Here is a 144,179-nt window from a genome sequence, read left to right as displayed (position 1 = left end):
AGTCAATTTGCTGCTGTCAATTTAAGCTGACTTGAGATTTATAGATCATGGGTGCAAATGGGATCTTTAAAACCTGTGAGGTTTTTAATGCTCAGCATCTTTCATGAATCAAATGTAAGAACACAGTTACAAAAGTTCAAGTACAAGAACATTCTAAGAACATTTTTTAAAAGTGAGGTCCCAGGTCTTTGCATTATTCCTGCCTGTTTGTTGTGTTTCATTAGTTAATTAGTCCCTGTGTGTTTCCCTCTTTCAGTCATCTGGTCAGCCATGCCAGTTCCCCTGTCCTGCATTTGCTGCTTGCGTGTCTTCAGTGTTCCAGTTTGTTCAAAATTTTCCCTGATTTTTTTTTTCTGGGATTCTCATCAGGCTGCTTTTGTTGCCTTGTTCCTTGGAATTCAGCTTAATTTTATTAAGGCTCAGTTTTTTTTTTTAACCTGCCTTGGTGTTGTGCATTTGGGTTCTTTTTGCTAAACTCTAACACCTTTACACTTTCTATCAGTAGGCCAAATCAGCAGCACTGACCTCCAGTGATCGAGATGTAAAATGATGTCTTGGTTAAAAAATTTTTTTACTGTAGGAGCATGTGGTTATTTCAGCAATGATCAATCTACCAATCAATCAATAAAATATTCCTGTAAAGTCTGGATGCAGAATGGGCATGCAAGTGTGTACAGAGTCATGTGCCCACTGTTTGGGGCAGTTCCATGCCTTCAGTTTAATTACAGATTGTTTGCTATTTCTTGCTTATTTCGGTGATTTGGGCAGCTTCTAGACGGACATTATCCAAACTGGGTATCTAGTTGTACTCCTAGTGTTACTCATGAGTGTTTGAGTGTATGAGTGCTCCATCACAGGGCAATCGTTTAAAGTGGCCACGCAAGGAGAAGACCTCAAAGCACATTTTCTGTCCACTGGGGCACAGCAAGGATAAGTGCTTGGTCCCTTTTTCTTCTCTATACACAACTCAGTTGGTCCACTCTAATGGTTTCTCTAACCTGAAGAGTTGGTAACAATTCTCTGCAGGGTTTTCACTATGCGTGACCCCTTTCATATTTTTATAATAATTTAAAACATTGCTTACATTATATATGTATATATGTGTATGTATGTATGTATGTATATATGTGTGTGTATGTGAATATATATATACATACATACATATATACATCATAGTAGAACTCACCAAAAAACAATTAGAAAAATTCCAGAACACTGTTGATCCCAAATGTTTGCACTACTGAATATTCTCATTAAAACAATGGAGTCTTTACAGAAATGTTACAATAACCACTTTATTTGGTGTGTGTATTAAACATCATTGAGATAGAGCATCGAGGCAGCAGTGGCAAGCAGGGCGGCAGCAGTAGCCATGGCAACACCTAGACAACACAGAGAGGAATCATGACAATGCTCATACAAGCATGCACACATGCACATCATACCTCTTGGTTGTTATGGCAAGTAGTTAATTGTTAACAAAAGTCAAAAACTAAAGAAAATGACTGACGAACACTCAATTCTGCCACCTTCCATTTCCTATATGAAGAAAGTCTTTCCCTGCACAGTGCATGCTGGGAAAGGGGTGGGCCCAAACAACACACATCAGGCAAATATGTTTACTGTACACTTGTGAAAACCAATTATAATAGCTCTTAAGAGGGCTTTATTAATTTGATCTTCCTAAGACATATTTCTCCAACTCTCGATTTAGATATAGTAGCATATAATTAGTAGTAATGTCAAGTAATGTTAGCTATGTCCTGAAGAGGTGGCAGAAGTTCCCATGTGTATCAAATTTTTGCTTTGCTTGGCTGTACGTGAGATTATGAGAGTCGTTCTAACTGTAGGCGTTATATCGTGATGTATTTTACCAACGTAGTTGTTCCTCTTGGGCTCAGGGGCTTCAACTGTTTCTACAGTGGGCTCTGGAAACACACAACACACAATTTCAGAAACTCATACCTCAGCTACTCAAACCTGGTTACTGGGGAACAAAATCAAGTTAAAATTGGAAGTCAGAGAACTCCTTTCGCCTGTAATGATCTATACAACTTGTACATGCAGATGGTCAGTGATCCCAGCAATTAAAGGTCCTAAGCAGTCTGTTTAGAAGTGCTATGTTGATGAAGAAGAGGGGTTACTGAGTTTTTGTGGTCAAGATATCAGGACCAACTGCATAGAGATGCTAATCAGAGTGCACACTGCCTTTCTTCACTGTCAGCCTGTATTTTATAAATAACATACTCTTCAACTGTGGAAATGGCTTATTTAGATTTTATTTCAGTTTCAGTTAAAGTTACACTTCATGGATACAAGTACACAAAACTAATGTTCTATTTTTTCAATGCCACAGCATTATTATCCCTGTCTGACATCCTGTCATACACATGCACAACAGTAAAAAACCATGTCAGGGACATGTCAAGTGTATACATGACCAGAAACTAAGGTTTCTCTAACAAAACATTTCTGTGCTTTACTGATTTGGGGCTGAAGGAATATGTGGTTGAAGCAGTGTTTCCTCCTCAGCCTGAGAAAATGTAAAGGTGTTTGAGAGTGTGACACTGGAGAGCAGGAAAGTTTACATTTACAAATTTCTGGCAGAGCAAACGTTGAGTCTGCCTCCTCTTAAATATGTTTCTTGTCACTTCAGTTAAATGTTTGACTGTCACTGTGCAAAATGATGTATGTGTATTTTATAAACTAAGACCATGAACAACATGATAGATACAGTGCATACACACACTTCCCTACCTGCTGCGACATCTTTCTTTATGATTTCAGAAGGCGTTTCCTGCCTGGTATCTAGGTCTTTCTCGGCTGCGTCAATGTCCAGCATCTCCTTCAGCCTCTCGGTCACCTCAGACTGGCCCTCGTCACTGAACTGGTAGTCACACACACACACCGGCCCGCTCACTTTTACTGGACAGAAGATACGCCGAGGGAGACAGAATTGCTCTGAAAGACAGACGTAAAGAGTCAGAGTTAGTAAGAAAAGCATCCCCTACAGGGATAGCAGGCTACAGACTTCTCTGTAATGATGACTGTTTTTGCTTTGATATTAATACTACAGATATTCTGATGCATTGCAATATCAACAAAGGAGTGGAAAGTAATATACAGGCAAGCAGCGAAGAGTACGAAACAGTTACACTCCGCGCACTAAGAGCCCACCGTAGAAAGAAAGCTGCAGCATTTTGGATCTCTGTTCAGCAGCAGCGTGACCGGGCCGCATGGAAGCACGAGAGATGAAGCAGGGAAATATTCTGGGCAGATATTTTGCAGAACTTTAACAATGCATTTCACAGTCTACGTTTGAATATGTGTTATGCTGCCTTCAGACCAAACGCAATGATTAGATTACATACAAGCCAGCCAGAGCTGTACAGTAACACATCTACTCGTACCAAGACAGGATGAAAAAGAGCTGCTGTGGAGGGAGGTGAGCGAGAAAGTCAGACTACCTGGCCATTTTGGGAAATACGTCTCAGCACTGTAAAACTCTGTTCGATCCAAACTCCAGTCAGGGAACAGGCATTTTAAAAGTTGTTTGCTTGTCGTCTTGCTGACAGACCTGACGATGCATGAATTCAGGCTTTTTACAAGACAGCATTATGATGTTGTTATTTCAGCGTCCTTCTGATCCATTTGTTGCAGTCAGATCACAGAGAAATCTCTTTGTTTTGGGTTCATGCTGATGTGGTTCGCAGCTATTTTTATTCATGTTACTTGCGGGAGTAATGCTAATATTTTCTTCCTGTTTGGTCTGAACACGGCATTAAAGTTGGTTAAAGCAGCACTTAAGATTACATGTTGTTGACAAACCCTGTACATTCACTCCAGATAATTGTCTATTGATCTATTCACACATGTGGCTCACCCAGATTTAGGATTAGGGAGCTGGCATTTCCAGGGCAATTAATGCAGACATTTGTATTCACACATACAGCCTTGTCATTTGTGAGAAGACGTTATTGACTTAGTTACAGAGCTGCAGTTGGAAGTACATGGATAAACTATTTTCCTTTTTTTTCATGTTCATGCTGGATCCTTTTTGTTGGGAAACAATGCATATCTATCTTTGTGTAATGGTCACCCAGAACTGTAATGCTTGAATTTGAGTCTTGTTAAACTGACTTCTATAAAGTAATCCTTTGCCCAAAGTTGAGCTTCCAATGCAGATCTTTCTATACACTTACAAATCCTACTTTACCTCTTTGCCGGGATTGGTCCACTCCAAACCCACCCACCACCTTGACCGTAAGCCAAAGGCATATGACTGGTGGAGCGACCTCTGGTTAGTTTGTGTGTGTGTGTGTGTCTGTGTGTATGTGTGTGTGTGTGTTTGTGTAGGAGCTAATGTTAGTCAGCTCATGGTTATGTAGCTAATGGTTAGCTAATATTAGCTAACTTAAGATAAACATGTGTTGCTGTTTAACTGAAATTCTGAATGACTTTCTTATTCTTTTTTTTTTACCCATGCCAATACTGTTACGCTACAATTTAGCATGTAACGGGTAACAATTCGAAAGATTTTATCATAAAGATAAAACAATATGTAAACATCCTACCTGACCCAGCACAGTGCTTGCCCACTCAAAAGCCTGTATGTGTGAGTGTGTGTGTGTTGTTGAGTGTGTGTTTGTGTGTGTACCTGTCTGCTGTTTGTCTTTGCTGCTGCCCTTGCTCTCCTCCTCTGATACCTGCAGCTCCTCCAGCACCATCTGAACCCTTGTGGCCACCGTAGAAACCACATCCCTCTTCAGCAGCTGTCCATGGTGAGGATTTCATGATTAAATGATGGACTCTTCAATCTGGTTTCATTTGACATTGTCTGCTAAATTGAAGCATTACCTTTTCGGCAAGTCTGGCCTTTGGTTTATTGCTGTGTAGGTACGCTCTGCTGTGGATTACTCCTCTGACTGACACGCTGCCTCCACACTGCTGGACCACATCTGGTAATCTGTGGTCATCCTAACACACAGGAAATCATGGCTCTCTTTTATGAACAGCATGTAAACAGTCAACATGATTTAGTAGCTTCACTCCAGCCATGATCATTTATTTTACCAAAACCTAAAGCAGCATTCACAATGGAGTGATTGACAATGCAATCAAGTGCTTATACAGTATGGTTGTGTGAAAAATGTAGGTACTTACCACAAATATACATGACATGTTTGCATTTTTATAAACAGCTGTCATAACGACTACATGTTGCGAGCACGTAGTTGTTTGTGAGTGTGTTTATGTCTCACCGGTGTGACGAGCAGCTGAGCTGTGTACGTCTGCCTCACATTCCTCTTCTACAGACAAATATTGGACACAGCGTGTTAACGTTATACTCCTGTCTCACACAATCCAGAGAATCAGTTAGATGCATTATTGTGGTGACTTTTAGGTTTTAGTACATTTACTGGATGTAGTTTTTTAACCTCTATAAGCCCAGGGAGGGTAAGGGCCCGCTTGTAATGCTTCATACCAAGGTCCTTGTAATAAGTGTCAGTTAATAAGTATAAGTCCCTTATGAGTCCTTAGAGGATGTTTATTAACAATAATAAGACAATCTAAGAGTAAATAATAGCAAAATGAAAAAGTTTAATGTGAGATTATTATTATTAATATTAAAATAGTTTATAATACAATAGGATAGCAATGAGAAAGCCCAACTGTCAGTCTGCAAATTACCTAAAAAAGTAAAGAATAAATACAGGTTTTATAGATTTGCTTAATAAACTGCTTTATTTGTTGTATAGATTCATACAACCTGTCCGCCTGTGAGCTCTGTGTCCTCTGGCAGCTTTTTCCCATCGATCAGAAAAGCTCCACTCTGAATGTGGTGTGCCCACACTTTCAGTCCCTCCTGAAACAAAGCATGACTTAAAAACAGTTCCACTGAAATTCCTCAAAATGTTTTTCTGTGTGTCGTGTGAGTGTGTTCACCAACCTTAAGACATGTATCCATGTTCTCTGTACCGGCTCTGGTTGGTAGTGGTACCAACATGTCCACATTTAAACAACATGACACCATGCCCCAGGAGGAACACACACCTGACTGGTACTTCCAGTCTGCAGGTTTGGCCATGCTCTGCAACAGCCAGTGACATTAATATTATTGATAAAAACACAATGCTCCATGTTTAAATCTAAATATTATGTCAAGTGTGAGAGCTCTTCAGTCAGTTAAAACAACTGCTCCTAACCGACCAATAGACCATTGAAATGTTTCTGTACAGGTAACAATAATCAACATTTTGCATTGAGGCTTATACATTATAACATTGAAAAAAATGAAGGGGCTTAAGTACTTTTTAAAGGCAATACATAATGACTTAAGGATAATGACTGCAGATTGAAGCTGACTTGACAGATGTTAACCAACCTTGGGGTCTTTGACGTCAAAGGTTCTGCAGATGGTTCTGATATGTGGGGTTAAAGAATATCCCACACAGTATCTGGTAGCTACCTGATCCAATGAAAAGGCTATGCAAAAGGATACTTTCTGGTTTTGGGGTTGACGTGCAGTGTGACGCAGTCTGTGACGTCGTCATCTGCAGGGATCCATAGATACTCCGATGAGATCAGGTTTTCCACTGCAAAGACCAGCTACTCACAGATGGTACAAACAAAAAAAAAGAATAATTAAACACAGGGACATGCACATAATAAGTTAAATCAGCTAAAAAATATTGCAAAAGTCAGGAGTGGAAATGATTTTGACCAAGTCCTCTAAAAAGTCTCACGTTACACAGATCCTCTCTTCACTGGCTACCCATCAAATTCAGAATCCACTTCTAGGTTCTTACGATCGCTGATAGAGCTCTGCATGGTCAGGCCAGGCTGAATGCTCTGGTTAGTATTTGTTTGTTGTTAATTGCTCCAGGTTTGAAACTACAGAACACGGTGCTTTGGAGGTTATAGCACCATCACTGTGGGACTTTCTTCCTTTGGACTCAAGATCTGTGGACACTGGGAACACCTTAAAAAAGCAGCTCAAGACCCACCTGTTTAGACTGACCTTCATGTCAATTTTGTTACTATTCTAATTTGTTTTGTTCTTAAATCTGTATGTCATGTCTGTTGAAGGAGTGTGAGGAAATTCAAACACTCAAAAACTTATGACAACACCTGTGTTACCGATTACAGCAGACATTTTACAATAAAAGCATTGTGTTAATTTACTGAACTGAGCATTTCCTACTGCTGCTGCTTCACAACGGTGAAACACGGGTTGACTTTTATTATAGAAGAAAAAAATGCAATGTGTTCGACAGTAAGTTCAGCACTTACTGCTATCGTTCATCAAAAATGCATTTTCAGTATTTGATGACAGTGAATCAGCTGACCAGCTACCTACACAACAGTGTTAGAAGTAAATGACATGTAGTCAGGTTATTTTAATAATTTCCAGCCCCCTAGTGGCCAAATGTTGCTTAATGCATCCTAAAGAGAGTGTACATCATGTGCACACACAGTGTGTGTATATGAATCTCACCTGTCGGAGTTGGGTTAGTGTGTCCTTGGCATCAGTATCAGTGATGATGAAGACTCCCAATACAGACAAGCCCCCGGGGAGCATCCTAGACACCTGAAAAAGGATCAAACCAGTAGTAAATGTAAACTGTAACACAGAATTTTAAAAGCCTGCAGACACTGGCAAAACCTTTTATACCTTTTCTGGCAACCAGAGTTGTCTTGTTGCTACTCCACCTTTTCAGCTTTGCCATCTAACACTAATGGACATAACCCATTTGTTGTAAATTACTAAACATATACAGCTCCATGTATTTGATTCTATAATTACATCATTACATGAGACTGTAAATGTATTTGTAATGCAACAATGTCAACCCTGTGGAAGTCTTTTTTATTGTTTTTTGTATTTGTTTACTTATGATCATTAATTGACATTAATTGGCCACTGCATTCTATTAACCCTCCACACACTGGGTTATGATGCAAATAAAACTTTTAGACGCACTTTAATACCGTTGGGTGTGTATTGGGATAGAGCCTCGTCCCTCTTTGCCTACCTGTCGAGCATGCTCTGTCACCCACTCCTTGTCGACAGAGCTCCCAGCTGCTGCAGCAGACTCCTCCCTTTGTGGTGTCCGAGTTGCCATGATGACAAAATCCCTCTGGGATGAACTCTGAAATGTTTAGTCATTAATACCAATCACTGTCTTTTCACTCCACATTAAGTACATACTCTTTTACATCATATCATATTAAGAGATGCAATACTCCAATGCACTGAACAAAAGCAACAGATATATTACATCCTGAAGAAATGTTTCTAAAGCTTGGAAGGTGTTGTCCTTACAGGTAAAGTGGCTATTTCCTCTGTCATTATGAATGAAAAATTGTTATTGCAGTGAGTGATAACTGGCTGTTTTAATGATTACATCTAGTTTGTTGGTATATTCTCAGGCGGAAGGCAACCACAGGACAGGATCACTGGGAAAAAGCTAATCTACAGACAGATGTCAATGATAACTTTACCTGTCCAATCAGCAGGCCTGTGACTGGACCTGGTTGTTGTTCACATAGTTGAGACAGATATCCCTCCACAGCATCTTCTACTATATAGCCACGACCCATGCTGCCTAAGGAGAGTGTGAGAGAGATGAAAAGGTGGTACCACATACAGAGACAACATAGTCACAGGTTCTCTTTATCCCTGTCAGCAATGTGAAAGTTTTAGCAAAGGGGACTGTGGAAAAGGAAAACACAACTAAACAAGTAAAGACTTAACAAAGACTTCACGTTTAGCGTTATCTAGAAAAATGCAGTTGCTGGCTGAATTACAAGCAACAAGTTGCTAGTTAAACCACGTAAACTTAAGCTCAACGTTAAATTGTATGGTTGGGGGCTGTCTGCCACTATAACTTTAGCTAGCTTTAGCTTTGCTTTTCTAATTTAATTGAAAATGGTTCCAACCACTTGAACTTCAAGAACCTAACGACATATCGTAAAGGAAAATACCTGACTGAAGCAAGACAGTGGGTAAAATGTGAAGCAGAAAATTTTGACAGCTGGCAGTGGTTCGTCAGCAGAGCAAAAAACTCATTTTACAGCGACGCTTAGTTCAGTGATGTATTTCCGTCGCACGTCTCTGTCGTAGCGGGGTTACGGAAGGTCTGATGGTCAAGCTTCACAACAAAAGACAAGCAGCGAACGGAACATGGTTAATTTCTCTTCAAGTAAAACTTTCAGTAATCACTAAAACCAGTGGTTTATTTGGGACAAGGGTTTCCAATGACACCGAGTTATGTCTTTATAACAAAAGCAGCAGTTTAGTTTAGTTTAGTCAAAGCAAATCCATCCCACTTGTTTCCACTTTACTGCCTGGTCTAACTAGGTTGTCAAAGGGTGCTTTATTTTGAAAGTTCGGAGTGGATATCCTGCCTTTGTATGAGTGTGGCTTGACAGTGTCTTAACAAGTTATCAGAGGGTCTACGCACGGCATATAGTACAAAACTATTTTGCCAGAGTTTGGGGTCCATTTACTGTTATTTTTCAGGGGGGATCGGCGGAAATGGCGGCCGTCCTGCTGCAGGTCCTGGAGCGGACGGAGCTGAACAAACTCCCGAAAGGCGTCCAGAACAAGCTCGAGAAGTTTGTAACGGAGCTGCAAAATGCTAACGAGGCGCTCAAGACACAGCATGAGCGGTTCAAAGCAGACAGCGGTAAGTAGCTACAGCCATGTAGAAATTAGACGGCAGAGTTTCTTATAAACTATGACAAAAACCTCATATCACACTCCAGCATACAAATAAACTGTCTACTGGGAAATTCGGCCAAACAATCAATGTCGTGTGTGATCCAATAGCCTGCTAACAGGTTAGCTACCCTGTCATGTTAAGGCTAACTTTGGCGGAAGAGAATTAGCAATGCCAACTGTTCTTCAGCTTGATATTTGATTTAATTACTGTATGGGCAATGAATGCCGAATTAAAGAACACGTCCAGAATATCTGTCAAATGTCTGTCGTGTGTATATTTGCTGTTAACTGAGGAAGCCTTACATTACTATACATTATAGTGAAGTTTGACATGGCGTTTTTTCACCATGTTGCTGAGAAGCAGCTCGGCTGAATTCACAATCATGACTTTTGGATCAATTCTGGTTTCCCATGAATTCATTCAGCACTATAGATTGCACCAGTGTTCCACTGAGAATTGTCGATATACAATATGATGATCATTCATGTTTATCTGCAGCTACCTGTGTATGATTAGATTTGGATATGTGGCTTATTAACTAACAATCTGTGGCAAGTGTGCACACCAGTTGCACAAAATAATGACAGTTTACAAAGCTGATCAGCTGCAGGTGATGCTCTTTCCAACTGTCGTCTTGCACCAGACAGCAGTGATACATAGCATAAAACTACATTTGTCTGTGTGTTGTAGTCGTTAAGTTGTATGATGTGTGTTCTCATGTATTTCTGTTGCATGTTTTTCTGCCCCTACAGAACAGCAGTACTTTGACATTGACAAGCGACTGGCAGAGAGTCAGGAACAGATCCTGTCTGCCACCAGAGACCTGCAGACACTCAAGGAGGAGAATAAAAAACTGAGTGAGCTTTCACACACCACTACTACTACAACTACAACACACTTTCTTAGCTTTGGTTATTGGGGAATCAATGCTTACAAATAATCAATCGCCATTTGTTAGACTCAACTCAGATAAACATAATTCTTATTTCTTTTAAACGTCAATTCATACTCTATGCTTTTGGTTTTAGAATGGCCACATGGCACAAATAGGTATGCAGTCTTCTGAAAATGTAAAAGTTTTGTTAATTCTTCGTATGGAAATTCTAATGCAGTCCGTTAGTCTTGGATACAGTCATTCAGGTTATTTACAATCCAGAGACAAGTGCTGCATGTTAGGTTAACATAGAACAAGGCTGGTAGTTCAGTATTTGCTCTATCTGCTTTGTTCTACAGATAAGAGTTACAGCTTCCATGTGTTGACTGATGGTATAGTTATAGTATTGATTTCAAATGTTGAGGCCCATTTGGTTTAAGATATGTACAGTACCCCAGTGTCCTGTTTTCAGGTTTCAGAAAGATCAATGACAAAAACCCTTTATGCAAGAACAGTTTTGTTACAATAGTCAGAGGACATCGTTCCTACAGAGGTCACACAATGATTTGGATGAAAAGAGCATCAGATTAAGGCTGAATGCCAGCTTAAATTTGTAAATGTTATTAGTATGGAACATACAGCATATACAGTCTTGGCCAAAAGTTTACATACCGTAAAGAGCATGTATATCATGGCAGTCTACAGTTCCAATGATTTCTACAACTCATGTTTCTGTGATGGAATGAGTGGAACACAAAGTACTTTGTCACAAAAACATTTCTGAAGTTTGGTCCAATAATGATTTAATTATAGGCCTTCTGCTACGACTGTATTTGCTACTGGCACTCTTATCCCAGTATTTGTATTTGATATGATTTTGAAACTAGTTTATTCTTACAGTACAGTTAAGCCCTAAAATCAAAACAGATAATTAATTTAATCATGTTTAATTATGTGGTACTGTACTGTATTTATATGTAGTTTATTGTCTGCAGTCAATGTTTAACCTCATAATCATTTCATTGTCATTTTATTTTTAATCCAGTGTGCTGTTACCTTTAAACAATGCAGAGATGGCTATGTAAGCTTTGGCTTTGGCGAAACAAGCTTTAGTTTTAAAACTTGAACCAGCGAAGTCTCCCTTCTGGCCCTGAGTGTGAACTGTGTCGAATGCTTCTCTCTGTGCAGATGAAGAGCTGAGCACTCTGAAGGGAATAGAGGGAGAGACCTCTGAAGACAAACCACCACAACAGGTAAACCTATCCAAGCACCTCATGACGGTCTTCTGTCATTTCTTTCTTCTTTTTCAAAGAGTGAATTTCATATAGCCTACACATTTTTTAATAAAATCACCTGTTTAAAGCCTTTCAGCTCAGAAATGTAGAATGTGTGGTGAAGATTTTGTTGACATAGAGGTTTAATTGTCAGTCATATCTGAGCTAATTTGATTTTATTATTCCGTTTGAATAATATGGATGGATAATGGATCTATATATGTAACTCATACAATTGACTTTAGAGGACTGTTACCAATTAGGTCAAACAACCAAACTTGATTTTCTACAAACTCTTGTTCTTGTTCTTCTTTTCCTCTTCCTATTTCTTCTTCTTTCTCTTCTTTCAAATATTATTATCGTTGCTGTTTTTGTTGTTATAAGGTGGGGTTCTATTTCACCCTTTCTCACTGAGTTGCAGGTTGAGTATTTATATCGACAAAGTTATGTGTGACCTCGCATGACCCCCGATCAGGTATATGTGGCCACCCCCACCCCCCCCATCCACTGGGTGTGGTTCTTAAGCCAAGCTCCTCCGCTTCTTCCTTATGAGGTAGACACTCGGGATTCATCGGGACTCTGTTGTCACAAGACATCCAGTCATAAGCAGGAAGGGTGAAGTAGAACAAAAGTTACGGATGTAGTTCTATGAATGACTGCCAGCGTTCTCAGTCATTCTGAATCTTGAGAGCTGTGAAAAGACTGTCGGACTGATCGCGAGGATGATACTGTAAGTTATACCTGGTCGTGGGTTATCAAAGGTCACACGTGACTTGATATAAATACTTGATCTCGTCCGTGAGATGGAAGATATCCAGTGATAAGCTCTGCCTCTGGCAGTGTCGCTGAACCGTGGTTACATCTGTAACCCTCGTTTTTGTGTGTGGGGACAGCAAACCAAGGCCAAGTATGAGATCGAGGCAGAGAAGAGAGAGCTGGCGAGGCTGCTGGAGAAGAGAACGCAGGAAGTGGAAAGCCTTAGTGGTAAGATATCAGGTTCACACACAAGCACAGAAACAGCCCAGAATCTGGTTTCATTGTATGTTGATACTGTGTTATGTTTTCATAAACACACATGTTTATTCTTTTTAGGCATATGGTTACAGTGCTTACAGAGAGTCTTCTGTTTTCATGTCAAGGTCATTTAATTTCTACAGCCCAGTGTAGGACTACAAACAGCATACCACAGTATAAATTTGTCTGGTTTATTTTTGTGAATTTTGTGTGTCCATGTGTTTGCAGAGGATGTGAAGCGTCTGAATGAGAAGCTGACAGAGACCAGCAAAGTCAAGATGGAGCTGCAGTTGAAATTGGATAACGTACAGTCAACTGAAGCTTCTGTACAGGTACACAACAGATTATCATGGGAACCACTGCAGCTCAGTGTTGAGGCTCATGTGGGATTTTATTAGGGCTGCTGTGACGCGTTGACATAATCGATTACGTGAATACATCGCTTTATGTAACGTGTGTCAGTGAGGAGGATGTCAGCAGTACTACTGCCATGCTCGAGCACTTGAAGCGGAAGCATCCGGGGGGGCTGGATTCACATTGGATCCGGCGGTGCGGCAGGTTTGGGAGTGTCAGTCTATGGTCTGTGTGTGTGATGTGTTGGGGACGCCCACTGATCAGTTTGTTGAAAGACAAATTTGCTATGTTGTTCTGCTACTAGCATGCTGGTCCTTCTACTGATGGTTTGTCCTCATCGACAGATTAAAAATAACAGTAAACAACCAGGATGAGGCAGATCATTACTGTGTTTTAAACTGGGGGAAAAGACCAAACTGAAGTGAAAGGGGAAACTTAACACTACACAGAAATTTTGTGGTCCCTCTGTAGTATTTCTCCATGCTAAATAACATGCCCTGCTACTGACCCGTTCTGCTCTGTATATGATCTCCAGTCATGCCTCTGCCACAGTATCTTAAACATTCCGGTCCTACAGTGATTGTCTGCATCCACAGTTTTGTTTTAAACTGGGGCACAATGTCAAACTGAGTGAATACACAGACACAGGATTACACAGATTACCAGTTAAGACTAGGTTATTTTTTGTTGGGGAATAATGCCCTGCAGTGCATACGTTGTCATATTTGTTTGTTGATGATTGAATAAGATATTGAAATATAAATGACAAAATAGAATAATCAATAGATAAATCGATAAAAAAATAATCGTTAGCTGCAGCGCTAGATTTTATTTAGCTGCAATTTGTCCAGCAATCACTGGGGTGCCTCAAAGAAAAGAAAAAGTTAAAAACCTCACAAACTCTCTTGAAACACAAAGTCCGAAGCCGATTTCCGCCAGTCATAACAATCTTTTTGGCTAATATCACTTCCTCCAATATTTTATGGTTAATTCCTTTTGGTGTGCCAGGTACTGTATTTTAAAATTTCCACTTACGTATGGCAAAATTGTATGTTTGTGGTTCCTGACCGCCACCACATCAGTTCCTTTAGTGGTAGCGAGAAAAACCCTCCAAATGTATGTGTTGATTGATCCAGCGGTCACAAATCTAGCACTGAGTGTGATTTTTATTGGAAGCACATAATTACTTTTATTTTAGAAGTGTCAACCACATGTGTCACATTTGTAACATGTCCTCTGTTTGTATGTTGTAGCACCGGGAGAAGCGCATGGAGCAGGAAAAAGAGTTACTGGAGAAGAAAATAGAGTGGGTAACAGCAGAGCTGAAGACCAAAACTGAAGAACTGTTGAAGACCAACAGAGAGAAAGGCAAAGAGATCCTGGAGCTACAGGGCAGTCTGAGGAACAGCAAAGAGCAGGTAACACAGAGACAAAACATACAGAGACTATACGCTGATCTAATTGTGAGATAAATACACAAATCTGCTAATGGTATTTCTGTTGACTGTGTTATAATTATGCTAGTATCTGTGTTGGTCTCCTCCACATAAACAGTCTGTTTGGTCTGTTGAGTCAGTGCAGCTGAAAAAAAACATATTGGGACGTCACAGGACCATGACCCTAAAACTGCCCACTAAAACAGAGAGAACTGTTATTTGTTAGAGTAGATTATGTCGCACACGTCCAGAAATCTAATCTCTTTTCAAATGACTTGTCTCATCAACAGGTGACCAGACTGGAGAATCAGCTCACCTCTCTGAAGGAAACCACTGAAAGTCAGACTAAAAGAGCCGCAGACCTCAACAACAAACTGAAGCAGGTCAGATATATAGATATGTCTAAAACATAAAACTTGTCTGTCCATGAAATTCTAGGCTGATATATATGTATATACAGTACTGTGCAAAAGTTTTAGGCAGGTGTGAAAAAATGCTGTAAACTACGAATGCTTTCAATAATATAAATAATAATTGTTTATTTTTATCAATTTACAAAATGCAAAGTGAGCGAACAAAAGAAAAATCTAAATCAAATCAATATTTGGTGTTACGACCCTTTGCCTTCAAACCAGCATCAATTCCTAGGCACACTTTCACAAAGTCAGGGATTTTGTAGGATTATAGTCAGGTGTATGATCAACCAATTATACCAAACAGGTGCTAATGATCATCAATTTCACATGTAGGTTGAAACACAGTCATTAACTGAAACAGAAACAGATGTGTAGGAGGCTTAAAACTGGGTGAGGAACAGCCAAACTCTTCTACCAAGGTGAGGTTGTGGAAGACAGTTTCATGTCACAGGTCCATACACCATGGCAAGACTGAGCACAGCAACAAGACACAAGGCAGTTATACTGCATCAGCAAGGTCTCTCCCAGACAAAGATTTCAAAGCAGACTGGGTTTCAAGATGTGCTGCTCAAGCTCTTTTGAAGAAGCACAAAGAAACGGGCAACGCTGAAGATCGTAGACGCAGTGGTCGGCCAATGAAACTTAGTGCAGCAGATGAAAACCACATCAAGCTTATTTCCCTTCGAAACCGGAAGATGTCCAGCAGTGCCATCAGCTCAGAACTGGCAGAAACCAGTGGGACCCAGGTACACCTGGGTCCCACTGGTCCCACACACATCTACTGTCCAGAGAAGTCTGGCCAGAAGTGGTCTTCATGGAAGAGTTGCAGCCAAAAAGCCATACCTCCTACATGGAAATAAGTGCAAGCAACTCAACTATGCACGAAAACATAGGAACTGGGGTGCAGAAAAATGGCAGCAGGTGTTCTGGACTGATGAGTCAAAATCTGAAATATTTGGCTGTAGCAGAAGGCAGCTTGTTCACCGAAGTGCTGGAGAGCGGTACAATAATGAGTGTCTGCAGGCAACAGTGAAGCATGGTGGAGGTTCCTTGCAAGTTTGGGGCTGCATTCATGCAAATGGAGTTGGAGATTTGGTGGATTAATGGTCCTCAGTGCTGAGAAATACAGGCAAATACTTATCCATCATGCAATACCATCAAGGAGGCATATGATTGGCCCCAAATGTATTCTGCAGCAGGACAACAGCCCCAAACATACAGTCAACGTCAGTAAGAACTATCTTCAGCGTAAAGAAGAACAAGAAGTCCTGGAAGCGATGGTATGGCCCCCACAGAGCCCTGATCTCAACATCATCGAGTCTGTCTGGGATACATGAAGAGACAGAAGGATTTGAGGAAGCCAACATCCACAGAAGATCTGTGGTTAGTTCTCCAAGATGTTTGGAACAACCTACCAGCTGAGTTCCTTTAAAAACTGTGTGCAAGTGTACCTAGAAGATTTGATGCTGTTTTGAAGGCAAAGGGTGGTCACACCAAATATTGATTTGATTTAGATTTCTCTTCTGTTCATTCACTGCATTTTGTTAATTGATAAAAATAAACACTTCCATTTTTGAAAGCATTCTTAGTTTACAGCATTTTTTCACACCTGCCTAAAACTTTTGCACATTAATATATATATCAACTTTGTGCTTTTAGCTTTCAGTTAATTTTTTTAAATCAAGACTAGCGTATAATTAAGTTCATTGCGATCAGTCAGTCAGGCCATGTAGCCTTAAAAGTCATGCGGGTATAACTACATCTGTAGTGTTATTCATAGTATATATGGTGTGCATGTCTCTCCAGGCTAAAGACGAGCAGAGTGCCATGGAGGAGAAATACCGCAATGAGCTCAACGCTCATGTCAAGCTCTCTTCACTTTACAAGGTGAGAATCACTACATGTAGATACAGAATACTTTCTAAATGTTTAAAAATAAATTATCCTAGGCTTTATCTCCATATTGTAGTCATGTTATTTCCTGTAAGCAGTCAAGAAGTGATCTTTGTTCTCCCTGTAGGGGGCAGCAACAGACATGGAGTCCAAGAACCAAGAACTGAGCAGAGCAGTGGAAGAGCTCAGTAGGCTGGTTAGAGAAACTGGGGAAGGTATAACTACAGTTTTAAAGTTACAGGCATCTAGAAAAGTGTTGCACACATGCAAAATGTAAATCCATGTCATGAAATTGAAGGGGTGACTGCTCATTGTGTCTTTGCAGCCAATAAGGCTCTAGAAAAGAGGGTGTCAGAGGGAGAGGAGCTAAAGACTCAGCTCGAGGCAGAGCTTAGAGAGAAGACCAAGAAAATGGAGAAAGAGCTGGAAAATGCCACGATGAAGGCTGCTGGCAAACACTGCTGTAAGAACACACACACAAGATGTTTTATATCAAACAGTTTTATGTAGTTGTGTGTGTGCAAGTACAAACCTGACCACCTTTATTCCCATGTGTGTGTTCTGCTCCAGGCGCACCCTCTCTGACTGAGGAGCAGTTGGACTCCATGTGTCCATCAGCAGCTGCCATCGCTGCCATCGTCAAGCCTGGCATGAAGTTCTTTGATGTGAGTTTAATGGAACACAAGTGCTGGGTGACATGGTTCAACTCATATCAGCAGGACCGTTGTCTTATTTTATACCACATCTTTGGACAATTTAGTTTTTTGTGTCATATATTATTATAACTATATAATTATAGTTCTTTCATTTAGTAGTCATTTAATTTAACCGATAGTATTAAGTTATGTTTTGTCTTGTGTGTCACTGTTGACCCTGCTCGCCACCATTGGGTTAAATTAAGTTCCGCATAGCAGTGTTTCCCCAAGGATGAAGGAGTAGCAGCGGAGTTGTCACACGCACAATCATTTTTTGTACGTTCACAAAGTGCACCATAAAGTACATGCGAGGTGTGATGATGAGTCAGTCTTTTCAACTCATCGGAAAATTCAAGCCTGCAGGGGTGAAAATCTAATCTCAACTTTGGACAGCACAACTACATGAATTCCTGAGTTGGACACCAAAAGTAATGCCGTAACTCTACCAACGAACCATCCATCACCCTGCCCGCTAAGAAAAACTACATTGCTTCCTTCTTCCTAGGGTCCGTAGGACCAAATGCACGCTGGTGACATAATAAGCGCGTGCACGGAATAACCTTAAAAGGCCAATTTTCTACTTTTGGGGGTAAAACACAGAAAACCACAGTATTTAATGCTGATATGTAGTATTTGGCACTCTGCCCCCTGTGTATGTCTTTTATAACGAAGGCTGAACAACTACTCTCACTGACAAATACTATGATGTTGTGTATTTGTTGTGTATTTGTTGTAGCAAGTATTGATTTTTCCTCCTCTGTCCCTGTGTTTAGCTGTATAATGCGTATGCAGAGTGTCAGACGCATCTTCAGCTGGAGAAGCAGGAGAGCAGGAGGGTGAGCAGAGTGCTGGATGAGATCGTCCAGGAGGTTGAGTCCAAGGCTCCTGTCCTCAAGCGTCAGAGAGAAGAGTATGAGAGCATGCAAAGATCCATGGCCTCCCTGTGCAACAAGCTGGAGCAAGCTCGAACGGTCTGGGATAACTTCATGTTCCTTCTGTGTCTGTGAACATTCTATAGTATTATCATGTAAAGACTCTAGATAACAATGTATTCTGTTTAGCTTAATGTGTATTTTGTTTACTTGTTTTCATTAGGAGATCTACAGTTTGCAGAAAGAGAAAGAAGAGGTCAAGCAGTGCTGTGAAAGCTTGGAGAGAGAGAAACTGAGGGCGGAGAGACAGCTGGAGGATACATCTGCACAGGTACACACACATATACAGACAAAGGGAGCAATACACACTTTCAAATAGTGCAGTTAGATTCATCTGTTTTGATTTTAATTAGAGCAAACGCTACAGTAGAATATGTATTTTTTTTTTTTCAAGCACTGGTCAATTTGAGATTTTTGGGCTATCATGCTTCGATCTGAAAAATACAAAAATAGAATTTGCGCATTTGAGAATACTCCCATGAACACTTATTTACCTCCATGTGAAGTTTCCGGGTGCAAGTCCTTCTTCCAACATGAAATAAGTACAGAGGCAGTAAAGTGTTTTCAGTCTTTTATTTTATAAATACCTGTACAGAGGGATTACCTGACAGGTCATGTGACTACAAAAACAATAGAAAGAAAAAACACATCCAAATTACACATCTAGGTGTTTATTTTAGTTCAGACTTCTGTTCTGGACGTTAATGCTAATAAGTGTATATTTAATTAGGTAAGAATAATTTGGCATATTCAAACATAAAATATCAGGAAACTTGCAATATAAAAATAATAATAGTTGTGTTAATGAAATGTATTAGTTAAATTCATCATTTTTGTTCTAAAAATGTATGGAATTTGACAGTACATATCTAAAAATGTATTTTTTTTTCTCAGACTGAACCAGAAATCTCCATTTCAGTGGCCCTCCATTCACACAATTTTCCAGTTTTAGTTCTGTCTTTATTCTCAGTTCATATATCATTCGTAGCCTGATTTTATAAAACATTTTATTCCTAAAAACATGGAGAAAATGGATTTTAACAAAATAAAACACAAATTTTGAACTCCATTTGAACTCCATCCTTTGAACTCCATCCACTGTTCAGATTTTTGTTATTGAAATGTATGCAAAGTAATGCACTTTAAATGAATCAACTGGGGATGATTAATGGTGATATCTATTCATTTAAAATGGTTACACCATTCACCTGTAGTGTCTCTTCATAATTCTGTCAGTGGGATTATACAAGCATACAAGAGTGCAGCAGATCAATAGGAGAAGAAACTGCAACACAACACAACAGATTTTTGACTTTATTTTGATTGAATTGTTTTGTGCAATTCTTTCACTTTATCTCATACAATTATTTAACAAAGTGTGAACAGTGGATTGATGAAATGATACAACAATATGACAATAATCAAAATACAGAATATCATAAAAAATTCCTTTTGACTGGTCTTGTTCATCCAGGTCTGTACTCTTCTGGTGGAGCTGGAGGAAGCCAGAGGTAATCGGGTCACCAAGGGCGACGGCAGCTCCACCAACATCTCCAGCACCTCTGAGGTCATCGGTTCACGGCAGCTTTCCTTCCGCAGTGTGGAGGAGCTGCAGAGACAGAACCAAAGCCTGATGGGAAGGCTGAAGGAACTGGAGGAGGAGAAGGACAGACAGAAGAGCCAAGTCACATCAGCACGGTAACAAGTGCTTTAACTGTTCACCATTTACAGTACATGCCGATACAGGTTCTGATTCTGCTGGTGACAGACACAGCTCTATTTGACACACATCCAATACAATAAATCTAATTATGAATCTTTTACTGACCCAAACTAATAGAAAGGTTTTCCATAAATGTCAGTAAACTGACATTAGTAGACCTGGGTATCACCACTGGTTTCCTGAATGGATTAAATTTTAATTCACAAGGTCCCGTTTCAACTTGATTCAATTCAGTATCTGTTCAATTTAGCATATTTCAGTTACAATACTAATTGTACTTGGATATTGAATAGGCTCTGAGAGAACTAATGCTGTATATAGTACAACCCTGTAACCTGGTTAATTATATTAAAAACAAGAAAATGTACATTATTAATTTTATTAAATGGTTTCTGAGGTTTGTGCTTAAAATCTAAATGATTCCAAAATGCGATGGAGACTCTGTATAGTTTTTATATTACCTAACTCTGTTGTATAAATATTTACCCATCAGTATGGCAGATAGCCTTCCAAGATTTACCCGTACACTTTCCATTAGTGTCAAAAATATTGAAATATCGATAAATATCAATACTGAATATTTGAAACGGTTTTAATACTCAATTCCCACAGTATTTATGCTGATGTCAACTTTGCTTTGTTGCTGTCTCTTCTCTCAGACAGCAAGTCGACACACAGACGCACACGGCAGCAGTGTCAGATATTCCCATTTAATTTACCTTAAATGCTGTTGTTCTTTCCCTGTGATATCTAACATGGTATCGAATATCTCAATTTTTTAAGGTATTGTATTGAGTTTAGAAATTCCAGTATCATGACGAGGCTATTTATTCGCTTTATTTATTATTTCATGAATTAATATTGAATCATTCAAATATGTATATATATAACATATCTTTTTAAATAAAGATAAATTTGAATTGTAAAATCGATTTCTTTTTTTAAAACCCAGCCCTTGACAGTATCTACAGTAACCACTAACATGTTCAACCAGCCATATTGTGAATAACAAGTAGACCATATTACAAGTGAGCCAACACGAACAAAGGAGGTACATGCACTGACGTTCAAAAAAAGTTATGACATTGGTTTATGATGTAAATCTGATAATTAGTAGTACTTGATATAGATTTAAGTTATCTCCCAGCCCTATTACAAACACATTTCCTTAAATGTTTGTGTCCAGTGCTCAAAAAGAGCATCAGTAAACAGTGAAGATATCTGAAATGTATTGTCAACATTAGCTCCGTCTCTGTTTCCTTCAGTGTGTCGGAGCTGGAGGCCAGTGTGAATAAGCTTCAGAAGGAGGCGGAGCAGCTGAGAGAGCAGAGGAACCAGCAGAAACAGCTGGCTGATTCCAGCGCCAGACAGAGAGACATGTACAAGGCCCTGCTGACGCAGAGTACCGGCTTCAGCCTGCCTCCTCAAGGTGACACCAGAATACTAACAAACTGTGTATAGGCCTTTCTGATGGATTAGATTGGAACAGTGGGTGAAATGCTGTTCACAGAACGAGATGAAAGTTCCATGTGTGTCTGCAGGTCCAGATTCTTCATCCCAGCCCGCACCTGTCAGGCCCTCAGTCCCAGCTACTCGCTCTACTCCTCAAAGAGCTGCTGCTGCTGAGTCAGCACAGACTGCTCAGGCTAAAGCTGCCTTAAAACAGGTACATACAAACATCTGCACACACCTGTACGTAAATCAGCATCTCTCTTCATCTTCATATGAAGTTGGGGGGAATCTTTAATTTTGTGTGTCTGTGTGTCTGTGTGTGTGTGTGTGTGTGTGTGTGTGTGTGTCAAGCTGAATGATGCCTTCACCCTGTATAAGAAGGAGAAAGCAGAGAACGACAGGATGTTGAATGAAACAAACGACAAGCTGCAGAAGCAGCTGACAGAACTCCGCTCCAGCCATGCCAAGGTCACCTCACAACTAGAGTTCAGCAACAAGAGGTTTGTAAGGTCCAGTGTTGCTGCTGCATCTGTTTCAAGGTACAGTTCTTGAACATCATATTTATTGTGTGTGTGCACTGTGTGTGCTGTGTCTCTGTGTATGTCAGGTACGAGATGCTCCAGGAGACTGTATCAGCCTACCGCAGAGAGATCTCTGCCCTACAGGACAGGAGCCAAAAAATGGCTGCAACAGCCCAAAGACACGAGCACATCATCCACACAATGAGCCAGGACCTGCGACAGACTAACGAAAAACTGGCACTGGAAGAGGTGAGGAAGAAAATAAGCTTTTTTTTAACTTATAACTGATGATGATGGTTAGATATCAACTGCACTGTGAGAGTTTCACATTGCTGAAAAGTTGGATAAAACAGAGGTGAAGTCTGAAGAACGGTGCTATTCTTTATCTCCAAATATTGAAACAAAATCAAAACAGATTTTGTAGTTGTACGTCTGAAATTATTAAATGCACTACACTTATTTTGCTTTCTGTGATGTTGTTGAGCAGATGGTCATACATTAAAGCTTTTTCCATATTGAAATGAAGTGTCATTCAAACATTCACTTCACTTGATATCTCACTACGGGGTACGCTCCTATGCATAGTCCACATTGGCTGGCAGTCGTGACGACTGCATCAAGAGGAGGGACATCCTCTCCCTATAAAAGAGGTTGATGCATCGTCATCAACTTATTCAAAAGCCTCTTCTCGCTTCACTGGGGAAGCAAAATCTCCTGTAAAGTCTGTTGATAAAACTTCTTATAGTGAGGACCCAAACATATTAATCTCTCCTGCTCTGTGAAAAACCAGCTTGCAGAGTTCTGTTTTTCTAATTCTTAACTCTGACTGATTGATTGAAATGATTGTCACTATATAAATGTCTGAACTACCAAAAAACAAAATGTTTGACTTCTTATAAATTCTGCCCCACTTTCCTTTCTGTATATTTTTCAATTATTAGCTAATTCCTTAATTTTCCTGTGTGTCTGTAGGTACGTGTAGAGAACTTGACTAAAGAGAGAGACATGGTAAGACAAGCAGAGAGTCGACTCAATCGAGATAAGGAAGCCATGCTGGCTGAGCAACGGAACCAGAACCTGCTGCTCACCAACCTCAAGACTATACAGGTACCATATCATACAACAATGTTTTATTCTATGATGAACAACTGAAACATCTCACCTTGTTTTTTTTACTCGTTTTATAGAATAAGCAAATGTGTTCTGTTATTCAGCATGGTCATCGGGAAGCAAGAGTGCTGCTGTAAGGCAATAACATTCAAGTAAAAGACTGAAATCATGAAGTTTCTATTTTTCATTCACAACGAAACCTACATAAATGATATTGGTCAGTCTTAAAGAAATATGACTTAGATGTACCACTATCAAGTGAAATGGACTTCCTGTGTCATCTTATTGCAGCCGCTGTGATTCAGGATTTGATGATCTATACTGTTAGAAGTTACCGGCAATCAGATAAACCTTCATTTCATTATTTTTTTCTCATGATTTCTCCTACTCTCCTCTCATACTGATGTAGTTGACTATGGAGCGTACAGAGACGGACACTCGCCAGCGACTGAACAACAAGATCGAGCATCTGGAGGCAGAACTGGCTTCAATGAAGACCAGGCTCGACCAGGAAGTAGCACAGAGACACAGTCTCGGCCGCACCATGGATGTATGTACAGTTTAATGCATATTTAAAAACACTCAAAGTAATTGTTGTTGGACACAGCCTGAATATTGTCTTGTCCATCTGTCACTTCTGACTCTTCACCAGGCTCAGTTATTAGAAGCTAAGAAACAGCTGGAGACCCAGAACACCTTGCAGCAGAAGACCAGAGAGTTGTTGCGTAGCTCTGAGCAGCAGGTGGCAGCACTCAGAGCCCAACTGGCTTCTGCTTCATCCTCGGAGGCCGTCAGCACCTCGAGCAACACACCCACCCCAGCTACCAGAACTGCAGGACTGAGAGCACCACTCAGAGGTAAAAAGCAGTACTCAGTAGTGAAGGGCCAAGTCTATATCTGTAGTATGTGGACAACTAATATGAGCTTCTGAATGGTGATGAGCAACAGAAAAAGTTGTGACTGATTCCCTCGTCTCTGTCTAGCATCAGTACGCTCTCCAGTGCCAGCAGCCTCCCCGCAGCCTAACCAATCAGAGCAGGAGCTTATCGAGGTGAAAGGTCATCTGCGTACTGCAGAGGAACAAAAAAGCGAACTAGCAGAGCAGCTAAAGAATGCTAATGCTAGTGTGGAGCAGTACAGGGCTGTGGTACTGACACTGGAAGACAGTCTGAAGAAAGAAAAGGAGGTACTGCATCTTGGGTTATTGTTTTTCATCAGCCTATTTTCTTGTTTTTTTTCATACACACTACTCTCTGTACTTCTCATACACACCTGTCCACACACATGTGACCCTCCTCCTTTCTTTAGTCTCGCTCCCCTCTGGAGATGCGGCTGAAGGAGTCGGAAGAGGTGCAGAAGCAGCTGGAGAAGAGAATTTTGGAGGTGGAGAAAATGAAGCAGCAGGAGCAAGAACAGAAGAGAAAGGCTGTTGATGCAGTGGAAAAACAAGTAAGCCAGTTGCACACTTTTATACAAGCGACCATTAGAGAAAATGTTGTCGTCATGTTCTTTCTTTTATTGGGGTCCATTTGCTTAAATTGTGTCAAATTGTTACATAAATACTGTATTAAATAACTTACTAAATAACCTACTTTTCAAATAAATCACCTAATAAATTAGACATACATTTTATATGACCTCTAATCTCAGACAGCCCTGACTCGCAATATCAGTTATATTAGAACATGGGTGCATTTTCACACTCAGCTAAATAATGTAGACGGATTGTCTAAAGTTCTTTCCCCTGCTGTCTTGTTCAGGTGTTAGAGCTGCAGCGCAATCTGAAGGCCAGCCAGGCAGAGCAGCAGGAAGCGCTGGAGAGAGCTGCTGCTGCTGTTACACTGGAGCAGAAGGCCATACAGGACAGCCTGCTGCAGGTTCATTAACACACTCAGAACATCACACTTGATGAATGTGAAAGCAGTTTAAACTGGTGTGGGCTCAACAACTTGTTGTTGTCATCTTCTCAGACAAAGCTAGCTGGAGAGGCGCAGGCTAAGTATGAGCGCGAGCTAATGCTTCATGCTGCTGATGTGGAGGCCCTTCAGGAGCTGAAGAAAAGATTCCAGATGGAAGCATCAAAGAAGAGGGAGTTTGAGGAGCAACTGAACAAGACCTCCTCCCTCCTGCAGGAGAAGACTGCAGCCTTGAATTCATTTGAGAAACAGCTGAAGGTAGGACCTCTAGCTTGAGAGGGAAGAAACAAGGCAACTGTAGGTCCTTTTAAACGCTTTGTATAGATTTTCATAAATTATCCAGAAAATTACTTCTGCTGAATGAAATTCATGTGAAATGTAACCAATTTGCCTTAAAAAGATTTTAAAGGGTGTTAAAGGGCCCCCGGAGGAAACATTGCTTTAGACGATTGTTGTGTTTCTGATTAGTCGTAACGGTTTGACTCTCCTTCAGGACGATCTGGCCAATAAGAGTCGTCGCTGTGAGGAGCTGGGGAAGCAGAATGCACTTCTGCACCAACAGATGGATGAGATGGCCTCCAAGAGTCGTCAGGTGCAACAGCAGCATCAGCAGCTGCAACTTGACTTGTCATTCAGTGAGGAGGGCAAGACCACTGAACAAATACTAGAAATACTAAGGTAAAGATGGGTCTTCATTGCAGTGGTATTGTGCAATCCCTGTGTAATTGGGACTTCAGAAAACTGTCTTAGTTTGAAGTCGTTAGGATTGAGTTTGAAATGTGTGTGTGTGTGTGTGTGTGTGTTGTAGGTTTGTGCGGCGTGAGAAAGAAATTGCTTTGGCTCGATGTGAGGCGTCTGAGGAAGAAGCTCTTCGCCACAAACAGCGAGTGGAACACCAGGACAGAGAACTGAAGGAGCTCCAGGAAGCTCTGAACACTGAGAGGGAGAGGATGCAGGTATGAAACGAAGTGATGGAAGACTGGAGATAGATAACAAAATACAGGGAATGTAGTGAGCTGTAAATGATGAGAGCAACAACATCAGAAGCATCCCTTGTTTATTTTTGAGGAATGGTAACCACTAGTAATCTCTCAAAGTAAGAACTTGTGGCAACTCCAAATGTAGGCAGTAGATAACTTGTATTGGTAGTGGACCCACTGTTTAAACATGCAACATGCAACATATAAAATATGTAAAACAGGCTTTCAACACGTACTGTCCCTGTTCCATTGCAATTTAAGTTGGTATATGATAGCATATATATAAAAATAACAAAATGACTGAATATCTAATTATTTTAGTTGAATATTTATGATCTCAGTTTTGTGAGTTGACATTTAATGTGTGATTGCTTTGCTGTGGGACTATAGAGAATCTGTATGTGTTTCAGGCTGTGAATGAGGGCGTAGCCCTCAGCAGTGTAGTGAACTACAACAACTTTGTCAAAAAATTTGTAATGTCAACTTGAGGCTAAAAAGAATAAAAGTGGCCAGAGAGACAACTGTTAATTATAACTATCTGTCTGTTTGCCCTCCTCCTGTGGTTCAGGCTACATCGAAGACTCTGGCCCAGCAGGAGGAACAGCTGAAGAAGATTGAGACTATCGGTGCTCTCCAAGAAAGCAACAGGATGATGAAAATGGACCGAGATAAACTGGAACAAGAGCTGCAGCAAGCTCAGGCTAAAGTAAGAGTCAAGTGTTGCATGACATGGTTTGTCCTGTGACTCCCTTTCATTGTTAGCTGTGGTTTTGATTTGACCTTATGTTGTGATCACAGACTCAGTCCATGTTTTTCAGCTTCATTTGGTCCCTAAACCCCTCCGGCTGAAATTTCATTAGGAAACATAAATGTTTCCCAATATCAGTTGCTCTTTTGACAGGTTGTAACTTGAATCGCGAATAACTTGAAAAACACATTAACAAGCAAACCCTTTATCTATATTAAAAGATTGCTTTATGTTTTCAGCACAGCCTTTGAGCGTGTGAGTAACTTGTGCAAAACAAACTTTAATTACATGTAATTTAGGTGAGCCTTTAAAACGTTTGAGGAAGCACCACCATCACTTGGGATCTGGCACTAATAGGAGATTGTGTTGGGGCCTGTTTGAATCTCAAAAAACTGATGTAGACAGACTTGTTTTTACATTAACACTCATCTCTAATGGAACCTTGTATTAACAAGAGGAAGTTCTTCAGTAAACTTTAGTTGTGTCTGAGAGTTATTCTTTTATACCCATGCTTATCTATACTATAAGGGGGGACAAAATGGATAGAGAAACATATTGCAATGTTTCCCCTGTGATCTGTTAATGACACACTGGTGCAAAGTATCAATACAGTTTTGTTTTGGGTTTTTTTAAAACCACTTGGAATAGATTCAGCAACCCCCGCCTCCGTATGAAGACGCTGACCGGACTGGTGACGGTTTAATGGACAGCAATTGTATTTCTTTCAGTTGTTTGTGTTATATCGTGTATCGCAGACCCACCTTGCTCTCATCTAACGTTATAACAGGAAGAATATGATAATAATAACATATTGTGAGTTCATATTTGATTCTCAACCCTAATCTACACAACTTGTGTCTTACTCTGTCTCTGTCAGGTTTCAAAGCTCCAGTCAGACATCAGCCCACTACATCACTCTTTGTCTGTGCTGTCTGAGAAAAATGGCTCCCTGCAGGCTGATAAGAGGATACTGGAAGAAGACCTCAAACGCTTGAAGGCTAAAACACAGGTAACTGCTGTACGTTTGTGTTTTGGAACATGGTCAAGAAGGAGGACAGGAGTGTGTATACCTGCATTTATTATTTTTGTAAATCATTCCTGATCCAGCTACATTATATTGTTTTAAATATTCATTCCTCAGCACCAACAACAGCCGTGGTCATTATATTTTGGGTTTGTCCCATTCTCTTGAACGCGATATCTCTGGAACACCTTGAGGGAATGTCTTAAGGATGAAGGTCAAAGGTCACTGTGACCTAAAAAAACAACAACAAAAAAACAAACATTTTTGTCCAACTCAAGAATTCATACACTAGGTCCTTATTCAACACTGTAACTCAGGAGCAGAAGGGAGATTTTGACCATATTACACATTGGGTCAGATACTGAATTGGTGACACTAATCTTGGTGTCCACCTTGAAACTGTGCTGATTGTAGAGATCTTCTGTGCTGGTTAAAGATGTGTGAAGCATCTACGTTCGCAAAATCAGAATCGGCGTTATCGACCAAACATGAACATTATTTTACCTCATACAGTTTAGTGTTTTGTCCCAGTCTTATGTTTAATACAGCTCATCTTTTTGTTTTTTGTTTTTTTTTTTCAAATTTCTGCAGTTACTGTTAGTTTCACTTATACTTGACTGACTATCTCTCTACAGCAACTGATTAGCCAACAGAAAGACGGCGACGTTGAAGAGAGACAGAAAATCACCAATGAGAGAGAAGCTCAGCAGAGGCGCATTGCACAACTAGCTGAAGAGACGGCCAAGCTGAAGACTGAACTGGCAAGGTAGAACCCCACTGAGAACACACACACAGACAGACAGACAGACAGACAGACAGACAGACAGACAGACAGACAGACAGACAGACAGACACACACACACACACACACACACACACACACACACACACACACACACACACACACACACACACACACACACCTAAACACTGAAGTACCAAAGCACTTATTCAAAATGTAGCATCAGTTCAGAGTAATGAATCCACACACTGACTGTTAATGATGGCTTTATACATATTTTCTCTTTTGTGCCAGACCTTTGTAGTCTGACAATAAAAATGACCAGAGCATTTATCTACACTGTGCAGCAGAGATTATGCTCTGTGGCAGATTGATCATCCCTAAAAATAACCTAACTGAGATTACGGTTATGTGTATTAGGTCCAGTGCCATCAGTAACTCGGCTCAGTCTCAACTGCAAGGCCTCAGAGATTCTGTGGCCCGTCTGACATCGGAGAGGGATTCTCTGAAGAAAGACCTGGAAACCAAAAACAGTGACATTCTGGAGAAGAACAAGACCATCACCCAGGTGAAGAAGATTGGACGACGCTACAAGACCCAGTATGAGGAGCTCAAAGCCCAGCACGACAAGGTGGGACTGGAGTCGGTTCAGATTAAAGTCTGCAGGAGACGGCCACTTTAGTATGACTGAAAATTGAAACACTGAGTTGTGTGTCTGTGTGTCTTAGCTGGTTGAGGAAACGGCTGCTAAAGCAGGAAATGAGGCGGCTCCAAGCCAGGAGGTGCAGCAGGAGCTGACAAAAGCCCAGGAGGAGCTCAACAAGGCCAGAGAAGAGCTGAACACACTGAAGGAGGAGGTGCAGAAAAAGCAGGAGGAGGTGAGCAGGAAGACATTCAAGCTCGTATTAACCCAATATTCTGCTTTACATTCAGTACATGTTATTACACAGGTTCACACTCTGGCTGCCCACTACTAGGAGGAGACACATCAGTAGTCACAGAACAATGGAGGCATTTGTTGCTTTGCCTTGTCAACGTACAGTAAAGGCCTCTTCACATTATGCTGTTTTGGGCTGGGTCGTTTGAGAATCTTTGGTCATCGATCAGAAACAGTGGTCCTTGATTGCGGTGAGAAGCAGCCACCAACAGGCAGTTGGGGCTTTGGCGGATAAAAACAGCCTGCAGCGACATGTCAGAAGTTTAGGACCAAATTATAATATGACTTCTGCTACAACCCACAAAACAGACCAATCAATGTTGAAGGCAAAATGAAAGAGAAGTTGATGAAGCTTGTTTATTGTTTGATGGAGATGGATGAAGTGGGCTGGGGTCATATACTTTACATCATGATACCATTCAACACTCATCGCACAATCTGACATCCTTAAAACTGATAAACACCAAGATTTTAGTAGTCTCTTCTCACACAGTGTAACATGGAATTAACTCACATGATCATAGTTGCACTGTCTAAGGTGTTTTAAGTCAATGGACAAGACCATAGCACAGGATGATACATTAGAACACATAGTTTAAGAACTACAATACATCAATTATACTGTATACGCACATACATGGCTCTGATCTCTTAAAGTTTAAGCCAGACTGTTGGAAAGTGTCAGGAATGTTTTTATTTTCTCCAAACCAGGCCCAGAAGTCTCAGCAGGGGCTGGAGGAGGCCAAGAAGGAAAACCAACAGACCAAGGAAAAGTTTCTGGAGGTCAAAAACCAGCTGACACAGAACCAGAACCAACTGACACAGGTACCGTAGCACATTCAGTACAGATGCAACTGTATGTTGCCTGAGCATTTATTAATTAGTGTTAATACTTTAGAGAGGTTTAGATACCTCCAAAATAGAAGGTTTGTCAAGGTACAGAAGAGATGGAGAAAAGTACATTTGTAGCTCTACATGTTGAATCATTTAGTGAGGAGAATGCATTAGAAAGGCAGTTGTCTCAGTTGTCACCTCTTTGCTTGTATAGGTCCAGTCCCAGTTGTCCCAGGCCCAGACTCAACTCCAGCAGAATCAGAATCAGCTGACCCAGAGTCAGAAAGACCTTCAGCAAGCAAAGACCCACACTCTGCAGGTAAGAACACAGAAACACTGGACAACAATTATCACTACCTCAGTCATTTTGAGATCACATTTAAAATGATACAAATGTATTTGCAGGTTACATGTATATTGTATATTATTATATTTTTATTTTATTTTGTAATATTGATAGTCAGTTTGCATATATGTCAAAATTCATCCAACACCTAACCACCTCCTTTCTTATCTAAAGGCACAGAACCAGTTAAAATCAGTCCAGTCTCAAGCTCAGGCCCGTCAGAACCAGATTCAGCAGATCCAGAGGGAGCTCCAGCAGGCTAAGGAAGCCCTTCAGCAGAACCTCACTAGTCAGAAAGAACTACAGCAGACGCACCAAAGCACTCAGCAAAGCCACAACCAGGAAGTTAGCAATCTCAAGACTGCTCTCAGCCAGGCAGAGAGTAAGGTGAGGGGCCTTCTTTCTCTTTACTGTGATTTTTGTCAGAGTACAGGTTACTTACATGGACTAGTAAATTGCATCTGTGAAGAATGACCCTCTCTAAAAATTGATTGCTGAGCCAGGTGTGCTTGCTATACGTTTTTAAATCAAAGTTAAAAAAATTAAACACATCTAACATTTTCAAATTATGTTTGAGCAAAAATGCGTACTCTTAAAAAAACTGCACACAGACTGTTGACGGTGTGAAAGTGAGCAGTAAGAACTCTGCAAGGAAGCTTTAAGGAAGTCTTATTAAAACTTCTCAAACATACCGCTGAAACTGCACAATGTCTTCAAACACTCTGTGGTTGTAGTTCGATACATAAGCTAAGAAATGCTGTATCTGTGCTTACCTCCAAACAGGTGGCTGAGCTTCAAGGCAACCTGGACGGCACGCAGAAGGTAACAGAGATTTTCTTTAAAACTAGAAACAGTACTGCACAAGTGCTGTGCAGTGATGTATGCTGATATATGTTCACAAAATGAATACCTACATTCATCCATTCAAGTTTTAACATTACATATTTGCATTTAATTCTGTAATAAGATCACATACTTTTTTTTATTGTCATGAATCAGTGATTGAACACAATCCGTAGTGCTTTCTTATTCCTCATTCTCTTCATCCATTTTTCCATCCCTCCTGACTCTATTTTGCCCCAATCTCAAGCCCTTTTATTCTTCATCCTTCCTCTATATTCATATATTCAAAATGTCTCACTTGGACAACATGTCTGCCCTACCTTCTTGATCTTCAGACAATTAGTGAGCGTGAAGCAGACATCAAGCATCTGCAGGAGCAGCTGATTGAAGCTAAACAGGCTAATGAAGCTAATGAAGCTCACGAAGCCACACAGGCCAACCAGAACCAGAATTCTCAGTCCATCCAGGCCAGTGATGCTAACGTTGCTGGTGATGCTAACCAGGTGCTACAAGAAGAGATCGCAAAACTCAGACAAGAGGTACTGTACTTCAAATCCTGCTGTCATGAAATACTTTTAATCCAACTGTTGTATTCATTTGTATCTGTCTATTGACAACCATACATCCATACTTACCTGCACCTTTTAAGATAAACTTGGCTTTTACCCACTCGGATAACCTGTATCTTTAAATGGAAGCAGAGCTTTCTGTGTTTTAGTATGTTAACTTTAGGTTGTGATGCTGTTGCACTGACGTGTCCACAGATGGACAAACAAAACCCAAAAAATAAACAGGCAAAATACTCAATAATGCTTCTGTGTTAGCTCCTGGTAGAGTAGGTGTCTGTAAGACCACATTCTACCATGATGACACATACAGAGACTTGCAACTTGAAAACATTACCAGCGGACACTGTCATGGTTGGTAAACACTTATGAGGTGTTAGTTCATTTCATTTTCCTATATTTAGACAGTCGATCTAAAATCTTTTTCAAGGGAACCCCTGCATTAACAGGGTTACAACAATAAATACAGACCACATAAACAGACTAACACAACTGTCACACACTGAAAAAGATTATACACAAATTCCATTTGAGATGCATAAACAGCTGTGATTTTCTGAGATACAATAGAAATGACGTTTTAAAGCAAACACATTTGCCAAGAGTACAGATCCTTTTGAGCTGACTTAAATTCATCATCAGTAATCAACTCTAGCATATTTTAAGCTTGTTCTCTCTCCCAACTCGGGAAACCAAAATCTGTTGAACAGTGTGAGAACGGAGGCTATATTGGTTTTGATTTCTACACATGCATGTAAAAGGGTAAGGAGGGGCTCAACTGCTCCAGGAGAGATTTATATATAAAAGCCAGCCCATGGGAACGTCTGCACAGACCGGTGACGGCCAATTGATAGTAGCATACAGACTACAGTGTTGTACAAGAAAGCCAAGGCCAGTAATAAAATGTAAAACGTAAATGTAAACAGTGGTGTGCTGGATCTAATACACTTTGTATAGAGAACATCTATGCAATCCAGTAAAGGTTAAAAAAAGTCCTTTCTCAGAAGGTAAAACAGGATTTTTTCCTAAAGAGGAAACTTAATTTCAACTGTACTTTATATACAAGTTGTTCCTGGCCAGCGATACACATACATGTATCTTGACTGTGTTTGAGATGTTGTCACAATTATTTACAGTTATGGAAAAAAGTCTTGGTCCTAGTATAGTACCTTGGGGCACACCTTTTATTACTGGGAGACAGGAAGAGGACCCAACAGTACTCAATGACTTAACAGTGTGCCAATGCTGTGGAGCAAGTCTTAAGCCTTGGAGAAGTCAATACAAAGAACTGTGTGGCATTTTTGTGCAGTTTAATGTCTTCATAAAGTCATTCACCACTGTTAAAGCAGCTTTTATACAGGACCTGTGTTGTTTTTGTACAGCTGTCTGAGGGCAAGAACAGAGAGGAGCAGCTCAGACAGCAGATAGCTGACAAAGAGGAAAAGACTAAGAAAGTCTTCATGGGAGCCAAGACTAAAATCAACCAACTAAACAGTAAGTTCCACAATCACTTAGGCACACAGAACCTAACAAAGTTGACAAAGTACAGCTAAACAAAGAGGCTACTCTATCAGTGTACAAGTAACTGCACCTTCACCTGCAGGTGCCAAGGAGCAGCTCAGTCAGGAGATAGAAGAACTGAAACAGAGTAAGGAGGAAATGGAGGTGAGAATGAACGCCCTCAAGTCTCAGTATGAAGGACGACTTCTTCGGCTGGACAGAGAGCTGAGAGAACTGAGAGAGACACAAGCACAGACTGAAACCAGAGAGGAACCACAAGACCAGAGTGGAGCTAAGGTACATGTGTTATGCTTGCTGTTGACATGGTGGACATGAAGGTCCACACTTTGAGCCCAATGATCATTGACTGTATCTTGGCAAACATTTTTTCATGCTGTAATTTTATGTGTGCCAGAACAATGAGGGAAATTAAGCCATTTTTAATGTTCTCTCAAAATATAATGTGTAAATGTTGTTTGAATTATATGACAAAGAATAAGGGCCATAAATAGGAAGGGGGACAACAAGACTTTGTGGATTGAGTCAAAACATTTCAAAAAGGAACTTGGAAATTTACACAAAGTCATATGTCAAGAAGGAAGTTATCACCTGTCTTATCAGAGAGTGAAAATATGAAAAGATTACACGATGTGTAAGTCAATAACTATATAAGTTTTGAAGCGGCAGAAGCACAGTGCGGACTTGGTTTCCTCCAAGACAGTTGAGAGGAGCACAGTCATACCATTGGGAAGTGATTAAGGCAGTCAGCCAGGCACTCAGCGGGTTTAATGAAAATGACATGAGTGGCAGCCAGAACCTGCCTATCGTTTCAATTGTGTGCATTATGCTTTGTCCTCTTTGCTCTGGAGGTATAGTCATATCTTATTCAGACCAACCCAGTGGAACAACCTGACAGACACTTAATTGAAATGTTGTGACTTTTCTCTCAAATCATTGAAAAACATTTTCATATTTTTTTCTTATTTTATTCCCTAAACATGAAATCTTTTTTCTCTAAATATTAAGACTTTTTTTTTCTTAAGATATTTCTCTTCTTTCTTTTTCTTAAGATATTTCTCCTTTTTTTTTCAAAATATTTGGACTTAATCTCTAAATCTAATATCTGTGTACTAATTGTAATGTCACAAACCTGTGTCTGTACTTAGGTGGGTGATCAGGCCAGATCTGCAGACCAGAGACAGATATCTCTGAAGAGTCCTGGCCAAGACAGAGGAAGGTAACTAATGATTACATGCACACATGCACAAACACCAGAAACTATTATGAATGGTTGTAAATGGCTTTTTTAAAATGTTGTCTTTTCATAGAAATGTCCATTTTCCAGTTAATGACTATAATCAGAGAGCTCAAGCTTTGCAAACATTTTTCAGTATTCAGAGCCAGATCACAGTATACTTCACAGTAGTAGAGAAGAAACAAAAAAACTAGTTGAACATTAGAATATTCTGCAATAAAAAACTGAACTTTTTACCATTTTTCCATCAGCTCCAGCCTGTCTGACCCACCTACGGCCAACATCCGGCCGACCCCAAGTACTCCATCTCCTAGCAACAAGCCAAGCCCATCAACTGGTAGCAAGGCAACACCCCGTGCCAGCATCCGGCCTATGGTTACCCCAGCAACTGTCCCCATCCCGACGCCTACCGCCACTGTCATGCCGACCACCCAGACTGACAGCCAAGAGGGTGAGAGCAAGAGATTATAAAACATTTAAAAAAATCTGAAAATAAAAGCAGTTAAATCCGACATTTGTGTCAGAGTGTAATAGAATGTTTCCATCTTCAGTGCTGATGAGTGCAGGAGCCTCTGTACACTCTACCAGCTCCACTCTGGTGAGCACACCCACATCAATACCTCCAACCAGCAGCCAGGCCACAGCTTTCGTTCAGCCCACCCAGCAGCAGGCAACCAGTCAGGATGCAGGCCCCAGTATGGAGGCAGAGCGTCCATCTACATCCTCGTCTCTGATTGGACCAGGTGAGCAGGATCTTGTCCTAAACCAACACCAACCCTGGAACTTTAAACACATCAACAGGAAGGAAAAATAAATTGGCCTGTGGCTTAGCCTGAAAACACTGACGACCCTGTCTGAGTGAACACTGATGGCTATGATGGCGAAGGTGCACAGCCCAGACAAGTGCAGTCTTTTTTTACTTCCCTATAACTCCAACCAGATGTTGATGCCTGACAGATACTAGCTCGAGACACATGAAACAAATGTGTTGATGGAAACCCTGGTGTTATTCTGTGTCTTTGTGTTTCTGTGCATGTGATAAAAGCAGGCTCAAAGCGAATCAGAGAGGAGGAAGAGGAGGAAGAAAACAGACCAGAGAGTTCACACACACCTCCGACCAATAAAAAGCTACGACTCAAACCAACAATAGCACTGGAGGTAAACTCAAACACACAAAACCCCGAGACAAGACTCAAATGAATGCACCAGGACAATGTTCTTCAGAAAAGCTTGGCACAGAAAAAGCTTCTGAACCAAGTTTGCTTTTTGTTTTTTCCAACTTCTGTTTGTTTATTCACAGTTTTTGTATTTTTTGTAGTGTGTGTGTGTGTGTGTGTGTGCGTGTTTCTTTATTGTTGACTTGTTACAGCTGTGTAACTTGGCGTGTTTCAGATGGAAGGTGATGAAGAGATTGAAGGAGAGCTGAGGGATGAGGGAGAACAACAGGATTCACCAGATGACAGTCAGGTCAGTTACCAGTGATGGAAACTTTAAAGAGGATCGAGAAAATAATTGTTTATGAATTTTGGGTTTGACCAGTGTGTAGCCTTTCAGGTCATTCGGTCTTTCATCAGATTTTGAAAAGACAAGTTACATTTTAGTTCAAATAAATTATTATTACGTTGCATGCTATCAAACATGTCACTTTATATAAGTTAATGCAATCTGTGTCCTCACATAAACTCACATATTGTCTTGGAGGTCTAAATACAAACTAATACACAAAATATCAAATTAAATCCAGACAGAGTAGATTGTAGTCCAGTGTAGCTCGTAGATGATAGCTGTTAATCTTCTCCAATGTATTTGTTTGATTTTGAGCATTAATAATGGATTTTAAACCACCTGCAGTGGTTTACAGTCCTCAGTGATGGGTCCATGTTTGTGGCGCAGGAGCTTCCAGAGGAGAGTTTTCCCGTCTTAGCTGAAGATGACGAGGACATCGAGGAGGAAAGTGTGTCCCAGTCTGTCCCCTCTGATCAGATATCCTCTCAGAGCTGCACTATCGTTCGGGACGTCATCGTGATCGAGACAGACAGCGACAGCCGTGAGAGCAAAGATGGGGAGGAGAAGCAAGAGGACGAAGGTGAAGAGGAAGAAGAGGAGGAAGAGGAGGAAGATGATGAGGTGCTGTTCTGTTTTATAAACATGTCAAAATGATCTCAGCTTTCGTCTACTGTCTGGATTAAATGACTCAGTTTTCGTCTACTGTCTGGATTAAATGACTCAGTTTTCTCTGTGCCTCAGTATAAGGAGGAAGAGGAGGATGATGAAGATGAGGACGATGCTGGTGACTGTAGGATGAGGGGAGGGGAGGAGAGCAATGAGGACAGCAGGGAGGCAGAAGAGGAGGGAGGGGAGGAGGAGCCATCAGAAGCCTCCAACACTGAGGAGAATATGGGTGAAGCCTCATCAGACTCTCAGCGTCCTTCTGAGCCATCACACAGCAGTGAGCACCCATCCACTGTCTTCTCTGATTGGTCGATTGGTCCTCATCTTAAAATCACCTAATGTGACTCACTCGTCTCTTTCAGGTGAAGGCAGCAGCAGCGCCACATCAGAGTCAGACCACCCCAGAGACCCTGTACACCTCGCCCCAACCCCCTCCTCCACTGCACCCTCCCCCTCCTCCCTCTCCTCCCTCACACCCCGCCTGCCTCACCCACGCAGGCCCCCACACCCGCTCCCACCACGGCTCTACATCCAACCTCCAGCTCCGGAGCTGGGACCCCCACACTCACAGGTACACATATATACACTCAGACATCACTTAGCTTGATCAGATGGAATAAAAAGATGACATTGCTTTGTGCTACAGTTGGCTTCAGCTCTCAGACATGATAGAAGCAGGATTCTTTCTACACATTTGAACCCAGTTATCAGGAACACTGGCCAAGCTGTTTGAAAGACAGTTCCTTTGATGTTTAGGGCAGTGTATTGATGTCCTGGAAAATGATTTCTTGGATAAATTGTGACAGTGATGACTGATGTGTGTGTGTGTTAATCAGAGACAGCCCTCTCAGCTGCGCAGACCATCAGTAGGACGTGGACCTCAACTAACTCCTGGAATCGGCAGTATGGTAAGAGATGGAGTGTGTAAGAGTTTGTTGAGCAAATGGATTACATTCACTGTACATGTTAAACATATCCTATGTATATATACTGTACTTGTATATTATTGTTCTAAAAAGGGTCGTACTGTGTAGAAGAAGTAGACCTGCGTCTGTAGTGAGATAGACTGTTTGTGTGTTGCAGCAACATTTCTTTGATGATGATGACAGAATGGTTCCCAGCACTCCCACTCTGGTAGTCCCACACCGCAATGATGGCTTTGCTGAGGCTATACAGTAAGATCTACACACACACACACACACACACACACACACACACACACACACACACACACACACACACACATAGACTCTAGTGTAAAGTAAACACACCTGGTGATAGTGATTGGATTTATTGAATTCTTAGAATACACCATTCAGCCAAACCATTTAAACCAATCATTGACCGTCTTTGAAATGTAATGTTCTGCTGGAGAACTTTGGGTCCTGGCATTCAGGTGGATGTTCTTCGACACCCACCAACCATCTTGGCTGATTAGAGTCCTGTGGGTTGCAAGGGATACACCATGGAGGGGACTTGGTCAGTCACGTCCCAACGCCTTGAGCTCTTTTCCAAGTTGCTCAAGCCATTTCTGAATAGTTTCTTTGGTGTGTGCATTATCCTGCTACTAGGGCCACTGCCATCAGGTAGTGCTGTAGCCATGGGGGGGTGCACTTGTTCTGCAGCAGTGTCTAGATGGGTGTTATGTGTCAAAGAACATCCACCTGAATACCAAGACCCAAGGTTTCCCGGCAGAACATTACATTGTAAAGTGTGCTTGATTCTATGTGAAAGTTGGGGAACATCAGATGATTGTTCTAGTGGCTTACTTCACAAATATCTTTTTTTACACACACTTTATTAGCTATTCTCAAGGCTCCTCTATTTTTTAACTGATGTTGAGCCACATATACATGGATTTTTAAAAGTAGCAATAGAAGAGCGCCTTGGTAGCTGTGCATGCCACATAACCACAACGTCGTGGAATGGACCACGAACCTTTGTTGCCTCTTAGCAATCCAACTGTCAGATGAAGGGGGGCAAAGTGTTTTCATGCAAGGTTTCCCATAAGTTACTCTCCTGGAGGCTCGCAGCTTCACCTCAAATAAACAGCACCTCTGCTAATGTCAGAAGAAATTATGTACATTTTTACAAAAACATTATCAGGCTTACTAAGCTTCAGTGAAAACAAGCTACATCACACAGCAAAAGCCATGTACTTGATATGTAAGGACTGAAAACATGGTGACGATTTATGGCTGCATGTCACAATACAGGACAGTTAAACATAGACAGTGATGAAACAAGTATTCAGAACCTTTACTTAAGTAAAAGTACTAAATCCACACTGAAAATACTCCACAGGTAAAAGTAAAAGTATGTTAGTATTATCAGCAGAATGTATATAAATTATAAAAAGTAAAAGTACTTGTGCTGTAAAATGTTCCCTGTCAGTGTTTTTTCTATCTGATGTTTCTGGAGTAATATTATTGCTGCATTAATGTGTATGTTGTGTTTTACTGCTGCTTCATATACTGTTGGCTGGTTTCATCTGCAGCAACTCAACACGGCTATTCTATAAGATCGTGGCATGTTTGTAGCATCACTGTCTTTAAGAGACATGTATCTCTAAAAAGTTAACTTTTCATGAGCCTACAACCTGTGACATTTTCCAGCTAATCTGGGAGCATTTTATATATATATATATATATATATTTTTATTATTTTGTTAATTTATCTTAAGAAGTAGAAGAATTTCCTCAGTCCATAAAGGAACATTTTACCCCTCAGTTTATCACAAATATTTAAAAAGGAAATATTATAATTTCAAAACTATTAACGAAAGCTGTCAGACAAGTGTGAGAGTAAAAAGTACAGTAAAATGGAAAAACCAGAGTAAATTACTTTGAATTTGTACCCAAGTACAGTACTTGGGAAAATGTACTTAGTTACATTCCACCGGTGGACATGGATGGATGTATGTATGTAAGTTGTGTTCCATACTGCGAGGAAACACTGTTGACCATATTTTACAATAAAAAGTCCTCATCGTCCAAGTTCCCCAGTTGATAAAAAGTAAAAACAAATATTGGGAGAAAACAAAAATGGATAAATAATGAGCCCCAGATCTTCATCAGGCTAATACGGATGGAATGCAGACGTTTAATCTTCTTTTTAAAAGTAACTTGAAAATTAAAAACAACTCCAAACAAAAAATGAGTGTTGGGATAGTCTTGAAAAAAGCAGAACCTCAGAAGAAACGTTTGTAAACTCACGTGACCTCCCGTCTCTGTCCGTCTGTTTCCTCAGCTCTCCTCAGGTAGCAGGTCTGTCCACCAGGTTCAGGTTTGGACCTCCGGAGGACCTGCTGCCTCAGACATCAGCCTCACACTCTGACCTGGGACAGCTGGCCTCTCAAGGAGGTACTGCGCACACACAGACACAGACACAGACACACACACACGCTCCTGAACTCAGCTCAAACATTAACATGCTCATTCATTTTTAACATCTAACTGCGGTTGTGTGTAGGTCTGGGGATGTATGAGTCTCCTCTGTTTCTGGCTGCTCATGATGAAGACGGAGGAGGGAGGAGTGTCCCCACTACACCTTTACAAGTGGCTGCACCAGGTAAGACACACACTCAGACACACTTCAGCATGCATCAGTGTTAACTATGATTGCTTCATCATGTTCCCTTTGTCTCGGTCAGTGACGGTCTTCACAGAGTCCCTGCCCTCAGACAGTGGCGACAACTTGTCATCCCAGTCAGTTCCTATGGTAACCGCCTCCACAGGGATGGCTTCGGCTGCAGATGATGGAGATGAAGTCTTCATGGAGCAGGAGGGAGAGGGGTGAGAAACTTATGAACAGTCAGGACTGAGGTGTCTTAAATTACAGACGGCTGAAGCTGCAGAGGGGAAATAGATGGGTGGTTTTCATATTGGATGTGACGAGGAGGTTTGAGAAAAGGAAAGTAAATGACTAACACATCTGTTTTCCTCATGCTCAGGTGTGTTTGTGGTAAAAAGATTGTAGACCATTTGACCATAATCAGATTGTGAGTTTCCAATCACTTATGGCTGCAGCTTTATATTGATGGAGCTTCATCTAACTGCGTTTGTGTTTTCCAGCCCTGGTATTGAATCCTCTTTGGAGAGCCAAGCAGACATGGAGTCATCAGGACAGCAGAGTGATGATGCATCACTGCCATCTACCAGCCAAGACCCTGGTAAGTTATTCTGTTGACTGCATTTTTTTTCATTTTGAATCCCAACCAATGTTTGCTTGCATGTAATCAGACCTTCAGTGACTGTAGTCAGGGGGCTGTTAACATGGTAGCTTTCATGTCAAAACAAACTTGCAGTCCTTTTACTTTTCATCAACTTAGGGCTACAACTAATCATTATTTTTATATTGATTAAGCTTCAGATTTTCTTAATAAAGATGCTACAAAGCCCAAAAGTGAAATATTGTAATTGTTTTATTGTTGTATATCTGTCAACACTTTGTCATCACATATCACAGGAAAAGCAGCCGATTGTTGCATTAAAATAGCTGAAGCCAGCAAATGTTATTACTTTAGTTATCAAAATGGTTGCTGATTATTTTTCTGCGATCAACTAATCAGTTGATTGCACTAACTAATAACAATATTGGTGAGCTTGTGTTCTGACACTGAAGTTCTAATATCCCTGCTCATCTCTGACTTCTTTCATAGACACCAGCAGTGTTCCTCAGCGGCGCACAGTGAGCAGTCAGCCTCTGATCAGCAGCCTGTCAGGCAGAGGGACCAGAGGAGGGAGGGGGGAGGCCAGGACACTGCTCAGCCGCAGAGGTGAGTCCTGGAGGACTGGGCTGTCGGTGCCTCAGTCAGGATTATGAAGCACAGTGCAGGGCTCTGATGTCGTGCACACACAGAATAAAGTCCAGTCAGTAATAGGATAATGATAAAGCTGTTTATTGAAGTAGTTAGCAGAGAGCAGCATACACATGGGCACAGAAATAATGGTGATGACATCATGAACAGGTGATCAAAATGAACTGCTCATCTGTTTTCAGGAACCTTCTCTCGAGGAGGAAGGGGAGGAGCCATGGGCAGAGGGGGCATCGCCTGATGATGTCACCAGCAGCAACTCATAGACATTTCACCCAACAAGAAAAATTTGAATAGTTTCTGGATTTTTTTTTGTTGTTGGTTACATTTTAAGACTTTCAGTTTATCAAAAAATATTCTGTTTGGTCCGAATCAATAATCACACTATTACAGTAGAGATGTGACTGCTGTGTCTGTGCGTGATCCTTTTTCTGAGATATGTGAGCTCACATTCTTTGTGAAATCCAACTTGTTTTTAGTTGTTTTGTAATTGTTGTCTCATGTGTGTTCATGAGAGCAGTACCGGGCTTGTCATTTTGTTAGTATCATAATTTTTGCCCTGTCTTTTGGCTGTTATAACACATGTTTTAATAATAAAGTCAAATGATAATTACAGTGATGTAGCATTTTCTTTGTATCTTGCTTCCATATTTAATTTAATGAAAAGGGAAACAGGATGTAGGAGTGGGACACAATCACTGTAGTGCTGAAACAACCAGTGAACAATAAATCAATTAGTTGATAGAAGATTATTAAAATATTAATTGAATTAAGTCAATCAAGAAACAATACATTTTCTCTAGGATGTTTTTTCTGTGCTGGCATTTAGATGATATTTCAAGAAGAATTATGATATTAATGTATTAGAATAAACAGTAAATTGCCACTCTTTGTTCAGTAGGCATATTTACTGACTAGAAATGCAGAAAATACCAGAACAGAGCCTCTTTCTGTTCTTTCTTCAGGATGTTCCTATGGACAGCGCAGCCACACCGTGATGGAGTTGGCTGGGGCAGGCTGTGGGGGGTTGGCATTCTGAGCCGCCATGTTGGCAGCACTAGCTTCCACGGCAGCAGGGCTGATGATGGGTTGGGGTGCGAAGGCTGCAGACGTGCCAGGCTTGGCCAGCATTGGTAGGTTACCTGAAATCCGGATTCTGAAGAAGAGAGCTGCAGAGAAGACAAAATATTATTTCAGCTCAGACACACTTAACAAACAAATCAGCATCAGAAACATCATGGGACACTACACTAAAGACAAATACAGTGTATATTTGGTTCAGAGGCAACATGGTGTTGATGCACTGGTGGCTCTTACGTCCAGAGAAGAGGTAGTGCTCGTATCGGTCGCTCCTCTGAGGGCTGGGCATGGACAGAGCAGAGGTGACCGGGGTGGGGAATCCCTTCAGAGACACTTTGACGTTGATCTCTCCACTGAGAAGAACTTCTGGATATGAAAAATAAAAACAACAGCATGTGAACGCACAGTGTAATTTCTGCCTCTCATTCAAAACAAAACAAAAGTCATAAGTAGTAGACGAGTTAATGTATTAACATTTCATGTTTCAAGTTATGTTTAGTTACATTTGCTTATGGAATTGTTTTTACTTTCACTATTAAACACAGCCGTGAGTTCTACTGTTGATTTTTTACCATTTAATTTCACCAAACGTTTAAGTGATCCCCAACCACAATCATTCAACATTTTTTCCGACCATATTTCTTCCTGGAAGATGATGGTTCATCACTATCCTTCCAGGTTTTAATAATGCGTTGGACAGTTCTGAACCCAATTTTAGTAGTTGCAGTAATCTCCTTAGTTGTTTTCTTTACTTGATGTAGGCTCCTTTGAACCAGAGTGACATATTTTCCACGACCACAGGCTGTCTTCAGACATGGTTATTTAAACAATGAGAAGCTCCTCACTGCATCAGTTAGGGTTAAATAACTTGTTGTCGACTGAAACATATTAATCACTGCAGTAATATCCAATGGAAGGCTCTTACCTATTTGCTTGGTTAAATCCAGTTGGTGACTCACAAGGGTTTTGAGATTTCTAGACATTTTAAAGGAGCACTTTGTAGTTTTGGAGAAGAAATTCAAACTCTGAATTTTTACATTTTACAACATTAATGAGTTATTAATACAAACTCATTCATGTTTTCCATAAGTGGGTAAACCAGCTGTTCTCAGAGGAAAATAAGGTCCCAGAACACTGTTTGAAGCTAGAAAGGTGGCAGGGTCCGCCACATATAAACAAAGTAAAACAGTATAAACTGTGTTGTCCTTTAAGGTCAATTTGTTTATTCAGTTTATTCAGTCATGAAAACAAAGAGAGTTTGATTATTTAGTTTGAAAAAATCAGCCTTTCTCTTCTCATTAACATTTCTTCAACAAAACTACAGAGTGCTCCTTTAATGCAGAAATGTTACGTATTATATCTTTAAAATACATTAAGAAGTGATGAAAGGAAGAATTTAATACCGTAGGTATTTAATTAATGTAATAAAGGTTTTAACCTCCCAAAAATAAAAATAAAATGAGTTGATTATAATAACACTCAGAAGTGGTTGGTTCATGGTGAGGACCAGGCTGTTATGGTGGGTTTGTGCCTCTTTGTAGCTGATGTTCTCGGCTTATTGATGAAACCATGCCCACATGCTGTAACTTTGGCTGATTTTTTTTTTTTTGTCTTAACCAATATCCTGCTTTTAAAGGAACAGTCCAACTTTTGGAGGGAAACGCTTTGTTAGGATACTCACCAGCCTGGCGAGCAAAACGCCTCTGAGGGGAACGTGTTGGTGTCTCGCTGCAGGATGGAGTTCTGTCTGATGGGAAGGTGAACCTCTGCATGATGTCTCCTAGAGGACAAAGAGAGAGAGCAAGGTCATGTCCATAGACTCAAAACACCACAAGCTGAGTGGCATCTAGTTTGATTATATAGGAAAGAAGGAGACATCTCTATGGCCGATATCTCCAAAACTCGACAACTCACAGGTAAAAGGAAAAATATGTATTTTTGATTTTGAGGTGAACTGTCCCTTTAATGTGAGGGACTATTACTTTTTTATGTATCCCACCAATGCCACCCCAGCTGTTGTTGAGATTCAGCAGCTCATTGTGAGTCCCTCCCACCTCTACATCGTGCCTCTCTGTCTCTGTTGATCAGTTTCTTTGTGTCTTCCTGTGTTTCTCACCGCTTTTAAAGAAGTGGACAGTCTCTGGGCTGGTCCTGGTGGCTGGTACTGGCAGTGCAGCATTGATGCTTCCTGTCAGACCTGGGAACTCAGAGGCCAGAGGTTTGGGGTAGCCCGGCTCCATCATCATGTTGCTATCAAAACGCCAGTACTGGTCTCCCTGGAGCGAGGACAAACAGGACGAATGATCACTGCACTGATCTTCTATGTGAAAGTGATTTTCCTTTGCTGTGTTCATATTGCCACTGTCACTGTAACAGACCTTGGCATAAACAAACTGTATTCAGATACATCTAACAAATATAGATGTTTTATTCTGATGGAAGCCTTACAGCAACCAGAGTTCAAAACTTTGAAAATGAATTTGAAGTCAATCATCATCTCAATTCTCAGAATTGAGTGCAAATTGGATTTTTTTCCCCTAAAACAGTTCTGTAATCTGTCCAAATTTTCAAAACAAAAACTGTGCCATAACACATGAATTAAAACATTTCCCTCAATATGTCAGGCAGCACTTATCCAATTTTTGAGTGGATCTGTGGGACAGAAGAGAGATGTGTGTGCAAAAGTTTGTTTTAAGGCCTAAACAACACACATTCTTACAAAACTCTGACAAATCTTTAGAAAAGAATCTGTCCATGCAGCTACTTTTCAATTTTTCTGAAGATTATTTCAGATTTGAACTCTCCAGCACCTCACTGTTCTGGACCGGAGCCTGGAGCTGAACCTGGACTGTTTGTTGTTTTTATGGAGTAAAAGCAGTAGTACTTATAATCTAGTAGCAGTACAATACAGCAGCTGTAGTAGTGTCAGTAGTTATAGAAATACCAGCAGTACCAGTTGTAGGATTCAACTCACAGTGCAAGATCCACTTAAGACATTTAGCAGGCATATAAAGGAATACAGTGACACATGTTTGCAGTGGACAGCCGGTGACAGCAGCTGTAAAGACAGGCTATAGTAACTGTTGTACCTTGATGATGTAGGTGTCTCCAAGACAGTTGCAGCGTGTGAAGACTGTATCGATGGGAGAGGGCACACCCAGAACGTCTGTGATACTCTGTGGAAGGCCAACTGAGCGACTGACCGGGTCCACTGACCAGAACAGCTCCCCTGAAACACACAGGACACACAGCGACCTCATAGAATCACACTACATTGCTATAAATACGGGTGATCACACAAAGATCACACACATACAGATTAGATCAACACAATACTTTTTATCCCTGAGTCATTACACACACTAATACAAGTACAAACAATACAAGATTTATTCATAAGGCAACTGGACATGACTGTTGAAAACCACACACACTGATACTGACCTTTGAATATCAGCATGGTCCCATTGATGAGAGCTGTCAGTCCATTGATGGGAGACTCACTGCAAAGGTCGACATCAGCTAAGAATCCTGCACGGACACACACACAGTTGTGTTTCCATCACTTTTGGGGAAGTTGCCTCGACTTACATTTATTTCCTGGATAGTTACCTTAACCACAACCATAACCATAATCATAAGCACTACTGCCAACATCTAAACATAACCTTACCCTAACCTTAAGCCAAGTCATTTAATGATTTACGTCATGGGGACTTGCATTGTGTCCGTAAGGAACTGGAGTTCCCACAATGTGTCCCTTTGTGTTACATCACAAACACACATCCACAGGAACACTTGTCCTACCTGTCCCTGGTCCCTCAGGACCTGATTCCGCCACAGAGAGACCCAGTCCCTGAGCTACGTCCTGCAGAGTACTTGGCCTGGAGCCTGCAGGCACGGGACCTGGGAACAAGAACATATTTTTAACCTGTGATGGAAAATAATTCAAATGATACTTTTGTTTTTACTGATCTAGGACACGATATGTTCTATTGAAAAAAAAAAATGTTCACAAAAATCTCATTTTCAAAACAAATTGTGAGGGTTAGGGCTAAACTTTGCCCAATCGAATTCAAGAAATTCAAAATGAATTTGAAATAATCTATGTTTAATTAACCTTGACCTGGTCCAGATGGAGCCATCCCCGCAGGTGACAGCACCAGGTGGATATTAAGATTTCCACCAGCACCTCCAGGACCAGAGTGAGGGACAGAAGCACTGCTGCCCTGAGACGGAGCACTGTTGCTGGGCAGAGAGTAACCAGGTGCCGGTGCTTCTGGAGCTCCACTATGAGAGGCAGCGCTGGACACTGGCAGCAGACCGGCAGGGATGTTACTCGCACCTAAAGGGAGGAAGACGGTTTCAAGCTGAAATGTTGTTTCAGTCAAAATTAAATTTAAAATTAAGGAATAAAGTTATATTCCAAACCATGTTGTCGGGGAGTGATTGGTACAGCTGGAGCAATGGGGCCGGAGGAGCTGCTATACAGTGGGTGGAGGGGGCGTGATGCACCTGCACAAGACGTGAATTCAAGTTAACAAAATAAAACAGCATCATAACTTCAAACGTATGATAATTATTATGATATTGTGGGGCCCCTATATCAAACAGGGCCACATATTGGGTAATGCAGCACCCCCCTTATGTGACAATGGAATTTCTTCAACAAACTTGGCAATGATTCAACAATCTAAAAAAAAAACAACCCCCCCAACCCAAAAAAAACAAAAAACCAAAAAAAAAAACCAAAAAAAAAAAAAGCCCAATATTAATACGTAGTGAGTCTGTGGATCTGGGGTCTCGGAGCAAACTGCTGTGCCCATCAGTAATCCAGTCTTTTTCATTAGTGTGTTAAAAAATACATTTGCATGCAGGGGTAGTAGTAAAAGCCTTGGCTGTGTATTTAATGAACGCTGGATATAGTTGGATACAGTGAAAGTTTTTTGTGTCATGAATTTATAAGAAAATCAGAATGAGAACATCTACCTGTGTACCGCTCCTCGCTCTCACTGTTGGACTTCTTGTTCTTTTTTGATTTACGATTTCCTGAGGAGAAAATAATGAAAAAAAGAGAAAGATATGAGGTTTATGAAGACTTTGAAACACACCTCTTATCGTTAAGTTATAGTTAATTGTTATCAATGGCTGCTAACCTGAAGCTGCAGCCCTCAGAGGATGGAGAGTCCTGGGCTGTGAAACTGACACACTGGCATCTGTGGACCGAGAGAAAGGTGGAAAAAAACACTGGTTTAAAACTGTCACATATTCAGATCAGGATATTTTGTGCATACTCAAGCTTTGTTAGATGTTTTCAAACTCCACTTTGTGTATGTGTTGCTATGTATAGTTGTGTTGTAATAGTTATGGTTGTGGCCCTTACCGCAGTGTTGCTGGTAGTCATGACAACAGGTGTTGTAGTTGATGCACTGTGGATCACACTCACAAAGCTGACCACGCCTGAATGTCTCACCGCAGCGACCCTGGCAGGACGGAGCTGAGAACAAGAGCCGGACAAACAGAACAGAGAACATGATGCTTTTAACTGGTCCAAACATTCTGATGTTTAAAACTGCTTTAGTCCATTTGGGCCAGAAGGGGGCAGAATAACAGCCCTGACATTGCTTTATAAAATACAATGACTAATGTGTTAGCAAATAATTCAAAATTCTTTCAAAATCCAGCAGACATAAAGCAACATTTGCATTCATCTGGAGTCATTAGCTAACAGCTAACTTTGTCTTGTCTACTTTTTAAAGCAGGGGGCAGTTGTGTGGAGCAGGATTATCAGAGATGTTTCACTAATAGCAGCTGATTCTGGAAACCCGGTTGATGAAAGGAATGAGACTGAACCGAACCAAAATCTGACATTAAACCGGCAATCTAAAAATGTCTGTAAAAAGTGAAACCGCAAGTTAAAACAATAGTAAAGAGTTTCATTTAAAACAAAAAAGAGGCTAAAAAATTGCATATAGGCGATGCTAAAACAAGCCCATTAAAAGGCTAAAATGCTTTGAAAAAACAAAACAATTAGCTAAAAGAGGCTAAAAAGTCACTCAGGCTAAAAGATGCTGACTAAAAGGCTGAAATGCTCAAAAAAAACAACAATGAGTTAAATGAGGCTGAAAAGTTACATATAATCTAAAACAACAGGCTAATGAAAAGGCTAAAACCATTTGAAAATATGAAACAATAAGCTAAAAGAGGCTAGAAAGTTACACTCAGGCTAAAACAAGCTGATTTAAAGGCTAAAATTCTTTAAATGTCAAATGTGGCCTAATATTCTCTGTCTGTTTGTATGTGTCTTATCATGAGAGTCTAACCGTTGGTGCAAACAGCCTGAAAGTCTTGGCAGCACTCATCATGGTGCAGGCAGCTGAAGTCACAGGTACACTGCTGGCCTCTGGTGAAAACCTCACCACAACGACCCACACAGCTGCCTGAAGAGAGACAGCACATATCACCAGTCTTTTCATTTTAATTCATGAGACATAATTGTATTATATACAGTCATAATAACATTATTGTAAGATGTTATCAAGACCTCCCAAGCTATTGTGGGTGCTGTATTTAACATTAGATGTAACCATAGTTCCTGTTTGACATTCTAAGGTGTGTTCAGTGTGTATGTGTGTTTCCAGATAACAAGGCATACTAGGGATGTTGTTTGGCATTATAAGGTATTATATCTGCATTATGATTTTTGATTGCAAGGTTTTATTAGTGTGACACATGACAAGATATCGTGGGTCAATTTTTAGACATTAGATGATACCACAGCTATGCTGGTAGACATTTTATATATCATAAGAGGTGATTAACCAAATTGGTTATGTTTGATATCAAGGTGTTTTATTTAGTTAGTTATTAGGTGATTAAGCCCCTATAAGTCCTTATTAGATGCTTATTAAAATTATTTTATCTTAATAACACTTCCTCATAAGTGCTTATCAAAGTCTTACAATCTAACAATAAATGTTTTTATGATGCTATTAACACTTTTGTCGTATTAACACAAAAACATGTTAATAAGCATCTTATAAGACTGAGGACATATAAAAACTTCATTATCTATTAACTAACACACATTACAATGACCTGACTATAAAACATTACCAGATCATCTAACATATCTGAGGAAAACTGTTTGACATTATTACACATGCATTGTTAAACATTCTAAGGTATATGTGCATTCTAAGACATTATAACATCTAACACTACATGTGTATAACTTAGACACCACAGAAAGCAATACTATAGATTTTAAAGGTTAAATACATGTCAGTGTGTACAGTACCTGGTTTAGCAGCAGCGGTGTAGCTCACAGCAAGGCCAAGAAACAGAAACCACGGTGACATTTTCATCATCATCCTCATCATCATCTTCATCACACACTCTGGCTGAATGGAATTTGTGCTGAACGACGAGTGACAGACAAAGAGAGCGTGAGACAGAGAGAGAGAGAGAGACACTGCTTCAGTGATGGAAGGAGAGTGAGAGAGTCAGGAGTTACCTTCTCAATTTGTCACCTCTCCTTGTCTTCGTTCAGTCTGTCGGTCTGTTGGTCTTATATATGACACAGGACACTTTTAATTAGCATCTCTCTCTCACACACACACACACACACACACACACACACACACACACACACACACACACACACACACACACACACACACACACACACACACTACACCCACAGACTAATTAAAAACCACCAAGACGTAGGCCTATTTAAACTTCCTACACTGACGGTAAATGAACTCCTACACAGTCAGAACCAGCCATAGAACGTAGCTAATTACAAATTTCTCCAGTTACTTTAATAGCATTTTTATATTAGTGCAACGTGGTCTGGTCTCCTCTTCTTTTAAGAATGTTATAATAATAATAAAATTATAACAATAATATTTTACATTTTATTTGTTAAGTGCAAATCAACAAAACTCCCCCAACATCTGGGAACAACCTTCATGAAACAGACATATATTTCCTATATATTTAAATCTAATATATCAACATTCTGTTTTTTCCATTATTTGTGTCAATTGGTTAATTTTACACTGATATGCAGTTGTCACAGAATTCTGTTTAAAATCAGTGTCATCTTCATTTCTATTGAAAAATATATTTAACAGTGTGCTTGCAATAGACCTATAATTGCTGTTTCTCGTATATTGTTAAAAAATATTACCATGTGTTTTCAAAATGTATTATTAGCTAATATTATTCAAAATGAATGTCCATTTTAATAATACATTCGTAATATATACAGATGTATTTATAGATATATTACTTATAATATATGACCAATGTATTATCAGAATGGACATTAATTATAATTTTGTAATATAATCTTGAGGCAAAATGAAAATATTGTGTCATTATGTCTTGTCAAAATTTAATGGACTCCATCAGTGTTTTTAAATATATTTTTTAAATAATATTTTTCAATATATGTTTGTTACGTTAGGGAAATGGGACTAGTGTCTTATTTTACTGTAAAAGCAACATTATGAACCTTGAACTTAGGTAAGTCACCTAAAGAAAATACAGAGAGCCAGCTGAGCTGATGTCATGTGGTTTTGGCCATTTTGCGGTGGTTCAGCTCGGTCCACGGGTCATAAAAAGTGTCTACATGTTGGAATGAGCCAAACAGCCAAAGATAGAAAATGAATGAGAGGGGTCAATCTGGTGAGGCTTTACCTGATGTGGTGATGTGGATAGGCTGCATTCATTTCATTGTGAATGTATGTATCTCTTACTATAGCAAGACTAGCAAAGATCAGGACAGACATCTGAGAAGAAGAAGAAGCTGGATAATGAAGAGAGATATTTTACTTCCAAATATTGTAAAATGCAGAAACATTATTCAAAGAGCATCTTTTATTTGTGAACACAGGAGCGACATCAGGCAATGACCATACAGAGTCAAACAACAAAACACTGGCAACATAAAATAAGCTCTAGCAATGCTTACTGGATATACTCTGGGCTATTAAAGAAACAGAACATTGATGGAGTTCAATATGTATGAGTATGTATCCATAAAAATCACATTAATTTTAAAAAAAGTCTTACTACCTTTTCCCAGAGCTCTAAACAACATCTTCCAGTTTTCATCAGATGGTAGAGTTTGCTGAGCTGTCGTTGAGATGAGTCAGTTGCTCAAAATCATCTGTTTGGAACGTTCCACAGGTAAACAGGTTACTGGCAACAGGTGATAGTAACATGATTGGGTAGGGCATCTTCCAAAGGCTCAGCTGGCCTCAAACAAGGATGGGAAGAGCGTCACCACTTTGTGAAACACATGACTGTAAAAGGGATATTACTACCTGGGCCCAGGAGCACTGGAAAAAAAAAAGTTTTTTAAACAGTAAACACTGATTCTCTTCTGGGTAATGATATAAGGGTTAATAAAAGCATTATTAACACATCTATTATTGCTTTATTAAAGACTTATAAACTTGTTAACAGTTTACAGACTGGTTAACAATGTTATTTAAATCCTCACTGTTTATAATTATATTATGTTCATTATAAATACATTTATTGACCTACCTTTTATGTCATTTCTAAGCCTTCACTAAGCTCTTTTAGTGCCTCATTAATCTCAAAATTGTGCATTAATTATCAGTTAACTATGCACTTATTAACAGTTTATGCTTTTTTGCAGGTACCAGATCTAAAGTGGGAACAGTGCCTTACTAAAGTTAATAATCCTGTAGTTAACTATAGGCACCACATAATGATGGCAAAATGTGAATGAGTGGATGAACAATATACACAGTTTACCAACACCATGTTAACACATTTTAGTAAGTAGTTATAGGTGTATTATAAAGCAGTAATAAATGTAACTCTTAAGATCTTATAAGGTCTAATAAGTGGCTTATTGCCTATTAACACTTATTACAAGGACCTTAAAAGAAGGCATTACCATTTTTTCTTTACCATATCAGGCACCTCTTATAAACACTAACTCAAACTTCTACCACCATAAAGTGAAAGATGCTATAATCACGTTAAAATTCTGACTTTCATAAAGTCAGTAATTTGATGGAAGCATTTGGGAAAAGTCAGTTTGATGTCTGTTATACACGAGTTTGTTGGCGCTCTTACAGGCCATCTGCAGGAGAGATAATACAATGTGAATGAGTCAGTGCAGCAGGCACAAACACATCAACACACCCACTCTGTTCCCATTCACCTGCCACGCTCACTGACTGTATGTAAGAGTGCTCTGCTATTTTAACAGGCAGCCCTCTAATGAGCCCTCAGGGAGGGGTGTGGTCACTGTGAGGTATTGTGATTGGTCAGATGGTCAGATTAAAGCGGCTAATAAAACTTTATTAGTGTACAGACTGTGGGATGCACACTGGCACACACATTTCTCACACATAGTAGGTGTTGAGAAACAGGAGGCCAGACAGACATTATGAAACATGTATTTAAAGTGTCTGGCAACAAAACATCACTGACAGAAGAATAGAGAGTCATTTGACCGGACTATATGATTATATATATAGTTTTTCTGCTCCAACTGTCTTCATATGACAGTGGTAATGAGTCTGATTAGACTGTGGGCTGCTGACCGGTGTCTGTCTACATTACCTCATCCTCCCGGTATCTTTCACTCATTGTTCTAACTTGTTCCCACTCTTTATTTCAGCTTCATAGCTGAAGCCAATTTCATGGTGGAGTTTATTTTTCCTGGTGGATAAAGACTGTTCTCTTTTTGTTTACCCAGAGTTTGTGGTCACATGGACTGAATTCAAATTATAGGAAAATGTGAGATCATTGTTTGATATGGGTTTTATAACGTATCTGATCTACGTAGTTCTATAATTTCAGTCAGGAATCATACCTGGGGCAGAGGATTTTCACTCGGAGTTGTTTGTGAAGTAAAGTGAAATTCTGGATTTTTGTGGATTGAGATGCAGCTACGAGTAAGCCCTGCTTGTTTGTTTCTAGCTAAATCTTGCACTATTTTTTCTGTTTCAAAACTATGTCTATTAGTTTTTGTTTATTTTGAATAAACAAAACACTTCTAAACATCCCATCCTTTCTGAACATTTGGAGTTCAGTTCATAAATCTCTCCAGACCATCTGGAGCGCCTGACATGCCCACATACAATGAAACATACAAGCATTACATTTAATACAATGGTAAAATATTGGGATGAAAATGGTGTGATGGTCTACTATGTTCGAATATAGTTAACAAATGTCACAAAAGTAACTGTTAACACAAAGAGGTGGTAAATGTTAATGAGCTTAAAGTCTTGTCTTGTCTAATTGGTTTATTGTTATTATTATTTTTGCTCTTATTATTTGTTTTTATGATAGATAGATTCAAATCTGCACCTTGCTTTTTAGATTCCATGCTCACATCCCTTTTAAAACAGTTTATAGCATTTTGAATGAAGTTTTAATCAATATTGAACACTAATAACTTCAGATAGGTGTTTTTCCTACGGCTCTGAAAACTGCCATAGTTTAACCTCTTCTGAAGTGAAACAATTTAGACGCCTCACTTCTACATAACAACAGACCAGTATCCAATTTGTCGTTTTCAAGTAAAATTTTAGAGAAGGCTGTTTTTAATCAGTTAAATGATTTTATGAAGACCCAATCCAGTTTTCAGACTAATCATACCATACACGTCAAGGTGATAAATGACCTAAGGTCCAACATGGATCTGAGGAAACCTTCAATATTAGTGAATAAACTGCAGCCTTTGTCACAGTAGATCACTCCATTCTTTAAGGCAGACTTCACAGTCTGATAGGTCTCTCTGGCACTGTTTTGGGCTGTTTCAAATTCTATCTTACTGATAGAGGGTTTGTTGTGAGTATAAATGAATGTTCATCTTAGAGCTGTAAAATGTATTGTGGTGTTCCTCAGGGTTCAATTTTAGGTCCTACATATTAATCTTTACATGCTTGGAAACCTCATCAGCTTAAATTCTCATGGCGAGCTGCACATTGCTGTGTCTCCCAATGACTCAGGACCAATAGATTCCCTTTTTTAACCGTAATTTATAGAATTTTATACAGTTCATTCAGAAACTGAAGTCTTGGTCATTGGTACTGAAGCCCGGAGAGCCAAACTCAATGTGAAACTTCAAGCACAGGCATTAAATCCCTCTCAACAAGTTAAAAACCTAGGAGTTATCTTTGATTCTGATTTTTTGATTAATGCATGCTTTCATTACATGCAGAATTGACTATTGTAAAGCTCTACTTTCTGGTCTCCCTTAAAAGAATATTACTCATCTTCAATTACTTCAAAACTCAGCTGCACATGTGTTGACAAGGACTAGAAAAGAGAGCCACAGTACACCAATTTTAAAATCTCTGCACTGGCTCCCTATGAGCTTCAGAATCGATTTTAAGATCCTTTTAGTGGATGATAGTGGCCTTTTAATCAAGTTAGAACAAAATGCAATGGTGAGGGATCCTTTTATTGCTATGGCCCACATCTCTGAAACAGCCTGCCTGAAGACCTGAGGGCAGCAGAGAATGTTGATAAGTTTAAAAGCAAACTCATGGCCTCCCTCTTTAAACTGGCTTTTAATACTTTTTTCAACTAGGTAACTTTGACGAGACCTGTCCCGTCATCTGTGGTGGAGAGGGTGGTTCTGCGCTCGGTCCGTGCTGGGTTGGGGTATTCTGGTTGGTGGTCTCAGACCTTTTGACCCCACTGTACTGTACTGTAATTTTTTTTATTATGAGTGTGAGTGAGTGTGTTGTCCCTGTATTCTAAGGGGCAATATGAAGTAATTTTAGTTTAAAATGTTTATGTATTGTGTTGCAGAGATATCTACTGGTCCCTGTGTTCCCAGACTGAACCACTAGCTGCACAGCTAACTGAGCTAGCTAGCTAAGGGCAGCTACAGTTAGCAGCAGTTTGTGATTATTCTGGTGAAATGCTGCCCTTTATTTGTTTTAAGTATGAATTTAACACATGGTCAATTCTTAAATATTGCACATTTAATGACTGTGTGTTATTTATGTGTTTTACTCATTTCCAAAGTTCCTGTTTTGTATTGATTGACATCTGTGTGTGTGTGTGTGTGTGTGTGTGTGTGTGTGTGTGTTTGTGTGTGTGTGTGTTTGGTGCTAGGTATTGTTTTATTGTGCTCATTGTGTGAAGCACTTTGATATATGAAAAGTGCTATACAAATAAAGTTTGATGGACTGATTGATAAACTTGGACACAGTTCAGTACATTAATATCACAGTTGTTAACATGTGTGACTCTATCTAAATGCTATTTAGGCGCCATGTTTGGTAAAATATGTCCATAGAAAAAATCCTAACAGAACAGAATTTGCTGTAAGACCGGAACTAAAGAGTTCTCCTGTATGTTTCTGGTCGGACCGTATGAAAGACGAACCAAACATCTCAGATAGCAGCAAACGATGTGTTTTTAACTCAACACCTTACTCCGTGTGGGTTTGGTCATTCGTTCTTTACTCAGTTCATTACATGTCATAAGCGGTTAGCACCGCACAGCAGAGATAAAGACGAAGAGCTGAGCTCAGCTAGCAGGTGAGTCAACCACGCGTCAGCTCACAAGTCACGTTTGAGGAGGAAGTCATGGCAGACCAGCTCACAGAGGAGTTCTGACCTGGCAGGCTCTCTTTTCATCAGTGCTTTGGGCTCTACGGAGAACCAGTCTGTAGGTTTCATATAGCAGTATATGTACAGTAAGATTAATACGGTTTTTTTTTAAAAAAGACAGTGACACGTCATATAAACATGCTGAGATTTGTTTTTCAGTTAAACAGTGTTATGACGATATGTCCACCTTGTAATTACATATTACACTGATGAGAAGCGTTGACACTGCACAGGCTTATTTATTAAATTAGCCTCATCTTCATATGTATTGATATACAGATTCAATACTGTACTTGCAATGTTGCCCTGAATAGTATTGCCATTTTTAAATGCAAAATGTATTTTAAAGGTGCAATATATAGTGAGAATATGTAATATGCATAATATGTAAGACTTGACCAGCTGTCTAATTCATATTTCAAACAAATAGGGGCAGCATATCACTAGCTGCTGTTAGCTAGTTAGCTTGATTAGCTGTGCATTTAGTGGTCCAGACTCAGAGCTCAGAGCTGTTGGTGTTTACACTGATAGCACAGGATATTTGGAATGGAGGGGCTGGGGCTAGCTGGTTTGTTCATTTGTTCATTTATTTGGATCTCCATTAGCTTTGGCAAAGCCATTGCTATTCTTCCTGGAGTCCATACCCAACACAATAATCTTTTCACTGCAGTACACAAACACAGAAAACACATCACACAGCACAAACACACACAAAAACAAAACAGAAAACAAAAAAAAACAGAAAACAAAACAAACAACGATCTACAAAACAAAAATAACATTCACATATTACAGGACCTAATTGAAATTAACAGTACCTCCTCAATGTAGCTTTTAACATAATTCTTAAATAGTCCGATGGTCAGGTATATATCAACATACGTTCGACATAATTCCATTATATTACGTTTGCAAAAACAGATTTTAAATCATACTAAGTGATTGTACCAAGTAGCCTCTGCTAAACATCGACAGTCACCGAGAGCTGTTTGGCTAACAAATGCTCCTTCAGTAGTTCTTTAAATCTGTATTTGTTGTTCTCTTGAATAATATGTCCTGGCAGAACATTCCATAAAACCATGGCTCTGTACATTACCATACTTTTCATCTTGTTTGTTTTCATTAGCATGCTAACCTCAGTAGATATCTCTGCATCACAATACATAGATGTCATGACATCAGAATTGCTATTTTTTCATGTTCTGTTGAGAATGTTAGTGGATTTTTAAATGTTTTCAACTTAAAATCTCACATATGGCACCTTCAAGTGATAGGAGTAATAATAAGCCATGAATTTTAAAATACATCATTATATAATAGAAATGTATTATCAAAATGGACGTTATATTTTGTAATACATTGAAGCAAAATTACATTATATTGACATGTATTGTCAAATACGTGGACTCCTCTGATATATTAAAATGTATTTTTAAAACGTCACATTATATTTTCCAGTTTATGTCAATACACGCTTATTCCATAAAGGTTGATAATTCCTAATTTGTTCATTTTCAATTTGCATTTATGAAAGCATGAAAAGATCAGAAGTGAATCTGATGTGACAGGAGAGGACAGGAAGCTGTCAACCTGCCTTATTATGAATAAAAGATTAATGTACAGTATAAAAACATGAATTTGTAAAAAAAAAAAAAAAAAAACTTAAATTCCCCAATAGAAGCTACATACATTGCATAAACTTTTGTCATCAGCAAAACAAAGACTCACAATCCTAACGACCGAGCAAAATAATATGGAGGACACACATTTACCCCACATATAAAATAAACATTCTCAACCTCAGTATCTTCACATCTTGTCAACTTAAATGTTCATCACGGTTCATCTCTATTGAATGAATAAAATCTTTTTTTTAATTAGAAATAAAACAGGCGTACAGTATATGATGCATCAAGAATATTTGAAGCTCAACTATCTTCTCTATGTGTAGGAGGTTTAAGGTTCCTGATATCCGGCCTTTTTAATTAAGTATAGCAATTAACAGTCATACTGCATGTGTAAAAACATGATCACATGAGATGTTTAAAAACTTTCTTCAGATTTGAATTTTGGTATGTACCAGGACATTAAGTTCAGCTCTGTGTCCTCTCAGCGGTCATGCTCCTGGTGGACCCTGGTCTGTACATCGGCACTGCAGCTGACCTCAATGACAGCCAGGCATTGGCTGATGCAGCTGTCACTCACATCCTGTCTGTGGACTCTGTGGACCCCACCCCTTTGCTTGCTGCTAATGGGGACCTCCGCAGGAAGTGGATCAACGTTCTGGACGAGGTGACCTCTGACCTCCTGAGTCACATGGACGACTGCTTCCTGTTCATTCAGGAGGCTGTGGATGGAGGCGGGGCTGCACTTGTTCACTGGTAAGAGTCAGAAGTCAGTGAGATGCCTCAGCTGTCCTCGGCTACCACTCTTTGTTTTGTCTTTCGCATGTTTCCATTCAGAGTTTCACTTAAAGGTCCATTGTGTAGGATTTAGTGGTAGCTAGTGCTGATCTTGCATATTACCACCAACTTCACACCCCTGTCTCCCCCTCTTCTACAGAAGCCTCTAGAAACATCAAGTGATTATGCAATTATGGAAACATAATTAAGAATATTGTTTTCCATTTCTGCCCCTAAATTCTACTGGGCCTTTAACTGATGTGATGATCAGTCGATTATTAAAGAAAAGTGACAAAGACTTGTTTTTTGTATTATTACCTCATTCATTTTGAAAAAATGTAAATTCTAAGTTTGAAATTCTTCTCCAAAACTACAAAGTGCCCATTTAAGTTATGAACAGATAAATATATTTTTGAGTTAATTTATAAAAAGACACTTAAATGTTTCATTCATTTGTGTGTGTGTGTGTGTCTGTCTGTCTGTCTCAGCCAGGCCGGTCGGAGTCGCAGTGCCACCATTGTTACTGCTTATCTAATGAAAAAATACCAGCTGGGCTTCACTGAGGCTTACAACAGACTGAAGAGTGTCAAACAGGATGTACAGTAAGTGCCTGTGCCTAATCACTGATGGTGAGTGAGGATGTAGCATTTTTAGTTTTTAGTAATTTGGGTGAACTGACCCTTTAATGATACATTGTCAGAATGGATGTTATCAATAGGAGGCACAGGACAGATAATTGATAGCTGCTGGATGTGTTTCAGGGTCAACAGTGGTTTTGAGGAGCAGTTGTGTCTGTATGAGGCCATGAAGTGTGAAGTGGACACCTCCAGTCCTCTGTACAAACAGTACAGACTGACCAAGATCACTGAGAAGTACCCTGGTAATAACACACACACACACACACACACACACACACACACACACACACACACACACACGCACACAATTGTGTTTGATTAAAAACATGGTAGATCTATGTTATTCACATTTTTGTGTGTGTGTGTGTGTGAACAGAGTTGCAGCATGTACCCAGGGAGCTGTTTGCCATCGACCCTGCCCACTCCAGCTCCTCTGAAGTGTCGTATCGCTGCAGGAAGTGCAGGTGAAAAGTGGAAAAGTTCAGACAGTAGCTGAATGGAGGAAAGTTTGAGAATGCTTAATTTATGCCACACTGGAAGAGTCAAGTGTGACAAGACCTTCAAGTTGGAATATTTTACTGCCATTGCCATCTTACTCCTGAATGTTGACGTCAAGAACAAGAAAACACCTGTTGCACTGATTTCAAACTAAGCCACATCATAAATCCTCTTGTTATCACTTATGATTAAAGGAATAATTCAGCACACATCCTGACTCCAGCCCCACCTTCTCCTCCACAGACGAACTCTGTTCCGTGGCTCCAGTATTCTCAGTCACCCAGTTGGAGAAGGAGCACCAGCCTTTGGTCACAAGAAGTCCAGTAACCTTACTGGTAAGAACACAACCATACTGTTGGTCAGTTCATCTAGCCTGGATGATTTTTAAACTGAGTGGCACCTCCCCAGGTGGTTAGGGGTGAGTTGAACAAGGGACAAGGCGAGGCAGAGATACTGCATGAAGTGAAAGGGATAGGTGCTAATGTTCTGAAAACAACAGGAAGATAGTAATTGTGGTTTGACGCGCTGACACACTGACACCAGAGCAAACTCCAACCACTGACGAACACAATAAGGCGTGGATGAGTTCCAGTTTGCATGTATTAACAAAGTAGTTGTTGACAACAGTTGCACAGGAACAAAATGCTTAGACAAAAATGGGTGTTCAATAATAGCTGCATTTTATTTTGGTGTGCCAGTTCCAGAATCCTGATATTGTGAAAACTGGCTGGCCTTTGCTTGTTATACTTTCCATGTTTTTCATTCCAATGATGTAATGCCCTTGAAATTTGCACTACATCAATCACATACTTTTAGCAGGGTATATGGAAACATCCATATGCACATGTAAATATTGTGGGGGGGCTGCCAGGGGCGTCAAAATCACCAAGCATCTGAGACAGGAAAAATTGTGGCAAAGTCTTCTGCAGCAGCCCTCTGCTCTTTCAGTTTTCTGGGTCCTGGTAGGACTCATGCTGGTTCACTGTGCCGCTGTCATGGCTCACTGGAGCCTTAAATAGAACAGAGCCATTGTTGATGTTTTTAGTAACTGTGTGCTTTTCTTTCTGTGACCTGTCAAAAAGTCTGCATGTCTGAAAATATCCTATCATAATAATCATATACTGAACGTGTGGTTTAACATCAAGTAATGTGTGTTTTTGTCTAGGAGACATCCAGTGTACGTCTTACTTCATTGAACCAGTGCAGTGGATGGAACAAGCTTTACTTGGAGTGATGGATGGACAGGTAAGGCATGTGTGCACACACACAGGTCAGGAAATTCATTGTCATTAATTGACATGAAATACAGTGTTGGCTGTCCCAAAGTCACATGAACTGCTTTTAATCACGTGTGTGTGTGTGTGTGTGTGTGTGTGTGTGTGTGTGTGTGTGTGTGTGTGTGTAGCTGCTTTGTCCTAAATGTAGCTCTAAGCTGGGCTCCTTTAGCTGGTGTGGTGATCAGTGTTCGTGTGGTCGCTGGGTCAATCCCGCCTTCCAGCTGCACCACAACAGAGTGGATGAGATCCGACAACTAAACATACAGAAATAACACACATATATACACACACACACACACACTCAAGCAAGATAAAGAATTTCCCTCCTCGTCAGGTTATAAAGACTAACGTAGTGAAGGACAGAACAGAAGACAGTGAATGTGTTTTTTTATCACTGCAGGATTTTATCATTTTACAGAAATCGTTGCTAGAACAATAATGTATTATTTGATTAATCTTGAAAATGTTATATTTTCATAATACAAGTCCATACAGCAGTGATGATGGACATTTTTGTAATAATGATGTATCAAATGACAATGTGTAAAAAATATTGACAGAGCTTCATAGTGAGTTTCAATTCATTGTTTAGCGTCCGACTGCAACTTTACTGTCCTGTTTCATTCTCATAGCATCTTATTTGCAGCAGGCAGCTGTTTTCACAGATAAACGCTCTAAAACTCATCTGTCTGGATCTGTAAATAGGCAACAAATTCACTACAAGCTCTTCATATAAACTTAAAAGGGGATGATATGTCAAATTTGTGTCCACTGCCCCCAAGTGGCCAAAATGGTTATCAGGTCATTGCAGGGTGAAAGCAGCATCGATTGTTTTTTGTTGTGGTTGCTTTTGGCCACATGAGGGAAGCAGAACAAACTGTGAGCACAACACTGTCATATTACCACCCTACTTACACATCCAGCAGTTATAGAGCAACATTATCATTCATTTGGAGTCATGCTAAAGTCACCTGATTAATTTAAGTACAATATTCACCGTCCTTGAGCTCTGTTTTGAGCTAAAAGAAGTGAAAAAGCTCCATAAAGTTGTCAACGCTTATATGACAAACATTTGTTTAACCATTGTTAATACAGGTAATTATTAAATATAAGTATAAATAAAAACTATTCAGCTTCTTGAATTAGAAAATGCTTTTGTCTGTTTCATATCACTCTACATTAAGTAATCTTTAAGTTTTGGACTGTTGGTCAGACAATGAGGCAGTCTGAAGACATTTCTGGATGGATGCTAATATATTACAGCTCTAACAGCATTGGAGAAACTTCCACCAGCCCCACAACAGCTCACTAAAGCTTAGATAACAATTTTGGTGTGATGCAACCATTGAGAATGAATGAGTTAACCATAAAACAATCAGAAAAAGTTAATTTTATACCACAGCTAATATTACAGGACGAGGAGGATCCACTTGACAAAACTGGTTATTTAAATCTGAATGACTGTTCTGTAGTACACACAAATTATGTAAATAAATGAAAAATTAAAACATTTATATACAAAAGTGTCTGATGCAGTTTGTTCATGGCATTCTCTTGTTCCTCCCTTGTTTCCATGTTTTTCTTCACAGGGACTGGTGGTTTTTTCCACCTGATAGTGTACCTTGGTTCAGATTCAGACAGACAGACTGTGCAGATGGACTTTGTATCCAACACAAAGATCCCACGGGATGAATTTCAACAAACTGTTTGTTCTGGACTCTAGTTTTGACAAGCAGATGTTAAAACAGACCACATTCCTCACTTGCAATTCAGATGACATAATATTTTCTACAACTAGAGCCCAGATAAACTCAGTAGAACCTGTCGATCACAATGATTAATAAATACTAAAACACGATTCCACAGAAATGTTATGAATGCCTAATCCATCACGTCCCCTACGGTTCACTGTGATTTATTGTGTTGCTTTGGTAGAAAACCATAATTACTACAGCTGCAGATTCTCCCATGATCTGAGTCTCTTGATGTCAGGTGCCTTTTACTGATAATGTTAGAGGGATTGAAGGTTCTCATTAAAAGTAAAATACTGTTTAAGGCTTTCATCTACTTTTTCAAAAATCTAGAATCGGAGGAGTACGAGTACCTCCATCAGCTTAAAACAGGAAAATGTCAAACTTTACGGAGAGGGACAGAGCAATAAAAACAAAGCAGAAAACGATGGTTCACTACATATTATGTAAGATTTTCATCACCATGGACATGATGGCAGAACATGCTCAATACACAATTGCAATAACCAGTGGTGGAAAGTCAGTAAGAACAGTTACTCAAGTACTTGAGTATGATTTCAGGTACTTTTACTTAACTATTTTCATTGTATGCTACTTTATACTTCTAAATAATATACAGTACTTTTTACTCAACTGTATTTATCTGACACCTGCAGTTAATGTTACTTTTCAAAATAAGATTTTGTATAATAAACACATGGCTGACCTTATAAAACACATTGTTCAAGATTAAATCAGTGGTTACCACCCTTTTTAGCTTGTGTCCCCTTACCAAAACAGAAAGCACGCTTGAACATCTGGTTTGAGTTCTTGTCATGTTGTATGAGTTGTCAGCACTTCCGCCAAAGTGTGATCTCCCCTCTAAACTTCCAACTCCTGTCCTATTAATCATCTCACAACTCCTCCAGCTGTATCTCGTTACCTTTCAAAATGGGGCTGGTAGAGGGTTAGCCAGTCAGCTACAACAGTCCAATGCAGCTTACACATTGGTGCTTCAGTATGTCACAAGATATAATAATATATCCAGTCACAGGGGACATTATTCTGAATATTGAGTTCTAATGAGTACTATTACTTTGACACTTGATAATATTGCTGTAATTTCACATACAAGGATTTTAAATACAGAAGCTTTAGTTGTAATGGAGTATTTTTACTGAGGTATAGATTCTGCGTACTTCCACTACTGGTAATGACTTTTTGACACTCATGTTTCAAGTTCAGCTTTGGATTGCTTAAATTTAAAATTTTAAAAAATGTCACCATCATCCTAAACCAGATGAGACAAAATGTTGAGTTTGCTAATTTAGTATTTTTATACGCAGTACGTTGTTGTTATGATGTTATCCAAACAGCACATCTATCATTTAGAAAAAGTCATGGGGGAAAAAATCCTATTTATCAATTGGTATTTTCAAATGAAGTCTTTCTCCTGCTTTGAGGAGGCCCTGCCTACCATTATTTGGAGGAATATATGGCCACCACAAGGTGGCAGATCAGCTCCAGTGTAGGCAGTGGCTGCTGGAGAAAAGCTTTTTAACAGAGAGTTGAAGCAGTAAGTGTTGAGCTCATAACAGCAAACAGCAGCAACATCATCAGATAAAGATGGGGCAGATGAGAACACACAGAGGCTTCATTGTAAAGTATGATAGAAATAATATGAAAAGAAAGAATTAGAAATTACGTTCTGTTTCAGCCTGATGTTAGTTACTATTGTATTATCAACAACTGTAGGTATTACCATTGTTATATAAATACATCAGGTTCATTTCTGTCAGTTCATCTAGCTGTGGATACTGTACAGTATGAACTTTATCCTGTCCTCCAACGCACAGATCTTGAGGAAAGTTTTTGACAATATTTAATGCACAGAATCTCTTCTATCTCAAGATCTGTGAGATCTTAACATGGTCTCAGCATTTCATTATTGCAGTTGGTGTGCAGGGTCTTATTTCAGTGTGCAAATGTCAGCAAGGTCATATCTCAGTGCCAACAAATCTGTAGAAGCATTAAAGTACAGTATGTGGACTGTTAGCGTGAGTGGGATTAAGTGAGGTTGTTCCACCAGCGCTGGACTGTAACTCAGTGGTCCTGGCCAACACACGCCTGGAAAACTGGAGCACACACACTGGAAAAGTGGTGCAGAGAGGAGGAGGAGTGCAAACAGTGAGCACCAACGAAAAGAGAGGGTTATGTAATAGATGTGGAAAAGGGTTTACATAAGGTAAAGTGAAAATGTGTGAAAAAGTCAAGAAAAGAAAGGAAAGCAAGACTGGGGATGTGGTTCCAGTTTTCCATGCTCTCATAAGCACTGGAATTAGAAATCAATCAAAGGGGACTTCCCACACTACTGTGGGTCTGTGTGTGTGTGTGTGTGCGTGTGTGTGTGTGTGTGTGTGTGTGTGTGTGTGTGTGTGTGTGCGTGCGTGCGTGCGTGCGTGCGTGCGTGTGTGAGTGAGAGAGAGAGAGTGAGACACGAGACCATAGCTAGGATAAATGCAGTTATCCAGGATACTGTAATACTGCTGTTGCAGACAAAAATAGTGTGAACAATATTAAGAATGATCTCCCTCTGGGAAGACGAGGAAAAGACATGTTCTGGACAGAAACACGTTTTTGGAAGTCCACAGTGCTGAGATGTCACATGTTGATCTCTGACCTGCTCACAGGAGGCTACGGTGTTTAAAAGTCAACTTCTGATGATTAACAAAGTATTTTCAAAATATAGCATGTTACATACTGTATTTGTATCTGCTCAATGTTTTGATGCATTAGCATAATTCTGCTTTAAGCAGAACGGTAACAACCTTTATCTGCTAACTGGAATGAGCAGTGACTGTTGTTAATTGCTGTATCTCTACAATGAAGTTAAAGATATAATATGTAAGAATTCTGTATTCAAATGTCTAAAAACAACTGTTGTTATATAATTTGTTGAGTTGTGTACTTACATTATCCCAAATGTTTCCAACAATGTTCAAACCAGAAAGAAATCTACAGGTTTACTCAAGGTAACGGTGCACTACGACTTTGTGAGGGTCAGAGAGTCTTCAAATGTTTCTGAACAGAACATGAATAAAACGTATGAACTGCCTCATCTGGGAACATTTGTACCTGAGTCACATCAGAGAGATCATCACAAATGGTGGTTGTTTAATTTGACCATGGAATCATTTGTGCTTATTTGTGTTACTTGTGTGAGTGTTTATTCGTCCTAAACAGCCAGATTACTTTACTGTACATTAGCCATAAGCTAGCAAGCACACATCAAATGTGTGTGTGTGTCTGTGTGTTTGAATTCAGTGGAGCCTTTCACTGAACTCAGCACTCAGCAGAGACTCTGGTTCTCTCTCTCCTCTCTGTAATGTTACGTTCATGAAGTAAAGTACATTTCCCCTCCAGCTCCAGTCAGCAGTCAACATTACAGAACAGAAACACCTGAAAACAGTTCAGCTGCTGGAGTTGGGTTAATAAACAGAAGTGAAGATAAATCTACTTTAATCCCAAAATTCAAAAAGTAATCTCTGAGCTCTCCTCCCGTCCTCCCAGTACATGGCTCTGGATCAGAGCAGAATCTGATGTGACTCCAGGTGTTTATTCCTCCAGGACGTCTGGCTCTGCCCCAACTCTCTCCTTCAGAGCTTGCCAGTTTTGAGCAGCTGAGAAGAGGCTAAACCCCGTCCTCTACTTTGACTTCACGACACAACACTCACACAATGTCTTTTGTTTTGTTTTGATAGGGAGAAATTAAATATTGTGCATTTAATCAAGGACCCAAGGCTGGCAGCCCAGACATAGAAATACAAAATGCTAAGCTATGCTAAGATCAAAATATTCACAAGATCAAAATAATTAGAAAAGTTCTTCTCAAACCCACTTGAGCTTTTGTGTTAGCCTGATTCCAGATCTTTCAAATGGTGCCCACATCTCCTGTTAATATAGCTTACTTATTTCTTCTTCTCCAGTGAGTATTTCTGTCAGCAGGACAGTGTATGGGGGATTGGGTTAAAATAAACTACAGTATGTTTTAATGAGGGAACATGTCACCCAGTGCAACAGTGTGGCTCGTGAATGTCGTTTTAAAGGCTTTATATGAGGCTCTGATACACACACGATCACAAATATATTTTTCAAGCACAAAAATATAGGTATTTTTGCCACCAAAAAGAGGTTTTGCACTAATTAAATGAAAATACACATTTGTGGCTTTGTTATGCAAAAAAGCATGGTGTTGCATTTTCCAGGATGTGATGTGACAGTTCATTGTTGTGGCTATAGAGAAACTGGAGTTAACAGCTGTCAGACAGGGTTGATACTTTTTGTCTGTCCAAAGCATACACTTGCCTGGCTAACACTGGTATATTCTCTGAAAATTTGATACTTATAGTGCCCTTTTATGACACATTATAAAATGACTAGCCATTTTTATAGGCTTAAATGAAAACAATTTGCTGATTTTATACAGGTCTTTTGGAGGGCATTGGACTCCTCCTGGCAGACACTGCTGCTGGTTGAGAAGCTCCAAGTTGGTTCTTTCTGCACTTCAACTGGTTCAACTGTCCATAAAACTATCATCCTCCTTTGTCTTAACGTGGTGTTGTTTGACTTTATGGCCTATAAGAGCAGGACAAGAAATCCTTGTCTAAGTGCTTTAAATAAGACACATACATGGCATGTTTTTTATGGATTGGAGTGGATGGTTTTGTTTGCAGTTACTGATCTTGTTGGTGGAGTCCAAGGACAGCCAGTGCTCTCACTTTAATGCTCCTGACTGTCTGTAACATGTGTCTGCTAATAAAGTGGACACTGAATGATTGCACTAATATAAGTGAGTGCAGCGATTCAGATGCCAGATGTTGCTGGAAACAGAAAATGTCCAGTGATATCTGTTTTGTTGCCACAAGTGTTGTCACAATGCCTGGATTCTTCCTTTAATAACCATGCTGGGTATTCTTCTGATGCAGTAAATGTGATGACAAGGTGACAAGTTGGTAACAGTGATCGAATCCGTCACTTCTATGAAATCTTTAAATCTCTGTGTCCTAGTGTTTCCTCCTCTCTCTGACAAAATACATCACATACAGTGTATTAACATCCTCCATTCTGTACGCCTGTTGTCCCTCTCTGATGTCTGCCTGCTCCAGTAACTATTGTACCCACAAAACAATTAGTTCTGCCCTCTGTGGTGTAAATGTGTATGAACTACATTGGACAACATTTGATAAATTGCACTAAGCTGAGGATGTTATGAATTACTGTAAGGAAAATAATCACTGATCACTGGCATACATGTATAAATATCGCCTGTTCTCAGTTTTTGTGACCTCATGACGATGCCAGATTAAACTTTTATCTTTCAAAGGTTTGTTTCAGTATTTTTTTACACTATGAGCATTTTGATGAATGCACTTGGGAGTAAAACAAACCACTAGAGAAGCAGTTTAGTCCACTTTGGTGTGTGTTAGTGGGTCAAGAAACAAGAAATACATTAAAATGAATACAGAAAATTAATTATAGATTTGAGAAATGCACAAAGTGTTTACAGAATAATGATTTCATTCAAAAATAATCAATTAAAGTGACATTATGTAACTTCTTTTACCTTAACACAGCTTCAGGATCATTTTGATGGTACAGCGTCTTGTAATTGGGTGAATGGTGTCTCTGTCTCAGCCACTCTGCTGTTGTTGTTGTTGTTGTTGTTGTTGTCTTTCCTTTAATTTGATTTCCGATCTGATTGTTGTGTTTTCCTGTTCACCTTACTGTTGTGTTTTGTGAGTTGTCGTGTTTTGCCCTGTTGCCATTGTGTTTTTTGAGTTGTTGTTGTGTTACGCACTTCAGGGCCAACATATTTACCACTTTAAAGCACATTATCAGGTAATAAACATCTGCAGACTGTTTTGAGACTGTTGCATTGAGTTTGGGATGGAGATGAACTGACTGTTTTTGTAGAAATGAGATCAGATTAAAACAGCAGATGTGTCCTGCTGGAGTCTGGACTAGTTAGTAGCATCATAAATAAGCAGAGATTCCATGTGTATGTCTGACACTTTAGCTTGGCTTATAGCCTGCTTTAAACTAAAAGAGGACTTTGATTAACCTGCTTCCTGTAAGACGATCCAATAAAGAGTTACAGGAACGACTGCAGGAGAGTGAAGGAGTGACACAATGGAGGATGTGAGTCACATCCAAACCCTCGACCCTGTGACTCTGCGGTTTCTGTGTCTGGGCACATGGGAGAACTAGACAGGATTTCTATTGTAAAAGCACTCTGGAGAGATCTGCTGCTCTGATTGGACTTACAGGAAAGGTGATTTTCAGCCATTATTCAAAAGAATGTAAAAGGTTTTTGGCAGTAAACTGTGGGAGTCTGACAAAAGTGCAATATTTGCAGATTCATGCAAGAACCCAACTTTCCAGAAAAGCTATTTCTGTCTTTCTGTTCCTAAATGATTTCCCCTTTGTGTGTGATTGAAGAGTGATTTAACATCTTTAGTCTGGTTTCATATCTCTACACACACGTGAGCTGGTTGTAATTTTTGTGTTACTTCCATCATTTTGCATTGACCTCAACCACATTTTTTCTCTTATAGTTCAGTCATGTTTTTTTCTCCGTCTGTCTGAGAGGCTCAGAGTTACAAACCAGATGTTGAGATCTAATGTCTGGGGGACACATTAGCTCTCCCCCCTGTCTCCCTCTCCGCCTCCTCTCATCTCCACTTCTCTATTTCCTTCCTCCAGCATTATTTTCCACCACCTTTCACCTCTCTTCACCTCTGCTTGCTCTTTTCATCATTCACTTCTCCTCTGCTTTCTAGTATTTCCTCTCTACCAACACTGAAGGTCTGGCTGGAAACTAACATAAAATGTCTGTATTTTATATCATATTATGCAACCAAATGATTTAAACCTCCATAAACTCTTAGATTCTTGATTTTCTCAATAGGATTCTTTAAATGTATAAAAAACCTCAACCACATGAAAAATAATCAAAATAAGTATCACAGTGTACCTGTATATTCTACCGTGGAAAGATGGTAACAAACAGAGGAAAATTTGCATCAAAGAGACTGTAACTTTGGAAGATACCAGCTCTATTTGTCTGAGTGCTGATGATTCAGACAAACTTTGCAACTTCGGACTCTAGATTTTGTCCTGCAGCATTTAAACTACATGTGCAATAGGAAAGGATCTCTTAATGTCCAGTATGAACAGGATGAAGATTGCAGCAAATAAACTTGTTTTTAAAATATTCAAACATGAATGAACATTATCAACATTTTGTGAAGACACAACAGTGTTGATGTTGGGTCAAAGAGGTCTATGTGCTGTGTTGGAGAGATATCTATTGAAGTTAGTAGGCTTATCAACTAGCCCCAGTCTGTCCTGTCATCCTAATACTACTTTATAGGCCTACCTCAGGGGAGATGGTCTGTTAGTATGCCCACTCGAGCACCACTCCCTGCTAGCATTCCCCATTAGGTTCCCTCAATTCCATGCCTGAAAACCTATTCCAATGGACGGTCCAGAGCTCCTAGCATTACCTAGCTAACTAGGTAATGGCAGCTACAGTTAGCAGATAGGTAAGATGATAGATAAGATGATATGTATATATATACATATATACACACACACATACACACATATATATATATACACACATATATATACATATGTATATATATATATATATATATTATATTTCAAAGCTACCAAAGTGAGGCAGCAGGGTATGGAGCCACCTAAGGGTCATGGTGAGATTTTCTTTTAGAAATACTTTTGTGTTACCTTGCAGCTGCAGAGAGAGCCATGGCAGATTGAGAGCCGTTGCCAAGCCGGTGAAAACACTGGCACTTTGGCTGTCCTCCCGCGGGTCCACCACCCAACCTGTTTGCTCTACCTTACTTGCTTCACCTTAGATATAGCAGATATGTTGAGTGAAGAGCAGCTCCAGAGGATTAGTGACCCCAACAGGAGCAGCAGAAGACCGGGGGAGAGGCTGAATAGGTCGGTGTGTCTTATCCATAATAACAAGGCTCAGAAGGAGTGGAAGGAAAAAAGTATTGCAAGGGAACGCAAAAGTATTTCTAAAAAAAATTCACGCTGTTTAATAAATGTATTGATCACCTTACATATAACTTGACTTAATATCCTACTTTTACAATCATTTAAAATACTGTAAAATAGTCAACAATAATTTACTTATTAGTTAAATGATAACATTCAATAGTAAACCTCTAATTGGATCTGTGATGGTTTCTGCTCCCTCCTCTTCCATCCTTTCCCTGTCTTGTTAAGAACCATACTCACCTAGAGTATGTTTTAACAAGTTATCTTTATTGCTATGTTGACTATCAAATATTATATTTCTTATACTGTATGTTGTAATGTGAAAAAGAATTGATGAGTAGTCCAGAATATTACTACATTTAATTGACCTTTTTTTATTTTACCGTCAAAGTGGATGGGCATTCTTTAAAACACTTTGTAGAAAGTTAACTGAAACCTCTCAAAATGTTTGTGCACACCAGGAAAATTCCCAAACTTCCTGATTGCCAGTCAGCGCCTGGATAAAGGATGCAAAAAAAAAATCAGAGAAACCTGTCCAACATCCAGTGTGCAGCTCTCTGGGCAGCAATGACGAACAGTCCCTGCTCACAGACACCATGCATAATGTCGGAAAAGTTGATCACAGCCTGCTTAAAGCCTCTGGCAAGGACCTACAGCACAGTCTGGCACTGCTTTGCTGCATCTGTGTTGTTTAAAAACAGGCAAATAGATATATTCCAGAACTGAGAATCTTTAGAAGCTGCTAAGCTGCCATGTTTTCGTACGACTTTGTAGTTATTCTGTATTTTCTTGTCATCAGCAAATCCTATGAGAAGATAAAAGCCAATGATGAATGTAGGTAAGTATGTAGGTAAGTATAGTGTGTGTTGATATATATGTGATACATCTGTAATATATCTCTGTGCCACAGAGCTCCATTGTTATCCAAACACTCCAAACACAAAAACACATCAATGAGACACTGTGTGTTAGAATAGCTAATGTGGATTAATCAGCCTCTGAAAATAGACCCAAAGAGAATAATTGAGTAATTTGAATAATTTTATGCTAAAAACTAGTGACAAGCTATTTCAGGACATTACTGAGTCTTTCAAACCACTTCTCAGTTTACTTTCCTCTCACCTTTCCATCTACGCATCTTTCATGTTTCTTCTTTGCTCACCTCCTCCTTCCGTCTATCAATCTGATGTGGTAAAAAATCGAATTATACAGTATAATTTTAAAGTTGTACATCTTCAAAACGGTGTGGCATGTTACAAGGGGTGAAAGGGGAAACATTTAAAGGAAAAACATAGAGGTGATCAGAATGCATGTCAGTGAAAAATGGATTGATCGAGTCATTTGATTAATTCAAAGCTGATTTGATTTACAGTCATGCTATGATGAAAGCAGAGTCACATCTTATCATTATTTTCCCTGTCTTACCTTCATCATTAATCATCCAAAACACCAAAAACACCATTATCATTTCAGGAAAGTGGCCTCAAGGGTGGAAGTAACAAAAACTAATTGACATCAGTTCAGTTCAGTTCAGTTCATTATCTACCGCTTTTCCGTGAGGGTCGCGGAGATGTTGCCGCTTTATCCCCCCTTTCAGGGGATTGCGGGTTGCGGGTTACTGGGGCCAAATCCAGTTCACATAGGGCGGAGGCCAGGGTATATCCCTGGACGAGTCGCCAGCTCATCGCAGGGCCCTCTGACGGCAGAGGCTGCCACACAAGGTGCCAACTGCGCGCCAGGAGCAGTTTTGGGGTTCAGTATCTTGCTCAAGGATGCTTCGGCATGTAGCTCAGTTCCGCCCAGGGGAGCCGGGTTTGAACCAGCGACCTTCTGGTCACTGGTCACCTGCTCTACCCACTGAGCTACAGCCGCCCCAACTAATTGACATAATTGATGAAAATGTTTACAAGTTAATAATAACTGATAAAATGAATTTGAGTGATAAACTGTCAATTAATTTGATAAACTTGACTGACATTTTATTTCAAACAGTATTGCTCTCTGACTTGGCTACCATTCATTATTCAACACCCAATTGACATTTATTGTTTACAGCAAGCAATTTATGTTACCTTGACAAACTATTCTTGTTAGATCATGCCCGATCAGTGAACCACTGGAAACAATAGATTTTAAAGAAAACGTTAAAGCTTGATGCTCGTTATTATGGATCCCACTGCTTTTCTTGCAAGACTCGCCATACTCTACCTCTGACTGGTTGCCTTCATTGGTCACTTTTATGTATGAGTATGACTATGAGTTCAGAGTGTGAGTGAAGCACAGGCTTTATTATGTGGAGCTCTGGAAAGTCTTGAAAGCCAGATTGGCCAAAAAAAATTTGTTTTCATGTTAAGTTGAGCATTTTGATGTCCCACAAGCTCTCTGTGGTTCTGTTCTGAGTTTATTCTATTCTATTTTATTGTTTGTTCCTCATTCCTCCACAATTCCTGTAACCTCTGACATTCAACCTCTACATGCGTTCCTCCAGTATTCTCCCTTTTTTCTGTCTCTACTTTGCTATCTCTTCCTTTGACCTATTTCTTTTCTCTTTTAACCGAGCCCTGTTTTCACCCACCATTTCACTTTTTCTTTTCTTTCCTCTCTTGCCACAGACTGCTTTAGTCACATTTCTGTCTCCTTCTCCCATTCCCTCCACATCTCCCACTATAACTATACACAAATTACCTCTAAGTGAGTGTATTTATACAAACCAAAGGTCTTAATCTCTATGATAATCTCTCCTTTCTTCTCTCTCTCTCTCTTTCCCTTTCTTTTGTTTCTTTTGTACAGAGTTTTTAGTTAGTGGCAGTCAGGAATGTGTATGCAGATACTGCTGCTATCTTTAAACCAGACATTATGCAATACAGCATCTGTGTGTGTGTGTTAGAGAGAGAGAGAGAGAGCGAGAGAGCGAGAGAGAGAGAGAAAGTGCATGTATTACTCACGCTGTGGGGACATGAATCTGTTTACACAGTCACATTGTGGGGACCCGCCTTCCTTATGGGGACAAAACGCCCCAAGTCCCCATAACATTCATCATTAAATTGTAGGGTCCTCGGTTGAAAACAGCTGATTTAGGGTAATTCTGCGAGTTAGGGTTACTCTCCAACTAATGTAATATCCCCCAAAATAACCTTAATCTGTTGTGTGATCTTGTTTTTTTTTGTTTTTTTACTTATGCGGTACCAAAACTGAGAGCCCACACATGGTGTGGGGTCCGACAGCTTTGTGCGGACCAAATTGCTGGACCCCATGACGTACATCACTGAATTTTAGGGTAAATTCTTGAGTTAAACTTTAGCGTAAGAGTATGCATGCAATCGTCATAGTGCCCCCACAAGTAATGAAAAAAGGATGTCTGTGTCTGCGTGTGTATGTGTGTGCATGTGTGTGTGTGTGTGGTCCCCATACTCTCAAACATTTAGATCAAGTGGTTTAATGACAGACAGTTGCAGAGAACACACACATACATTCATAGAGCTTGGTGAGGCTTTTTGAATATGCAGTTGACGTGAATGGGCACCTTTCTTCTGTATCCTGCTAGGTGGTCGCTTACCACACACACACACACACACACACCACATTAACATGAAGGTTATATAACTTTTGATCTGATCTCCAGAGGATGGAATCAGCTTTATTTTTACATTTAACATTCCTGCTGAAATTCATGCATTCTAGTCATCGTGTTGTTTCTTTTGTAATTGTTTAGTTTGAAACCTTCTTTTTTCTATAGTCTAATTTTTTGTCCTAATGTATTCCATTATTTGCAGTTTTGTAAAAAAACTCAGTTCAGGTAAGATTGCACTATTAAGATTAGGAGCCTGTAGTCATTTAGCTATTCATATTTCTCTGAAAGTTTCTGTTTCAGGTTGAGTTCTTTGGAGAGTCCATTGGCAACCTTGCATCAGAAACTGCAAGACTGGAGCAAAAGACCCATAACATAGTCCATGAAGCAGAGCTAATAACTCCCTATGTGGCTGCCTGCCTTGAAAATGTGTAATTGGTATAAATGTGTAATTTGAGTGCATTTACTTTCTGTTTTGAGTTGATATGGACTGGTCTGATCTGTCGAGGACTGGGCTGTGCTGAACCAAACCAGACTGGGATGCAAGCAAAGACTCACTGTGATGAAGTCTTATCAAGCACCAGTCCATAATCTTATATGAATCTATGTGAGACTCACTAATATGTAGAGGGTCTGGTCTATGTCTTGAGTATTCTCAGTAAGAGGTTCACCAGCGTTTGGCTGCGGCTTTTTTTCCAACCCTGGGATCCTTCCAGTGGCTCTGCTGCTTCCAGGAAAACTAAATCAACCTCAGGGATAATATCCACAGCAGGCTGGACATACACAGGACAGACTGAGGAGGGAGAGAGAGATAGAAAAAAAAAGAGAAGAAAGAAAAACAGAAAGAAAAGAGGGAAAAAAACTAAAAAATAAGAAAGAAAATAAGAGAAAAAATAAAAAAAAACAAGAAAGAAAGAAAGAAAGAAAGAAAGAAAATTTCTTTTTGAAATATTTTATTATAAATTAACAAAACAAAATGGCAAACTGGTAGTAAAGCAGTTGAAATCAACCTTGTCTTGGGAGGTTTTTTCAACGAGTGAAGCAGTGTGAGGCATGTGCAAGTTTGAAAGTGGTTTTAAATGAATAAACTTCAATAGTAGATGAAGCACCTGTACTAAAAGCTTATGGAGGAAACATTAATGGACAAGAGTGAAGATAAATATGAAACACGCTACGCTGACATACAGAAAAAAAAAATACAGTAAAGACTTTGACCATACATGACAACAGGCTACTGCTTTGTTACATACTGAAAATAAAGCCATTATACTATCGTTAGATGCAACACGTACAGTATACAGTGTCTTGAGTCATTATCGGAATCCGTTTTTAATGTGCTATTGAGTGTTACAGGCCGGTTTAACCTGACATTATATTTCTGACTGCACCATGACAGTAGCTTAACAACCAGAGGTGATGAAAAAATACACATTTTTAGAGGTATAGGTACATGTGATTTGATGTTACGAATGCTGCTGATTAATGAATTAACACAACAAAAGCAAAGTTGTGTAAGGTTCTTAAAGGAGGAAAAATGTCCATCATCCAACCCTGCATGCCTGGTCCATACCCAAGCACCCTTTGAGCTAGTAAGCTGAGTGGAACTTTAAATTTAGATTAGTTTTTATTTCAGATAAACAACAACATAGGCTCTTAAATGTGTAGCCTTTAAGCCGAAGCGGAGTCAATAACCCCAATGACATCATGAACGTCATTGTCTCAGTTTTTGCAAAACTCCTCCAGGGCAGAACACTTTATACAACTGTCGTCCCAAGGTTAAAGCTGGGGTTGGTAAGATTGTAGAAACCAGGAGGAGCAGGCAAAATTTTACCAGTATTCAGCTGAAAAATCCCCCCCCTCCCTTCAGGCCTTCCTCCAGCCACATGAATGCACACTGTCTGACTACACTGACGCAGACTGCCCTGCAGCTCTCACTGGCCAGCTGGGAGACGTGTTTTAGTGGTGAATTTACTACGTTCAACAAGCTCTCTTAGCTTTTTTTATTCTAATAAATACATAAATAAACAACTCTGTTAAATGCCACAATCATATAAACACAAGCAACATAGCCGTCACAAACATACCTCAGTTCAAGGCTACCTGGCACAACAGTTACTGCTCGGTGCTGTAGATGTGTGCTTTATGCTAATGTTAGCCGCTGAATGAGTCCTGTTGCTGTATGGAGCATGTGTATGCGTGTGAGCATGTGCGCGTACAGCAAGGGGTGGGGGGGTTACTGGGAATGAAAAAAAAAAAGAAACACTGCTGATTCATCTGCAACGTCACTTCAGAGAATATTTTACGTGAGATATCAACTGTTTACATTTCAAATTCGGGCAGTTTCATGAAAACTGATGGCGAACCGAAAAAATGCTTGGAGTTTGAAATCGAGTACCTCCACAGGTGCTGGTCAGCCTGCTCCTCTGCTTATTGTTAAAGTATAGCGAGATTAGCTGCTGACATTGCTCTGTCCATCTTTAATCTTCACAGTTATTTTACCTTGGTTCTTAATAGTTCATCATACGTGAACTACAAACAATATCCTTTACTGGGTCCCCCCTTTTCTCTAGTTTGGCTTTAAATTTTAGTAGGTGATTTCAAGCAGCTGCGGTGAAAAGTGAGTTAGCAGTTACCCAGTGGGCAGAAGTGCTTGCACAAAAAAACGTAAACTGACTGCACTCGTCTCTATTTCTGTTGAAAATAAGGTGAATTAGAGGCCTGTGACAGCCACAGACACAGGATTTTTTTATTTTATTGTCAGAGCATTTGATTTATTGACTGCTGTCATGAAGTTAAAGGAATAGTTCCCTCTAGATTGAAATTCAGTCATTATCGACTCACCCTCATGCTGATGAGAAGTCCGGTGTAGTTTCTTATTCCTCAAAGTGCAGCTGGAGACCCGCGGGGGTACCCTCCTGCAGCAAAAATCCATATAACGGGCGTAAGTGGCACCCGAGACAAAAAGGTCCATAAAACTACACAAAAACTTTGTAATATTCCTCCATACTGCTCGTCCGCTGCAATCCAAGTGTCCTGAAGTGGCGACATCCAGAGTTTACTCAAACAACGTCATTTAGTACATTTTTCTAGCCTAAACAGTCACTATACTATATCTGCCTGGAGGCACGCGAGAGCATGCCTCCAGATAGTGGACGAGCAGTATGGAGGAATATTACAAAGTTTTTGTGTAGTTTTATGGACCTTTTCGTCTCGGACACCATTGACGCTCATTATATGGATTTTTGCAGCAGGAGGGTACCCCCGCGGGTCTCCAGCTGCACTTTGAGGAATAAGAAACTACACCGGACTTCTCATCAGCATGAGGGTGAGTCGATAATGACTGAATTTCGTTCTAGAGTGAACTATTCCTTTAAGAGATTTTCTCCGAATCAAACAGAAATTCCTTAGCAAAAAACCAACCCTAGCTTTAATAAGATAATAAGGGGTCTCACAACAATATCCAAGAGTTAGAAATTAAATGTTTTTTAACAAACTAGATCATTCCCACTTGGAATGATACTAATACCTTCCATTGGCAGGCACTGAACTCATGGAAGGTCAGAACAGAAACCAAAGCCTTATCTGTCGAACACAGTGTTTTTCGATGTGAAATTGAAGCAAATACATGGAGAACCAGTTTGTGAAGAATAAACTTGATGTGGGAAAAAGCATATTTTTCCAAAACCTCAAAGTCTGGAAGCAGTTCTTCCTGGAGAATGGGATTAGCAAGGTAATTAATGGTACTTTTAGTCCTATTTATGTAGATGGGTCTGGACAGTTGTGCACTCATGCATGCTCAATTTCACTGTGACTTCTCCACCACAGCCTGAACATGCAGAGAAACATCATTTTTCATAAATCAGAAGGAAATTTCCATTTTGGATAAATAAACAGACTAAGTTGCATATACATGTATTTACATTAATTCATATGACCCCTGGGAGTTTGTCCTTTTCCAGATGTGAATATATTTGAGTTAACTGCTGCTCTTGCTGGTTAAGACTTGGTGTCACAGGCAAAGCAGCAGCTGGGGTCAACATAAAAACACATTCATTTAGACTGATTCACAGACATTTAGAAACAAAACATTTATAAAATATTATCTTGTTTCTTCTGTCCTCAGCTTTGATTTGACCTCTGGAAAGATATGCTAAATTGCTGACCGTCAGTCTAACCTTCATTTCTTCTTCTTCTTCTTCTTCTTCTTCTGTGTCCATTCATTGTGCTAATAAGCAAAAACAACATCATACGTCATCTGATGTCCATCGTCCCATGCATACAGTTTCTTGTCCATTGGGCTGTAAGCCAGCTGGGAGGTGTGTGCATGCACATTTGTGATCGCTAGGCTCGGCACAGTGTGTGTGAGTGTGTGTGTGTCAAAGGCGTATGTCACATTAGCATAGTGACGCTCCATACTATCTACTCCATATAACACACCACAAACCAGGAAGCTGTTTCCGTAGCGACCACGTCTAAGACCTGTGCGGAAGGTCCGTATTGGCTGCAGGTCTCGGTGGTGGAGGTGAATGAGCAGGATTACTTCCTGGTGGAAGCCCTCTGTGTCCAGAGCGGGATAGAGCAGCCACAGGCCGGACTCATCAACAGCAAACTCCACCTGGCAAATACAGTATATAACATGGTTACAGAGGACCAAATGTCTAAAACTCTGAAAGACATCCTTATTTAAAATTTTAAAAAAACCTTTGTGCCCCTAAAGTGGCTTATGTCAGTATTTTTAGGTTAACAATGGCTCACATGACTACTTGAATGTGAAAGGCTTGTGGTGATGACCCGACAAATAATCATCACTCCTCTCTGTAGTTCCCCTCAGCTCTACAGAACATTTCATCTTCTTTCAGCTCATTGTTTTGGTTTTATGGATCACAACTTTGCACTTTTGGTTTACTTTCAGTGCTCTCCTTCAGCGGCAGCAGGCAGCCGTGTTCAGACAAAACGCTCTGAAAGCCCACTGACCACTACCTGCTCAGCACCAAATGGCAAAGAGGCAAAGTTAGCAACTTGCTGGTGAACAAAGTGAAACATTTAGCAGCAAGAGAGACACATTTTATTTTCCAGAGTTGGTAGAGACCAAAACAGAGGTAAAAGGAGAATGAATATTTGACTTCACTACAAATGAATGATAATTTTGCCCCGTGTCTGTTGGATGTGTACGTAAAACTGTTTGCTAACAAGATCCCATATCAACTTAAAAGCTGATATATATTAGTTAGTAGTATTTGATCAATAGTCTTGTCATTACAGTGACATTGTCAGGTACCATTGTAGCAGTCCTGAGACCTATACTAAAACCTATGCTTACCAGCCAACAACAGACCATATTCTCCTCTGCTTCACGCTCAGGGTGGGAAGCTCAACTGTTATATTGCTGAGTTCCAGGCTGCAAGTTGTATAAACATAGGGTATCAAATTGTTATCGTTGCCGATAAATCAGCAACTGAAAATCCAGAGGAATATCAGATCCTATTTCAAGGTAAAACAACATATTTGATAACCCATTAGCTTCCGTTAGACAACAGCTAATGTTAGCATTCGACCACTTCCTAGCTAACATTACTGTTTGATAGTGATGCAAGATACAATAGGTAAATTAGTTTTTAAGTATCATCACATCTTGGACACGTAGAAGAGTCTCGAAGTGAAACTACTGGATGTAATCAAATGGTTGTAAGCTAGGAAGTGCTTGAATGCTAATGTTAGCTAATGGTTAATCAAATGTGTTCACCCAGATTTTCACTATCAATTATCTTCTTAGTTGCTGATCAATCAGGAAGTGGTTGAATAATAACAATTTGTCAGATTCCCTAAATTCTTATTACGTGCAACCTGGACCACAGCAGCTCAACAATATACAGCATCCGAGCTTCTCACCCTGACCCTGACATATGAGAAAAATGGCCGCCTTGTGAATATGGCCTATACAAAACATTGCAACAGAAGCTGCTGGGGCCAATATTTGTCAATAAATTGTTACATCAAGTAAAATCACCACAAATTGAGATTTTTACATTTATGGAAATGTTTTAATGAAACACACAATTCTAATTAAGTTTCATTTTGTTAAGAGCCAGGCAAGCTGATATCCCCTGCTCCAAGTCCAAATCTGTACTTAACACATACACATGAGAAAGGAGTTGATCCACTCTTGGAAACTAAGTGAATAAAAGAATTTCTAAGAATGCTAAACTATTCTATAAGATATTTTTCACTTAAAGAAACAAGTAAAACCCAGGTATTTCAGTTACAAATGTGAACTGAACTGAAGAATTAAAAAAAAAACTACAAAAACAGCTCCAGCAGCTCATTCTTCTCCTCACTCTTTGCCCTTTTGAACTCTTAAGTGATTTGTAGTGTTTTTGTTCCCTTCACTGACCTTCTACGACCCTTTGAGGTGTCCCAAGTGTCGATAGTAAATCATCATAGTCTTAAATCACAGTTACCATGCGTACATAAAGTTCACCACGGGTCTTACTTCAGTTTGCGTCCTGTGAGCTTGCTCCTCCAGTATAGCATCGTGTAGTGTGGTCCAGGCGGCTACATATCTGTGTCTCAGGTCATATCTGATGATGTCCCTGCTGAAGGCACGGTTGTAGTAGAATGCGCCGTTAAACACGACGTGGCCTGTTCCAGTGAAACTGTAGGGCAGCTTGTATGAATTACTTGCCTGACCTAAGCAGGAAGAACACATGGAAAACACACATGCAGCGGGTTAGGTTAAGTGTAACCATGACTGTGTAACAAGGTGTGATCCACAGATCCATTTTCTGTGGAAAATATTTTTCTAGCAATATTTTACTGGCCTTTTATATTAAATAAACAGTACAATAACTTTTACCTGTAACTGCAACATCCTGGCACCCTTAACTACCCCATATGTGTTTTGTACACGGCTATTTATTGTGAACATTAATGCTCGCCCAGGGCAAGTGTTCAGTCCAGTGAAATGCCTCATGCAGTTGTCAAATCCGGTAATAATCGTAATGTCTAATTAAATGTTCTGTCAAACTAAACTGTGTACTGTATCACTGAAGCTGAAGTTTTTCCAGCTGAGGTGTGTGCTGGATACTGTCTCATCACCACGTAGGGGTGTGCGATATGACGATATTAGATCGTGAAGGATTAGAACGTGTAGACGATCTGCCAAAGTGCAGAGATCGTAGGGATCGTCTAGGGCACATTCTATAAATTGCAGTTCTATGCTGATGCACCGACGCACCAAACGTGTTACGTCGTCAACCTGACCGACCAATTATAGCGAATTACGGGCAGTGACGCGCTTTCTTACCCTCCTCCTTGTTTATGTGTGTAGCGGTAGCCGCATGGAGAGCGATGGCTGAAAGCCAAACGGAGGAGTTGGTCGCTTTTAAAAGAAAACAAAAAAAAAAACAGCGTTTCACCATCTCTCATCTCTGCCAGTTAGCCCCTCCACCTGCCGCCTCTCTCGGGTGCGCACGCACGCACGCACGCACGCACGCACGCACACACACACACACACACACACACGGGAGCATGGATAGGTCACGCTTGGCCGCTAATAAACGGTAAATGCGTTAATTGTACAGTGTTCAAATTCCCACAACCCCCCCACCCCCCCGTCGGATAGTCCGACCACTGACGGACTTATTTGACCCTTTTCAATAAGCTATTTAGGGTTTTGATATACTTAAATCCTGTTAAAATGACTGTGTTGAATAAAACAAACAGTTATGTCTTCATTGATATTTTACTTTCATGTTTATTGAAAGCTACCTTTTATGTTGCAAGAGTGCACTTTATCAGAGTGTTGTTTACCTTTTAGTATGTTTACGTTGTTTGCACATGTTGGCAAAACTGCAACTATTTAAATTAAATCTGTTCAGAAAGGTTCTTTGGCCTAAATTGTCTGTTTTTCTTTTTTTGATTTAAGATTGTGATAAAATCGAAATCGTGATTTTATTTTTTAAAAATCGTAATATGATATTTTTGCCATATCGCCCACCCCTATCACCACGCATTAAACAGGACTGATGAGAATTTTGGGAACTATAGAAGTTAACTCTGGGATTGACAAAGTTGCATACCACATATTACTAACATTAAATATCTCTGGAATGCTGCATGGGATAGACTTAGGCTAGGCTAGACTAGGCTAACCACTGTGCAAATGAGGACTCTGGTGCGATTGTATCCCTTCCAGAAGCTTTGTGATCCAGTCTTGAACTGCAGTGTTTTCAGAGACTAACATAAATCCAGAAGGATACATCTGACAGTGGATGTCTTCTCTGATTATTTCGCCATTTTTGCATGTTGAAAACAGTTATTGCTGTTGTGGGCCAGGCACTAGTCCATGATGCAGACAAAACAGAGACTGTGTTTCTGACTGAGTGGCAGCTCTGAGCTCAAACGCACTTGTGTTTGAGCAGGGGTTGGTAGCATTTAGGTAGGCAAATTCCTATTGTAAATGCATTGGACAATCGTTCTCCCAACACTGACTTTAGCTTTAGTATATACAAGAGCAAAATGCATGTTCATTTTCCGCACAAAGATTTGATAGACACATTCGCCAAGGTTGGACTCCCCCACCATTTTAAAAAACTCTCCAAATCTACACATGAATGACATGGTTGACCCAAAAAAATTGCAATTGACGCCGAAAGGCAACGAGTCTGCAGGAATGCATGATCTGGGTTGAGAAGATTCATCAGGTTTGGAGGTTGGGTTTGACCTCTAGTGGGAGTGACTGAGTGATCAATGTCCAGTCCTTTTGTAAACTGTTTAGTCATGTAGAGATAGTTGGGAAAAAAATAGGGTTTATTCCCTCCACACACACACACACACACATGCACGCGCGCACACACACACGCGCACACATACACACACACGCACACACACACACGCACACACTCCTCTACCTGATTTGAAGGTGTCCATGTCTCGGAACTCTAGGAGGTTGTTGCCATAGTGTCCATTGGTGAGGTAGATGACGTTACCATGGCCACGAGCATCTCTCATCCAGGCTCCGTCACTCAGGCCGTAAGAGTTCTGCTGGACTGGTTCGGAGATGCTGGCTACTGTGTCCTTACACACTCCTTCAAAAATACACACCAAAAGTGATACTGTGAATCAAGACTTTATGGGCTCTATCATTACACCTGCTGTCAGTGTCATTGCTAGTTTCAGAGTGACGCAGTTGTCATTTTCACGCCCAGCGCCCACGTTGTGTAAATAGCAAATGTTCTTGCGCCCGTCTGTGCGCCCCTGGGCGTGTTGCTCTTAAAATGAGGTTTGGTCAGGCGCACTGACGACACACTGCTATCTCTAGGCAGTGGAAAGCAACTGCATAGCGTTTTCCTGTGCCTACACGGGCAGGATCACAATGTTTCCATGCATGACAATGATGACACTGCAACAAATATTGTGGCGCATTTAGCACACTACAAAACAACAAAACTAAAAGCTGTAGTTATAAACTTGACAAGAAACAAAATTGAACTTTATGTTCTGAAATGAATATTTTTAGACCAGATCTCAGGTTTATCAGGACAGCTGCTTCACTCTAAACTATTTTACCGTATGAATCTGGACTGTGTGTGACCTTCTGATGTGTAGAAGAACAGAGAGTATTAATTAACATGAAATACTAACCGATCCTGTTGGCGAGTCAGGAGTTTTAAGCAATCAAAGAAGTTTATCAGCTGTTCCTCGTGCACAAATAGGCATTTTAATGTGCACCTTACTCTGATTGGTTTAATTTATGTCACGCCCAAAACACATCTATGACTAATTATGAGTCTAAATACAACCCCTTTGCGCAGTGAGCTTTACTTTCCCCCCGGACATGCCCTGAACACACTTGTGCCATGCGCTTTAGACCATGCGCCACAGATCATTTAAATAGGGCCCTATAACTTGATTAGCATCTTGACTTATTTCAGTGATTATATGTACACTCTCGACCAGATAAATAGTATTATATGTGTCTCTACCAGGCTTTTTTGTGGTCTTTGGTTGGTCAGCAGGGCTCTCCGTCCAGCTGAGCCGACTTCTGGGTCTTGGCTGGGACTCTGCTGTGGGAGATGCATCAATGGGTGGACCTTTATTGGTATCTGAAATTGAGGTGGTATGCTGACTGACACGCACAGGAGGCTGAGTAGTAGTTGTAGTTTGTTGTGTGGTAGTTGTCAGTTTGATTGTTGGTGGATTTGCAGTTGTTGGTGGTGTTGCAGTTGTTGGTTTGATAGGAGCTGGTTTGGTTGTAGTTTTTTTGGTGGCAGTTGGGGAAGCTGTTGGTGGCTGGGTGGGTGCAGGCCTGTTCAGTGTCCCTGACAGGTCCTCAGAGTTCAGTTCTGTGCTTATAGTGCTTGAAGGTCCTGCACTCTTGATGGGGAAAGTCCTGGTAGGTGGGAGCTGGTCAGAGTCAACTGAAGCTTTTGAGGTTAGAGTAGCTGTAAAAGAAGGAACATTAGGGTTAGAATGAGAGAGTTATTATTGGACAGTTCTGTCTGCCTGCCAGAGCTGTCAGTTTACATTAAACACTATTCAAGCTTCTCTCTTTTAACTCATGAGGCAGATACATCCTTTTTCAGCTACAAACATTGCTTTAGTAATAATTGCGTTGCTGTGAAATGGTTAGTAAATAATCTTTATTTTTCAGTAGATCCTGTCTTTGAATGGGATTACCAAAACCTGATATGACTGTCAGGAGGCTATGGATATATTCAGAATTGGAACAAGGTTGCCGTAATCAATAGAGAATAATTACTACTATGACTATACAATTGATCACAACTTTAAAAAGCATGTCAGTGTATTCCAGCTCACTGCTGTGGTTTCTCAACTTGAAACTTCACTATTTCCACGCTCTCACACTGACATTTCTAACAGGAGCGTAGGTAGGTAGTACTGTAATATTGTGTTCACTGCTTTTTCCCACTGCCCCTAAGTGGGACAGAAAAAATCAGTTAAGGTCACAACAGAGAGAGGCAAAGTCCCTCCCCTACCAGTGGACCACCACCATGGGACCTTATTTCAGTAATCATTTTCCCAGCCTGTTTGAATTGTGCAGTGAATTAATTACACAAATGATGTTTGTCAATTTAAAAGTTAATTTATTAACTCAAGAAAGTCAAAGTTTATCATCAACTTCACGCTCTTGTTGTGAGTAATGCCCCTTTTTATTCTTTTTCTATTTCTCATTGAAATAAAACCTTGTTGAATCTTTCTTGCATATCAGCCAACTCATCAAACTGACTAACTCTCCCCTTGCCCCCACAGAAAAAAAGCCTTAAATCATCAATCGTCTTGATAGTCAGTATGGTTAACAATTGCCCCAACTCCACACATCTTGCCAGGTTAGGAGGGGGATTCTTCAGGTTGTTGCCATCGTTACAGTTTTTCAACATGAATGTAAAATTAAAGCAGCATTATTAGTCATAGGGATATATTAGACTTACTACTCTTTCCTTTCCCTTTCTCCTCCTCCTCCTCCTCTTTGTAGCTCTCGTCCTCTGCCTTGTAAAAGGTCACGCCCCTGATGACCACGCTGTTCTTGTCTTTGATTGGCTTTTGAGTTCCGGTCTTGTTCCTGGGTGGCTGCTGTTGTTCCAAACCATCTTGCTGTTGGTTCTTCTTCAGCTGACCGTCATAATTCTTCTGCAACACGACAAAAGGTTTCTGTCTTATCCTTAAAGAATTTGGGATCTTCAGTTATTTTATAGAAAACAGATAAGATTCTGGTTTTGGTCCTGCTTATCATACGCAAGATGAACATAGTCAGACAGTACCTGCTTGTTGGCGTAGGCAGCAGCTCCACTTTTCTGTCCTGCACGCTCCAAATCATTGACTTTCTTCTTTTTCTGCTGGGCCTTCTTCTCTTTCTCCTTTTCTTTTGCTCTTTCCCTTGCACGTTCTTTCTCTCTTGCTATCTCAGTAAAATTACGAGCAAAAGCCTGGAGTGCACAGACAGGATGACAGTAAGTACGTGAACAGTCAGTCCTAAGCAGGATTCACAGTTGCATACTCAGAAACTACTTACAGAATGTACAGACTGGTGACGAACATTAAAAATCTCAATAAATGAGTAGCGAAAAATAAGGAATGCAGATCTTCCATGCAGGCGGTTATAGACAGATAGTTCATCGAATCACCTGCCAAGTATATCTGAAAGTGTTCTTGGTGCCTAAACCTAACCAAGTGTTTTTGTTGCCTACATCTAGCCAAGTGTTTTTGTTGCCTACATCTAGCCAAGTGTTTTTGGCTTTTGGCTTTAGCTAAAGGAAAGGCTGAAATCTTCCATTTGCTATATACCACTCTGTGGCATTCTTCCTTATGGAAAGCAGATTTTGGCGAGTTTGGAGTTACATTCCCTCTGTGCAAAACTAGGATCTGTATGTCTCCAGGACTCCGAGGCGAGCAGGAAAAACTGTGGCAGTTCATCAAGACTGAGACCTCATGCCACAACAACAGCCTCTTCCTGACCTGAACCACTGACAATGACAACGTCCTGTAGACAATCTATCTATCATCAGTCTATCTCACTTGATGCATTGTATTAACACTAGTCAGACACATATTCTTTATCGTGGAGCACTTACACATTCCAATTATTAGCAATCAAGGCGACCGATAACTGATATATGGAACCGATATTTGCAGTAAAAATGAAAATCTTGGTGTCAAAGTTTAGAACAACTAGTGAGTGAATGAACCTAAGTACAATTTACATAAGTACTCTTCTTAAGCACTATTTTGAGGTAATTTACTTGACTATTTCCATTTTCTGCGACTTTATACTTCCACTCCACTATTTATTTTATTGGCAATCTGACTGAAAAATCACAAATATCCATAATGCTGAATAATGGCCCTGATAATTAGCCAGGCCGATAATCACTATGTGTATGTTAAACCTACATGTGATGAAAACCTACAGCTGTACTAAAATGTATGTTAATGTCCTGTATGTGTGTGTGTGTGTGTGTGTGTGTGTGTGTGTGTGTGTGTGTCCACATCTGTGTGTGTGCTCACTCTCTCCATGTTGTCCACCCTGGTCAGCAGCTTGGTGGTGACAGAGTGGAGCTTTAACAAGTCCAGTCCATACAGAGAGCCCTCCAGCAAGTCAATGATGGTCGCCAGCTAATTAGGAAACAAATCAGAGATAAATGACACAGATAGATTTGTCCTCAGCACCAACAGAAAAACAGTGGTAGTGTCTGAGTTTACACATTGTTTGTGTGTTTCTACCTTGATGTCATCTTTGCTGGCCTCCTGTAGTTTTTTAAACCTGTACTCTCCCTCACAGGGGTTGACAGCTGAAGGTGGAGCCATGCACACACACTTTTTGCAGTCCGTTCCTTTGGTGATCGTCTCCACAGTGTAAAAATGCTCAGATGCTGAGGCCAGGTCGCTCTCGTGGATACGGCTGCAGTCAGAGCGTTTGATTGGTCGAACAACACAGCGACACACACAGTCGGACCCAGATGACACAGTCTTTACTTTGTCATAGTCCCCCAGCAACTGAAAGAGAGGGACACAGTTTGTTTTTTCTTTCTTTCAACTTAAGCCCCTTTCACACATGCACTGTAACTCTGGATTTATTCAGAGTTTACCCATTGGAGCTGTATTTGTGAACACAAATGTCTGCATTATTTGCCACAGACTTTACCCCTCCAGCTCCCTAGTCCTAAGTCTGGGTCAGCCACATGTGTGAATAAAGCAGACAATTGTCAGGAGTGAATTCACAGGGAACGAGTGGGTGTGTCGATGACATGTAATCATTTGAAAATGGTGTTTAAACTGCTCATCGTCAAAGTTCTGCAAAACATCTGTCCAGAATATTTCCCCACTTCATCTCTCTACGGCTCGGACACGCTGCTGCTGGACAGAGATCCAAAATGCTGCAGCTTTCTTTCTATGGTGGGATCTTCGTGCACGGAGTGTAGCTGCTTCATACTCTTGCTGCTTGCCTGTATATTACTTTCCACTCCTTTGTAACTATTGTGAATATACGCCCAATTAGATGTAGTATTGATATTAACACAAAAACAGTCATCATCAATGAGAAGTCTGTAGCATCTATTCATGCATCACCACTCAGCCGAAGCATATTTTTCAAAATATGTGAACCAGATGACATGGACAGTCTCCTGTTGTTTGCTGCATGTGTGGACAAACAAATGTGGACAATATCCTGATCTGATTCTCTGGATACTGCCCAGAGTTCATATGTGAAAGGGGTTATAGTAAGGCTGCTCATATGAAAGGAAAAATGAAATAAGTAATACGATTAAAAGAAAAGTTCACCAAAAATGAAAATTAAATCATTATCTTTTTTTTTTTTTTTTTTTGACATTTTAAAGTCAGTCTCCATCTACTTCAGTTGTTTGTAAGAATGCTCTAACACTGTTGTTAGAAACGCCAGAACTGTTTTGTGGACAATAAAACGTCACCTGACTTTCCATCAGCATGGAGGGAGGAGATAATGACTGGATTTCCATTTTTGGGTGAACTGTTCCTTTAACGTGAAATGTACATTTGCTACTCTCTATTGGTCTGTATTAAGCAGAAATACTTGAATGAAAAGTAAAAAAAGGGTGGCAGCATGTGTGATGACTTGCAGCTGCAGCAGTGGTGAGCTGCTGGGAGGAAGATGGCTGCAGGCGTTTACAAACAGCCACTTTTTGGCTTGGACCACTGAAGGATGTTATATAACCAACCACCAGAGGGATGCAAACCTTGTCCTGGTGCACACACACACACACACACACACACACACACACACACACACACAGAGACATACCCACACACGCACGCACGCACGCACACGCACACACACACACACACACACACACACACACACACACACACACACACAGCACTGGGTCTGATTCACCACGTCATTTAAGCTGGACTCATACTGTGGGGTTTGGATTGTGTCTAAAGGAAAAATGGACCTAGTTTTACAAGTAAAAACTGATGTGTCCAATGCATTTACTTCATCTCATTTTCATTTAGGAAATAATACACTGAACATTTACAGTTAAGAGAAAAATCACAAGTGCTCTGACTCCTAGTGTTGCTCACGTGATGAAGTGTGTGGAGTAACCTCTGACCTGACACAGCATCAGGTCACACTGGGCTCAGCTTTATGTTCTGGCAGTGTAATACTTCCCATCACTATCAGAACCATTGGGTTTTGGAGCCTGCACGGTCCATACAGAACTTCACTTCAACTCAGACAACTTCTACTACAGATTCAATACAGGCTGCACATAGTAACACATTATTAAAACTACTTTTCACTATGAGGAGTGCTGCTTTAGTGTGTTGGATAGGGCCGAATTGAAGAGTACCTCCATGAAATGTACAAACATAACTGTGTTAATTTTTTGCGTTTGTGTCGTTTGATCACCAATCTGTGTATGCAATATATGCAAGAGGGAGATAACATCTCACTGACCTGGCTGATGACATTCTCCTGGTTGTCCACTTCATCCTCCAGAGGCTCGGCGGTGGGCTGCTGGACTCTCCCCTCCGCACCCGCAGCAGGAGCGCCTGCTTCCGGGGACTGCTGCTGCCCTCCCCGCTGACCGTCCTCCGCTCTGGCCGCGGAGGGAGCATCCTTGTCCAGTTGACCCAGGTCTGCTGCTTCGGTCACGGCGGTCGTTTCCCGCGAAGGGTCGGCGCTTCTGTCCGCCTCCAGAGCATCCAGTCCCCCCACAGCACAGCATAGAAACAGCAGTGGAAGTCTGCGCCACATCTCTCCGCAGAAGAAGCGAACAATGGACAGACAGCACACTGTGGCTAAATAACCCAGCCTCAGGTAATGAGCAGGTAGGAGCAGCCAAGCCTGAGGGAAGAGTCGCCCACGTCCAACAGTCCTCCGGTTCTCACTGGAAATACACTGAAAACGACCGTCTTCAGAAATGTCCCAACATCTCTGACACACTGAAGTATTAAGTTTAGCCGGAGACAAAGAAACCTGACAGACCCGCGCACCTCTGCACAGTCCAGTCACTGGCGATGAAATGGACCAGAACGAAGAAGAATGAATGACACGTGAAGAAGTGACTGAGAGAGGGAAAAGAGCTCGGTTCTGTTCAGTTCTGTTCTGTTCTTTTCGGTTCTGTTCTGTTCTGTTCAGTTCTGTTCAGTTCTGTTCTGTTCCGTGCGGCGTGTCGCCGGTGAGCTGAGTGCACCGACACAGGACACAGACCTCCACACCGGCACCGGACCGGACCAGGAGCGACTGAGCCGTGGGAGGGAGTTGGGAGAGAGGAGAGAGAGATAGAGGGAGGGAGAGGGAGAGTGGGAGGGGGGAGAGAGGGAGGGGGAGAGAGAGAGAGAACGGGGGTCAACGTCGCTCTCCCACTGTGAGACCCAGGTTCGATTCAAATCAGAAGTGCTAAAATTGTTAATACTGCCCTGTCGGCTGAAAGTGAACATCATCTTCAACAGTTTGAACATGAGGCCTTTGTAACATCTCAACTCTCAGCAGTCAGAGAGGAGACAGAACCCTGAGACTCACTGTGCACATTGTCAGTGATGATCCCTCTCGGCCTGATGTCTCATGCTGGTCAAAGTTGTTCTGCTAAGACTTTAGACTTAGACTGCAATGAATCGTTCAATGGATATTACATAGTTTTAACTGTGTCTGTATTCTGGGGCAGATGTTACATTTGACTTCTCCTGTTTCAATAAATAATGTTGCTTGAAAAAACATTTGATGACTCCAGACAAATACAACACAGGTATTACCTGCAGAAAAAAATGTATCCAGACAGTCCAAGAGGTTTCTGAGTAGTGACGTAAAACACAAAACTTCTTACAATTGACACAGACCTCCCTTACCCAGCAACTCTTCATTTAATGCTGAAAACACATGAGATAACCTATAATACAAATCAAGGTGTTTGGTATTGGTATCTATTTTTTTGATTCAGTGAAAAATGTTACTTTGTTGCTCAAGTCTGAAAAAAAAATAGATACATATATATAAATATATATATATAAAGAGAGAGAGAGAGAGATTTGTGTTGTAAGAATGATGTATGAAGCAGACAACGGCTAACTGTTGCTTTGCCTCATTTCTCCTTATCTCAGCCTAAAAAGCTGCACTTGAACACACCACAAAGATCACATCTGGCAACCACCATCTTGTACGTTCTGTGCCTGCATGAAAGGAAGTAGCTCTATATCGCTGATATACAACTTGATGTTGTGATTAAACAGCAGTTTTTGACACCACCCTCGCTTATATAGCCGCTCCAAATGGAGAATGATAAAAAGCTGTAGCCCTGAATGTCACTGGTGAGGAGGCAGAGGAGGAAAGTAAGGAGAAACTGCACTAAGTGGGTGAAGTAATGGATTCTACAGTGACAGGCTCAAGGGGCTTTCCCTACTTTTCCGTTTCACTTTTCTGCACTGATCTGTCTACCTGAACAGCCAATCAGAGCGATTTCTCTCACTGACGAGCCACCGCCAATGCTTCATACTGAATTGGCCAAAAAGCCTTTGACAAGAGCTGTCCAGTGAGAACGGTGCGGGACACACCGCACTGACCAGAGACCTGGGCACACTCAAATTTCCCTTGATGGGAATTCAAATGAGAAATCATTACGGTCAAGTTCAAACCTTAATTTGAGAGAAAGGAACTGATTTCATCACTATCATCACAATCCATATGTCACAAGTGATAATGCATGTATCATTCAATTACAAACAGCTGGAGCTGAATGACAGATGTTCTTTGAGATACACCAAGAGGCTTTTATGTAGATCTTGGTGTGACACACATGCAGACTGGATTTCATACATCTAGGTAAAATTTACCACAGGGACTGCTCTTTAGGAGGCGCTAGCAAGCTATTTGGCCCCGCCCATTGCCAAAAACGGTTAACATTTTTGTGAGCAAAAGCACCACTAGCCTGTCAAAAACGTGATAGATTATCCAGAACAACTGCACTGCTAAAAAAGTACAATGTCATTTACGAGTTCCTGTGATCTCACCATGGATGTAAAAATCATTTTTAAGCTAATTATAACAGTAAAAATGTCCAACAGTTTCAGTGAAATACGAATAAATATTATTATGGGGTGTGAATATAATGATGAACATATTTTGTGAGAATCCTGCTCTCTCTGGTTTGGTATCAAGAAACAAATTGTGAACTCCCAGTGAGAACAGGGACAACTTGTGGGTGCACAAAAATAAAAAAGGATTGATTAAGTGAATAGTAACTAATAAGTCCTCACTAGTTTGTGCCACACAGCAGCTGGTTCACAGTTAACCAGGAAGTGTGTCAATTCATAGTATTAATCATTCGTCTATATAAGGACTCATTATTAACTCTGTCTGTTCTCAGTTAGTAACTAATCAGTATCTACTATACAGTCCTCCAATAACAGTTATTCAGGAATTATGGATTAATGATTAGTTAAGTATCAGGTCAGTCATAATTAAGTCTATATGTTGATGCCAGTCTGCTGCCAGTCTGATCATTTATATCATTTCTTGGGCTACTTATTATAATCTCTTCTGTGTCCTCTGTCTCACGCGCACATGTATGCATAATGTAATGAATGACTTAGGACCGGGATAGGCTTATATAAGAGCTGCCAATCATTCCAATCCCCTTTTGCACATGAGTTTGACACAAGTGATCCAAAATGGTGGAGCAGGGATGCTGATCACGGCCGGGGTCCTCTTTCTCCTGTGTTGACTGCTGACCAGTTGTTGCCTCCACAGACTGCTTTTTGACTTTTTGTAGTCCTCACCATCAGACGTTACAGCCTCGTTCCTCCTGCAGAGGACAGTAACCCTCTCGCTGCAGAGCCACCTCTGTGTGGCTGCGTGTCCTGAGTGAGTGTGAATAAACAGAGAGAGAGAGTTCAGTAGTCATTTAAGACCCTTAGGAACAGGAGTTATCCAGCTGTTGCTGAGCATGAAACCACTTCTGGTCGTCAAAGAAAAAAAAGAAATTAAAGAAGATGTTTATTATTGTTAAATATAATATAAATATAAATATATATGAATATAAATAAAAACATTTTATGGGATGCAATAGGATAGGATTTATTATTATTAAATATAATACAGATATAAATACATTTTTTGTGGGATGCAGTAGGATAGGATTTATTATTATTAAATATAAAGATAAATATAAATACATGTTAAAATATATTACTATAATATAAATATATATTAAAATATAATAATATAATATATAATATATTAAATATATAATTTTTTATGGGATGGGATGGGTGATTGGTCGAGGGTAGGAGGGCCCTTCCCCTGCTTCTCAATCTTGCTGAGCTGGATTTCTTTCACAGACAGCTGGTACAGAGTCTGCATGTGGTCTGCCTTTTTTTAATTTCCATTTGCAGGAGTCCATTTTTAGCTTGAAGCTCCTCTTGGAGGTGGCTCACCTCCACCTGCCAGCTAGTCACCACCTGCTCCTGCTGGACATAGGCGGCAGTTTTGGCCCTTTCTAGAGCTTTATCCTTGTCGTTCAGCTCTTTCTGGAGTTGGCTGACGTTGACCTGGCTGTTTTTCAGGTGACTATTCTCAATCATCAAAGATTTGTTCTGATCTTTGAGAGACTTAATCTCGTTGGTGGCTGAGTACAGGGCGTCTCTGAGTTCCTTCACTACTGGGTGAAGGAGCTGCTCATAGGTCTGCAGCTGTACTGCAGCCAGCATGTTCGGGCTGTAAGCGGCAGCAACGAACTGCATCGGCAATGGCAACAGCGGCTGAAAAACAGAAACACACGTTGGTCATACAGTCTTGTGTTGACAGTGGATACACAGAAAAGAAAACCTGTGCACTTATTCACACAATACAATCTATGTAGTCTACGGGCAGCAGCTCACACACAGAGCAACATGTTGGCACTGCCAACTAATTCAAATCAAACATATTCTCTGAAAACATTTTGAGGCCATAGAGGATTAAAAGTTTTGGGCCTATAATCTTAAAAAATATCATATTTCCTGACTACCACAGACCTGCAGCAATATCTGTTTTCATTGTAGCTGTTTTTCTCTGGGTTTAAGTTTTGATCATGTTATTTTGTTGGTGCTTGGTGAGGTTTGGGTCATTACATTAAATCAGGCCTTACACAGGCTGGGTTAGTTATGTTACAATGCAGATTTGACTCATTTCCATTTTTAAACCAATGATTAGCACCCTGTTACAATCGTAAAATTATCTCTAACTATTACTCTATATTATTACTCTACTACTGCTTTTTTCAAAACATGTCAGAGGTACTATATTTCCAAATGTGGCTCATACAAGAAATAATTAATGACGCATTAAATTATTCCTGTATGAAAATGAATCTGCTTTCTAATGATTTTCTAGTTTTTTTGAAGCTTTAGACAAAATATGAAGAAATAAGAGCAAATATTAGGCTGGACTAGAGAGGCACAAAAAGTCTGTTCAAGTCAAATAAGGAAATCTTACCTGGTTCATTTCACTGGGACATCTGTCCATGGCAGCACAGTGATGATATCACAGTGGCAGTGAAACAAGTTGTCGAAAATCGAAACTTGAAACTGGAACAGAGTTTCGGCATTGAGCAGAGAGACTTACCTAGATAAATGGAGAAATACAGATGTTAACTGTTGATTATACAATAATCAAAGGCTTCTTCTCAGGATGACAAAAAGAGGTCAAGAGAAATCCTAAACATTTCAAAATAAAATCAAGTCATTTTTAACGTCTGTGTTTTATTTTTCAATGTATTTTTTTCCAGTTCTAAATATCTGTTTCAGTGCCAATACAACTTTTTCAGATACAAATGTTTCAATGCCAATGTTTTTTTTCATGACTGAATAAACTGAATAAACAAACTGACCTTAAAGGACAACACAATTTATACTGTTTTACTTTGTTTATATGTGGCGGACCCTGCCACCTTGCTAGCTTCAAACAGTGTTCTGGGACCTTATTTTCCTCTGAGAACAGCTGGTTTACTTACTTATGGAAAAAGAATAAAGTAAAGTATTATTACCTTATTAATATTGTAAATAGTAAAATTCTGAGTTTGAATTTCTTCTCTAAAACTACATAGTGCACCTTTAAGTATGAACTTTGGGTACTTTATACAACTCTGCCTCTTTCAGTGTTTACCAGCAGATGGCCTTACCAGGAAGGTTATGACACTTGTGTGTGATGTTGCAGTTGTAGAGATAACTTCTGTGACAGATTTCACTTCATGTCACAGTCCCGCCCAGCTCACCACACACTGACTCACAGAAAACAGAGGAAATGAGCTGAGCGAAAACCTTAACGCATCAGAGCAGCTCATTTAGTTGACTTGTGTTACGTATAGGTTTTGTGTGTGTTGGCCTACTGCGTGAACACATTGAAATAACTGAACTGAGTTTTTCTGACGACATTTGAGAAGAAGGGAAACACAGACATTATGGGAGCATCTTCCTCTGGCTTGTTGGATGAGGCCAAAATCACCAACATCAAAGGTAAAACAAAGAATTGACCTCATTTTCTTTTTTCTTTTCCAGCACTCTTTAGTGTAGTATGCAGCTTTGGACGCTCCTCGTTTAGAATTGTTTATTGGGACATTAATGTTCAAGATATCTTATAAGTAGGCCCTATTTTCCATAGAAAGTAAAGTGAATAGAGAGGCAGACAGAGAGAGACAGTGAAATGTACAGTAAAAGATCATTCACAGAATCTGTAGAGGTATCAGTGATAGTCATAGCAGTAGTAGCAGATAGAGATGGAAGGAGTAATTTCAGTGGTTACTGGTGCAGTTTAGTTTTGTGAACTGAGTGACGAGTTACAACCACACGCTTTCTGTCCTCAAATCCCCATATTCTTTAAATTACCCTAACATGTACATAATAAATTGCTCATTTATGAATGATTTGCCGTGCTGACTTAAGGGTATTTTAAAGAGTGACTGAAAAGAAATATATAATCTAACGTTATCGAACACAGCAGCGTTGGCACCATCAGAGAGGAATTGTCGTTTTGGAGTGCACTGTTCTGGAAGGTGTTTCTACATGAGTGAGGGGGACATGACATGTTTATTTCCACCTTTATTTGGCAGCTTTGGGCTAAGAGGTAGACAGGAAACATGAGGGGGGGTATGATTTGCAACAAACGTCCCCGGAATCAGTGGGGACATTGTGGTTACATGCTACTAGCCTTAACCACCAGCCCACTAGGACAGTTCAGTTGATTTTTTGATTGAAATTGTAATTACAAATGTATTGATTTATCTTTTTTTTCACCAATTCACTTTGACAAAAATAGCAAATGAAATAAAAATGATGTGCTGATTGAGTCGCTTTGCTAAGTTTATGTGTACATTCCTATACATGTTATCAGCACAGTCACATCCTGCCGCTAATCTCCACAGCAAAGTGCAATCTAATTACAGCCATTTCCAACTATTACCTTATTATGGGTTGTTTGATCTGTGTGTATGTGTGTAAGATGAAAGTCAGGCTACAGAGTGGCCTAAACCATGTGTGATAATGGCCATACTATAAACAAATGTAAACAACATATCATGACTCATTCACCATCTCCTCTTACACATCGACAGACATTGGATATTAAAAACACGTATGCAGCACACATTAAAGGGCATCACACCCACTGTGTGTGTTATGAACAGTATTTTTATCTCGCTTGTCATGACATCATTAATTCTCGAACATTTTGTTTTGTGGAGTTCAGAGAGTTTATTCTGTGTGTGTGTGTTTTAGGTAATTGCTATCTTCCTCTCATCCTCTCTTCCCACACTCATGGACTCAGAGCAGAGCAGCAGCAGCAGGAGGGTCACACGTTTCAATCTCTCGTGCAGTGTCTATTCAAATCCTGTGTTTGTGGAATGGTCAGATTGCTTGGCCTCTGGTATTGCTGCTTGCTGCTTTCCAAATATCATTGACCTACAGGGCCAGGAAGCCCAGTTTCAGAAATACAGGCAAAACCCAGAATTCAGAATGTCATGAATTTTCTCAAAAAAAAAGCACATAAAACATCACCAGTTTTGGGTAGTTTATTGAGGGGCTCCCCAAATATGTTGCCTTACATCTAATTTATTCATAATAATAATTATTATTGTTATACTTGTTTCTTTGTTACGTTAAATTTAATTGTGTGAATGAAGGCCAAAGACTCACAGCACACATGAAAACCAAATGTAAAATCATTTCATGTTATATTATTAAATATTGATATTGTAAATATCAAAATACACTGACCACTACATATCAAAACATTAACATTGAAACTCAAATTAGCTGACGCCTTGTTAGGTACAGTAGAGAGACAGGGACCCTCTCTCTACTCGGCTCTGCGTATAACCAACTGTGGTTTCAGCACATACATGTGTATGTCTGGGTCTGAGTTTCTAGACCTGTCGGGGCGCCTCACCTCTGCACGTGATGCTTGCAGCTTTCTCAAAAACTGTTCATCCAAACTACTTGACACTCAACGGTGCTGAAAGTAGCTCAAATGCTCTTTGGAGTCTGAGAGGAATCCCCTTGTGGTGATTATTCTATGTGTTCATCAGTCCAGCTTCAGTCACACATAGTTAGTAAACCTATTGTTAATATAAAAATATTCAATTTGTGCAGCACATGTTCTCTATTAAAACTGAATCTACCACCTACAGTTATTATGTTACCAATGGCTTTGTGCAATAAATAAATAAGCTAATTATTATTCATGATTTTTTAAAGAGCCAGACAAATAGAGACAAATACAATATGACATTTTTTTTTAATGTGTGTGTGTGTGTGTGTGTGTGTGTGTGTGTGTGTGTGTCCAGGACTTGTGGACAGTACATACCAGAGCTTCAGTGTGTTTTACCGTCAGCAGTATTCTGCCGCCTACTTCAGACACTTACACCAGGAGGTGGAGCCTAAGAAAGAGGGGAGGGGCCTCTTGCTCTCCCATGGGGTACGAGCTGCACCTGTCAATCTGTCCATCAGTCTAAACTTGGAACTTGGAAAATCTGTTATAATTTTTTTTAAAACATTGCAAAACACATAAAAGTTAAATCAGTGTGTGTGTGTGTGTGTGTGTGTGTGTGTGTGTAGCCGCAGTACGCTCCAGAGGATGTGCTGTACCAAGGCTGTGTAAAGTTGTCTTGCTGGGATGAGCAGGGAAAGAAATGCAGAGAGAGATACACCGTCCTGAGAAGAGACTACAAAGTGGAGATACATGAAAACATGGAGGTAACACTTGCACATACACTCTCTCACAAACAAAACAAGACGTTCACAATCTAAATGACATGTACGCCAGTGCTGGACATTGTTGTCTGTGTTTCCACCTGTAGACTTTCAGTCGTGGATGTGCAGCTAAGCTGGTCCTCCAGACAGCAGGGGGCACTGTGTTCACCACTGAGGAGGAGTCCAGAGCTCTGCTTGCGCAAACCTGTGCTGGAGTACTCAATGGTAGTATTTATTTATACCTACAGGATATAACAACATACCTAAAGGTGCAGTATGAAGGTTTTTGGGGCATCTAGTGGCGAGGTTGCAGATCACAACCAACTGAATACTCCTCCCCTCACCTGGGACAGGACAAGTTTTACTTTGTCTTTGTATTTTTCTTTTATCATAACAAGAGGCTCTGACAAATGAGTTATTTTGAGGATATGTTGGGAAATTATTAGATTATTAAAAACATGTTTAAGAGTCAAGAGCTGCTGCCAATGGTTGTTATGAACCTCAGTTGCTTTTCATTTTTGAACATAAACTCATGGTTGACGGTTCACAGAAAATTAATTCCAGTCCACATCTGTAACACTGTTATCTCCGTGTGTTTAGAGGTGAAGGACGATTCTTCATCGGTGGTGTCGTCTCCAGATGTGTTTGCTGTGTATCTGCACCTGCCTTACACAGGCCACACCTGCTTCCTTTTCCAACAAAAAGAGGAACGCGATCACTTCCTGTCTGCCCTCAAGACCTGCATTAGACACTGCAACCTTGGTAAAACACAAACACTGGCATGCAGTTTCTCTGTGGCTCTCTGTTGCACTTTGTATCTATGTTTGAAACATGCAGCATTTTAACACAAGAAAAAAGACAAAAGGATGTGTTTTGTCTTTTAAAGTCGAACAAGTCAACTTGTTTGACACAAAAAACACAGAATCTCTGCTGCCCTAAATGAAAAGTTTCAGTGAGATGAAAAGACTGACACTGAAACAACTTCTTCTTAGAAATGAAAAGTTGTATTCATAAGCAATCAAATGTACCCTTGCTAGATTAAATAGAAACAGTTTTGCTGGTACAGTTACAGAACTTACCATTCAGTCTGGCATGATCATGTTTTTAAGTAAACAGCCAGAGTCAGAATGTTTTTGCATAGCTCAGCATAAAGACTGGAAGCAGAGTAAACAGTTAGCTAGATTCTGTCCAAAGTGTAACTAATACCTGCAACACATCTGAGCCTAGTTGCTACTTAACTAGCTTGTTTAATCAGCATACACAGTGATGTATAAAAAACATCAATGTATGGTTTTCGAGGGAGTTAAGTGCTTGAATTATTTCTTGACATGGAGTGATCAAACATTCCATTCAACATATTTTTATGCTAAGCACAACATGTCCCTGCTCCTGTTTAATACATTAAGAAAAGAAGAAAATAAGCCGATTATCAAGTGATATATCTATACAGTCATGGGCTTGTCGAGGATGCCTCTTTCATACCCAATCATGATACTATCACCTGTTACCAATTAACCTGTTTACCTGTGGAACATTCCAAAAAGCTTGTTTTTTTGGAGAATTCCACAACTCTCTCAGTTTCTTGTTGCCTCCGTCCCAACTTGTTTGAAACGTGGAGCTGGTATCAAATTAAGAATAAGTATATATTTACAAAATAAATTCAGTTGATGAGGTAAAACTTTACATACACATTTACATAAACTTTACATTTATTGTATTTGTGCTGTTTTAAATTGAGTACACACACATATATGTGTACTCAATTAAAAACAGCACACACACACACACACGCACACACACACACACACACACACACACACACACACACACACACACACACACACACACGTGTGTACTCAATTGAAACCAGCACAAAGACAATACATTAAATGTTTTACCTCATCAAGTGTCCCAACGTTTTTTGTAATAACTGTCTAGACTTTGGAAGATCTGTTCACTGAATTACTACTGAGGAAGTTGTTTTAAAACTTTTAAATCTGAAAATGACTGATGGTGTATGCCTAAAATTATATGCAGTTAAAAAGTACACAGGATTTGTAACTGCAAAAATGGCATTTGAGTTATAATTATCCTCTCACTACTAGGTGGTGTGTGGCTTTTAATGAGTCAAATAGGCCTCCACACTTTGACATTTCTGTAATATGAGATGGGTGTAAAACACATAAAGCTGCTGTGCCACAGTGCTCTCGCTGGTTGGCTCTTTTTCAAGTTGACGCTGATGTCATGGCAATTGCCCTAGTGACAGATACAAATATTAATGCTCTTGACTTCCTGTGTGGTTAGCTAGGATACAAACAAAAACCACCACCCCCCTTTACTTTAACTCATATAGTTGCGAAAACACAGCAACATATCTGCACAGACACCAAGATAGCCTCAGCAGTAACAGGAAGCAGCACGCAGCTGGCCAGCAGTGTTTTACTTCATACTCTGAAAGCAGTGCTTATTAAAATTATTAATGCAGTTTTAATAAAACTAGTTTGTTGTAGGTACAGTTGTTTGAGGTGATAAATACATTTTACCATTTAATCATGGAATACTGTGTTTGGGACTAAATATGTAACTGAAATGGACAGTTTACTGGTACATGCTGGTTTGCATTAATAGAATCACAATAATCTAAGCTTTCTAACAATGTATGGCATGACTGCACACATAAATTAAGGCATGCCTATTTGCTTGGCTGTGTTTGTAAAGTTTGGTAATCTAGACCTGACTTTCTAAACCTAAATTTATTTATATTTTATATTTTTTTGTTTTTCACCACATTGGCTGAATTTGTGTATATGAATTAACCTCCACTGTCAGATGAAGGTGAGCATTACAATCAGAAATGGGTAGTGATGAGATCTTTGTCATCTACATTACATTTTTTTTTTTACCTTAAACAGTGTTCCTTGTGTTCTAACTAGGGCTTTCAATATAATGTGTTACAGTAACTTTTATTAATTAATTACAGAAAAAATAATGTGTTTTAAAAAAATTACGCAGATTAATCTCTATGACGCCCCTTGACCTTATGTTGCTGAACACGTTACCGCCACATTCTACAGCAGATTTGTAAACATGATGGAGGCGACGACTAAACGCTGCTGAGCTGACTGAATGGAAAAGTCCAGCCAGTGTTTCTAACTGTCTAACGCTTAGTCTTTCTCAAACTGAGAATGGGCTGTGTTTCATAGCTGGATGTTATACCATCACTACCAGACTGCCACTTCAACAGGATTAACATCATTAGCACGGATTCAAATAGCATGGATATTAGCAGGGATAGCGATAACTGTCATTCAAATGCAAGGTCCTCTTGTGTATAAAGTAGCTGCAGAGTTTATTCACGGGCAAACTGTGACCCGGGCTGTACATTTACTGCCACTAGACAACTTCACTGCTAAACTTTTCCGTCTGTGTTGGCTCAGCTGCCACTCTTGGATTACTTCAGGTTGGAAATGTTCCCTCCTTTTAAAGTTTATCACAAAGCTTGTGATTAATTAGATCATTTTTTAAATCGCTTGACAGGCCTAGTTCTAACACTTTAACCACGGGAGCATATCACATCACATCAGTAACATCAGGGAGGAAATGATTTCATGCTGCTGGTTCATTTTTAGCTACACTAATATGATTCATACTCATGGTGTTGGTGAGAAACAGAAGTATATTTTGCATCATTGGAGCTTTCTGTTCCTCAAGTGTCATCTATCCATGAAGTAAGAAAAGGATACCCAAAAGTCTCCTGGGGAACTGGATCAACAAAGAAATAATAACATAAGAATGTTGAAAATAAAGAGGTGAAGCTTAACACAACAAAACAGTGTAACACCAAAAGTGTAACTGTAAATAGTGAAGAGAAGAAATCAGTGGCTCCAGCTAACAGATGTATGAGTGCACTCACCTATCATATAAGCGCATCATTTCATCATCATCAGAGACGTCCAAGACCGATGTGTTAGTCCATCTCTCAATATTTCCCTTCCCTGTCAAAGACGTAACTCTTCAAAACATAAAAACACATCATGAATATATAGTTTCTTTTTTACAGAATTATTTTTAGGGTTTTTTATGCTTTTATTAGCTACACAACACAGCATTCAACCCTTCTTCCCTACCCTCCCGATCTTCCCAGAAGACTTCCCATTTTCATTGCCCTCCCCCGGTTTCCTTCCCGGGTCTCCTGTATTTCTCCCGACTAATGACACATTTTTTTTGTCAAACACGGGATCGCACCAACTGACAAACAAAGGGCAGTGGGATGCACAGACTCTCTGAGGGGCAGGGGCCAAACATGATTAAATGAAAATTATTAAATATTAGTTCATGCCAGAGGGGCGATTTATTCTGCATTATTTCCTGAGAATCAAATCAAATCAAATCAGTTTTATTTATATAGCCCAAACTGACAACCACATAAAAGTGTTGCTGCAGTGTCCTTTTTTAATTTTTAAAAGTCATCAGAATACAGGAAACAAAGTCTCTGAAACTCATTTTTTCTTGTCGAGGACCTGGAGACCTCTGGAAGCAGGGACACTGCAGTGCATGGTCAATGCTGGGTGGGAGAAAGACTCCCACCCTATGCAGGACACTCTGAGAGCACTGGAGAGCTCCTTCAGCGACAGGCTGCTTCACCCTAAGTGTGTGAAGGGGCGATAACGCAGGTCCTTCCTTCCTGTTGCTGTTAGACTGTACAACCAGCACTGCTCCCAGTAGATCACACACGCACACGCACGCACACACACACACACACACACACACACACCAAACTAAATGTTGCTATCCCCTTTGCTGCTGTAATATTGCAAGTTTTTGGAGCTCTATGGCACAGAAGAAGAAGATACGAGGCTTTGATACACATACAGTACCTGTTGGCAGGATACTTTCATTGTTGGTTTGGGGCATTTCATGAGATTTCCTGACAGTTATGCAATGAACACTGAAAATGATTATCTCCAGAAATATAAATAAGTCCACACTTCCTGCAGATCCCTGGTGTGATCCATCCTTTGAGACTCAGGCATATGTTCGAGCCCTCCAACTCTACCGACAGGACAAAGAATGCTATGAATCCTGGGAAATGCTGCTTGGAACTAAAGAAAAAGTCAGCAAACACACACACACACACACACACACACACACACTTCAGCTTTCAGTCCATGGTTCCTCGTCCACTTGCTGATGACACTGTGTTTGTGCGTGTAGGTGCTGGCCTCCCAGGTGATGGAGGAAGTGTTTCCATGGTTACAAAGTCAGCTTCAATCAAGAGTAAAGGGCAAGAAGACTGAAAGGATACGGCAGTGGTTGGCAGTGAGTTACACTAATACATCAACACAACACAACATGAGAGGGATGTTGTCCAACGTAGCTGGTGTGACAAGAACACAACGCTGAAGTTCTCCACCATCAGCTCTGGTTCTCAGATGTTAGTGTGCTGAGTGACAGCTGGTCTCAGTCTACATGGTCTTATCAGTCATAGTTACACATGTATCCTGTCTTTCCTGTTGTTGAAAATATGTGTCCAAAATCAGGAAAAGAAAATGTGAATTATTGTGTTTCCACCCATTACTGGATGCATTCACAATTTTTTTTTAATTTTTCCCAAATTTCTGGTATTTCCATGAATTGTAAATGTGCATTCACACAGGACATTGGAATATCCAGAGACATTCTGGATGAAAAGCTTCTGCTTAAAATCAACTCTATAATAAAGTAAACCCAAATCGTTTAAGTTGGCAAATGATCTACAGAATGACAGGTGGCCCATACCCGAAATTCTTGTCCCTGAATCAATCTCAGAATAGTTGGGACAAAGAAACAAATCAAAACCATTTTTTATCTAATTGTAAAGCAAGGAATGTCTGTCTGTCTGTCTGTCTTTCTGTCTGTCTGTCTGTCTGTATTTCTGTCTGTCTGTCTGTCTGTCTGCCTGTCTGTTATTCAAATATCTCTGTTTGTTGGTGGAATTTAGAGATGCGACATGTTCGATATCAAACATTTCTTTGAATAACCAGTGAACACGGCTCTGTGCAGCAGCAGGGCCGTGACTTTAGCACTCTGCCTTCATGGCTCTGCAGACTGAAGCTCACACTAAGGGAGTTTTGTGTCGCACACATAAAAAGGAGGGAGTCAATATTAATCAGGTCAACACAAGCTGTTTGCTCACGCACTGCTGAAAATATGCTGTGTTATACCGCCCCAAGTTGCCAAAAGAATCAGTTAATATTTTGTATTGAAATACATATAGTTTAAGTATTTCGACTTTTTTCTTCTCCAAGTTCTGATTATAATGTTGTAATTCTGACTTCTGTGAATTCTGCATCACTTGTGAGAACTTAGATGTTCATCTCAGAACATCATTTCTCTCTCTGCTGCTGCTTTAAAATACTTTTCACCTTGTGTTGAATTCAGTGAAACTCAGTGTTTAATGGTGCATTACTGTAACGTGTTTATGAATGTACAGACCACGCAGGCTACATACACCTTGGTGCTGGAACAACTCACTGCAAGTCTGGAGGCTCTGCAGGAGGAGTGTCGTCAGACAGCATCCGCCAATCAAGCACTGATCAGATCCAACCTGGACCAGATAATGTCCTCTCACTGCTTCCTGGAGGAGAAAGTCCGAGGTACGGCATGTTGATCGTTCACCCCTAAAGTCTGAACATATCTGGAAAAAATGTTCATGTAAATGTCTGTTTCTAAAGGGTACACATAGTACTGATAACTCAGTATCTGAGGCTATAATCTGAGTTTCCTGTCTGATACATACGAGTCCATCAGTCACTTTAAAACAAGTTACTGATAAGCATTTTGTGTGAATATGTGTGTCTTCCAGAGTGTATATGTGAAGAAGCAGAGAAAGTGTGCAGTGAGTGTGTAGCACCCTACATGTCCTCCATCCTTGAAGTGCTCACAGAAAACATCAGTGCTGGGATTCAGGGCATGCAACACACACTGCACACACAGATGGACTCAGCCTTCACACACACCAATGGAGGAACACCAGAGACAAAGAAGGTGAGAGAGACATTTGTGTCGTCTGTGTGTGTGCAAGTGTGTCTTTTATGTGTCTATTCTCAAGAAACTTTAGCTCACGATACACTATGTGCCAACTTATATTAGTCATTATTATGGATGTAAATACACAGAATTTAGTGATATCAGAACAGGGACGATATCTACCAACATATCACATTTTTATTTTGATCATAAAGCTCATGGTTCTAACAAGGCAAATCAGTATAAATGCATTCCAAGATCTCTTCTTGTCATTGTATTGCTGTGTGAACAGCAGAGGGCGCTATCATGTGTCAGACTCTTAACTTGCTCTGATAAAGTCTCTCCCGGTCTTCTGCTGCTCCCGCTGGGGTCACTCATCCTCCGGAGCAGCTCTTTGCTGCAAGACTGTCTCTAGGCTCGATAAGTGGCCAGCTGTCTGAAGGGCGGGTTGCCCTGCCACTGCTTCCATACAAATAATATCTGTGTACACATAAGATTTATTATTGAAGGACATTGTTCAAGTCATCTTTTTTTAAAATATCGTGATAAATATATCGTGGACCATTTATCATGATGATATCGCACCCTGAGGTTTTGGTATTGTTAAATCCCTAGTCATCACATTAAGCAATTCAATGTAATAGTTTGGTTTAAGCTTCTGATTGTGTTTTTTTGTGTGTGTTCTCCAGGCATTGTCGACGCTGCGCTCCATCAGTCTGGATCAGAGCTACAGGCAGGTGGAGAACCTGACAGAGAAACTTGAAGGCTTAAAACAGCGGTTTGGATTGAGCAGCACTCAGAAGCTGGTCCACTCTGCACATCTGGAGATGGAGAAGGTAAGAAGCAGTGTTGAAGGTTCAGTCGTGGCTTTCAGCTGGATTTGGCACAGTGCATCTTATACAGCCAAGGCCTCCCGAGGACCCAAAGTAAATTAGAATAAGGTCAAACAATCCCACAGTTTTTGTCACAGACAAACAGTGTTTGTCTTTTGCATCTTCCAGCTGTTGGACAGTGCTGTGTACACCTTAGAGCTCTTCCTCCAATCATCAACCAGACTACAACCGTCTCAGATACCTGTCAAGATGGAAAGAGCTAAAGAAAGAGTCCTGAAGGTAAAAACATGACAAAATGGAATAGAAATGCATGTGGGATTACATGACATTCATACTGCATATAGATAACTCTTTAGAAATGTGTTGTTCTATACATTTTCCTTAAAAATGTTTCAAAGTGAAGATGACATTGGGACTCTGTAAGTGAAAAGTGTGTGTGTGTGTGTGTGTGTGTGTGTGTGTGAGTAGCAGCTGGACTATGACAGCAGAGTTGTCCAGAGGAGGCTCTATCAGGAAGCTTTACTGGAGATCACTTTTCCTACACTGACCAGGAGGATGGACAGCAAGTGGAAAACTGTAGGTCAAATACACTGCTGCAGTCTGTCCCACCATGTACACATGTTTATACTCCGTCATTGCAGTACGAAGTATTTAACAAAGTATTCCATGTGTTTTCTGTCCAGGAGCTGCAGCAGTTTGAACAGTACATCTTCTCAGACTACAGCAGTTTTATCCTGGTTCATAACATCTATGAAGATGTACTGAGAAACCTCCTCAGTAAGGAGATACACACAGGTAAACAACAACACACACAAACACACACACAAACAATCGTGTTGTCATTACTTGTAGGGACTTGACTTAGACTTATCTAACCATTATCACTATTTCACTAACCCTAAACTTTAACCTCACCTTTAATCAAGTCTTCATCCTTAAACTTAATGATGTATTAAATGGGGTCTACCATTTCGGTCCCCACCGAGCTGTCCAACTCCACACATATGTTTTTATATTTACTTTTTATATTTATGAAAATTCCAACAATGATCAACGATGCTGTTTTAATGCCTCCCATAAATTCCAGGAATATAATTCTAGCAGAAAAATGTAAATCTCTTTATTTTAATTTATACTTCTTTGCCTACACTCACATTTACGGGCTGTGACACAGTCATGCTTAAAAATATCACCAAGCATAATTTATGTGAAAGTGTAGAATGTAAAGTCGTCATTAAAAACCACAAATTCCCTGAGAGTGATCTTTGTACTGGAGCTGTAGCTACTGCAAGCTACCTGAATACTGTCCTAAGCAAAAAACAACTGCAAGAACCTCAATTCCACGTAGATAGCCCAATCTCAGTGCTATGAGAAGACAGAGTAAAACACCTGGTTGTATTAATAAGTAGACAGGTTTTGTTTCCTAATGATCTAGTAGAAAGAATGCTGGTTTTGAACCGTCTCAAGTCCCAGTTGTAAGGGGACACACATATCAACAAGACATGAGTGCGATCCATCAAGTGAATGACCATCCGTTCACTCGTTTTACCTCAGTTTCTATCACGCTCACTCTTCACCTTCTTTGCTTCCTTCATTTTCTTTGACAGCGTAGAGTTTCCAGTTATTCCAGTTGTTCCACCGTTACCTGTGGCAATGGTGATGGCACACAAGCTTCCTTTATATGCTATAAATCAACCTTCTTTTTTCTGGGATACATAGAGCCCGTTGGCAGACAGATAGCATAGTGAGAGCGAGACTTACAGGGAACCTATCTATACTCAGACGGTGTCAAATTTCTACAGCCATCATGTGCAATCACTTGATTTACTGTAGTTCTTGAAATCTTAATAAGTTCAAACAAAAAAGTTGTATATTGCCCGTTTAAGTTACTTAGAAGTTTGGATCAGACAGGTACCTTCCATTTTACATTATTATTTATCAGATGTTATTTTTCTAACTGTGGCTTTTCCCTCTCCTCAGCGCTTCACGATGCTGCAAGTAAGAAGAGCAACAATCTCATATTTGACACCTCTGATCTGGCCATCAGTCAGTACAGTCTGCTGGGGCAGACACCTCCTCGCTCTTCACCAGGAAGTCCAGCCATTCACACTCGAGACTCCATCTCAGCAGCACCCAGTGAAGAGCCTGCTCCTGTGGTGGAGGACGGAGGTCAGACAGTCACAACTGACGTCTGCCTTCAGAGTGACCCAGAAGTTAGTGCAGATGCCAAATCTGACATCAGTACCACTCAAAACTCTGACCAGAGCACAGTGTTTCCTTCTCCTGTGATCGTCGTTACACAACAGGCTGATGAACCATCGACCGAGGAGGCGTCTTGCTTCGAGGAAACACGAGAAGAAGTCCAGCTTGAAACTGACGAACCATCAACTATAGCTGACTCTATCGACTCTGATGCAGGACAGGAGGTTGGTACACCTGATGCATCTGCAGACCCAGAATCCTCTACTCCCATCCCAGACTCTCCCACTCTGTCCCCGCCACAGTCCACAGATGTTCCAGATGAATGTGCTCAAAATGACAAATCCACAGCGCCTGAAAATTGTGCTACACCTGACCTCTCAACCTCAGATCAAGAAACAGAAGGCGTAGCTGATCAGCACTCCCGCGCTTCATCGCAACCCCCGCCTTGTACAGACGGTCCAATGAAAATGAGCCTCGGGTCACTCAGTGAGGCCATTGGTTGTAACTCCTCGACACCTTCTGTAATGCACACAATGCAGACCACTGACAGAGCTGTGTATTTGACAGGAGAAATGAAGGACAACTGGGAGGTGGAGAGGGTAAAAGAGGAGAAACAAAGAGAGGCAGTAGAGGAGGAAGAGGTGGACAAGACAATCAAAGAAGGGAAAGAAGAGACAGAGACAGGAGAAGGGAAAGAAGAAGAGATAGAGGGGGAGACAGTTGAAGGGCAAATGGGAAGTAAAGCCCATACAGGAGGTGAACCTGATGATGAAGGCTGCCCATCCCCTCAATCTCCAGCAGAGAGCGCCACCAGCTTAACCACCGAGCAGAGAGAGAGTGAAGAGAAGGTAGATGATGAAGGGAAAGGTGGTGAGCTTGAGACTGAGGAAAGAAAAGAAGATGAGGAGAAAGCAGAGGAGAGAGATCATACAGAACAAGAAGAGAAAACAGAGAAAGAGGAGGAGGAGGAAGCAGAGGAGAGAGATCATACAGAACAAGAAGAGAAAACAGAGAAAGAGGAGGAGGAGGAAGCAGAGGAGAGAGATCATACAGAACAAGAAGAGAAAACAGAGAAAGAGGAGGAGGAGGAAGCAGAGGAGAGAGATCATACAGAACAAGAAGAGAAAACAGAGAAAGAGGAGGAGGAGGAAGCAGAGGAGAGAGATCATACAGAACAAGAAGAGAAAACAGAGAAAGAGGAGGAGGAGGAAGCAGAGGCGAGAGATCATACGGAACAAGAGGAGAAAACAGAGAAAGAGGAGGAGGAGGTTCTTCAGAGCCCTCAGACAATGGTACTGCAGCCAGAGAGTGCTGTGGAGCTACCGTTGGACAGTGTGGCTCTCATCAGAGAACTTGTGACTGAGACCACTGAGGTGGAGACAGTAATCTGCCCCTGTCCCAACCAAAGCCATACACCCTGACAGACACGTTGCCAGATCTACAACCAAAGGGCAGAGGTGAACAAAAGAAGGGTAACCTATGATCATAATTATGTACTACTTTGAAGAAGGAACGTTTAGTTTATACATTATAAATTTAACATTTTAAAAGCTACAACTTCTGTTTACTTCTGCTGTTAACATTTGCTGTTTTTCTGCTGACACTGAAATGGATAACATGACCCAATAAAGCTGCATTTATTCAATTTTTGCCATTTGTCCAACACCAACCTATTATCACAGTTATGGTATATTGATTTAGCTAATGTGCTACCAAACAGTCTATTTACACATACAGCAGACTAGGACCGCAGATAACATTTATTTTATTGCTGATTAATCTGCTGATTAATTGGTCTCTAAAATGCCAGAAAATAGTGAAAAATGTCGATCAGGGTCTCTCAAAACCACAGATGACGTCCTCAAATGTCTTGTTTTGTCCACAACCCAAAGATATTCAGTTTAGTGTCATACAGGAGGAAAGAAACCTGGAAATATAGAATTTTGACTGTTTTTTCTTTAGAAAAAAACAAAAAAACCTACTCAAACCAATTGATTGATTATATAAATAGTTGCAGCTCTAGCTCTGTTAGCTCTATTGGCTCTTGGACTCTGTTGCCCATCAGCAGCTAACAGCTAACTACCTCTTCTCCAGCTGATTTCAACACATTTATTGGTCCAAGTGTTTTTTTCTTTTTGTGGGCTTTTAGCCATTATTTTGACAGGGCAGCTAGGAATGTCAGACATGAAAGAGGTAGAGAGAGGGAGAAGACTTCCAGTAAAGAGCCACAGGTTGGGATCGAAGCTGGGCCACTGCAGAGGACTCAGCCTACGTCATGGGGCACATGCAGTACCAAGTAAACTATCAGGGTGTCCCAGAATTAGAGAATTTTCTCTTGGAAACATAAAAAAAAAGACTAAAACTGATTAATCAACTATCAAAACAGTTGCTGATAAATGTCTAGTTGACAACTAATTGATTAATCAATAAATAGTTGCAGCTCTACAGTAAATCTAAGTGAACATCCACTCTTCTTTTAGCTCTAGTTTGATCTCCACCAAATGTTGTGAAATATCTGGCTCTTTAGCTGCTAAATGCTTCCAATGTTCACCAGTTTTCTCTATCTGCTGGCTACTGTCACTGGCTATCCTGGTGACTGATATAATGCTGATGAGCGCACTGACAGTGAACCAAAACAGTGAAGCTGTAGGCTGTGAAACCAAAACAAGGAGCTCAAAGAGGCTATAAAGCTCCGTAGAGCTGATTTCAGCAGGATTTCACTCTATTCCACCAAACAACAGTGAGTAGAAGAGCACTGATATAGTGATGTGCTGGGAGAGACTGTAAGCTGGTGAACATTGATGTAAACATCACAGGTTTCAATATATTTAGAAGAAATCACAAATGTTTTTTGTGGGCAATATTGATAATCTGATGTTTTTGTATGCAGACTTTGTAAATTGCTGAAATGTGCATGTTGATAAATTGTCACATAATCACAGCCTTTAATGACGGAATTTTGGGGAGGATATGGGAGATGTTGTACCTTTTCTGCTGCCTTTAATGAGACATTCATGTCTGTGTCCAGATTGATTCAAGTATTTGACAGCCTGAAAATATGTTTTGAGTAAAAAACTGAATGTAAACAAAACTTGTATTTGTACAAGAAACCTCCACAGGATGTCCACAACATCAAGGGTGTAATTGTGAACACAGTATGAAATTAAAAACAGACATATGTTGTATGAAATGTGGGATTTTTATTTTGTTTTTGTTGAAGAACCTGAGGATGAGCAACGAGAGATGGAGCATATCTACAGTCCAGTACTTGCTTCTGTTTACAGTGTCTTATTAGGTAGCAATAAAATAAGCTATAAAAACAGAATAATATACAGAGTAACAATAACTTACAATAAAAAAACATAACCATGCATCAAAATTGAACTAAATGTGCAAATATGCCTAAAAGTAATACAGTATGTAGTTAATTGTCAGTGTCCAGCATACAGTATGTGAGCCTCCTTTTCATATGTAGTCTAGTCAATGGCACAGAACATTATTGTTTTGAGAAGATTAATTATACTGCTCTGATTCACACTGAAACATGCAGACATGGAGCTCCTCTGCTGTGTAGCAGTAAGTGCCATGCTCAACGAAACATCATGAGTTCCATTAAACAAGCTAGCCCTGGTATGTTAATGGATGGGAATCTAGTCACAGCCCGTGGTGCCTTTTTAAACCCTAGTAGTTGTCAGTTAGTGCACTAATGTTCTTGCATTAACCCTCCACAGCTCGAAGAATAAACAGTAAACAATGATACATTGAAAACAGTGGCTACTGCAGGAAAACATTGACCCCTCATGGCGCAGGTCTCCTGATCTCATTGGTGTTGTACCAGGGAGAAGCCAGAAGCATTTTAAGCTATGATGTAGTGCCATTCACAGTTAAGCTTCTGCAGAATAATGTCACTGCCCTCTCTCTATTCTGCAGAAGCTTAATTGGTTAGCTGTCCAAATATGGACAGAATATCAAACAGTGTTAAGCCATGTGCACACCAAGCAGTCCAGATCAGCTCGTCACACATAAAAAAGGGCATTGTTGCGTTTTCAGGGGTCAAAGTTGTGGATCCACCAACAGAACTTTCCTTGCAAGTCTGCCGGATTTGCAAGATCATGCAAATCCAATCAGGCCAGGCTTCAAGTAATGCGCATGTGGCTGAACACACAGTAGTTAAATCAATCAGCATACTGAGGCATACAGGTATAGGTGTGACGACCAGTGAGAGAAGAGCTGATAATGTATCTGTTAAGAAAGAGGCAAAAGCATAGGCAGCATTGTAGATGGTAGCAGTCTGTGAAGTCTTACAATGTCCTCTATTTATTGTGTCCTATACTTGTCTTGCGTGAACTACTGGCTACACTGCCTGCAACAATTTCTGGTGGTAGTGCTCTGTTTTGTGCATCCGTGAGCTTTCAGACAACACGCACCAATAGGGACAAAATGAAGGTAGAGTACGGACAGAGGGCTCCGCCCTATCTGTTTAGGTTACTGATGCTGAGCATAAATGAGCTTTAAGTGGATACACAGACAGATATACTTAGACTGCCATGTGGGAGCTAGACCTGGGCCACCGAGGATTACGGATTTTTTTTTTTGTCCCGCAAGAATGGATTAACAGAGGTTCCTGACTTAAAGGCAGTTAATCAAAGAAAGATAGTTTTCCTCCTCCCGTCCTTTACAAACGAAGAATAATACAAAGTAGATGTACACCCAGTGGCCAGAATGGTCAGACCATTTCTGGCACTGCTGCTAGCTGCTACATGGGCCGGCAGTGACTTACTGCAGGTAGAGCTGACATGGTTAGTGGATGCCCCATTTTAAAGGATGCTGCATTCAGGTCATCCCAGTGTTGTTTAAGGAGACAGAAAGAGTATCAGGGGTGTTTGGTGGCAGGTCAGTAACAGTCCTTTTATTATGTTGTGAAATGCTGTATATCCAGTTGGAGAGAGAGGGCCAACCTGTCCTGCAGTGACAGAGTTCCTACTTTTCTTGTCACCGAATTAATATAATACTGGAATGGTTCAACATCAGAAAAACATTTGCAGTGGTGGCCACACAGGATGACCAGAGCCATTCGCTACACAAGACTGCAGCATTTTATACCTCAACTTAGAGCCAACATTTCTTCCGCCACTTTCACACTGGATTTGGATTTCGAGGACTGCAAAGAAAGTGAAAAATAAGCAGCAGTTTTCCGGCACCCTCCATCATTGGTCTTGAATTTTACTTTTTGCCCATACATCAATGGGGGTTAGGCATTTCAACTAACCAGTGTGAAAGTACCCTAAGTTATGAGCCACGCCACCAACAATGTTCCTATTTATAGTGATATAATCAAAAGAAAACTATGTACATTAAAGTAGTGCACGCTAATAAACTGACTGTGTGTAGCTGTTACTCGTAGGTTAGCATCTTGACATAAAGTCAGATGAGTCAAACTGGTGGATCTCAAACCATTCAACAACGGGATGTAAGGACACATTTGACTAATATGAAGAGATGAATTTGAAGAGGCAACAAATATTCATTATTACATTGGAAAAACATGCAAAAACTTATTAACATAAGTCTGCTCACATTCTTTAAATTACTTGCTGACCCACTGGGAACTCATCATTAAGAAGACTGTAACCAGCAGGTGAGGAAGACTTAACTACTCATCTATTTATCATGACGGTGAGTGAATGGAACTGCAGTTTGTTTAATGACTAGTTAAAAGTCTGCAGTGGTAGTGTTTCAATCATTATCAGTATTTTGTATTCCAGCCTTAGTGATATTATTTTACTAACAATATCAATGTGATGCCTTTAATCATGAAGGATTCCAGCAGTGAAGATTAATCTAAAGATGTAAAAGTGAACATGCATGATGGAGATGGGGAATGGATCGAAGATGACACTTTATAAACGATGTGTGTGTGTCTATGAGTACTGATAGAAGGGTTGTTCATCAGGTCTGAAGCCATAGGCAGTAGCCGGTCGTCCAGGTGATGAGCTGGTCTGGTCGAAGACATCGTTGACATCTCTGGAAAACAGAATCAGGCGAGTTAACAGACTTTTATCATGTGGGAACCCAAACTGAGACTGATCAGACAGGAGGAGTAGTGGTTTGTTGTGGTGAAACAGCTGGAGGCCTCAAAGCCCTGATGAGTCTGCTAGAGGGAGAGGAAGGATATAATATAGAAGCCTCTGAGACAGTGGTTCTGAACTGTGGTTCTGAACTGTGGTGTTAATGCCACCACCACCACCACCAAAATAACCAAAGACGTATGACAAAGTGCTATAAAATGAATCTGGGTTGTTTTACTACTATAACTATATCCTAACCTGGTCTCTATTGACTATAAAACCTTTTACTATAGTTCAAAAGTTACACTGATCACAACATTAAAAATCTCGGTAAAATGTAATGTTCTGCTAGGAAACCTTGGGTCCTGGCATTCATTTGGACACCACATGACACACACCACCCATCCAAACACTGTTGTGGACCAAGAACACCCCCTCAAGGCAACAGCGCTCAGCAGTGGCCCCTCAGCAGGACAATGCGCCCTGACACACAATGAAAACTGCTCAGGAACCGGACCGATATTCATTTGCAGTAAAAATTAAGCTTGTTGTGTCGAGTCAAGTAAAATTTACTCAAGTACTGTTCTTAAGTGCAATTTTCAGGTATTTCCATTTTTATAATTCCTCTCCACTATATTCATTTGACAAATTTACATTGTGTAAGGTTACTGTCCAAAGTAGCACATTTTTAGTAAGATTACTTAGAATGTGAATACTTTTGACTAACAACTATATATGAAACTAACAACAGTAATGAAACAACATTTTGACTTTGGGACAGTTTACATTCATTCTGCAATGGTTAAAATAGTTTTCAGGATTGTTCAGGGATGGTGGTGATAAAAGTTAGTCTGCAGTCCTGTCTGCAATGTCTGTTGTTCAAAAATGCTAAAATGACCAGATAACTGATACCTGTTAGTCTGAGCTTTACAATTTACAGACAATCTTTGCCAACAAGATCAATGACATGATTTTTTCCTGATTGTTTGGTGTTTGGCAATGTCAAAACACCTATTGGACAAAATTAAATGTTGCTTCTAAGCTTTTCTCCTATCATCCGACCCAGTTTATACCCGCCGTGAGGCAGCTCATGATTCTGCAGCATGTTAACTCACCCTGTGTGGTGCAAGTCTCCATTTTGAGGCTGTAGGTCACTGAAGAAATCTGGGCTGACTGAGCCGTCTGCTGGGGTTATTCCATCTGAAGACACATACACATGAGGATATAATACAAACACAAGTGTTTGCACTTCCTGTTAAGCCAAAACCATCATTATCAGTCCTTCCTAAATGTTACTACAATGGCTTAAAATGAAAGTAATTAAGAAGTTTTCCTCCTCACTCAATAGGTGCTGCATTAAACTACATCACATTGAGACTGCAGCTTCAATTCAGAGGTCTCATAAGAAAAAGGTAAATCCATACGACACAAAAAGTGTCGAATACAGATGATCAATAAATGAAAAACACAGATTCCCTCCTATACATTTCTCATGTGAGCTAGTTTAAAAATATAATTTCCACTAAATAAATGTAATTTTGTGGTATTCAGTCAGCATGGTGAGGACCACTCAGTCAAGAGACAGCTGGTTCTGAGGACCTTGACAACAATGGTGGGGTCATTGTGGAAGAGACACACACACACCTGCTGCTGACATGTCACTTCTGTCCTTACTTGTCAAATTATGCTGAAAAACAAATGTGTTGAAACAAGCACTATAATTTGTTCAGCTTTTTGTGTGTGTGTGTGTGTGTGTGTGTGTATACCTGCACTATAGAATAAATCAGTCCTGTCATTGTCATTATCATAGAGATATGGTTCAGCCTCATCAGCTTGGCGACTCTCGACCATCTCCAACCACTGGTTGTTATGGAAACGGAACTTCTCTGACTGAATCTTCCTCCCCCACTCCTCATCGTACTCCTGGACGATGAAGAAAATGGTAAAGAAATTAGAGAACAACCTAGAGACAATTAAATCGCTATTAAATAAAAGACTCCTGATGTGTTACTTTTGTTACTTAAAGATGCTGCCCTGTGTGCATCAGCAATGTGTGTGTTTCACTTACGGCAATAATATCGAGGGTGTTGTCACACACTTTTCTGATCTCAGCATTCTTGTCATGCATCAGATCTATCAGGTAGGCTGGAGCCTCTACAGAGAAGGTTAAAGAAACACATTTTTCCAGCGTCGGTGTAGAGTACCTTCTTTACTCCCCCCCCCCCAAAGATTCTCATTCATCTTTAAATTTAGGGTGGACAGAGAAGGATACGGGTGTCTTTGATGATGACATCTCGTGTAGCTTGGTGAAACACCATCTGATAGAAGACGTAGACAATCTGACACACAAACTCATCATCTTCCTGTTGGGCTACAAACAGAAGAACATATGGAAGGCAGGTTAACATACTGGTCATTACATGTGGTATATTTAGGTTTGCATTTCAATCGAGCACTATTTGCTTTATTTGTTTTTTAAATGTAGTAACAAATGAGCACCTTTTTGTTCAAGTTTCGAGTCTCAGTCAAACAGATATAAGTTTGGAGTAAATCTATATCTCACAACTGTAATACAAGAGAGCATTCTGACATGTAACTAAATGCAAAATCTCAAAGGGTGTGTGAACACTTAGTCTAAAACACAACAGCTTGAACCAAACCACATGTGTGTTACCGTTCAGTAGCTCGATAAGGGCAGGAATAATGCCAGATTTGGCCAACATGGCAGCACAGGCGTCATCCATGGAAACTGTTCCGATCATTATCACCACCTCCAGGATGAGGTCATCCTCTGCTGAGCCTGAAACACACACAAACGATTCAAGAGATGAACTTCATTAAGTGTTAGTGATCCAGACAAAAAAAGCATTGCAAGTTATGAATGGAGGCTGTTAAACAACACAAGTGCTCAAAGGATGTTGAGGTTTTGAGGTTGAGACAGATATTTACAAAAATAAAATGCAATGACATGTCCGATCTGATTTTCACACACAAACCACATCTTTGGCTAGGGTCCCAAAAAATGTGGTTGTTTGTGAAAAACATATGCCTGAGTAGGATATTTTATGTATGTCCTGTGGTGTCTGGCACCAGGGCGTTTTATAGTGGATCCTCTGGGTCCTGTATGTTGGGGGGTGGGGCCTCCATGGATCAGACCTGCTCCAGCACGTCTTACAGATGCTCGATCAGATTGGGATCTGGGGAATTTGGAGGCCCGGTCAACACCTTGGGCCCTTTATTGTGTTCCTCGAGCTGTTTCTGAGCAGTGTTTGCGGTGTGTCAGGGCACATTGTCCTGCTGGGGGGCCACTGCCATCGGGTAGTGTTGTTGTGATGAGAGGGTGTACTTGGTCCACAACAGTGTTTGGATGGGTGGTGTGTGTCAAGTGGCATTCACATGAATGCCAGCACCCAAGGTTTCCCAGCAGAACATCGCATTGTGATGAGATGATCAATGTTATTCACGTCACCTGTCAGTGGTGTTAATGTTGTGGCTGATCGGTGTATATGCCAATGCAAACATATCTTTTGTAAATATGTGGCTACATCAGTTGGCCCTTAATACACATTAACATTAAGGGATATTTCTTGATTGCGGTCTAGGTGTATTCTCTAAATGTAATCAGTACCTGGTTTCAGTCTGTCTTTGAGGTAGGGTACCAGGTTGTACTCCTTCAGCACCAACTCCCAGTCCAAGTCAGGGATGGTAAGGTTGGCCAGTGTCCCCAGACACTCCAGAACCCACACCTCTTCTTCCTCTGCACGGATCTCTGCTGCCAGGTCGCCAACATAGTCCTGACAGAGACAGACAGGACAGAAGAGATCATTCACATCATAAGCCATTAAAAGCCTGTTTCTACTGCTAGCAACACTACCACTCTCAGTAACACTGATACCAACAACAACAATACTTGCACAAAACCTAACCATAGAATTAGTTTGCTCAATAGTGTTTTGTGATTTTGGTGAGCAGAATTGCTTTTTGTTGGGTATTAGTAACTCACTATGAACAGTGGTTTGGTTGGTCCATCATGCTGTGAGATGTTCCTGATCATCTTCATCAGAAGGCAGTCTTTCATCTTCAGAGCTCTCTTCATAAGCATCTTCAACCCATTTCCTTAGACAGACACAAACAAACAGATTTCTCAAACAGAAGTCTGGTTTTTCCACAAATCCAAGATCAGTCAAACAGGGTTGGTACACAGAGAGCGAGTCAAGACTCAACTCAATATAACACCACAACTGAGAGTGGATGGAAGGATCTACTCATGGAAACATCTAAGCAGTCTGGGGGATTTTACAGAGACAGCAAGACTTCTGGTCATAAAATGTAGCTCAGTGCACCTTCACACATGAGTTGTGCGTTCCTCTTGTTTGCAGCCAGGTTGATACAGATGGAGATGATCTCAGCTTCGACCTCCTCGTCACTGTGCTCGTACAGCATTTGCATTAGCTGGACACAGACACAAACACAATTTTACTTGTGACTTCAGAACTACCAAGACTGTATAAATGTTAAATTCAACAATTCATATTCCTTTAGTTTGTTTAAAGTGACTTTTAGTGGATCTCGTTGTACCTGAGGTATGCAGTCAGTGTACACAAACATGCCCTTGAAACGGTCGTCGATGCTGATGTGATACAGGATCCGCATGGCTACCTGACGGTTGTTCTCATCGCCTGCATCACAACAAAGACAAAAAAATACCAGTCAAAACATTCTTATACAAGTCCAACTGGCACAACTGGAGTTGGAGAAAAAAAACACTAGTATCTGGGGGATCTGGAAACTTGGATTACGTAAGACGAGCTGTATGGAGCCATTTCATGGTTTTTTGTTTCATTTGTTTTTTTATGTTTTATTAAAGGTCCCCAGCTGCTTCAGTCGTTTAGGAGAATGCTTCAACTCTGTTTTGCAGTGAAGCTCCAGAAATATTTTGTGGACTATGAAACTTGACCTGACTTTCCATCAACATGGGGGGAACTGAACAGTGGGGAGGCAGTGACTGAGAAGAGGATGAGAGGAAAGCTGAAAGCTATCATGGACAATCCCTCTCATCTTCTCTATGCCGAACTCAGGAGCACGTTCAACCACAGACATATCCAGCCATGTCCCTCAAAGCACTTGGGGGGCTTCTTCATACCAAATTTCTCCTGCAGGGGATGAATTAAGGTACATCTCATCTTATACTTCCAAGCTCCATAGAGGTTGTTATTCATCACATAGCTTCTGTACTGTAAATAAAACATAATACACAGGGTACATTGTAAATTGTGTGCTACAATGTTAGTGTGTGCTGTTACCCAGCAGAGCAGTCAGTTTAGGCAACAGTCCAACTTCCACCATCTTGGCTCTGAGTCCAGAGTCAAAGGAGAGATTGAGCAGCAGACGTAGTGTCAGATTTAACAGGTCTTCATGGTCACAGGGAACCAGACGAGCCAATTGTTCAACAGTATCCACCTCAGCCTGCCAGTCACAAACACAGACACAGATAAGATCAAACTAATGATGCTGAAACTCAGTCATTACAGCAGAAAGGAACACAACAGAACCAAGAGACATCAGACAAGACATATTTTCAATCAAAGTATACATACAGTACATTACTAGGACTAAAATTACAACTCCTTTTCCACTCTGAAACTCATGTATTACATTTGCCCGGAGATGAAGTGTTTATCGTGTTGGTGGTTAAAGGAAATTATCAAACATTGTTATGACACAAAAAATGCATCTAATTCACAAACTGGAAAAGCCAGAATAAGCAAATGTTTGGTATTCTGATTTGACTCATTGATTAATTGCTTGGTAAATTATCATAATTGATTTTAAAAACTGATTCATTTACTGTCAAAGCATTAGTGATTCTCTCTTTTTTGTTTTATTGAATCTGTCATTTAAGCTTTATATTATGAGAAAATGCTCTCCGTTACGTGGATTATGGTTTGATAAGTCAATCATTATTTGTTGACTCATGACTTGTAGTGACATAAAAAGTACATAAAAAGATATTTTAGGTTCTTCGGTCTCTCCTTGCACCATTACTTTAGTCTAACAGGATGAATTCTTAAGTACATCTCTTCCCCTCACCATGTCATTCTTGTTCTCCAGGAAGATGGAAAGTTTTTTGAGGAATGAAACCACCAGGACCAGCAGCTCCTCATCATCCCGTTCAAGAACTTTGACCAGCAGACCAACAATGTTTTTATTCCTCATCTTCAGCTCTGTTCTTGTGTCCTCAGCAAGGTTCAACAGGAGGTATAGAGACACTGGGAGACATTGAAAGAGAAAATAACAAATGAGAAAGTTGAGTAGAAGACATTTAAAAACAACTGGTTGGTCCATGGCTGTGACTAGCGGTCAGAGGAGCGGCTGCAAACACTCTTCCTCACTGCTGTATTATCAAAATTCCTTGAAATTCTTCACAATAAAAGTCCTTTGTCATTTTGTCATTTATATTTTTTTATTATAAAGCAGCAAAATAAGGACATGTTGGGTTTTCACCGTCAGTAACTCAACTTGACTCCAGTCTAAACAACATGACATTTTACTATCAATACAGAACAGCTGCACGTTAACTGTTTTCCCTCCTTATACAGTGATGTTGATAGCTTTGATATAGTTTGACTTATGTGGGTCCCAGGGAAATTTAGTGGGTCCCCAATAAAATGTTCTGATTTCTGACAGTGTAGTGTTAAACTTGTTTGATGTTATATGGTTATAATCAAGGTTATATTCGTTTACAATGTATCTGACATTAGTACATTAGAAAAACATGATAAAACAAAGAAACTTATAAAAATACACAGGGAAAACATCTCAATGAGGAATTATATATAAAGGGAACCATAAATGTACTTTTATATTAAAAGATTCCAACTGACAACATGTGATGGCGGCTAGCTGATGAGAGAAACTGCAATTTAGTGGCACCAAATTCTACCCTTTCAGGAGCGACAGGAGAGACGCTCTGTGTCGTGCTGGGATTTTACAACTGAACTATGAGCAGTTTGACTTTCCCTGACTGTGTGGAAATCTGATGTTTTCACATCACAGATGACAAAGAAAGGCGCTAAAACGCAGGTCTGAGGCTACAGGTATAACATACTCATGTCGGCTGATAAAGAAATGTAGTGTGGCGCTGAACTGAAAAAAGACAAATGGTGAGTCGAGTACAGCCCATCACATCATCCAATTCAAATTAAATAAATAGCCTAGTGGTTTATTTTTATGGTTACATCAGGCCGCGTTACCTGAACGAAAAAGCATCATCCATCACCATCGTCACAAGAGAATACAGAATCGATCAGAGCTGATCATTCTTGAGAGGGGCCCAGTTAGTTTATTCACCAATACCAATAATAATGATCTGTGTGGATTGGTCTTTGTGCAACCAAAAGTATCGTGTCACGGTGATTGAGATATGCACACAGTGCGCAGATGGTCAGAAATGGTGACCAGTGGATTTTTTTCCTTTTATAATTATTTCAATATGGATTTGTTGTTCACAGTGTAGCATTATCAGGGATAAAATATGGTGCATCCCCTTGATGCATGGATAGTGAGTTCACAGTGTCCTTTAGCATTTTAATGCCTCAGAGACGGAGGATGCGTACCTTTCATGAATAGAATTTACAAATGAAATATTAATACATCAACAAATAGTTCAAAAAAAGGGATTTACAAAAACAGCATAAAACAGTCAATAAGTAAATCAGATTTTAATCAGGCATCTATCTGCATTTCCATTTACCCACTGCTTTTCCTTTTCCTATTAGCTATTCCATTTGATCAGTCATTTAGCTTCTCCTTTTAGCTTCTCCATGACACTTGTTGTCCTTGAGCTGGTAAAACGAGGTAAAACAATGCAAATTAGCTGATGTAACAAGCTCTCTGATTGGTTAGAGAGCGGTGTGGTTTCTAGTCCGCCGGTAAACCAGCGATGAAGAGGAGGAGGCGTATTTAACTAGTTGGCTTGACCGAAACTTCATTTGCAAAGAAGGACGGCTGGCTCAGCCCCCAGGAGGAGCGCCAGGCTTTGAAGCCAGTTTTCGTAGTGGCCAAACCGTGTAATTACAACATCACGTGATGCACTGTAGCCCAAAAGACTTCTTCCTATAGGCTAACATTGTGAAAGAAGTGTCTGTAAAAAGGTCGATAAAACCTCTGCTTTTTCAGCACTTCGTTTCACTGTCATAATTGGAGCCATTCGGTCCAATAACATTTGGAAAGTCTACAAGAGCCGCATAACTAAAATTTTTAATCCCTGTTCAAGTTAGCTGGGCGCTAAACCAGAAGTTAGCCATAATAAGTGATAATTCCTCTTTTTATTGCCCATTAAAACATCAAATAATGAATTACTTTGTAATTTAGTCTATTTATTAATAGATTGATACATTTATTTGGAAAACTAATTTATTAATGCCTATTTTGTATTGTACGAGAGGTTAAGTGCTTTATTACTATTTCCGTGACACTTGTGGTCCTCTATAACCAGGTCCCAACAGCACACACATTCATTTCTTGCATATATTCATTTTAATTGGGGAGGATCTCCACATTGATTCAACTTTGGTTTACATAAATAAACTGCGCTTTAGTAAGCAGGCATTAGTTTTTAATGGTACATCAGAGCTCTGCTTAATTTTAAACCTGGATTTACTCATTTTAAACCTAGTTTTACTAAACTCTGATTTGAGCTAGTCTTAGATTAACTTAATCATTGTTGGTGCAACCCAGCCTAAATTCATGACAGAAGTTCTTGGATTAGTAGGCCAGCCTACCTCTGAGCAGCTGTTCCTGTTTAGCCAACAGGCCTTGGTATTTTCTCAAAGCTTTATCCTGGTCTCTTCTGAGTGAGCCATTCTCTGGTGCAGAGTCACGTACACAGCAGAGTGTTAAGGAACACATTTGTACACACACACACACACACACACACACACATACACAATATAAATCAGGTAAACTATAAACGAGTGGAGCAGAAAAACAACTGACAGCTCAAACGAAAGGAGCAAATGAGATAAAAGGATATAAGCCTTGGTTTTCTTGCGTAGCTCCTCACGCCACACATCATGTCTCTTCAGTTCATGTTCCACCACGCTCATACACAACGCACCTATTTTATAATGACTCACCACTCCGTGAAACTGGGAGAAACTGGAGGACAGGAGAAGAGACACATCTCATAAAAGGATGAAGTATAACAGAATACATACTAAAGGAGTATGTGTGTGTGGGGTGTGTGTGTTACCTAGAGAAGCAGAAGAAGATGTAAATGATGATGGTAGCCAGCTCTACACTCTGTTTCCAGTCCTCCCTCAATACTCTGGCAAGAGCACCTAGAGCTGCCTCTACACACAGACACACACCATTTTCATGACTCCTACAGGTTCCAGTACAGCTGATTGTGTTCCTAGCCATGAGTTAAAACAAGCATATCTAAATTTGAATGTAGTAGAAGAGTTAGTTGAGAACTTGAATACTTGGATTTTTCTCAGGGGTCTCTATCAAAACAAAAAAGTGCTGTGTGGGGAGGACCGGCTGCTGCTCAGCTGTTCTGAGCCAGCCAGCTTCTTATTTTTTAACTTCTGGGGTTAGAAAGGGGATGTATCTTCACTCCCATTTATCAACCTGACTGCAGCAGTGATCCACAGAGGTGACCTCCATTGTCGGTTGTTTAAGTTCTGAAACGATGATTGCAACTGGAGGGGAAATGTACTGTCCTACACAAACACAATCATTATTGATTCATTCATGATGTAACATTTACTGGAAAATATGTGTTGCATTATTACTTTCTGTTTTTTAATGTTACTGTAGTACACCTCTATATTCCCATCACTATATAGCATTCACTCCCATTTACTCTGAATACTCCAATTGATGAAAGGTCAGTCTCTCAAAAAATTGAGCTTCATGTGAAGAAGCATTTAATCCATGATTTAGTAATATGCAAATATCAGAATACTTCAAGAACCTTGCAACGTTATAATAAACTGGAATAAATGTGTGAAATAAGCGAACTACAATACAAAATAAAGACAGTGGAGTAAGAACTTCAAAGACAGGAAGAGAATCTGGTGCTTACTATTTCATCTTTGAAATGAATGATAGTCTCTTATATTGTACAATAAGTAAATGTCATTTTTATTGATATGAAAAAGATGATGATGATCGAGATGAAAAAAAAAGGAGAGTGAAACTATACCGTTGTGTAGCAGCTCCTCCAGGTTATCAGGGTTGCGTGCGAGCTGCAGAATGAGAGCAGAGCCTCTGATCTTCTCTGGGATACCTTCATACAGCAGCTCAACATACTCATCCACTTTGGTTATACTGGCTTCCTCATTTAACTGCAGAGACAGAAATGAACACAGACACTTTGCAAACTGTTACTGACTAATGACAAGGTGGGACACAAAGTAAATGTGAGATTTGAAGCTTTTGGGTGTTAGTCCTTCAGCAGCCATATGGTTGGCTGATTAAGTTAAATAAATAAATGAATGAGAAATAGTAGATTATTGCATTATTGTTACCTCCATTCCATCAAACGGAGTCAGCTCTCTGGGTTTCACTGTTCTTTTCTCTTTCTTCTCCACTAGTGACACAAAAACACAAACAGCTCAGCATAAAAACACTACAGTCACTGTACTTCCTTCAAAACATGAAGAGGATCTCTTGATGTTTTATGATTTTAATAGATGCAGCACATCTATGCATTCATTTTCTCATAGTGTAACTAATAATGTACAGTCAATGAAACAGGACCTACGTAACTAATTAATGTACTGGTTACACTGATGTAACACTCCCAAAATTAGAGCTACAATGAATCGACAGATCGATTAGTGGATCAAAAGGAAATTGTTGCCAACTATTTTAATAACCCATTAATCATTAAAGTCATTTTTAAAGAAAAAAAAATCAAACATTTGCTGGTTCCAGCTCCCCCTGCTTTTCTAAACTTCTTTTTTTAACAAAAGAAGCAATCTAAAGACATCACTGCAAAATTGGGATCAGCATTTTCCAGACATTTTTGACATTTTATGGATTAAACAAATAAAGCTTCATGTGTACAAGGTTGAGGATTTAGTCTAGGCATGGTACCACACACATACACTACATGAGGTTCGATTTATGATGAAAAAATCTAAATCGACAGCAAGGGTATATTAATGATGACGTGACTGACTTTTGCCCTCCACTGGTGATGATTTCCTGTTCTGCAGGTAGTAAAGGAGCTGCTCCACCTGAGGTAAACGGGAAGAAGGGATGAGCTTACACTCCTCCACCACTTTCTTGGCCAAAGCCCCCACATCTGTACTGGGAGAGAGACTTTTCACACGGATACTGGAGGGAGAACGAGAGGACAAAGAGAAGGGTGAGGTGGATAACAGCTACACGGTGGTGATTTCAAGGACCAATCTGATTAAATGAATCCAATTCAAATGAGAATACAAAAGAAATAAAAAGACATAGAGTACAGCAATGCAAATCTGGGGTGGGTGGCAAGAGAGCAGGTAAAGCAAAGAGAAAATCAAACGTAACCATGAAAAAAAAGTTCAACGATCTCTTTTATTATTCCATTTCATTAAAAAAATGAAGAGCGCACTCACATCTTTTGTCCCTCCTTGCGTTCTCCCAGCATATGACCTCCGCCCTCTCCCAGTATGGACGCTTCCACCTCATAGTGGACCACCAGGGCCTTCTCTGTGGGATGGACATCTAAACTGCCCGCAGTCACTTTCCTTTGGGTGTGGATGAACAAATAGTTAAGTAATCAATAACTAAAATATTTCATCTTTCTTCAACAACTTAGTAAAACTCCTCTAAATTAGTAGGGTGATTAAACGAACATGACTTTAGCCATTACCTTGGTCTTCATTTGCACATTTCAAACATACAGTATGTTTATATCATGTTTCTGTCACAGCATAGTGACAACAATTCACTCATACTGAGTGATGCACAGGGGGATGCAGAAATATAACGTTTGGTTGTTAATTATCATGAGAACAGCAGAAAGTGTCCGGAGTGCAGCTAATATTCATCCATCCGCCAAAACAATGATGCCACACACATGCAGGAGGACACGCCCAGGCGGCGGCATGGAGGGGGCTGGAGTGCTAGCTAACCGGCTAATGTTTCCATAAAGGGTCGGATAAGACAGATTAGCTCAACTCACAGAGCAGACTGCCAGAGAGTGGACACATTCAACACAAGACAGCTAATAAGACAGCGGGACAGTTTATCGGTCACCGCTTCAATGAACTGTGGCTTCCTAGCTAGCTGTAACCCAGATCTCCATCTCCCTTCACCGAGAGACTGTGATGCCAAATCCTGTTTATCATTGTGTCGGTTAATTGGCGTTGTGTTAACCGACGAGATGATGGACAATACAAAAAAATTAAAAAGTTGATAATGATGTTCAAAGTCTTGTGGTGGATTCGGCACTGTGGACACACCCGGGTTGCTGACTGATTCACATGGATAAGCTCCCGACTTTATGTTAGTTAGCGCTGTCTTCCATGAAGGGGCGGTTTTAAAGACCTGGAAGCAACGCACTACTCATCAAATGTGACAGTTTTTAAGTATCCGTGTCATGAATGTTATATGCTGAACGGAATGGTGGATTAACAAAGGTTTGTTGGACACTTGCTCTCGTTTTTCCTGGTCAAGAAACATGAAATGTGCCCGTAGTTTGACCAATATTAACAAGTGTGAGCTAATAACACTCAGGACGTCTCATCTAAACTAGGCGCTTGTTAAATACACGCTATATAGTTACAGCTGTACATGAAGCACGGACACCATCCTTTAATTAACGCTTTATTAACGTGCAAGAGCCACTGTAATAACACTAACTAGCTAACGCTCCCATATGCTGTATTATACTGAACTAAGTTAACGTTGCAGTCATGTTAGCTTTGATGCGTCTCACCGTTTGAGGTAGCGCGCGTCATCCTGCATCTTCTTCAGCTCGTTTCTGTCAGATTTTAATAGAATTTTTAAACCTGATCACATTTAACCAATCTCTCAAATCACGACCATAGAAATCCGTGTGCTGATAGCTAGCACCACTGTATAAACAGCAAGGATGGACTACAAACATGGAGTTCTTCTTTTTCATTAATGGCAGGTGGCAACTAGCGTTTAAGGTGCAGTACCGCCACCTAGTGTGCTGGAGGGTGTAGGCCAGAGAGCCCTGTTTCTATTAATGAATATTCAGCACTGGGCCTGGTTTGATTAACCTAGCATCCATTTAGAGGGCTTTTCTTTCTATACTGTTTTTTAATCATGGCTGTTTAATGCAAACAGAAGGGAAAGTGTCTGCTAAAAATTATATTTCACAATAATAACTGCAACATTGCAACTATACATTATCTGGGCTGGGGACGTGCATAGAATGTAAAAAGGGCAGGGCTGAAGCCCCCAGAAGGTGTTTTTTGCACAATTCAATAAATAACTTACCTGGAACAATTACTTTTGTTCCACTCTTGAAGGGATATTAAAATATATGTACTCAAAACAAAACCATGGTTCATCCACTGCTACGTTGATTAAATGCAGAGGACCTGTATGTCAGTATATGTCTTTCACTCGGTTTTGTTTTAAAACCCTGGTGTTGTAAAATAACCGGGGGTTGGTACGAGTATTTTTTTCAAGTCTGTAATTTCACTGGTACTTAAGCATTACACCTACACATGTGTAGGAGCCAAATATGGTGTTGCAATGATCGTGAGTTAGAGAAGTACTTCACTGTTTGAACATTGGGTCTCACTGTAGTACCAGGCTATGGGCTCAGGTGTGAAGGTAGAAAAGATACTGTTGACATGAGGGCAGAGGGTTTTTGACCACCGCAGCGCTGATATGTCTCCACGCTGTGAGCTGAGTGTTTGGTATTTGATGGAAACTGGAAATGGATATTGTTTTCGTTTATGCACAGTCAAAGAAAGACAGTGATATGCTGCAAACGAAGAACAGCCTGTGGATTCTGAGCCCCCTGCTGCGTGTCACCCCCCCCCCCCCCCCCCCCCCCCCCCCATCCTGTTTCCTGTCATCTCTCTGAAGCTGTCCTATAAAGCCATACGAAGACCAAAAAAATAAGAAAAAAAGAAAGACACGCAAGTTTGCAAATTGTACGTGGATGGATTATTAATTTGTACGGCATTGCTTTAGGCCCCCCTCACATAGAACTGTTCTGTTTTTAAAAAACAAATAGGGAAATACTTCATCTTTGTCTTATTGATTGTGATTAAAAGTCTGTGTGGGCCCCAGAAGATTTTCCAGTTTCAAATTGTACAGTGACAGAGGTAATTACCAATACTGGTGTACAAACTGCTAATAAACCAGTTGCAGTGTTGAAACAAACTCAAAAATGGTGGTTAAGCTAGCTGCTAAAGCGTTTGCTTATAAATTGGACTGGCTGCAAAATGGTAGAAAAGCCAAACTAAACAAAGCAAGCACCATTAGAAATGTAATGCAAGTTTTAATGTCAAAAGGTGATAAAAAGTAAAAGTACTCAAGAGGAAATGATTGAGGGATGTGAAAAGCAGAATGCATGAACCTCTGTTGGGTCTACTGCCTGTGATGAAAAAGAAAAACATGAAATATGGTTAATAGCAAAAATGCTTGCAAATGATAACCTGCTAAAAATGTGGTTTTTATCCAATGGAGGTGTTGCACATGCAAACGGTACTGTTGATGATGATTGATGCAGAAGTCAGTGTTTCCATTGTTGGTAGCAAACGCTCGAGGGGTAATAACAGTGGTAGACCAAATACCACATCCTCTGTCAGCAGGTTCACATGCCTCTGATCTGAAAAGTTCTTCTTGAGCACCTTCAAAGGGCAGTCATTTTCTATGTGAAAATCAAAGATTAAATCTGTTGACACCTTAAACGCATGTACCCACGTCTCTCCCACATTCCATATTAAAATAATGCCAAACTTGAAGGCATCCATAGAAATCCTTAATTCCAGACCAGGTTTTCTGTACGGCTCTGGAATTCCCCCTTGTGGATAAATGTGTAATAATCTGTCAGGCCTTTTTGGATCTTTTTATAATGTCCACATAAAAACAGTGTGCAGTTACCAAATAAGAATCCATTTAGGGATTAGTTACCTTGATTGACATACTTAACTGTTTGCTACAGTCACTTTTATATCATTTTAGAGCGAAGCACAATGGCAATAAACAAACACAAAGAAAAACACCAGCAGAAACACCTGCAGGTTAAAACTCAAACATCTGACACAGAGATGGATGTTGATTCAGCAGAACTTTAGGTATAAGTTTACCTGGTAGATCCACTCCCCTCCATTATTACACATTGCTCCGCACACACCACACACTATTGTGGTAAGGTCATACCTTGCCACAGAAAAATACCGCCAGAGCCTATATTAAAATGGCTACAATGATCATAAATTCAGATACAGTACCATTACTGCTTCAGCAGTCCAATAGCAGCCTGTACAATAGGGGTGGGACAAAATATCAGTACAGCAATGAATCATTCCACTACTTCTTGTGACGTAAACGTTTTCCTTAAGTGAATAAACCAGCTGTTCTCAGAGGAAAATAAGGTCACCAGAAAACTGATTGAAGCTAGAAAGGTGGCAGGGTCCGCCACATATAAACAAAGTAAAACAGTATAAATTGTGTTGTCCTTTAAGGACAGTTTGTTTATTCAGTCATGAAAAAAAAGAGTTTGATTATTTAGTTTGTTTAGGCAGAAAAGAAATCAGCTAATGAAAATCTTTCTCTTCTCATTAACATTTCTGACCCAAAACCACAGAATGCTCCTTTATCTTAATCGCCAAAGATTGAAAAGAGTTTACTGAGCCACAGTTTTTTTCTTCCTTTACACATTTTAACTCCAGAATGTTGTGCTGTCTGTCAATCACACCTCTTTTCAGTTTATGTTCACATTGGAATGAAGGCACGAGTTAGTATCTGTGATGAAAAGGCAGTACGCTCACATTCTACACACTTTTTTATGCATTGTTTAATCTCAGGTCATGTCAAATTCTGTGACACTGACACAGTGTAGTCAATAAATACACAGTAACTGAACTCTGCCATTTTATGGGAATTTTGCATTCTTCTATTAGACAGATCATGATGTTGATGAAGGTTCTTCTTCAGTTCTAACCAGTTAGTAAGAACTGAAGAAGCCTCTTGGATGAGAGATGAAACGTCTTCAAGAAACTGAAACACGTCCAGTTGCCTACGATACAGCACCTAGTACACATCATGATGTATCTTTAGATATATGTCTTGCAATGAACCGATTATCACAGAATGGCTGTATCAGGATACTCTATACACGTTATTGTGGGCAACACATTGTGAATCATTTCATGAGTTACTCTGTGATTACCATTCCTCTTGCTCAGTGTTACAAAGACAGACACAGACAGAGAGCACCGTGGTAAAGAAGTATTTTATTGTAGAGCTACAATGTGACTGTGAAGAAGTATTTCAGGGCAGACTTTGCCACATGAATTTACAACTAATTGCTTCTAAATACAACCATCATGTGTGTGTTTTCCTCCTTTCCTGTGCATTTCCTCCTTGTTTCCTCTTCCTCTGCTTTTGTCCACTCCCCTCCACTACAAGTCCTCCTTTTCCCTAAACTATCACACCCTTCTCTTTCCTCTACCCTTTTCATTCTATTCCACATCTCCTCCCTCGTCCTCATCATCAGCACATGCTGCGAACTCCTTCTCGGGTAACAAGCTGTATTCATTGAGAAACGCCTCCACGTCCGTTGCAAAGAAATCTTCATTGAAGTGTTTGGTAACAGCCAGGAAATTACCCAGTAACTCACCAGCTTTGTACACCAGCAGAGCAGGAAGAACCTGAGAGGATAAAGAAGGAATCAACATTTACTTTGACACTAGTATTAACACAGTCAGTACTCGGCATCATGTAACAACATTTTTTTTTCAACTTCTTTTGGTAACAAGGAGTTTAAGTCAGTGTCACTCCAATTTCTGTAATACTGTTACAACAGTTGACCAAATGATGTATTTTTCAGATGCATTTAAAAATAATTAAAATGCATTTAGTTATTAAGTTAGAGCTGCTACATACATCAAGCTTTCCACTCTAGCATGATGCAGGTTACAATAAAAACATATTGATATTCATAGTAATCATTTGAAATAAGGAGTTCTTAATTTCACAGAGACAAAGACAAAAGCAGCTCTTCACTTTTAGCCAGCTACCATCAGTCTGCCAGATGAAACAGCAACTGTCGGTTGTAGAACGAAACAAAGAACATAGCAAAAAGCTTTTAAAGCTGGGGTTGGTGAGGTCGGCGGTACCTCCCTCCAGAGCCACTGTCCAGCCACTGCCTGATTACACCAGCACCAACTGCCCTAAGCTCTCAGTCAGCTGGGAGATGAGTTAGCAGCTAGTTTACTATGGTCCACGAGCTCTAGTAGTGTAGTAATAAATACATAAATAAACAACTCTGTTAAATGTCACAATCGCATAAACATGGGCAAAATAGCTGTAGCAAACATACCTCACTCCCAAAAGGCTATAGACTGGTGTAGCAATTACCCATTTTTTGTAAGCTAACCCAGAAGTTATCATCGCTAAGATTCCCTCAACAAAAAGCCTGTTTTTTTTAAATGGATTTTGTAATATTGCCAGAAATTAGTTCTGTGACAAACACACGTTTATGATACTTACTACGGTTACACCCCGCCTTTCCGAACCCTGCTGTTCCAAAAATAGACTTCCATTCTTCGTAATGGCGGGGTTTCCCATCTTTTCTAAAGACCCCGCTATTCCGAAAAGGCTATTGGGGAACCCCCAACCCTAACCCTATTGGGAAGTAATTTGAACTTGAAAGTCGGAACAGCTGTGTTTTTGGGGGAGGGTCGGAACAGCGGTGTTTCAGAGTGGGGGTGTTTCGGAATGGAGGGGCTACTACTACTACTACTACTGCTACTACTACTACTACTACTACTACTACTGCTACTACTACTACTGCTACTACTACTGCTACTACTACTACTACTACTACTACTACTGCTACTACTACTACTGCTACTACTGCCACTGATACTACTACTACTACTACTACTTCTACTACTGCTACTACTACTACAACTACTACTGCTGCTACTACTACTACTACTACTGCTACTACTACTGCTACTACTACTACTCCTACTACTACTACTACTACTGCTGCTACTGCTACTGCTGCTACTGCTACTACTACTACTACTACTACTGCTACTGCTACTGCTGCTACTACTACTACTACTACTGCTGCTACTACTACACATGTTGATAATCTTCACAGATGAACACCACTTTTGTGATTTTTGGAGCATACTGTAAATCACTGTGAGTGCAGCACATCATTGTCATCGCTAACTGTATCCAACAAGCGTTACCTTATGTTTAACATGTAAGACAACACCTAGCATTGTCATAATGAAGGTAAACAATGAACGTGGTTAGCGCTCAACGCTAGCAAGCTAGCATGTTAGTATTGGGAAATTATGGCTGCACTTTTTCTTCTATTGTTGTGCCACTAGCTTGCTGCTAGCTTTAGCAGTATATTCACCAAACCTTCTGGAAAAGTCCAGTCATGCACAATGAGTGCGTGTAGGCAGGTACACCCACAGGTAGCCTGTCCAATCTTTTCTCACGGGCTAAATGAGATGATTAGATGGGCATTATATTAGAGGCCTGTGACAGCTACAGATACTACTCTTTTTTTTTTAGAACATTTGATTTAAGATAGTCCCTTACTTGTAATAACACCAACAAAATCAGTGGTTTTTGGGGTCTGGTTTAATAAAATTTGCTCTTCCTAGTGCCGCCTGCCCACTGCTGGGACAATTGCTGCTCATGGGAAGGGTTTAACAGTCAGTTAACCTCTCATAACCTCACAGTTCTACAAAGTCTGTTATTATCACTACTATGAGATATACTACAGCCAAATGTCCAAATGGGGAAAATTGCAATTAAGTCAATTATTTTTCTAGTCTGTTAGTAACAGTTTACTAACCTCAGGGGAGAAGCGCTCAGCAGCACCTGACGCCACCGCATCGATGCGACAAAACTTAACATTGGAGTACTCTGTAGCCAGACAGTCCAGACATGAGTTCATCTGCTCACAGCCTGACAGAGGACAAATAATGCATGCACTGTTAGCAAACAGCACTGTAGTGAACCATCCCCCAGGAATACATCTTTATTTCAGCATGTGAGGCTAGTTGATCAATGAGCTAACCTTTGACACCGTGCTGGTAGATATGAACTACCACAACGGTCAACCGATGTTCCTTCTCTATGACCTCCAGGAAGTCTTCTCCACTCTCCAGCTCGTAGACCGTTTCAAACGTCGGGCCGAAGCTCAGGCGCTCGTGCATTTCCTGCATGCACTGTTTCCTGTAGCGTTTCAGGCATCGTTCATCCTCTTCCTGGATCAGTTCATACTCCTGAACACTCATCTAGAGTAAAAGACATAAACATTATTATTGCACCAATGCCCCAGTGTATGATTCTGATTATCTTCTACAGCACAATTGTGGTTAAATTATCCTCTCATTAACTACAAAATCTGGTAATGCCATGTTTTCCTGTGTGTGTGAGTTCTGAGAGTGATTCCATCCACCTTTCTGTTGAGTCTTTCCTTGTCGTCCTCTCGTGGACTGGACATTTGTCTGAGCAGCTCTCTTTTGCTTTGAGGCACAGTCTGATCCACACTGTCCAGTTTGAACCTTCGCCAGTCATTAATTACACCTTTTGGACCTGCAGATGTGCAGAGATGCCCACAAAAACATTAGTTCATCAAGACCATCACGTGCACATCATTTGGTGCCTTGATCAAACTTTTCATTGTGATGCAATGCGTCTTGAATCAAATGAGTATATATACTGAGTGAGACTAGACTGCCATTTTAGCGATTCATGACTGCATGGTTTTGACCTGTATGATTGGCAGGCAACTCCTCTTCTTCCTGAGTGGAGCCAGACATCTCGATAGTCTGCAATACAAAAGCACACACAAATTGGATACAGAGAGCAGGTGAGGTGATGTGCGTCTGCATGATGATTGATTATTCTTTCAACCTAGCATATTTCCCATAAATCGCCAACTTCATTGTAGAGATTTGGGGAAGCAAGGATGTTTTAGCAGGGGCATCCTTTAGCTTTCCAAATAACCGGGTTTATTTAAAGTTTGTTTTCAGTCTAATAGTACCTGTCCACAGGGGTGTTTTGGGATGTGAGAGGTGATGCTGCTTTCCATCATTGCACACTTGAACAACAAACACCCATCGTAAAAACTTTCTGGCTGCACCTGAATGGACGAATGCCACTTGTGGACTCTCTGCTCCCGGATTTCAAACTAGTCCAACATGGCAAACTAGTCCAACATTTGGAAACTTTATCTTATATTACAAAAATTGTTCCCCCCAAATGTGTCTCTGAAGACATTTTAGGTGAGAGATAAGCCATATAGTACTGTAAATATGGTCATTTTAGGTCGACAACAGTTAGTTTTTATATTTTTTCAAGAGCTTCCAGAGGAGGTGAGTCACACTGGCTACACCTTGTTTGCATAAGGTGTCCTCGATCTCAACTTTATGCAAATGAGGAGTGCGAAATGCATCACTACCAGTATGCATCGCACAACTGCTAAAATAGAAAATTAACGGGAAGTGTGGAAATGATGCAGGACAACATTTGGCCAATCATCTCTCTCAGTGCAAGCTACACACCTACGGAATTCTTTACCATCAGAAATTAAATCCCAAACAGAACTAAAGAGGTTTAGTGTGAAAGTTAAACATTGGCTTAAGCAGCAGCAGAAATGTGAACATTAACTTCTCTCAAGTCATTGTCAATACAGCACTTTACTAATGTTTAATGCTAAATTTCACTTTTTTGTTTTAATCTGAAATTTATAACTGCAGCTGTGTTTATTTATTCATGGTACCTACTCACTGTATTATCCACTGTATTTGTATCATTGCATTTATTGTATTCAGTATATTTTATTCTATTCTAAAGCCTGACCAGGGACAAAGACTGCAAATTAGCTGAAGCTAGACGTCTTATATGCATCACATTTTCCCATTTTCTGTGGCAATGTTGTATGTATCGTCTCTGTTAAATAAACATTAAATAAATAAATAAATGATCCTGCGGAGAGATAAATGTTTGATACATTTTTCATCTCAAACATTTCCGCTGGTCTAAGTGTGCAAAATAAATGTTGTGCTGGACTGACAACAAATCCTGTTGTTTATTTCTGATGTGCTGAGTGTTAACAGAATACTCAAAGTCAAATTAAATTTGAGTTTGTTACAGAGCTATCTTCATTTCATGATTTGAATATAACATTGTCTAAATATTATTTATTGCAAGGAGAAATAGACCACCAAGACAACAAAATACACCCAGCCAGGGGGCGCCTGGGGAAGCATTGTGTTTGTAGTGAAAAACATGCTGTGTTGATGGAATGCTAAAATAGTGAGCAGAATGTTACTTCTTACTGTGTCTGAGTGTAAACATAGCCTTACAGCAATATTCCACACTTTGACACATCCAAACTTAACTATCTGCTACTTTTTTTGTGTGTACTTACATGTGCATGGGTGCATGCAGCTGGACACTGTTGTCACAACCACTTACTGTGAGCCAGGCTGATGTTTACTTATCAGATTATGCTGAGATTACCGGCAGTCTGACAGGCCTAGGACATCTAATCATGTATGTGCGTGTGTGTGATATGACATGTCAGTAGGTTTACCTTTTTATAAGTTTTATTCTATTGTTGTGACCCTGAAATATTAAGATTATCTACTGGTGACTCCATCTTTAGAGAGAACACATGAACTCTCTTTTTCTTCGTCAGCGTAACTAAACATGGTATCAACACTTAAGTTAAATCCTAAATCAACCTGAAGCAATTGTGATATTGTAGTTAAGTACTGAATGTGCACCACAGGTCTGGGTACCAAGAAACACTCTGGTGAGAAAACCACTTCCTGTACTTTGGAAACATCAGCGAAGGCCACATTCAAAGCTATTGTGCTGATTCAGCTGAGCTGTCAATGACAAGAGGCTCCTAATCAACACTACGTCATTAATAACACTGATAATGCTCATTAGTCTGAGGCAGCTAATTCCTTAATGTAAGCAAAGCAATACATGTCTTACATGGTTGCTTTTGATTAACTGAAATGCAGAAAGTAACTTTCAGGTGCAATGATTTCAAATGTAATGGCATAAAATGACTTGAATAGTATCCAAGAAAATGCACACTACATGAACAAATGATCAGACTAAAGTAATTATTATATAGGCATATATAAATGGATATAAGCATTTATGCAATATATTACCAAGTGCAGCTTTGGAGCAAGTACACATTTCTGTTTAATACAGTAATGCAATCATAAATATACACAAAAAATGCACAAAACAAAGTGACTGCGACTGCTAAACACTGACATATATAAAATAAACATGGTGTCCTTCAGAAACACTTAAGTGTGGAAAAACTATACATCCAGAACTCACCTTTGTGTGAAGCAACAAAATTCAACAGAGACAGATGATAGAGAACTAGACATACTGCACAAATATATCCATTGTACCAAACTAAAACAGACAGAAAATCTTACCTTTGCGTCTCGGTCAGTTACTCACAGATTATTTGTCTTTGTCACTGTGTACAGTGTCCATACATAGTGAACTGATGGGAGCGAAGAGAACACGAGTTTAGAAAAGGGTGGGGAGGGAGATGAGGGAATAAGCTTTATCTTCAATGTCATATTCACCATCACTGTCACCGTAAGATGATGTGTAATAAGATTAGGTGTAATACCAGGTTTAGTGTTATGGATTGAAGACAGCAAAGTAGACACAGGAAAAAAAACATTTAGATACGGAGTTATGTACCAAAATAATGTAAAGGTAAGAACACTTCCTGGACTCAAATTGAGTTTGTTAGACGAACTCTGGATCGGGATATATAAAAATCACAAGGCAACTTCAGGTACTCTGCTTTAAACTATTAAAATGCTTTCATTATCACGGCATCATCACGTTAGACCTCGGAAATAAACTCTGACTCATTGTGACATTAAGCCTTCGTTAAATCAAATATCCCCGTTCTTCATGAATATTGTTGACCTAAAAGGTGCCATCTGCTGCAGGTTTTATCTGCCCACACTCTCTAGGCCACAGCCCCAGGTGCAGGTGGAAGATTTTTATTACAGCAACAGTAACGCACATTTTTTTAAATAATGAAGGCACTGACGTGTTGCAAAATCCATGTTGTACTGTAGCAGAACGTGACACCAGTGACAGTGATAAAACCCGTATACTGCCCACCCCCATATTGTTAAATATGAATAGACATAACACAAGCGCTTTAATACTATCGGACCCAGGTGCCTGTGCAGGTGCAAAAATACGAAAATACTCAGAGGAAGTTTGAAGATGGTATGAAAGATATGTAAAGTGGAAGCAAACAGGAAGGGCAAACAGTTTCCGATAAGATTTGTTCCATTCTCACTTTGATGTTTTGCACCTCTTCCACATCATTTCTCATCTATTTCTCAAAACTACTTGTGTCTGAGGGTTAATATTATTAAATTCTGTAAAAACACAGTGTAATATACATGCTCAATATCCATTTATATTGCAGTATTTTGAACATGGTATTAACTGTCTGATATATCCCAGGTGTCCAAGCTGGTTCATCAAGACAAGGCAAAGGGGTTTAAGAACTGACCAGTGTGTAGAATAAAGTTTCCTATTTAGGAAGTGTTGGCAAGTGTTTAATAAAGTGAAGATTTTTTCAAGATCAGTATAAGCTCTTGTTACTGAACAAGTCAAACATTGTTCCTGATTCCTCTCTTATATCACTCTCAAACATTAAATCCAGGTTTCCTCTACTACTACTACTAAAATGTAGAATTGCCTGGTGTGAAACCTGACAAAGACGGAACAAGTCAACTCTGACCTATTTTTGTGTTTTTGTGTCACCAGAACTAAAGAGGGCACATTAAATGCAGTTAGACAGCCAGTTAATTCAGATTTTACATTGTTTACCACACATTAAGATATAACCTTTAGTCTTGTCAGCTGCATGTTAAGTCAACAGTGATTACAGCCAATATAGTTAAAGCTAAATCCTAAATGACTCTTGACTGTCTTTAAATATCACACTACACGACAGCAATTTTAGGACAGCCCCTTTGGTGGATGCTGGTGTCTTTGTCTTTAACCTCAGCTCAGTCAGCAGCACTGAACACTCCAGACTCACTCCTCCTTACACCGCACACCTATAAAGCTGCATTGGTGAAATCAGTCACTGGTAAGGTGTTTATTTTATTGTATTTTTTTCCACAGGAATCTCTATTTAACACTCATTTTGAAATGTACATATGCATACTTGAAACCAGGATATGACTTTTTTTTATGTACATTGATGATCTAACAAAGATCAAACAGAGCACTAGTAGTAAACCTTCAGCTTCATACAAAATCCTTTTTTTTGTAATGGCACCTGTCTCATGATTGTCTTTAATTATATGAAACCTTTCCCTAATATTTTATAAGCAATAACCTAACTAAGACTTTAAACTAACAGTGCTGTTTGGTTGGCTGCAGAATTGCAGGTGTATGCTTTAAATGGTCTCTATGTAACAGCTTACATGTAATAATCAGTTTTTTATCAGCAATATGTGGGCAGATTGTAGAGTGACGTGAAAAATGAGACCTTCCCGTCTTTCTCGGTTGCATATACAAGCCTGTGGATGATTTGTTTAGAAAAGGGGCACTATGTAGTTTTGGAAAAGAAATTCAAACTCAGAATTTTAATTCATACAATATGAATGAGGTAATAATACAAACTCACAAATCAGAGGAACTCAGAGGAAAATAAGGTCCCAGAACACTGTTTAAAGCTAGAAAGGTTGCAGGGTCCGCCACATATAAACAAAGTAAAACAGTCTGAAACTGTGTTGTCCTTTAAGGTCAGTTTGTTTATTCAGTAAGTGAAGATCCTTCTCTTCTGATTAAAGTTACTTCCCCAAAACTACATAGTGCACCTTCGAGTTGTTACATGGTGCTGGACTATGGATTTCTCTGGGTCGGATTTTATGCAACACTCCCAAAAGATGTGACTTTATGCACGTTCTCGAGTGCCTCGCCTCAGTGCCATTCTCCGCTCCGCTAATAGAGACCAGCAGTAGCTAACGTTAGTCTAGAAGTGGAGTTCTTATAGGATTTACATAAGCTTTGGCAACCACAGTTTTCACTCAAGTCAGCTGAAATTTGGCATGTAACATGGCTATAACACACACACACACACACACACACACACACACACACACTGCATTAATATGTTGTTAATATGTTGATGAAAGTTCTCAGTCATCCAGGTCATGGTAAATCTTAGTGCTGTATCAGAGGCAACTGGAGGCGTTTCGGTTTCTTGAAGGTGAAACGTCTTCAAGGAACTGAAACGCCTCCAGTTGCCTCTGATACAGCACTTAGAACTGCATTAATACCATATTGTTGCCAAGACATTTGATCTAAACAGATGATAAACACTGACGATGTTCCACTGAAAGTCATGAAGTCAGGAGTCAAGATATGAATCACCATGCTTTCACAGTGATACACAGATCAAATGAGTGGGTGAATCTTTCTAAAAATATGTAAAATAACTCAAAATCTATTTGATTTATAAACTTATCATAAGTTTATAAAGAACTTGTGACTTATCATCAAATCTACACTTTATAAATAGCTAACCACTCATTGGTTGTTTATTACAAAATACAACACAACCTGCCCATTTAAACTAGCCCTGCTGGTTTAAAAAAACATCTCTCTGACAGCTAAAGCAGAAGTGAAAGCAGAGCTGACCAATATGCTAACTGCAAAGGAAGTACTTCTTGTTTCGTGCAAGCAGAGGTGTCCACACGTTCTTTAATCAAGTAGAAGTACGGATATTTGTGTAAAAGACTCTGAGAAAAGTATTTATTGTTTGCTGTCAGGATGTTGAGGACTTTTTCTTCTAGAATAACTCACCAAGCCTAGCTTTAACTTACATGACATGTTACCAAACAAGCACTTACATGTGTCCACCAATCATGCACTCATTGGACATCTGGCTCATTTGCTGTGTGTGACGGTTGAGCTGAATTCTAGTTCAGCTTATGTGATTAGAAACAGTTGTATTTTATGAGCAATTTTTGAAACTACCAGTAAAAGGACTAACACAGATCTTTATCGTCAATGTGCACAGGACAACCCGCAGCCATGAGCAATATGGAGGATGAGTATCAGCGCTACCTGGACATGCTCGATGAGTATGGAATTGAAAACATCACTGACCCGAGTTACGTGGTCAGTAATGCTGTCCCACTCTGTTCGAAGGAATCCGTCAACATGTTTGGTGCGACATTCATCCCAGTTTTCTACTATGTCAACTTCCTCCTGAGTTACCTTGGCAATGGGCTCGTTCTCTTCATCATCTTCAAGTACGAGGAGCTCACCTCAGTGACAAACATCTTCCTCCTAAATTTGGTCCTCTCCAACATTCTCTTTGCCTCCAGTCTCCCCTTCTGGGCTAAATACCATATGTCTGAGTGGATTTTCGGTCTGGCTCTGTGTAAGATAGTCAGCAGCGCCTACTTCATTGGCTTCTACAGCTCCATCCTCTTCCTCACACTCATGACTTTTGACCGATACCTTGCAGTGGTGCACGCGGTGGCAGCTGCCAAGAGCAGGAAAAGGGCTTATGCCATCATTGCATCCTTGGTAGTTTGGTTCATCAGTATCATAGCAAGTGTCAAAGAGCTAGTCCTCAGAAATGTGTCGGTGAAACCGTACGCTGGGCTAATGTGTGACGAGTCAGGATACTCTGCGAGCACCATGGCGCGCTGGCGTCTGGTCACTTATTACCAACAATTCCTGCTCTTCTTCCTTCTCCCTCTGTTCATGGTGATGTACTGCTACATCAGCATCACCATACGCATCCTGTCCACTCGCATGAAGGAGAAGTGCCGCGCCATCAAGCTCATTTTTGTCATCATCTTCACCTTCTTCGCCTGCTGGACGCCCTACAATATCACCATCCTCCTTCGAGCTATTCAGATCTCCAGCACAGGTGAGGATGACAACTCGTGTTCTGAATCACAGAATTTGGACTATGCATTGTATGTGACCCGGAACATAGCCTATTTGTATTGCTGCATTAGTCCTGTGTTCTACACATTTGTTGGAAAGAAGTTCCAGAGCCACTTCAGAAGGTTGATGGCAAAGAACATCCCCTGTCTGAAGAGACATGTGAGCCTCAACAGCCAGAGCACCAGAACCACATCACAGAAGACACCACATTCTACTTATGAGTACTAGTTCTCGATACACACACTCTCTCTCTCTCTCTCTCACACACACACACACACACACACACACACACACACACACACACACACACACACACACACACACACACACACTCTCACACACACACACACACACACACACACAGATGTAATTGCTTTTGTCACTCTACTAGCATCTTCTTTCAATTGAAATAAGATGCTTCCTCATGTGTTTTGGATTAAATCACTTTTAAACTGCATTCATTTGGAAAAAGTCAGACATAGTCTTAAAGGATCTGTAAAAAAATCTCTACAATGTGGACCCCCTTCCTTTCTCATGTTAAACAATTACATTTCCCCGCAGTTCTGAAATAATATACACTTGTATACTGCCCTTGTTGGATGGTGATGAGGACATGGCATATTTGGTCATATTAAAAAGGCATTATCAGACTGAGCTGACCTGTAAATACTGGCACCAGCACCTGTTTTTGTTTGTTTTTTTAATTCATTTTTTTTTTCAATTTTAGTTTTTACTTGTTTCCTTTTCTGATTTGTTTGTTTGTTTGTTTTTTGTATCCATGTGGGAATATATGTTACATATAATATATTAGACAATCTACAAGTGCAATTATTCTGTAAATGATGATTTTTCTGAAAAAAGAATAAAAACGATAAAAGATAATTAAAGATCATTTTTCTATGCATCAGCTTCAGACCTGCTCCTGGTCAGGTCCTTATACTAAGTGTTATAATCTTGTTGAGTTAATGTTGGATATGAAGGTCTTGTTGCAGAAATGTCATGCATTTGATCCATCCTGTCTTTTGAATAAAATACATTTTAATAAAAGTGCTTTAAAATGTACTGTATCTTAATCTTCCAACACATGAAGCAATCAAACTGTTCCCCTGTGACATTTGTCCTTTCAAGCATTTATATATATATACATATATATATATATATGTATATATATATCACATACACACACACACAATTCTAATTCTCTGTACTTGTGTAATTTGCGGGATTAGACGAATGATCATTTCCCCTTTCTGACAGAACATCTGGAGACATTTCCTGTCAGCTAAGCACATTGCTCTGGTGAATCAGTGCAGTAAAGTCTTGAGAAAACGACATAGAATAAGGGTATGTGGATGTAGTGGTAATACATTATGTTGAAACAGTGTGATGAAACAGGCTTCGTCACAAATACAGTCTGAGTCAGTGTTATTGCCAATTACATTTTGGGTAAGAACAGGAAAAACTGAGACTGGCTCTTTTAAATAACAGCTTAACAACTGCATTAAAAGTACTCATAACTATACATTTGCTTTGAGGCTTAACACTAAAAACACACATTTGTTAAGGGGTACTACAGCAGTTTAGAACCGGACTTCTATTAAGTTAGTGGACTCGGTCTCTTTTATTTTAATTCTTGAACAC

The 144,179-nt window shown here is 40.1% G+C and overlaps 8 protein-coding genes across 11 annotated transcripts; 4 read left to right on the top strand and 4 right to left on the bottom strand.

Moving 5' to 3' along the window:
- Window positions 1–1,275: 1,275 nt before the first annotated feature.
- On the bottom strand, window positions 1,276–9,066 carry odr4 (odr-4 GPCR localization factor homolog). The gene is made up of 14 exons (XM_073491894.1): window positions 8,989–9,066; window positions 8,506–8,609; window positions 8,037–8,153; window positions 7,499–7,591; window positions 6,503–6,609; window positions 6,386–6,422; window positions 5,951–6,091; window positions 5,771–5,866; window positions 5,262–5,309; window positions 4,858–4,977; window positions 4,658–4,772; window positions 2,758–2,961; window positions 1,875–1,928; window positions 1,276–1,382 (listed from the first exon to the last, which is right to left on the bottom strand). The coding sequence occupies exons 2-14, from the start codon at window positions 8,602–8,604 to the stop codon at window positions 1,312–1,314; spliced, it is 1,302 nt and encodes a 433-aa protein (XP_073347995.1). The 5' UTR covers window positions 8,605–8,609; window positions 8,989–9,066; the 3' UTR covers window positions 1,276–1,311.
- Window positions 9,067–9,461: 395 nt separating this feature from the next.
- On the top strand, window positions 9,462–42,716 carry LOC141016438 (nucleoprotein TPR-like). Of its 3 annotated transcripts, none has more exons than XM_073490803.1 (55): window positions 9,462–9,692; window positions 10,481–10,585; window positions 11,791–11,855; window positions 12,770–12,860; window positions 13,119–13,222; window positions 14,498–14,662; window positions 14,971–15,063; window positions 16,903–16,983; window positions 17,117–17,204; window positions 17,315–17,452; window positions 17,560–17,654; window positions 18,458–18,655; window positions 18,780–18,887; window positions 20,091–20,314; window positions 21,605–21,768; window positions 21,881–22,005; window positions 22,143–22,291; window positions 22,399–22,561; window positions 23,285–23,419; window positions 23,832–23,972; window positions 24,075–24,279; window positions 24,406–24,608; window positions 24,731–24,871; window positions 25,183–25,299; window positions 25,393–25,596; window positions 25,832–26,016; window positions 26,147–26,294; window positions 26,887–27,024; window positions 27,944–28,075; window positions 28,726–28,856; window positions 29,253–29,463; window positions 29,561–29,710; window positions 30,481–30,594; window positions 30,818–30,922; window positions 31,124–31,336; window positions 31,733–31,771; window positions 32,128–32,331; window positions 33,741–33,852; window positions 33,962–34,155; window positions 35,025–35,095; window positions 35,365–35,564; window positions 35,665–35,856; window positions 36,159–36,271; window positions 36,506–36,580; window positions 36,965–37,240; window positions 37,361–37,562; window positions 37,648–37,856; window positions 38,122–38,193; window positions 38,369–38,460; window positions 40,535–40,647; window positions 40,757–40,855; window positions 40,938–41,079; window positions 41,359–41,456; window positions 41,946–42,062; window positions 42,287–42,716. In XM_073490803.1, the coding sequence occupies exons 1-55, from the start codon at window positions 9,542–9,544 to the stop codon at window positions 42,340–42,342; spliced, it is 7,656 nt and encodes a 2,551-aa protein (XP_073346904.1). In that variant the 5' UTR covers window positions 9,462–9,541; the 3' UTR covers window positions 42,343–42,716. The 3 variants fall into 3 exon arrangements, with proteins under 3 accessions (XP_073346904.1, XP_073346902.1, XP_073346903.1); XM_073490801.1 differs by having other exon boundaries at window positions 9,474–9,692; window positions 36,162–36,271; XM_073490802.1 differs by having other exon boundaries at window positions 9,474–9,692; window positions 37,007–37,240.
- A 13,882-nt stretch (window positions 42,717–56,598) lies between these two features.
- Window positions 56,599–63,153, top strand: dusp12 (dual specificity phosphatase 12). Of its 2 annotated transcripts, none has more exons than XM_073491114.1 (8): window positions 56,599–56,740; window positions 58,926–59,193; window positions 59,703–59,816; window positions 59,976–60,094; window positions 60,229–60,316; window positions 60,594–60,685; window positions 61,516–61,595; window positions 61,756–63,153. In XM_073491114.1, the coding sequence occupies exons 2-8, from the start codon at window positions 58,931–58,933 to the stop codon at window positions 61,897–61,899; spliced, it is 900 nt and encodes a 299-aa protein (XP_073347215.1). In that variant the 5' UTR covers window positions 56,599–56,740; window positions 58,926–58,930; the 3' UTR covers window positions 61,900–63,153. The 2 variants fall into 2 exon arrangements, with proteins under 2 accessions (XP_073347215.1, XP_073347216.1); XM_073491115.1 differs by lacking the exon at window positions 56,599–56,740 and adding an exon at window positions 56,751–56,870.
- A 16,088-nt stretch (window positions 63,154–79,241) lies between these two features.
- Window positions 79,242–95,513, bottom strand: LOC141016482 (olfactomedin-like protein 2B). The gene is made up of 11 exons (XM_073490868.1): window positions 95,484–95,513; window positions 94,445–94,768; window positions 90,471–90,860; window positions 88,256–88,528; window positions 88,040–88,147; window positions 86,797–86,961; window positions 86,467–86,665; window positions 85,000–85,119; window positions 83,926–84,102; window positions 81,507–81,703; window positions 79,242–79,631 (listed from the first exon to the last, which is right to left on the bottom strand). The coding sequence occupies exons 1-11, from the start codon at window positions 95,511–95,513 to the stop codon at window positions 79,242–79,244; spliced, it is 2,373 nt and encodes a 790-aa protein (XP_073346969.1).
- An 805-nt stretch (window positions 95,514–96,318) lies between these two features.
- Window positions 96,319–112,459, top strand: LOC141016552 (protein Niban 1-like). Its single transcript, XM_073490986.1, has 14 exons — window positions 96,319–96,502; window positions 98,827–98,957; window positions 99,098–99,235; window positions 99,340–99,457; window positions 99,833–99,994; window positions 104,230–104,345; window positions 104,447–104,551; window positions 105,705–105,867; window positions 106,077–106,258; window positions 106,930–107,076; window positions 107,242–107,352; window positions 107,542–107,649; window positions 107,757–107,868; window positions 109,054–112,459. Exons 1-14 carry the CDS (start codon window positions 96,448–96,450, stop codon window positions 110,694–110,696), a joined length of 3,291 nt encoding a protein of 1,096 aa, XP_073347087.1. The 5' UTR covers window positions 96,319–96,447; the 3' UTR covers window positions 110,697–112,459.
- Window positions 112,456–128,396, bottom strand: LOC141016553 (kinesin-associated protein 3-like). Its single transcript, XM_073490987.1, has 20 exons — window positions 128,284–128,396; window positions 126,959–127,090; window positions 126,535–126,692; window positions 125,879–125,940; window positions 125,554–125,695; window positions 124,597–124,696; window positions 124,378–124,502; window positions 124,127–124,225; window positions 121,434–121,612; window positions 120,647–120,809; window positions 119,922–120,022; window positions 119,687–119,795; window positions 119,347–119,459; window positions 118,972–119,137; window positions 118,018–118,143; window positions 117,616–117,714; window positions 117,412–117,497; window positions 117,110–117,266; window positions 116,459–116,543; window positions 112,456–115,299 (listed from the first exon to the last, which is right to left on the bottom strand). Exons 1-20 carry the CDS (start codon window positions 128,310–128,312, stop codon window positions 115,197–115,199), a joined length of 2,334 nt encoding a protein of 777 aa, XP_073347088.1. The 5' UTR covers window positions 128,313–128,396; the 3' UTR covers window positions 112,456–115,196.
- A 3,623-nt stretch (window positions 128,397–132,019) lies between these two features.
- pdca (phosducin a) lies at window positions 132,020–135,358 on the bottom strand. The gene is made up of 5 exons (XM_073492069.1): window positions 135,310–135,358; window positions 134,995–135,131; window positions 134,611–134,830; window positions 134,386–134,498; window positions 132,020–132,208 (listed from the first exon to the last, which is right to left on the bottom strand). Exons 1-5 carry the CDS (start codon window positions 135,356–135,358, stop codon window positions 132,020–132,022), a joined length of 708 nt encoding a protein of 235 aa, XP_073348170.1.
- A 4,310-nt stretch (window positions 135,359–139,668) lies between these two features.
- ccr12a (chemokine (C-C motif) receptor 12a) lies at window positions 139,669–143,576 on the top strand. Its single transcript, XM_073491428.1, has 2 exons — window positions 139,669–139,713; window positions 141,655–143,576. The coding sequence occupies exon 2, from the start codon at window positions 141,669–141,671 to the stop codon at window positions 142,764–142,766; it is 1,098 nt and encodes a 365-aa protein (XP_073347529.1). The 5' UTR covers window positions 139,669–139,713; window positions 141,655–141,668; the 3' UTR covers window positions 142,767–143,576.
- The last annotated feature ends 603 nt before the right edge of the window (window positions 143,577–144,179 follow it).

The sequence above is a fragment of the Pagrus major genome, chromosome 21 (assembly GCF_040436345.1).
Source record: "Pagrus major chromosome 21, Pma_NU_1.0".
NCBI classification, from domain to species: Eukaryota; Metazoa; Chordata; class Actinopteri; order Spariformes; family Sparidae; genus Pagrus; species Pagrus major.
The sequence above is the reverse complement of the archived record's forward strand: the minus strand, read 5'-3'. Positions and strand labels throughout refer to the sequence as shown.

Bases quoted from the DNA above. Each gene is read 5' to 3' on its own strand.
- odr4 (XM_073491894.1), bottom strand. From the start codon at position 8,604: ATGGGTCGTGGCTATATAGTAGAAGATGCTGTGGAGGGATATCTGTCT. The intron at 1,929-2,757 runs GTAGGGAAGTGT...GTGTGTTTCCAG, and splicing joins AAAGAAAGATGTCGCAGCAG to AGCCCACTGTAGAAACAGTT. The intron at 1,383-1,874 runs GTAAAATACATC...TGTGTTGTCTAG, and splicing joins CAAGAGGAACAACTACGTTG to GTGTTGCCATGGCTACTGCT.
- LOC141016438 (XM_073490803.1), top strand. From the start codon at position 9,542: ATGGCGGCCGTCCTGCTGCAGGTCCTGGAGCGGACGGAGCTGAACAAA. The intron at 15,064-16,902 runs GTCAGATATATA...ATGTCTCTCCAG, and splicing joins TCAACAACAAACTGAAGCAG to GCTAAAGACGAGCAGAGTGC. The intron at 38,194-38,368 runs GTAAGAGATGGA...TGTGTGTTGCAG, and splicing joins CTCCTGGAATCGGCAGTATG to CAACATTTCTTTGATGATGA.
- dusp12 (XM_073491114.1), top strand. From the start codon at position 58,931: ATGCTCCTGGTGGACCCTGGTCTGTACATCGGCACTGCAGCTGACCTC. The intron at 59,194-59,702 runs GTAAGAGTCAGA...TGTCTGTCTCAG, and splicing joins GGGGCTGCACTTGTTCACTG to CCAGGCCGGTCGGAGTCGCA. The intron at 61,596-61,755 runs GTAAGGCATGTG...GTGTGTGTGTAG, and splicing joins TTGGAGTGATGGATGGACAG to CTGCTTTGTCCTAAATGTAG.
- LOC141016482 (XM_073490868.1), bottom strand. From the start codon at position 95,513: ATGGACAGATGTCCCAGTGAAATGAACCAG. The intron at 81,704-83,925 runs GTAGAGGAGTGT...CTTCCTGCTTAG, and splicing joins CATGGACACCTTCAAATCAG to GTCAGGCAAGTAATTCATAC. The intron at 79,632-81,506 runs GTAAGACCCGTG...TGTATTTGCCAG, and splicing joins CTCACAGGACGCAAACTGAA to GTGGAGTTTGCTGTTGATGA.
- LOC141016552 (XM_073490986.1), top strand. From the start codon at position 96,448: ATGGGAGCATCTTCCTCTGGCTTGTTGGATGAGGCCAAAATCACCAAC. The intron at 104,552-105,704 runs GTGAGTTACACT...ATGAATGTACAG, and splicing joins GGATACGGCAGTGGTTGGCA to ACCACGCAGGCTACATACAC. The intron at 105,868-106,076 runs GTACGGCATGTT...TGTGTCTTCCAG, and splicing joins CCTGGAGGAGAAAGTCCGAG to AGTGTATATGTGAAGAAGCA.
- LOC141016553 (XM_073490987.1), bottom strand. From the start codon at position 128,312: ATGCAGGATGACGCGCGCTACCTCAAACG. The intron at 125,941-126,534 runs GTCAGTCACGTC...TTGTGTCACTAG, and splicing joins ATCACCAGTGGAGGGCAAAA to TGGAGAAGAAAGAGAAAAGA. The intron at 124,226-124,377 runs ATATCCTTTTAT...TCTGCTGTGTAC, and splicing joins ACGCAAGAAAACCAAGGCTT to GTGACTCTGCACCAGAGAAT.
- pdca (XM_073492069.1), bottom strand. From the start codon at position 135,358: ATGTCTGGCTCCACTCAGGAAGAAGAGGAGTTGCCTGCCAATCATACA. The intron at 135,132-135,309 runs GTCAAAACCATG...GCACATCTGCAG, and splicing joins GTTGCCTGCCAATCATACAG to GTCCAAAAGGTGTAATTAAT. The intron at 134,831-134,994 runs GTGGATGGAATC...CTTTTACTCTAG, and splicing joins AGGAAAGACTCAACAGAAAG to ATGAGTGTTCAGGAGTATGA.
- ccr12a (XM_073491428.1), top strand. From the start codon at position 141,669: ATGAGCAATATGGAGGATGAGTATCAGCGCTACCTGGACATGCTCGAT.